The sequence below is a fragment of the Salvelinus namaycush genome, unplaced genomic scaffold (assembly GCF_016432855.1).
Source record: "Salvelinus namaycush isolate Seneca unplaced genomic scaffold, SaNama_1.0 Scaffold103, whole genome shotgun sequence".
NCBI lineage: Eukaryota > Metazoa > Chordata > Actinopteri > Salmoniformes > Salmonidae > Salvelinus > Salvelinus namaycush.
In genome coordinates, this window is record NW_024057709.1 from 98337 (window position 1) to 232462 (window position 134126).

The following is a 134126-nucleotide window of genomic DNA, read 5'->3' on the forward strand; positions in this document are numbered from 1 at the left end:
TTTGTTTATATGCCAACTATTATGTACTGCTTGTTTGACATTCTCCAATATTTGGTTCTTCACCTAGTGCCAATGCAGTTCCACATTGTAGTGATGCATGTATCTGAATAGAGGGCTTCCTTACAAGTCATATGGTACAGGTACAATATTGTTCAAAAGTTTTGGTCACTGAGAAATGTCCTTGTTTTTTGTAAAGAAAAGCACATTTGTTTGTCCATTAAAATAACATCAAATTTATCAGAAATACAGTGTAGACATTGTTAATGTTGTAAATGACTATTGTAGCTGGAAACGGCTGATTTTTAATGGAATATCTACATAGGCGTACAGAGGCCCATTATCAGCAACCATCACTTCTGTGTTCCAATGGCACGTTGTGTTAGCTAATCCAAGTTTATAATTTTAAAAGGCTAATTGATCATTAGAAAACCCTTTTGCAATTATGTTAGCACAGCTGAAAACTGTTGTTCTGATTAAAGAAGCAATAAAACTAGACTTCTTTAGACTAGTTGAGGATCTGGAGCATCAGCATTTGTGGGTTCGATTACAGGCTCAAAATGGCCAGAAACAAAGAACTTTCTTCTGAAACTCATCAGTCTATTCTTGTTCTGAAAAATGAATGCGAGAAATTGCCAAGAAACGGGAGATCTCGTACAACGCTGTGTACTACTCCCTTCACAGAACAGCGCAAACTGGCTCTAACCAGAATAGAAAGAGGAGTGGGAGGCCCCGGTGCACAACTGAGCAAGAGAACAAGTACATTAGAGTATCTAGTTTGAGAAACAGACGCCTCACAAGTCCTCAACTGGCAGCTTCATTAAATAAACTCAGCAAAAAGGAAACGTCCTCTCACTGTCAACTGCGTTTATTTTCAGTAAACTTAACATGTGTAAATATTTGTATGAACATAACAAGATTCAACAACTGAGAGTTAAACTGAACAAGTTCCACAGACATGTGACTAACAGAAATCGACTAATGTGTCCCTGAGCAAAGGGGGGGTCAAAATCAAAAGTAACAGTAAGTATCTGGTGTGGCCACCAGCTGCATTAAGTACTGCTGTGCATCTCCTCCTCGTGGACTGCACCAGATGTGCCAGTTCTTGCTGTGAGATGTTACCCCACTCTTCCACCAAGGCACCTGCAAGTTCCTGGACATTTCTGGGGGGGAATGGCCCTAGCCCTCACCCTCCGATCCAACAGGTCCCAGACGTGCTCAATGGGATTGAGATCCGGGCTCTTTGCTGGCCATGGCAGAACACTGACATTCCTGTCTTGCAGGATATCACGCACAGAACGAGCAGTATGGCTGGTGGCATTGTCATGCTGGAGGGTCACGTCAGGATGAGCCTGCAGGAAGGGTTGTGTTATTGACTGTACATTTGTTTATGTGTAACTCTGTGTTGTTTGTTTTTGTCGCACTGCTTGCTTTATCTTGGCCAGGTCACAGTTGTAAATGAGAACTTCTCAACTGGCCTACCTGGTTAAATAAAGGTTAAATAAAAAAATTAAAATAAAAAGGTACCAAATGAGGGAGGAGGATGTGACATGCTGTGACACACCGCCCCAGACCATGACGGACCCTCCAAATCGATCCCACTCCAGAGTACAGACCTCGGTGTAACGCTCATTCCTTCGACGATAAACGTGAATCCGACCATTGTCAGTGAAGAGCACTTTTTGCCAGTGCTATCTGGTCCAGCAACGGTGGGTTTGTGCCCATAGGCGACGTTGTTGCCAGTGATGTCTGGTGAGGACCTGCCTTACAACAGGCCTACAAGCCCTCAGTCCAGCCTCTCTCAGCCTATTGCGGACAGTCTGAGCACTGATGGAGGGATTGTGCGTTCCAGCTGTCCGTGTAACTCGGGCAGTTATTGTTGCCATCCTGTACGTGTCCCACAGGTGTGATGTTCAGATGTACCGATCCTGTGCAGATGTTGTTACACGTGGCCTGCCACTGCGAGGACGATCAGCTGTCCATCCTGTCTCCCTGTAGCGCTGTCTTTCATAACTGTGACCTTAATTGCCTACCGTCTGTAAGCTGTACGTGTCTTAACGACCGTTCCACAGGTGCATGTTCATTAATTGTTTATGGTTAATTGAACATGCATGGGAAACAGTGTTTAAACCCTTTACAATGAAGATCTGTGAAGTTATTTGGATTTTTACAAATTATCTTTGAAAGACAGGGTCCTGAAAAAGGTATGTTTCTGCTGAGTTTAGTACCCTCAAAACACCAGTCTCAACGTCAACAGTGAAGAGGCGACTCCGGGATGCTGGCCTTCTAGGCAGAGTTGCAAAGAAAAAGCCATATCTCAGACTGGCCAATAAAAATAAAAGATTAAGATGGACAAATTAACACAGACACTGGACAGAGGAACTCTGCCTAGAAGGTCAGCATCCCAGAGTCGCCTCTTCACTGTTGACGTTGAGACTGGTGTTTTGCGGGTACTATTTAATGAAGCTGCCAGTTGAGGACTTGTGAGGCGTCTGTTTCTCAACCTAGGCTCAGCCGCGAAGTGGTAGGCCACACAAGCTCTGGGGCAACTAACCGGACAATGTCTGAAAGAGACGGTGTGATATCACCATTCTCAACTCAGTGACATGTTGAAAGAAAAGCAGTCTTTCAACACAAACTGATTGTCATAATATCCCACATTTCACAGTCTATCAACACAGACTGACTGTCATAATATACCACATTTCACAGTCTATCAACACAGACTGACTGTCATAATATACCACATTTCACAGTCTATCAACACAGACTGATAGTCGTAATATATAATCACCTGTTATTCAATATGAAAAACCAGTAGACTACATTACTTTCCAAATTGATTCACCGGAATTTCTTGCCATCGATTTGGGGCCATGAGCAGAATAATGTGGAAACCCCAGTGTTAAGGCCATAATGGGAGAAACAATGATTGACAACAGTAGTTTTACGTTCTGCCAGACAGTGTATGACCATATTAGAGACACATATATTACCCTCCGCTGCACTTCCTAACCTCAAACCAAGTGTATGACCATATTAGAGACACATATATTACCCTCCGCTGCACTTCCTAACCTCAAACCAAGTGTATGACCATATTAGAGACACATATATTACCCTCCGCTGCACTTCCTAACCTCAAACCAAATGTATGACCATATTAGAGACACATATATTACCCTCCGCTGCACTTCCTAACCTCAAACCAAGTGTATGACCATATTAGAGACACATATATTACCCTCCGCTGCACTTCCTAACCTCAAACCAAGTGTATGACCATATTAGAGACACATATATTACCCTCCGCTGCACTTCCTAACCTCAAACCAAGTGTATGACCATATTAGAGACACATATATTACCCTCCGCTGCACTTCCTAACCTCAAACCAAATGTATGACCATATTAGAGACACATATATTACCCTCCGCTGCACTTCCTAACCTCAAACCAAATGTATGACCATATTAGAGACACATATATTACCCTCCGCTGCACTTCCTAACCTCAAACCAAATGTATGACCATATTAGCGACACATATTTCCCTCAGATTACACAGACTCACAGACTCAGATTATTTATTTTTTAAACAAACCCAATTTTGATAAACTCCCATATCTACTGGGTGAAATACCACAGTGTGCCATCACAGCAGCAAAATTTGTGACCTGTTGCTACAAGAACAGGGCAACCAGTGAAGAACAAACACCATTGTAAATACAACCCATGTTTATGTTTATTTTTCCCCCTTTTGTACTGTAACTATTTGCACATCATTACAACACTGTATATAGACATAATATGACATGTGTGATGTCTTTATTGTTTTGGAATAGAGTACCATTTGGACCAGTCTCAGAGAAGATGTTAAGGTCTTTTCTTTCAGTCCCAGTTGAAGATGTTCAACCACCCAGGGAAAGAGATAGTATATTGAATAAACCGCTATGCATACAAGACTAATTCAATTTCACCAACGCCATGTATCTGTGATATCTGTGATATCTGTGATATCTGTGATTCTATTCTGTCAGGGAGACATCCGGTTCGATTTGTATGGTCCCGTAGCCCTGTTTTATAACGAGGATGTATCTCTGGTTGTACCTACCTGCACATTATCAAGTCCTCTGGTTTCTTGGTGAGCTTCTTGGGGAAGTCCGTCTTCTCGATGACCTTCAGGGGGAAGGTGTAAGTGATCGTAGGGTCGTTGAACGGAGGACTGGGGGCACTTTATCCTCCATTAACCAAGCCACCTTCATTACAAATGCAGCAGACATGAAACTATAGAACAGCGTTACCTTTACAGAAGCATTACAGAAACATTACTGAAATGTTACTGAAACATTACTGAAGCATGACAGAAACATTACTGAAACATTACAGAAACATTACAGAAACATTACTGAAACATTACAGAAACATTACAGAAACATTACAGAAACATTACTGAAACATTACAGAAACATTACTGAAACATTACAGAAACATTACTGAAACATTACTGAAACATTACAGAAACATTACTGAAACATTACAGAAACATTACAGAAACATTACTGAAACATTACAGAAACATTACTGAAACATTACTGAAACATTACTGAAGCATGACAGAAACATTACTGAAACATGACAGAAACATTACAGAAACATTACTGAAACATTACTGAAACATTACAGAAACGTTACTGAAACATTACAGAAACATTACTGAAACATTACTGAATCATTACAGAAACATTACTGAAACATTACAGAAACATTACAGAAACATTACTGAAACATTACTGAAACATTACAGAAACATTACAGAAACATTACAGAAACATTACTGAAGTATTACTGAAGTATGACTGAAGCATTAAAGGGATAGTGCGATAGATGAACTCATGGATGACATTATTTTGTCTCTTTGAACAGTTTAAAAGAAGTTGCTAACTATCATTAGTGCAATGACTGGAAGTCTACAGTAACAAATCAGTGGTGAAAAGATGCATTAACATCTTGGTGTAACTTCTGCCAAGTGGCGCAGTGGTCTAAGGCACTGCATCTCAGTGCTGGAGGAGTCACTACAGACCCTGGTTCAGCAGTCTAAGACACTGCATCTCAGTGCTGGAGGAGTCACTACAGACCCTGGTTCAGTGGTCTAAGGCACTGCATCTCAGTGCTGGAGGAGTCACTACAGACCCTGGTTCAGCGGTCTAAGGCACTGCATCTCAGTGCTGGAGGAGTCACTACAGACCCTGGTTCAGCGGTCTAAGACACTGCATCTCAGTGCTGGAGGAGTCACTACAGACCCTGGTTCAGCGGTCTAAGGCACTGCATCTCAGTGCTGGAGGAGTCACTACAGACCCTGGTTCAGCGGTCTAAGGCACTGCATCTCAGTGCTGGAGGAGTCACTACAGACCCTGGTTCAGCGGTCTAAGGCACTGCATCTCAGTGCTGGAGGAGTCACTACAGACCCTGGTTCAGCGGTCTAAGGCACTGCATCTCAGTGCTGGAGGAGTCACTACAGACCCTGGTTCAGCGGTCTAAGGCACTGCATCTCAGTGCAAGAGGCGTCACTACAGACCCTGGTTCAGCGGTCTAAGACACTGCATCTCAGTGCTGGAGGAGTCACTACAGACCCTGGTTCAGCGGTCTAAGGCACTGCATCTCAGTGCAAGAGGTGTCACTACAGACCCTGGTTCAGCGGTCTAAGGCACTGCATCTCAGTGCTGGAGGAGTCACTACAGACCCTGGTTCAGTGGTCTAAGGCACTGCATCTCAGTGCTGGAGGAGTCACTACAGACCCTGGTTCAGCGGTCTAAGGCACTGCATCTCAGTGCTGGAGGAGTCACTACAGACCCTGGTTCAGCAGTCTAAGGCACTGCATCTCAGTGCTGGAGGAGTCACTACAGACCCTGGTTCAGCGGTCTAAGGCACTGCATCTCAGTGCTGGAGGAGTCACTACAGACCCTGGTTCAGCGGTCTAAGGCACTGCATCTCAGTGCTAGAGGAGTCACTACAGACCCTGGTTCAGCGGTCTAAGGCACTGCATCTCAGTGCAAGAGGCGTCACTACAGACCCTGGTTCAGCAGTCTAAGACACTGCATCTCAGTGCTGGAGGAGTCACTACAGACCCTGGTTCAGCGGTCTAAGGCACTGCATCTCAGTGCTGGAGGAGTCACTACAGACCCTGGTTCAGCGGTCTAAGGCACTGCATCTCAGTGCTGGAGGAGTCACTACAGACCCTGGTTCAGCGGTCTAAGGCACTGCATCTCAGTGCTGGAGGAGTCACTACAGACCCTGGTTCAGCGGTCTAAGGCACTGCATCTCAGTGCTGGAGGAGTCACTACAGACCCTGGTTCAGCGGTCTAAGGCACTGCATCTCAGTGCAAGAGGTGTCACTACAGACCCTGGTTCAGCGGTCTAAGGCACTGCATCTCAGTGCTGGAGGAGTCACTACAGACCCTGGTTCAGCGGTCTAAGGCACTGCATCTCAGTGCTGGAGGAGTCACTACAGACCCTGGTTCAGCGGTCTAAGACACTGCATCTCAGTGCTGGAGGAGTCACTACAGACCCTGGTTCAGCGGTCTAAGGCACTGCATCTCAGTGCTGGAGGAGTCACTACAGACCCTGGTTCAGCGGTCTAAGGCACTGCATCTCAGTGCTGGAGGAGTCACTACAGACCCTGGTTCAGCGGTCTAAGGCACTGCATCTCAGTGCAAGAGGCGTCACTACAGACCCTGGTTCAGCAGTCTAAGGCACTGCATCTCAGTGCAAGAGGTGTCACTACAGACCCTGGTTCAGCGGTCTAAGGCACTGCATCTCAGTGCTGGAGGAGTCACTACAGACCCTGGTTCAGCGGTCTAAGGCACTGCATCTCAGTGCTGGAGGAGTCACTACAGACCCTGGTTCAGCGGTCTAAGGCACTGCATCTCAGTGCTGGAGGAGTCACTACAGACCCTGGTTCAGCGGTCTAAGGCACTGCATCTCAGTGCAAGAGGCGTCACTACAGACCCTGGTTCAGCAGTCTAAGGCACTGCATCTCAGTGCAAGAGGTGTCACTACAGACCCTGGTTCAGCGGTCTAAGGCACTGCATCTCAGTGCTGGAGGAGTCACTACAGACCCTGGTTCAGTGGTCTAAGACACTGCATCTCAGTGCAAGAGGCGTCACTACAGACCCTGGTTCAGTGGTCTAAGGCACTGCATCTCAGTGCTGGAGGAGTCACTACAGACCCTGGTTTGAATCCACGCTGTATCACATCCCGCTGGGAGTCCCATAGGGTGGAGCACAATGGGCCCAGCGTCGTCCGGGTTTGGCCGGGGTAGTCATTTTAAATAAGAATTTGTTCTTAACTGACTTGCCTAACCCTATTCAGTACACTACTTTCGACCAGGGCCCTATTCAGTACACTACTTTAGACCAGGGCCCTATTCAGTACACTACTTTAGATCAGGGCCCTATTCAGTACACTACTTTAGACCAGGGCCCTATTCAGTACACTACTTTAGACCAGGACCCTATTCAGTACACTACTTTAGACCAGGGCCCTATTCAGTACACTACTTTAGACCAGGGCCCTATTCAGTACACTACTTTAGATCAGGGCCCTATTCAGTACACTACTTTAGACCAGGGCCCTATTCCATATATAGTGCACTACTTTAGACCAGAGCCCTATTCCATATATAGTGCACTACTTTAGACCAGAGCCCTATTCCCTGTATAGTACACTACTTTAGACCAGGACCCTATCCCTGTATAGTACACTACTTGTAACCACGGCCCATAGGGTTCTGGTCAAAAGTAGTGTACTGTATAGGAAAGAGGGTAGTATTTAGGACAAAGCTCATGTTAACTGTGATCATACTGACTTATGAACTATGTTCTTGCTGAATGAGCTAACATGAGGTCTAAAGCGCTTAACTGAACATTTAAATGATTGACTGCTTATATAATCCTGTTCTACTGTTTGTAACCTGTACAGGTGTGAGGTGTGAAATGGAAATGTGATTTTTGCATATCAAACTCCCCCCTGAGACCCTAGGAGACTGGGGTCGCGGCCAGGGTCAGCAATTCTTGACGGCAACCCTGGAGCAATTAGGATTAATTGCCTTTCTCAGGGGCAGAACAACTGATTTTTACCTTGTCAGCTCGGAGATTCGATCCAGCAAATTTTCGGCTACTGGCCCAACGCCGCTTACCACCAGTCCACCTACCTCCCCTGCTTAATCTGTGTCCGGGAAACCAGCCCTAAATGGATAACATGGTTTAACATCCAGGCTGATTCATCTTTATTAGAGCCCCTAATTCCACAAATAACGAAAAGCTTAATTTGTAACCAACTCTCTCCGTATCCCAAAGGGCTCCTTTCCTTTATTTTTGGACTTGGCAGCGTCACCTCTGAATTAAAATCCCTTTCCATGTCCTTCACTATTTTCACCAGTAGAGTGCAGTAACCACAAAAAAAAAGATAAATACGTGAAACGTGTATTTCAACGTCATCAGGCAAAATGTTTTGCTCTTCCCCTGAAAACTTGTGCGTAGAACATTGTATTGGTGCAGAAGGTGTTTGTGGCCAGCTAGCTAGCTAGGTACCGATACCATATCGAATAAACACAGGAGTATGCTGCCCATACAAACACTCAAGGTATTTCTAAATATCTGCCTATTATGGTCACCATTTATGTTTGTGTATTAGCTAGCAGTGCACCCCAATAGACAGGTAACATGAGTAACCAGATAGCTATCAGGCTAGTGTAGCTAGCTAGCAAACACAGTAGCTGGTGTTAGCGGTTTCATTCGACAACAGAAAGGTCAGATGGTGAAATCAGACCGGTAGTTACTGGTTTTGTAGTCAAATTAGCCAGTTGTACAGAATAGATGCAACGCTTGCCAGCACATAGTCCTTAGCTAAGCGACAAGCCAGTTGCAAGGTAGCTAAATGTCACGTCATGGTGGCTAGCATAGTTAGCCAATAACCTTGTGACAACATGCTAACAGCTAACGTTAGATAGCTAACACTCACCTGCCAGTCAAGTTGTTTTAAAATGGAACGCATGGCTTAGTTAATATGTGATCAGTAACATAAAATAGTCAACCACAAGTGCTGACAATTGTTACTAAACAGTTGGGCCTTCCATAGCTAGCTAGCAGTTTGACATGATAGCTAATTAACTCGATTGTTATGTACCGGGACTAAGTATTTGCCCCGTGTTCGAGTGGATCAAAACTGTAATGTGAGCATGGGTAAATTGTGACCGACTGATCTACACATAATAATGACTTGTTTATATATATGATGCGAGGTTGTTTGTAGATCAGTCAGGGTTTGGTAGACTGTAACGCTAAATATCATGGGTATTGAAGTGAGTTGTTTAGAGAGGACTTCCTGGAGAAATGGAAGATGCAACTTTTCAGTAAAGAACTCGTTGCATCTTAAAACGATTTATCCGTTCCCATTCCCGAGTGAGTCTTCATAGCTACCTAGTTGACTAGCAGTTTGGCATGATGGCTAATTAACTCGCTTAGGTTTTGAGGAAGTAGCTAGTTAGCTAACAGATATAGAAGTAAGCCAAATTTAATGAACTGTACTTATATGTGATGTCTTTATGAGCTCGTAGCCACGTATGTATTGTCCAGGGCTTCTTTAACACCCTGGGCCAGAGCTAGTGGCCACTACATTCCCCAGAGGTAGTAATGGATGACATCTCTCTCTCGTTGTCACATCACAGGCCTAGTAGAAACACCATGGAAGAGTCAGGAGGCAGGCCACGCTACCCCAAGCAGGAAGGCCGTGAGAGGGGCCCGGTGGCAGACGAGGCTGAGATCTGGCGGAACCAGGATGCAGGGAGAGGATACAGCCCCAAGCCCAAGAGGGGAGGCCACGGAGGGCTTCACCACGCCAGCTCCAAGAAGGGAGCGATGGAGCCCCTGAGCAGCTACCCTGCAGGGGGATTCAAGGAGGGCCACAGCCCCTCACAGAGGGAGGACTTTCAGAGAGCCAGGTACCAACGCTAAGATCGAATAGTTATAATTTCTCATAGGAAAACATGTCACCCTAAGTTGCCATGCTAACACTATTTGCAGATACCCAGAGAGCCAGCAGGCCGAGGGCCGGGAGGAGAACTGGAGAGAGCGCCCTTACCAGCGCTGGCGGAGAACTTCTCAGGGAGAGGACAGGGAGCAGAGGAGAGACAACGTTGACAACACACTTCACTCAGGTAAACCAACACCTCCTGGCAGGTAGGGGTGTCGACGAATCTGGATAATGTAGTCAGGAAGATAATGTAGTCAGGAAGATAGGACAGGGAGCATTATGGCAGGAGAGACCGCAGACAACACGCCTCACAGCCAACCAACACCCAAACAAAGTCCTCCTGTCTTATCTTCAGTAGCCATGGGGCGAATTCCACTTCAAAGGTGAGTAGAGACGCATCACCTTGCATCATAATTAACTACTCAATATTATTTGTAGATCAGTCAGTCACAATTTACCCATGATGCATCACAGATGTAATGGTCTCGAACACAGCGGGGGAGTCGGGAAAGTGTGTGAAGGACTCTAGGTAACCATGGGGAAGGAGGACTTTGGGTAATGTAGTTTTTGTCTCCACGGGGAAGGAGGGCTATGGGTAACGTAGTTTGTCTCCATGGGGAAGGACTTTGGGTAATGTAGTTTTTGTCTCCACGGGGAAGGAGGACTATGGGTAACGTAGTTTGTGTGCCTCCAGGTGGCAGGAATCGTAGGAACCATAACTGGAGGCGGGGTCTAGGTGAGGAGGACCATGGGCCGGTTGTGGATGAGTCAGCTCTGTCAGCCAAAGAGCTGCTGGGACTGAAACAGGCGGAGGACAAGATTGGCAGAGAGAAGATCTTCCGTCTGAAGAAGGTGAGCCATCCATCCGGAGAGGAGGAGCGTTACTCAACTCCCGTCCTTCAGCAGTGTTTTCCCTAAACGTCTGCTGTAACAGTAACAGACTTCTTTTCGGCAGCTACTTTTTACACTTCTCCTTTTTAAACATTTCAATTCGCTACTCAGAAAAGTCTGTGTAGCCTTTCTCCCGCTAGGTGGTTGGTCAACGTTAGTTTATGTTTGCTTCAACAGACAGCCACACCCTGTCACCACACTAACCACCCGCCCTTTAAAGGGCAGCTGAAAATTTGTCTCGCTTAAGTGATTCATATTTGAGGGTACTAGGGCTGTCCCCGACAAAGAAAATGTTTTATCTGGTTGACCGAAAGTCGAAATGTTTAAACTTATTTTCCCCGTATAGACTTGAATCAAATCAACTACATATGCACTGAGCTTGTCTGATGCTTTAAGCACACAGTTTAATTAAATAATTAAGACACAAAAATGACTCAACAAAGAGCCTGATGAAACAGCGAGTGTTTATTGTGCTGTCCGTGCTAAAGCTGCAACAACATTTCAGCCATTTAGTTTCTTTCTTGTTTCTGACTGAAAAGTTCTGTTACGGAAATCCCTAATTTGTTTAGGGAAAAACGTTCCCTATTCCCTCAACCCTTGCTCTCTTTACATGTAAGCATCCGAGCTAACAAGGTAAAAATATGTCGTTCTGCCCCTGAGCGAGGCCGTTAACCCACTGTTCCTCGGGCGCCGAAGACGTGGATGTCGATTATGGCAGCCCCCCCCCCCCCCCCGCACGTCTCTGATTCAGAGGGTTGGGTTAAATGGGGAAGACACATGTCCGTTGAATACATTCAGTTGGACAAATGACTAGGTTATCCCTCTTTCTCATCGTATGTATGTGACCAATAGGGCCTGACCTCCTATAGCCTATCATAATCACATCAATACATTGGTTATAACAAACTCTGAACACGGTAACACGTGAAAGCAAGCGAAATGGAAGGGCATGAAAGATAAACTCAAACCGGCGTACTAGTTGCTCAGGAGGGAAAGGGGAAGTCAGATGTGTGGAAGACATTGGAGAGAATTTTTTTATATGCCTTTTATTACAGCAGACTAAAAGCAGTTGCATGATTTTGAGAATTGCAGTTTCTTTATTGTTTAGGCTAATTATTCAAAGCTCCCTTTTATGTCATTTTAAAACTAAAATGCTTGATTGCATTTCAGAGCACGATAGTCTCGTGTGATGGAATGAATGAATGATTGATTGAATGAATGATTGATTGATACAGTAGTCTATATATTGAATATAGTTCTAAGTTACAGGATTAAGACTAAACAGGATGTGCTCTTGGGCCTACAACTCCACGGTGGTTATACAAGACTGCTATACTAAGACCACTAATGGTAACGACATTACTTATTATTATGATGATGATGATAATAATAATTGTAGAAATACCAGTAAGGAGATCAAGATAAATGAGTTTATAGGAGTGAGAGCTGTGTGCATTATGTGTGACCAACAGGTGCAGTTAGATTACAATATTATTTTACTTCCTGTTTGGAACAGTGTAAACAAAACTAAATAAATTATAAGTAATACCAGTCTGTTCTAACGGGGGGAAAAATTTGAAAGTCTATTACGGCATAGCAAAGATTAAAAACAACCGAAATCTGGGAAATAGCTTTATCTGACATTTTGCTGTTGCACGAGGCTTAGAGCTCATGGAATCAGTAGGTTATCAAACACTCAAACAGGAAACAGAAGCTGGATCTGCTTCCTTTCTATATATTTAATAACAATGGGAGTTTCAAGCTTGGTTTAGGCGCAACAGAGCTCTTAAAGGGGCAGTGACATACTTTGTAATAGAAACAACCCGACACGATTTATTTATTATTATTATTATTATTATTATTATTATTGAATAATACTTACAAGCAGGATGTTGGGTCCAATGGGGTAGCCTTCCCTAAAATGTGAAACCTAGGGAAGTTCCATGGAGAAATCAGATAAAGATGGGGTCAGAACCCGGTATAAATCCGTGATGCTTCGTAACACGTCAAACCAATCAAATGCCTTGCTTGGGCGGAGCGCCAACGGCAGATTAAGAGGTTAGTGGCGTAGGTAGGGGGCGACAGTGGCGTAGGTAGGGGGGGCGTTAGTGGCGTAGGTAGGGGGGGCGTTAGTGGCGTAGGTAGGGGGCGATAGTGGCGTAGGTAGGGGGCGACAGTGGCGTAGGTAGGGGGCGACAGTGGCGTAGGTAGGGGGCGACAGTGGCGTAGGACTAAACAACCACGGTTGAATTTGAAACGTTTGCTGGTTTTCACATCATCTCTGTTATTTAGAGATGAGCTAAAGTTGCAGCAAGAGAGGGGGAAATGGTCTGTGATGATCTATGCTAGCCAATGCTGGCCATGTCAATATCTTTACCTTTCTGAAGTGATATTTAGCTGTGTAGGCTAGCATGAGGGACAGGAAGTAGCTACCAACAATGACGTTTTGTTTTGAGAATTCCGCTAACCTTGTTAGCTACCTAGGTTATAATTAGCTAGCTGCTATTCAGTTCAATTTCTGTCACGATTATAAATGCCAACAAAATGTGAACGCAAACAGCATAATATTTACCTAAAAGGTTAGCTGTGATAGCACAGTCGCTAGCATATCCAGGGTCAGTGATGGTGTATTCACACCTCTTGAATTGTTCCTCATTTTTTTGTTTTTACAGCCTGAATTTAAATTTGATGAAATTGAGTTTTGTCACTGGCCTACACACAATACCCCATAATGTCAAAGTGGAATTATGTTTTTAGAAATCGCTCCCTGCTAGACAGCCCGTAAAACGCTGGCTGGCTACTCTATGTACTTAGAGAGAACAGTGCTTCACTGTCCCCAACATGGTACATTTTTGTTCTGGCTTCACACTCACACAACTGATTTCAACCAATCAGGGGATTGACTTACTCTATGGCCACTCTGCCACTGACTGCCCTCTCTCTGAGGTCCCACAGTAACCCCACTGACTGCCCTCTCTCTGAGGTCCCACAGTAACCCCACTGACTGCCCTCTCTCTGAGGTCCCACAGTAACCCCACTGACTGCCCTCTCTCTGAGGTCCCACAGTAACCCCACTGACTGCCCTCTCTCTGAGGTCCCACAGTAACCCCACTGACTGCCCTCTCTCTGAGGTCCCACAGTAACCCCACTGACTGCCCTCTCTCTGAGGTCCCACAGTAACCCCACTGACTGCCCTCTCTCTGAGGTCCCACAGTAACCCCACTGACTGCCCTCTCTCTGAGGTCCCACAGTAACCCCACTGACTGCCCTCTCTCTGAGGTCCCACAGTAACCCCACTGACTGCCCTCTCTCTGAGGTCCCACAGTAACCCCACTGACTGCCCTCTCTCTGAGGTCCCACAGTAACCCCACTGACTGCCCTCTCTCTGAGGTCCCACAGTAACCCCAGTGCTGTGCTCTCTCTCTCTGAGGTCCCACAGTAACCCCAGTGCTGTGCTCTCTCTCTCTGAGGTCCCACAGTAACCCCACTGACTGCCCTCTCTCTGAGGTCCCACAGTAACCCCAGTGCTGTGCTCTCTCTCTCTCTCTCTGAGGTCCCACAGTAACCCCAGTGCTGTGCTCTCTCTCTCTCTCTCTGAGGTCCCACAGTAACCCCAGTGCTGTGCTCTCTCTCTCTCTCTCTGAGGTCCCACAGTAACCCCAGTGCTGTGCTCTCTCTCTCTCTCTCTGAGGTCCCACAGTAACCCCAGTGCTGTGCTCTCTCTCTCTCTGAGGTCCCACAGTAACCCCAGTGCTGTGCTCTCTCTCTCTCTCTCTCTGAGGTCCCACAGTAACCCCAGTGCTGTGCTCTCTCTCTCTCTCTCTCTCAGAGGTCCCACAGTAACCCCAGTGCTGTGCTCTCTCTCTCTCTCTCTCTCAGAGGTCCCACCATAACCCCAGTGCTGTCTACACCTGCTCTCTGTGTGAGGTACTGCTGGACTCTGTCTCTGAAGCGCACAGACACATCAAAGACAAGTGGCACAAGAGGAGAGCCAAGGTGAGAACACCTGATACTGTTGTTCTATCATTCAAAACCATAAGATGCAGTACATGTGTGTGAGTAACGTGTCTCTGTGTGTCTCTGTACTGTGTGTGCTCTGTGACTGCCCTCTGTAGGAGCGTTGTGAGGAGGAGATGCTGACGGAGATTGCGCCCCCCAAGGCGGAGCAGGTGGCAGCAGTGGGCATGGCCCTGGAGGGCGTGGTCAGAGAGAGAGGGATGAGTGACCAGGATGTAGAGAACAGACAACAGATCGTCTCCAACATGCAGGAAGTCCTAACAGCCGTCCTGCCTGGTGAGAGAATGGACACTAGACTAGAGGTGTAGACTAGACCAGTGGTTCCTGCCTGGTGAGAGAATGGACACTAGACTAGACCAGTGGTTCCTGCCTGGTGAGAGAATGGACACTAGACTAGAGGTGTAGACTAGACCAGTGGTTCCTGCCTGGTGAGAGAATGGACACTAGACTAGACCAGTGGTTCCTGCCTGGTGAGAGAATGGACACTAGACTAGACCAGTGGTTCCTGCCTGGTGAGAGAATGGACACTAGACTAGACCAGTGGTTCTTGCCTGGTGAGAGAATGGACACTAGACTAGAGGTGTAGACTAGACCAGTGGTTCCACACCTATGGTTCTTTACTTTTCTGCAGTGGAAAGATCCATGTCGACCCAAAGCCAAGCTTCCTTTGTTTGTGTGACAGGCTGTGGTACATCTAAGCCTAGTCAGACTTACCTGCTAATGGTACATCTAAGCCTAGTCAGACTTGCCTGCTAATGGTACAGCTAAGCCTAGTCAGACTTGCCTGCTAATGGTACATCTAAGCCTAGTCAGACTTGCCTGCTAATGGTACATCTAAGCCTAGTCAGACTTGCCTGCTAATGGTACAGCTAAGCCTAGTCAGACTTGCCTGCTAATGGTACAGCTAAGCCTAGTCAGACTTGCCTGCTAATGGTACAGCTAAGCCTAGTCAGACTTGCCTGCTAATGGTACAGCTAAGCCTAGTCAGACTTGCCTGCTAATGGTACAGCTAAGCCTAGTCAGACTTGCCTGCTAATGGTACAGCTAAGCCTAGTCAGACTTACCTGCTAATGGCACCGCTAAGCCTAGTCAGACTCGCCTGCTAATGGTACAGCTAAGCCTAGTCAGACTTGCCTGCTAATGGTACAGCTAAGCCTAGTCAGACTTGCCTGCTAATGGTACAGCTAAGCCTAGTCAGACTTGCCTGCTAATGGTACAGCTAAGCCTAGTCAGACTTGCCTGCTAATGGTACAGCTAAGCCTAGTCAGACTTGCCTGCTAATGGTACAGCTAAGCCTAGTCAGACTTGCCTGCTAATGGCACCGCTAAGCCTAGTCAGACTCGCCTGCTAATGGCACCGCTAAGCCTAGTCAGAACATGTAGTTTAGCTGTTGCTTTCTAGGAAGGGCATGTTTACAGTTGAAAGATGAGAATATCATTACGGATGAATAGTGTTTCAGGTTTGTTTTTTGTTTGTGTTCTCTATTGGGCTTTTCTCTCTTCCCCCAGAGGTGAAACTCAGGCTCTATGGGTCTTCCTGCACCAAGTTTGGTTTCAAGGATTCTGACGTCAACATTGACATCCAGTTCCCACCTCATGTGAGTAGCCCTGCTTGCTGATGCGATGTGTGTGTCTTCCTAGACTAATAGTGAATGTTTCGTTTATTTTCCGTTTTTGCTGTGATGGTCATGTTTTTCCTGAAGCTCTATAATATTCTATGATTTTATTAGGGTTTTGAAATGGGTCTGTGTTCACAGATATTCGCTTTGTGTAATCTATCATATATTACTTTTTTTAAATATATTTTTTTAATGTTCACAGATGCATCAGCCAGACGTTCTGTTGCAGGTACAGAAGAGTCTGTCAGTTAGCCGTGAGTATGACTGACTTTTTCCCCCCCTCAAGACATGCTACTGTAGAAACCACCATAATAACCAATGATACTGTTAGCGTTAGCATCGTCGTTTAGTGGAGTGATCACCCCCCCTTGAGATAATGTTGATGATGGAGTTGGTGGTGATTGTTTCCAGTTCTCTACTGTGACCTGGAGGCAGACTTCCATGCCAGGGTACCTGTGGTCATCTGTAAAGACAAGAACAGGTCAGTCCTTCATTTATTTATTTTTATTTATTTTTTCACCTTTATTTAACCAGGTAGGCAAGTTGAGAACAAGTTCTCATTTACAATTGCGACCTGGCCAAGATAAAGCAAAGCAGTTCGACACATAGTTACACATGGAGTAAAACAAACATACAGTCAATAATACAGTAGAAAAATAAGTCTATATACAATGTGAGCAAATGAGGTGAGAGAAGGGAGGTAAAGGCAAAAAAAAGGCCATGGTGGCGAAGTAAATACAATATAGCAAGTAAAACACTGGAATGGTAGATTTGCAGTGGAAGAATGTGCAAAGAAGAGAGAGCAATAATGGGGTGCAAAGGAGCAAAATAAATAAATACAGTAGGGGAAGAGGTAGTTGTTTGGGCTAAATTATAGATGGGCTATGTACAGTAATCTGTGAGCTGCTCTGACAGCTGGTGCTTAAAGCTAGTGAGGGAGATATGTGTTTCATCCATTGTTCCAGTTCTGGATCATCACGTTCTCTCATATGTGCTGCTATCTGACAGTTGTATTGTTTAACACTAATCTTCCTGAATATAACCACATCTCCCTTTTGATTGATGTGGCTGATGGGATCTGTAGTTTTTCAGGAAGAGCCCTGTCTGATTGTTGTTGTTGTCGTCCAAGTGGTCTGGTGTGTAAGGTGAGCGCAGGAAATGACAACGCCTGCCTGACCACCTCCTTCCTGTTTGAGCTGTCCAATCGGGAGCCTCTCCTGCTGCCACTGGTCCTGGGCTTCAGACACTGGGCCCGGGTGAGTTTCTTCATTGGCCCTCACACCTGGTTTACTACCAGATCACCAGTTAGCCTAGCAGTGTTTCCTCTAGATCATGGGGAACGTTGATGTGGGTGGGGGGCCACTTAGAATCCTAACTTATCATGAGGGTTCGCAGTGGCTCGTGGGTCTGCGTCCCCGCACATGCAGTCGAAGCTGGCCCTGAGTTTGTTTGGCCCTGTTTTGTTTTCTCTGCTCTTGACTGCGGAGAGAAAAATTTGACGTTTTTAGAATTAATTTTCCCTGCAATTCTGCACATTTTGCCATGGGGACTAGAGAAGACTTTGAGTTGATCCGCGGGCCTACAAAAAAGGGGGTACGTGCCACCAGTTGCCCATCCCTGCCCTAGCTGTTTCTCTAGGTGAGGAGCTGAGTTTCCTCAGACATTTTGGCCTGTCAACAACCTCATCACTGAGGGGTGAATTAAGTCACATTTTCACATAATCTACCATTGATATCAATGGTCGACTAACTTCACATTGGATTTGTGTCAGTTGTGATTCACTCCATATACAGAATTGTCCTTTTGTGTCCCAAGGCCCACTTTTCATTGTTTTGACATGGTGTGCTCCCGTCTGTCTGTCTCAGATCTGTCACGTGGACCGAGCGGAGGAGGGAGGTTTGCCGTCGTACGTCCTGGCTCTCATGGTCATCTACTTTCTCCAACAGAGGAAACGGCCCGTCCTGCCGTCCTACCTGGGACACGAGGTACACAAACACACACACACACACACACACACACACACACACACACACACACACACAGTCTTGTTTTAACCTTTTCACACGTACCAACACACGGGTGTGATCATTCTACAGTGGTCCCTGTAGCGTACGATCAAACCGGTGTGATTAGAACGCGTATTTTATAACGTCCAGTTTTCAAATGACGCAACAATCAGCGTTTGAGCTGGCCTTTACAAAGTTATATCCAGAATGTCAGCCGTTTATTTTTGGAAGCAATGTTGAGACATTTACAGAAGTATCTACAGCATGACACAATCATCCAAACCGGGAAAATGTAGGCTACTTTTGTCCTAGCGCTAACTGAGGAAAGATTGACGTAACACAGGCGGTCAAATTTTTCTAACTCTCGGCTGACATAAACTACAATATGAATTAGCGAATAGCAATTTCTATTTATAACGAATCACATGACGGGTGAGCTCACCATTGATCAAAATAATTGAGTAAAACACTTAGCAGACATCGAAAGTAATCTGACGATGGGTAGTTTGTGTGTGCCGCCATGCTTGTTGTTTTCCCGCATCAACCAAAGATAATAAGAGACAAGATGAGTTTGGTCTGTTTATAGTATGCATGTTGAAGGGGGTGTGTCATCTACGGTCATCCACTTCCCTTCATTCACTTCCGGAAGTATACACCGAAAGATGAGTGAACTATTCCTTCACCTCATTATAACATCTTTGGTCCGACAGATTACGTGACACCCAGAATGCATTGTATAATGTCAACAAACATGGCGCCACACATAGCTGGCAAATAGCTTAGCTCATTTATAAATCAGTACAACCTTCAAAAAAGTATTTTACACACATCATAGGTGTCCATTACAATCTACGCAATAATCGTAATGCATTATTTGTCACCGGTACTTGAAAACGTGAATAAAACTGTAAATACATTATGATACATACATACTGTATGCGCCTACAGTAGAAATGACACCACGATATACAGAAAATAGGGAACTTACATTGATAGGAACGCATACATGTCCAATGAAAACAAGGAAGACAAAGCGAGTACCAGCAAGAAAATGTTCCAATATCTTGCAAGACTGTGCAAATGGTCTTCATGTATAGTTAAACACATCCACACACACACACACACTGGGGGTGTAATGGTTCGGTACATATTGCGGTTTTGGGGTCACGGTTCGATTTCGGTACGGCAGGACAATTAAATGCCATTCACAATGTTCCTGGCATTGTCTGTTGTGACAGGATTGTTATGTCTCAAGTTTCCCACTCTGATGCTGCGTTTGTAACCATGTGGGAATTTACCCGTTGTGAAGTCTTAAAATAAAAGTTGCATTTATGTGATTTGAACTCATTGAGAAACGCTCATTGGCTAATGGCCAACAAGCTGTATCAACCATAAACTAAAAGTACAACTATCATGCTTGTAAACAAATTATAGTGTTCAAAAACCAAATGAATAGATAGATTTTTATGTATGTTTTGTTGCATTTAACTGCTAGAAATGCTGTTATAGAGGCCATTTCCTTAGTAGGTGAGGTCAGAGGTCAGCATGTGGCAGAAGTGGGCTCAGGATGATAGACTAGTAATTACCAGTTGGAGGGGCGGTGAAGTGGATTTATTTTCCAGTCATATCTGGTAAATTCCCACTTGGTTGCGAACGCACCGTGACACTGCCTCCTTCACTGCCAGGTGGGTACTTGTGACTCTCTCCTCTTGTTTATTTAACCTTAATTTAACTAGGCAAGTCGGTTAAGAACAAATTCTTATTTTCAATGACGACCTAGCAAAAGGCCTCATCACATCAAGAGAGACAACACTACATAAAGAGACCAAAGAAAACAACATAGCATGGCAGCAACATATGACAACATGGTAGCAACACAACATAACATGGTAGCAACACAACATAACATGGTAGCAACACAACATAACATGGTAGCAACACAACATAACATGGTAGCAACACAACATAACATGGTAGCAACACAACATGGTAGCAACACAACATAACATGGTAGCAACACAACATAACATGGTAGCAACACAACATAACATGGTAGCAACACAACACAACATGGTAGCAACACAACATAACAACATGGTAGCAACACAACATAACAACATGGTAGCAACACAACATAACAACATGGTAGCAACACAACATAACAACATGGCAGCAACACAACATGGTAGCAACACAACATGGTAGCAACACAACATAACAACAACACATGACAACATGGCAGCAACACATGACAACATGGCAGCAACACATGACAACATGGCAGCAACACATGACAACATGGCAGCAACACATGACAACATGGCAGCAACACATGACAACATGGCAGCAACACAACATAACAACATGGCAGCAGCACAACATGGCAGCACCACAACATGGCAGCAGCACAACATGGCAGCAGCACAACATGGTAGCAGCACAACATGGTAGCAGCACAACATGGCAGCAGCACAACATGGTAGCAACACAACATAACAACATGGCAGCAACACAACATGGTAGCAACACAACATGGTAGCAACACAACATAACAACAACACATGACAACATGGCAGCAACACATGACATGGCAGCAACACATGACATGGCAGCAACACATGACATGGCAGCAACACATGACAACATGGCAGCAACACATGACAACATGGCAGCAACACATGACAACATGGCAGCAACATAACAACATGGCAGCAGCACAAAACATGGTTCGACATTATTGGGCACAGACAACAACACAAAGGGCAAGAAGGTAGAGGCAACAATACATCACACGAAGCAGACAAACTGTCAGTAAGAGTGTCCATGATTGAGTCTTTGAATGAAGAGATACAACTATCCAGTTTGAGTGGTTTTTACAGCTCGTTCCAGGCGCTAGCTGCAGCGAACTGAAAAGAGGAGTGACCCAGGGATGTGTGTGTTTTGGGAACCTTTAGCAGAATGTGACTGGCAGAACGGGTGTTGTATGTGGAGGATGAGGGCTGCGGTAGGTATCTCAGATGGTAGGAGAGAGGCTTAAAAGGGTTTTATAAATAATAGCTAATAATAATCTCCCACTCCGGGGTAATGTGATGGGCGGTCACTGTTAAGTCAGTGCTACACGGTGCATTGGCCAATTGGTTGAAAACTGTGGCTTTGGTTTGCTTATGTAGAGTGGGTACTACCTGTTTGCTGAAATGGGTGTAAGAGGGAAGTTAACGTGGCTCGAGGACTTTGACGAGTTGCTGAAACCACATGCTATTCTCAACCAGCGAGAATGAGCGCATAACCGCCGCTATAAACCAAAGACACAAAAATGTAAACATCCTACCTATCGCTCTTATAATTTCTTTGGTCCGGTCAGAATCCGCTGCTTGAATGCAGAGGGGAGACTGTTTATTTTTGCTTGGAGTAATGTCGTCTGCGCCGGTATACCTGGGGAACTCTTAAAGGGATAATTCAACCCCAGAAATAACAATCATAAGACCTGTCAATATGGTGAAAGCCAGTGTTGTATCAGTGGGTAAAGTAACGGCTAAGTGGTCCGCCTGTGAATATCAGGAAATCGTGTAGGAAAGTTTCATAGCTACATAACTGTAGTCACTGAAGATCAAATTTCATAACGCTTTTCAAACAATGACCTGCACTCCTGATCGCTAAAACCAGCCAATAGATGGTATGCCCACACTTGTCTAGAACACATCCATCCGTTTTAGATCAGGACAAAGTATAGATTTCACTTAGGATATGCGCAATCTAAACGGCGTACCAAATGATTAACCTCCGTTTCTCCTTCAAGTACCATGTCGCAATGCGCGGTGTCTGTAGGAAACATATTACAGAAAAGAGGAGATGGGAATCCCATTGGGCAATGAAAGGAGAAAAGCTCCACCCAACTGCCTGTCGACCAATCGCGTTCACGTTGTCACGCGGTTGCTAAGCTAATCGTCAACGTAACGCTGCTGTTTTATAGCTCAGTGGCAGAGAAACTGCAAGTTGAACCCTGTGAGAGACTCCTAAATTGATAACGCAGTTTGTTTAGGCGATTTTTACAGCTAGCTAGCTACTTCACATGCTGATATGGACTTTGGTATTATTGTGAGGAGCTATGTTTTCAGCCCAGGGATATGGAGAACATTGCATTGTGGGTTTTATAGAAGACATGAGCTGCATCAGATTTCCAAAAAATGATCACATGTTTCTACCAACCCTGTTATAACTACAAAATTAAACATTTGTTCACAAAAAAATATTCTTTTCACATATTAGTGTTTTTAACACTGTTAATAATAGGAATTAGTAGTTTGCGGTGGATTATCATTTTTAACCAACGAGCCCTTCTCGTTCAGCTGTAGCGACATACTCTCTCTGTCCGTCACCGTTGTAATCTACTGGGAAGCCAAAATGTTCCCAAACGGGTGATTTATTCTTATTTTTTTTAACTATGATGGAGAATGCTCCTGGTTTATTCACCCCACCGCTCTCCGTCGTACAAAACTAGTTCCCAGCTGCGCCTCACATTAGGACAGTTTGAAATGCGCCAATTAAGATCAGAATTTTGATCACAACGTGCGCATTGGCTCTAGTTGTAACGGAATAGCCAGACATTTTTGGTCTGCTCAGATTTACTCGAGGCAGACAACGTATTTTAGGCATAATCTATAGGCCTGGGGTTTCTTTTTAGTAAATAGTTGTTTTAACGTTTTCATTCTGGTTCACAGTGCGGACCGAACCGAGGTCCTCGTACTGCACGGTTCTGTACAAATATGTGTAAAGTTTACACCCCTTTGTCTAGTAATATTCTGTATTGTTTCCTGTGTCCTGTGGACCCCAGGAAGAGTAGCTGCTGCTTTAGCAACACCTAATGGGGATCCTAATAAAATACCTAACACACACACACACACACACACACACACACACACACACACACAGCAGAGGAAACAGCCCATCCTGCTGAGTTCTCCATCAACAGGCTGTACTACATCTACCCATAACACCTCTCCCCCTTTTCCCTCAGATAAAGGAGTTCTCCATCAGCAGGCTACATGACTTCAGTCTGACCATGGAGGATGGCTGTGTCCACTGGGGTTACTATCCCGTCTCTAAGGACTCACCCCCAGAAACCATCTTCAGGGAGGGCAAGGTGACTACACCCTGTGGGGGGGTGACTACACCCTGTGGGGAGGGGGGGGTAACTACACCCTGTGGGGGGGGGGGGGGGGGGGGGGGTAACTACACCCTGTGGGGGGGGGGGGGGGGTAACTACACCCTGTGGGGGGGGGGGGGGGGGGGGGGGTGTAACTACACCCTGTGGGGGGGGGGGGGGTAACTACACCCTGTGGGGGGGGGGGGGGGTAACTACACCCTGTGGGGGGGGGGGGTAACTACACCCTGTGGGGGGGGGGGTGACTACACCCTGTGGGGGGGTGACTACACCCTGTGGGGGGGGGGGGGTAACTACACCCTGTGGGGGGGGTGACTACACCCTGTGGGGGGGGTGACAACTACACCCTGTGGGGGGGGGGGTAACTACACCCTGTGGGGGGGGGGGGGTAACTACACCCTGTGGGGGGGGGGGTAACTACACCCTGTGGGGGGGGGAGGGGTAACTACACCCTGTGGGGGGGGGGAGGGGTAACTACACCCTGTGGGGGGGGGGGGGGGGGGGTAACTACACCCTGTGGGGGGGGGGGGGGGGACTACACCCTGTGGGGGGGAGGTGACTACACCCTGTGGGGGGGGGGGGTAACTACACCCTGTGGGGGGGTAAGCCTGGTGCTCACATAGACCTTGTTAAAAGTAACATTAATATTGTCAGTGTACACACTGTGTGTAATGAGTGTGTGTGTAATGAGTGTGTGTGTAATGAGTGTGTGTGTAATGAGTGTGTGTGTGTGTGTAATGAGTGTGTGTGTAATGAGTGTGTGTGTCTCTCCAGGCTCCTCTGGTGTTCCAGAACTCTGTCGCTCCTCCAGCGGTGGGTCTCCTGTGGGTGGAGATGCTGCGCTTCTATTCGCTGGAGTTCAACATGGCGGAGTGTGTCATCAGCGTGCGCACCAGCCTCGTCCTATCACGGGACGCCAAGGACTGGCCCAAGAAACGCATTGCCGTGGAGGGTACGAACTTTGACCTTTTTTTTACCATTCACCTCTCAAACCATCGAATTCCACTACCAAACATGTTCTAGCATTGATATCTATTTTTCATGGTCCTCGGAACCGGATAACCTGTGGGGGTTCAACCTGACCAACCATCAGCTTAGTGTAGTTACATGTCTCATTCTCCAGGGAGGCCAGATTAAGGTCCCATATTTTTCACTCTTAATAAGGCGCTGGCAGACAGCGTGAGGCGGGCGGGCGGGGTGGGCCTGTCATTTTAAATGAACGCTAGGCGGGGGGGGGGGGGGTTCTATCCAGGGGGAGTGGTCGGGCTGTGCCCGTGGAAGCCGCTCAGCCGAGTCGGAGAAAATGGGATTCTGCCAGCGGTGCCGTTGTTGTTGACCAATAGGAAACGTAGCCTGCGTGGTCATACATCAGCACCAAGGTTTCCATTAGCCGGTAGATGCCCATTACATTTATTTTTTTAATTTAGCCGACCAAATTGTCCAGAAATCAAAGTAATTGATGGAAACAACCAGTGGATGTGCTTCGACTTCATAGGCTAATATCCTTCATAGGCTGATATCCTTCATAGGCTGATATCCTTCATAGGCTGATATCCTTCATAGGCTGACAACCTTCATAGGCTGACAACCTTCATAGGCTGACAACCTTCATAGGCTGACAACCTTCATAGGCTGACATCCTTCATAGGCTGACATCCTTCATAGGCTGACATCCTTCATAGGCTGACATCCTTCATAGGCTGACATCCTTCCTAGGCTGACATCCTTCATAGGCTGATATCCTTCCTAGGCTGATATCCTTCCTAGGCTGATATCCTTCCTAGGCTGACATCCTTCCTAGGCTGACATCCTTCCTAGGCTGACATCCTTCCTAGGCTGACATCCTTCCTAGGCTGACATCCTTCCTAGGCTGACATCCTTCCTAGGCTGACATCCTTCCTAGGCTGACATCCTTCCTAGGCTGACATCCTTCATAGGCTGACATCCTTCATAGGCTAGGCTGATAACCTTCATAGGCTGATAAATCCACAAGCTGCTGGACATTACTGTCTGGTGTGTTTCTATTCTAATCACACAGAAGACGCCAGGTCCTCATAAGGGACTTGGTAAAGATTGCGTTGATTCTTTCTTCAGAACAGAGTAAAGAAGGCCTCCAGATCACTCCTTCTTGAGGACGAAGTAATGAGGCTGGTGTGAGTAAAGAAGGCCTCCAGATCACTCATTCTTGAGGACGAAGTAATGAGGCTGGTGTGAGTAAAGAAGGCCTCCAGATCACTCCTTCTTGAGGACGAAGTAATGAGGCTGGTGTGAGTAAAGGCCTCCAGATCACTCCTTCTTGAGGACGAAGTAATGAGGCTGGTGTGAGTAAAGAAGGCCTCCAGATCACTCCTTCTTGAGGATGAAGTAATGAGGCTGGTGTGAGTAAAGAAGGTCTCCAGATCACTCCTTCTTGAGGATGAAGTAATGAGGCTGGTGTGAGTAAAAAAGGCGTCCAGATCACTCCTTCTTGTGGATGAAGTAATGAGGCTGGTGTGAGTAAAGAAGGCGTCCAGATCACTCCTTGAGGACGAAGTAATGAGGCTGGTGTGAGTAAAGAAGGCGTCCAGATCACTCCTTCTTGAGGACGAAGTAATGAGGCTGGTGTGAGTAAAGAAGGCGTCCAGATCACTCCTTCTTGAGGATGAAGTAATGAGGCTGGTGTGAGTGAAGGTCTCCAGATCACTCCTTCTTGAGGACGAAGTAATGAGGCTGGTGTGAGTAAAGAAGGCGTCCAGATCACTCCTTCTTGAGGACGAAGTAATGAGGCTGGTTTGCGTCAAGCTGCTGCAAGGAGTTGGACCGTTTTCACTTCCCAACAGCAGCGGCTCACTTTGAGCAGGCCAAGGTCCGCTTCCAAACGCAAGTCAATTAGAGGCAAATTATTGTGTTTGTCAGGTCCAGTCCTAGCAGTTCTGCTCCCGCCTTAGGCAGTATCAACCTATGCCGCCGCACCTGTGTCATTTTATAGTATACAGATTTGGAATGGATCGATAGAGTACTGATGTGTGTCATACGCAGTTGAGCTTATTCAGTAGCACTTGGAAAACGAAACATCGTTGCCAATAATTCACATTGGGGAGTTTTTTTTAAAATGTTGCAATCACGAGTCAGCCAACTGTCTATAGTAGGAAACAGATGACCCCACGATAGTTCAAATTACAATACATCATCTAGTGGAACTGTAAAAGAGGGAGCTGTAATTTGAGTTTTGGAAGCAAGTGCTTTCATAAATTCATTGGCCCCGACCTCATTTCATAGAAGCATTGGAAAATAAGCTTTCGCTCAATCAAATTTGATATTTTATTTGTCATATTCGCTGAATACAACAAGTGTAGACTTTACTGTGAAATGCTTACGAGACCTTTCCCAACAATGTAGTTAAAAAGTAAGATAGTTATTGTCTCTTTGGGTATGTCTCTGTAAGCTTGGCACATCTAGCCACTGGGATTTTTGCCCATTCTTCAAGGAAAAACTGCTCCAGCTCCTTTAACTTCTCTGTGCTACGGATCCCTTTTACGGGATCATTTTCCTAAACAACCGCTGAATTGCAGGGCGCAAAATATTACTAAAAATATTTATAATCATGCAATCACAAGTGAAATATACCAAAACACAGTTTAGCTTGTTGTTAATCCACCTATCGTGTCAGATTTTTAAAATATGCTTTTCAGCGAAAGAAATCTAAGCTTTTGTAAGTGTATCAATCAATGCTAGAACAGTTAGCCTTATATTAGCTTGGTCACGAAAGTCAGAAAAGCAATAAAATTAATCGCTTACCTTTGATAATCTTCGGATGTTTGCACTCACGAGACTCCCAGTTACACAACAAATGTTCTTTTTGTTCGATAAATATTACTTTTATAACAAAAAAACGCCATTTGGGTTGCGCGTTATGTTCAGAAAACCAAAGCCTCGTTCCATTCGACGAAAATTCCAAAAAGTATCCGTAATGGTCGTAGAAACATGTCAAATGTTTTTTATAATCAATCCTCAGGTTGTTTTTAACAAACATAATCGATAATATTTCAACCGGACCGTAACCTATTCAATAAGAGAGAAAAAGAAAATGGAGAGCTATCCTCTCGCGCGCAGGAACTAATCAGAGGACACCTGACTACTTTTGAAAAATCGCGCTAATTTTTCAAAATAAAAGCCTGAAACTATGTCTAAAGCCTGGTCACAGCCTGAGGAAGCCATTGGAAAAGGAATCTGGTTGATACCCCTTTAAATGGAAGAAAGACAGGCCAGGAAACACAGATTAAAATTTTTAAAAAGAATCACTTCCGGGTTAGATTTTCTCAGGTTTTCGCCTGCAGAATCAGTTTTGTTATACTCACAGACAATGTTTTGGAAACTTTGGAGTGTTTTCTATCCTAATCTGTAAATTTCTATGCATATTCTACGATCTGGACCTGAGAAATAGTCCGTTTACCTTGGGAACGTTATTTAAAAAATAAAAAATCTGACCCCTAGCGTCAAGAGCCTCTACGGACCACCCATCCCGGATCCGGGATCATTCTCATCAGAAACGCTGACTAGAATAGCCTAGCCTAGCGCCACAGGGATATAATATAATTTCATGAAATCACAAGTCCAATACAGCAAATGAAAGATAAACATCTTGTGAATCCAGCCAACATGTCCGATTTTTTAAATGTTTTACAGTGAAAACACAACATATATTTATGTTAGCTCACCACAATATCCAAAAACACACCGCCATTTTTTCACAGAAAAGATAGCTTTCACAAAACCCACAAATAGAGATAAAATTAATCACTAACCTTGGAACAACTTCATCAGATGACAGTCATATGACATCATGTTATACAATACATTTATGTTTTGTTCGATTATGTGCATATTTATAGCCAGAAATCGTGGTTTTACATTGGTGCCATGTTCAGAACTGTCTCCAAAATAGCGAAAGTAATTACAGATAGCAACGTGAAATACAGAAATACTCATCATAAACTTTGATGAAAGATACATGTTGTACATATAACTGAAGATACACTGGTTCTTAATGCAACCGCTGTGTTAGATTAAAAAAATAACTTTAGTAAAAAGCACAGCATGCAATAATCTGAGACAGCGCTCAGCCATTCTCCGCCATGTTGGAGTCAACAGAAATACGAAATTACATCATAAATATTCCCTTACCTTTGATGATCTTTCATCAGAATGCAGTGCCAGGAATCCTAGTTCCACAATAAATAGTTTTTTTGTTTTTTAATGTCCATTACTTCTGTCGAATTAGCAACTTTGGCTAGCATGTGTAGTTCACGTGTCCATCGAACTTTACGCTAATGAACGAAAACTTCAAAAAGTGATATTACAAATCGAATAAACTGGTCAAACTCAGTTGAGAATCAATCTTCAGGATGTTTTTCTCATATATATCCAATAACGCCCCAAACGGAGCATTTCTTTATGTCTATCTAACGCATTGCAGACAAAGACATCACATGCCCTCTGTGCGTGGCCAAGAACTGGCAATCTGCCTGACCTGTCACTCCAAAGGCTCTCATCCGGTCCCACATGAAGCTATATGCTTCATTCCACATTCTACTGCCTGTTGGCATCTAGTGGAAGGCGTATGAAGTGCATACAGATCCATAAATATAAGGCAATTGAATAGGCGATGCCTTTCACAGCGACCCATTTCAGAATTTTCACTTCCTGTTTGGAAGTTTGCCCCCCCCCCCCCCCCCCCCAAAAAAAAACCTGACTCTCAGGGAATGAGTGTACAACTGGTAAATAGTCGATGATATTCCAGTCAGATGTTTAGCTAGCTAGCTCGCTCCAGCGGTTAGCCAGGTAGCTAGCTATAACTAGCTGGCTAGAAGGATGAATTTAGAAGCTAACGTTGAACGGAGCCTCAGCAGGAGCAGTTGACTGAAATTAAGCGAATTATAATCAAAAGATGGCCTACTTGAAGTTCTCATAACAAAATGCCTTTGCTTTAAAGAGAGTAGTGAGACAGACAGCGGACAGACAGCTGAGTCAGGCTGCAATGAAGGAGGCAAAGGGGATACACAGACAAAGCGTTGAAGCAAGCAGGGAGAGAGGTTCTACACAGAGAGACGAAGCAAGCAGGGGAGAGCGATTCTACGAAGCGTTGAAGCAAGCAGCGAGAGAGGTTCTACGGAGAGAGACGAAGCAAGCAGCGAGAGAGGTTCTACGGAGAGAGACGAAGCAAGCAGGGAGAGAGGTTCTACGCAGAGAGACGAAGCAAGCAGGGAGAGAGGTTCTACGCAGAGAGACGAAGCAAGCAGGGAGAGAGGTTCTACGGAGAGAGACGAAGCAAGCAGGGAGAGAGGTTCTACACAGATAGACTAAGCGTTGAAGCAAGCAGGGAGAGAGGTTAGTAGTACACTGGTTCCCAAACTTGGGGTCCAGGACCCATGTGGGGTCCTCTGAGAGAATCATTCATCTTAATCTTGTTTCTCTTTTAAATGGGTATAGAATACAACATTTTAGAGTCAAAAATTTATTTGAGTCAAAAATCAGAATTCCCTTTCATGTCATTATGTCCTGTGTTGGGACTGCCTGTGGGACTTAAACATTTTGTGAATATAAAGAAATGTTTTCTATTATTATTATTATTATTATCATGTACGCTGAACAAAAATATAAACGCAACATTCAACAATTTAAAAAGATTTGATTAATTAATTACAATTAGTTAGTAATTGTAATTACAGTAACTGCATTACAGTTCATATCAGGAAATTAGTCCACATCAGTACTGACTTACCATATGGACATCACTACAAATGAGTTGATTGGACTATTTCAGCCACACCCTTTGCTGACAGCTGTATAGAATCGAGCACATCGCCATGCAATCTCCATAGACAAACATTGGCAGTAGAATAGCCTTACCGAAGAGCTCAGTGACTTTCAACGAGGCATCGTCGTAAGATGCCACTTTTCCAACAAGTTAGTTAGTCAAATTTCGGGCCCCGTTCAACTGTAAGTGCTGTTATTGTGTAGTGGAAACGTCTATGAGCAACAACGGCTCAGCCGTGAAGTGGTAGACCACACAAGCTCACAGAACAGGACCGCAGAGTGCTGAAGTGCGTAGCAAGTTTAAAAATATATATATATATTCTCGCTTGCATCACTCACTACCGAGTTCCTAACTGCCTCTGGAAGCAACGTCAGCACAAGAACTGTTCGTCGGGAGCTTCATGAAATGGGTTTCCGTGGCCGAGCAGCCGCGCACAAGCCTTAGATCACCACGTGCAATGCCAAGCGTCGGCTGGAGGGGTGTAAAGTTCGCTGCCGTTGGACTCTGGAGCAGTGGAAACGTGTTCTCTGGAGTGATGAATCATGCTTCAGAAAAAGGGGGGGGTCCAACTCCATATTAATGTCCGTGGTTTTGGAATGAGATGTTGGGCGAGCAGGTGTCCATATACATTTGGTCATGTGGTGTGTGTGTGGTACATAACTAGTGTTATTGAGTAGAATTTGTCATGTAGTGATGATGAATAGTAAGTGAATAGTTTTTTTCCCATGCGGTTGTGGTGATATACTGCCATCTGGTGGTGACTAGAAAAACTGCATAATAGGAACTATTACAAATTGATGGTCCTTCAAAATAAATATTAGTGCTTGAAAAAGTACTTAAGTCCTTGAATTTGACTTACCACTGTACAGTTTTGAGTTTTTTTGCATTTTAGCTATTCCTAACCCTTTTCCTAACCTTAACCCAATTCTCCTAACCTGATATATTAATTCTCCTAACCTGCTATATTAATTCTCCTAACCTGCTGCGTAAGTTCTCCTAACCTGCTACAAAAAGTCAAATATGATGTTATTTTGACAAAAGGTGCATCCCTTCTTGCCATGACCGGCTGGCCCTGGTGTTCCTAGACAGCCATGTGTTGACTAGAGGGGCCGGCGGCGTGGCCTCTCTGACTAGAGGGGCCGGCGGCGTGGCCTCTCTGACTAGAGGGGCCGGCGGCGTGGCCTCTCTGACTAGAGGGGCCGGCGGCGTGGCCGCTCTGACTAGAGGGGCCGGCGGCGGGGCCTCTCTGACTAGAGGGGCCGGCGGCGGGGCCTCTCTGACTAGAGGGGCCGGCGGCGGGGCCTCTCTGACTAGAGGGGCCGGCGGCGGGGCCTCTCTGACTAGAGGGGCCGGCGGCGGGGCCTCTCTGACTAGAGGGGCCGGCGGCGGGGCCTCTCTGACTAGAGGGGCCGGCGGCGGGGCCTCTCTGACTAGAGGGGCCGGCGGCGGGGCCTCTCTGACTAGAGGGGCCGGCGGCGGGGCCTCTCTGACTAGAGGGGCCGGCGGCGGGGCCTCTCTGACTAGAGGGGCCGGCGGCGGGGCCTCTCTGACTAGAGGGGCCGGCGGCGGGGCCTCTCTGACTAGAGGGGCCGGCGGCGGGGCCTCTCTGACTAGAGGGGCCGGCGGCGGGGCCTCTCTGACTAGAGGGGCCGGCGGCGGGGCCTCTCTGACTAGAGGGGCCGGCGGCGGGGCCTCTCTGACTAGAGGGGCCGGCGGCGGGGCCTCTCTGACTAGAGGGGCCGGCGGCGGGGCCTCTCTGACTAGAGGGGCCGGCGGCGGGGCCTCTCTGACTAGAGGGGCCGGCGGCGGGGCCTCTCTGACTAGAGAGGGCCGGCGGCGGGGCCTCTCTGACTAGAGGGGCCGGCGGCGGGGCCTCTCTGACTAGAGGGGCCGGCGGCGGGGCCTCTCTGACTAGAGGGGCCGGCGGCGGGGCCTCTCTGACTCGAGGGACCAGTGGTATTCAGCTGGCTGTCTGAAAAGCCCTTTAATGTTAAACCTGTGTTCAGCGGTTGCCAGGTAGACTTTGTAAAGGGAAACACTGTTGTTTAGCACTGCAAATCATAATACACAAGTTCTGATTTTGAGATGAGATTTAATTGTGTGTTTTAGATCCGTTTGCTGTGAAGAGGAACGTGGCTCGTACATTGAACAGCCAACAGATGTACGAGTACATCCTCCACTGCCTCAAATCGACCTACAAGTACTTCGCCCTGCCCCTCAGCCTTCCCTCAGCCAACCACAAGATGGCAGGGCCGCGAGGAGCTAATTACAAGCAAGGGCCTAGTCAGAAGGCTCTGAGTGACGTGAGCCGTGTCCAATCAGGGTTGAGCAGTGTCAAACTGGAGTCTCAGGCAGCCAATGGGCAGAAAGGAGAGGCGGGCTTGAAGCAGGACTCTGACTGTATGGTGGAGGAAGAGGAGGAGAGCCCTTCAGACTCTGATAACGAAGGAGAGAAAGAAGATGATGATTTGGGGAAGAACAGCCTGTCTGAGGAGGAGGATGAAGAGCTCGATGAGGAAGTATATCCCAGACATCACCTAGACAGTGTGAACACGGAGGACGAAGAGCTGTTCCCATTGGATGAGGTCTCGGAGGAGCTTCTCTCAGACGAGGAGGGGCCAGACCTAGACACTCCCAGTTCATTGGACGAGGAGGAGGTGGCCTCGCCTAAACAGGAAGTGCTTGACAACAAGACCGAGGGCACCAGTGGTCTCTGCTATGGCTTCACCAGACAGGCCTTCACCCGTGGAAAGGTAGATATAAGAGAGCATGTGATCAAAACTAAACGAGGTATGCAGGACACAACATGTACAGTACCAGTCAAAAGTTTGGACTCACCTACTCATTCAAGGGTTTTTCTTTATTTTTTTACTATTTTCTACATTGTAGAATCATGTAGTAACCAAAAAAGTGTTAAACAAATCAAAATATATTTTAAAAGAGATTCTTAAGTTTTGCACACTCTTGACATTCTCTCAACCAGTTTCATAAGGTAGTCACCTGGAATGCATTTCAATTAACAGGTGTGCCTTGTAGAAACACGAACAACAGGAAATCTGTCCTAATTGGAGATTTTTGGTTCCAACCGCCATGTCTTTGTGAGAATCAGAGTAGGTGAATGGATTATCTCTGCATGTGTGGTTCCCACCATGGAGGAGGTGTGGGGTGCTTTGCTGGTGACACTGTCAGTGATTTATTTAGAATTCAAGGCACACTTAACCCGGGATGGTTACCACAGCATTCTGCAGCGATACGCCATCCCTTCTGGTTTGGGCTTAGTGGGACAGTAATTTGTTTTTCAACAGGACAATGACCCAACACACCTCCAGAATGTGTAAGGGCTATTTAACCAAGAAGGAGTGTGATGGAGTGCTGCATCAGATGGCCTCCACAATCACCCGACCTCAACCCAACTGAGATGGTTTGGGATGAGTTGGACCGCAGAGTGAAGGAAAAGCAGCCAACAAGTGCTCAGCATATGTGGGAACTCCTTCAAAACTGTTTGAAAAGCATTCCAGGTGAAGCTGGTTGAGAGAATGCCAAAAGTGTGCAAAGCTGTCATCAAGGCAAAGGGTAGCTACTTTGAAGAATCTCAAATGTTAAAATATATTTTGATTTGTTTAACACTTTTTTGGTTACTACATGATTCCATATGTGTTATTTCATAGTGTTGATGTCTTCACTATTACTCCACAATGTAGAAAATAGTACAAATAAAGAAAAACCCTTGAATGAGTAGGTGTTCTTAAACTTTTGACTGGTACTATAGGTGGGCGTAGATGGTGTGTACACCAGGTATCGTATGTATCAAGTGTCTCGTTTAAAGGACTGATTTAGGATCAGTTTGACCTTTTTATAGATACAATATTACATCGGAGAGGGAGAAATGAAGTGAGAGGGATAACTGGCCCCAAAATCTGTGTTCTCCAGTCAATGGCTTTTTATAGTCTTTTTTTAAAAATGTTCTTTGTAAGCGATGAGTTTTTCTTCTTTAGGTCAAATTTGATTAGCAAAAAAATGTAATGGTTTATTTGCTACGTATGGCTCATTTGATCTAATATAAGTGTTGTAATGCTTAGGTTGTTACGAATATGTGTCGGCTCCTCACAGTGTCAGTCTCTAACCCTGTGTGTGTCGGCTCCTCACAGTGTCAGTCTCTAACCCTGTGTGTGTCGGCTCCTCACAGTGTCAGTCTCTAACCCTGTGTGTGTCGGCTCCTCACAGTGTCAGTCTCTAACCCTGTGTGTGTCGGCTCCTCACAGTGTCAGTCTCTAACCCTGTGTGTGTGTGTGTGTGTGTGTGTCAGTCCCACACAGTAGTGTGTAGTGTGTGTAAGCGGGACGGCCATCTAAAGAAGGACTGTCCTGAAGACTTCCAGAGGGTTCAGCTAGCCCCTCTCCCTCCCATGACACCTGCCTTCCTCACAACACTCAACACCGTCTGCCAGCAGTGTTACCGTAAGTCGCCGTGTTTCTGTGTGTGTGTGTGTGTACGTGTTTCTGTGTGTGTGCATACGTGTGTGTGTCCGTGTGTCCATGTGTGTGTGACCTGTCCTTCAAATGATTTGTTCTGTATCGTTGTATGTATTATAACGTTCCAGTTATAATTTCCTGAATTTCCCAGGAGACTTTGCTCCAGATGAGGTGGAGCTGGGAGTGAGAGAACACATCCTGCTGGACCTCGAGAGCTTCGTCAAACGCCAGTTCACAGGTGAGACACCACATTGTTCCCTCTAAAAGTCGTCTAAAGGAAAGCTTTGTTCGAAGAAGTGAAGACATTTCCACTCGATGTGGTAGCCGATGTTCAGAGGATTTGTTTTATGGCTGTTTGTTCCAGACTTCACTGACGGGTGATTGATTGATTAACAGGTTCCAGACTTAGACAGATTGATTGATTAACAGGTTCCAGACTTAGACTGACTGTCGTTTGATTGATTGACAGGTGCCAGACTGAGGTTGTTTGGTTCGTCTAAGAACGGCTTTGGCTTCAAGCAGAGTGACCTGGACATTTGTATGGTGCTGGACGGACAGGAGACCGCTGAAGTAATCGATTGTATCTTCTCTCTCTTTCTGCCTCTCTATCCTCTCTCTCTGCCTCTCTATCCTCTCTCTCTGCCTCTCTCTCTCTCTCTCTGCCTCTCTCTCCTCTCTCTGCCTCTCTCTCTCTCTTCTCTGCCTCTCTCTCCTCTCTCTGCCTCTCTCTCTCTCTTCTCTCTGCCTCTCTCTGCCTCTCTTCTCTGCCTCTCTTCTCTGCCTCTCTCTCTCTTCTCTGCCTCTCTCTCTGCCTCTCTCTCTCTCTCTTCTCTGCCTCTCTCTCTTCTGTCTCTCTCTTCTCTCTCTCTTGTTCTGCCTCTCTCTCTCTTCTCTGCCTCTCTGCCTCTCTCTCTGTCTCTTTTATATACTATACTATATTAGCAGACACTTTTAACCAAAGCAATTATTGCTCTCTCTTCTCTTACTCACTCACTCTCATCAAGACAACCATTGTCTCTATTGATAAACCACTGTAAATCTTATAAACCAGGGGTGTCAAACTCATTCCACGGAGGGCCTGGCCTAGTGTCTGCAGGTAATTTCTTTCTTTCAATTAAGACCTAGACAACCAGGTGAGGAGAGTTCCTTACTGAGACCTAGACAACCAGGTGAGGGGAGTTCCTTACTGAGACCTAGACAACCAGGTGAGGGGAGTTCCTTACTGAGATCTAGACAACCAGGTGATGGGAGTTCCTTACTGAGACCTAGACAACCAGGTGAGGTGAGAGGAGTTCCTTACTGAGACCTAGACAACCAGGTGAGAGGAGGTCCTTACTGAGACCTAGACAACCAGGTGAGGGGAGTTCCTTACTGAGACCTAGACGACCAGGTGAGGAGAGTTCCTTACTGAGACCTAGACAACCAGGTGAGGGGAGTTCCTTACTGAGACCTAGACAACCAGGTGAGGGGAGTTCCTTACTGAGACCTAGACAACCAGGTGAGGGGAGTTCCTTACTGAGACATAGACAACCAGGTGAGGAGAGATCCTTACTGAGACCTAGACAACCAGGTGAGGGGAGTTCCTTACTGAGACCTAGACAACCAGGTGAGGAGAGTTCCTTACTGAGACCTAGACAACCAGGTGAGGGGAGTTCCTTACTGAGACCTAGACAACCAGGTGAGGGGAGTTCCTTACTGAGACCTAGACAACCAGGTGAGGGGAGTTCCTTACTGAGACCTAGACAACCAGGTGAGGGGAGTTCCTTACTGAGACCTAGACAACCAGGTGAGGGGAGTTCCTTACTGAGACCTAGACAACCAGGTGAGGGGAGTTCCTTACTGAGACCTAGACAACCAGGTGAGGGGAGTTCCTTACTGAGACCTAGACAACCAGGTGAGGGGAGTTCCTTACTGAGACCTAGACAACCAGGTGAGGGGAGTTCCTTACTGAGACCTAGACAACCAGGTGAGGGGAGTTCCTTACTGAGACCTAGACAACCAGGTGAGGGGAGTTCCTTACTGAGACCTAGACAACCAGGTGAGGAGAGTTCCTTACTGAGACCTAGACAACCAGGTGAGGAGAGTTCCTTACTGAGACCTAGACAACCAGGTCAGGGGAGTTCCTTACTGAGACCTAGACAACCAGGTGAGGAGAGTTCCTTACTGAGACCTGGACAACCAGGTGAGGGGAGTTCCTTACTGAGACCTGGACAACCAGGTGAGGGGAGTTCCTTACTGAGACCTGGACAACCAGGTGAGGGGTGTTCCTTACTGAGACCTGGACAACCAGGTGAGGGGAGTTCCTTACTGAGACCTGGACAACCAGGTGAGGGGAGTTCCTTACTGAGACCTGGACAACCAGGTGAGGGGTGTTCCTTACTGAGACCTGGACAACCAGGTGAGGGGAGTTCCTTACTGAGCCCTGGACAACCAGGTGAGGGGAGTTCCTTACTGAGCCCTGGACAACCAGGTGAGGGGAGTTCCTTACTGAGCCCTAGACAACCAGGTGAGGGGAGTTCCTTACTGAGCCCTAGACAACCAGGTGAGGGGAGTTCCTTACTGAGACCTAGACAACCAGGTGAGGGGAGTTCCTTACTGAGACCTAGACAACCAGGTGAGGGGAGTTCCTTACTGAGACATAGACAACCAGGTGAGGGGAGTTCCTTACTGAGACCTAGACAACCAGGTGAGGGGAGTTCCTTACTGAGACCTAGACAACCAGGTGAGGGGAGTTCCTTACTGAGACCTAGACAACCAGGTGAGGGGAGTTCCTTACTGAGACCTGGACAACCAGGTGAGGGGAGTTCCTTACTGAGCCCTAGACAACCAGGTGATGGGAGTTCCTTACTGAGCCCTAGACAACCAGGTGAGGGGAGTTCCTTACTGAGACCTAGACAACCAGGTGAGGGGAGTTCCTTACTGAGACCTAGACAACCAGGTGAGGGGAGTTCCTTACTGAGACCTAGACAACCAGGTGAGGAGAGTTCCTTACTGAGCCCTAGACAACCAGGTGAGGGGAGTTCCTTACTGAGACCTAGACAACCAGGTGAGGGGAGTTCCTTACTGAGCCCTGGACAACCAGGTGAGGGGAGTTCCTTACTGAGCCCTAGACAACCAGGTGAGGGGAGTTCCTTACTGAGACCTGGACAACCAGGTGAGGGGAGTTCCTTACTGAGACCTGGACAACCAGGTGAGGGGAGTTCCTTACTGAGACCTGGACAACCAGGTGAGGGGAGTTCCTTACTGAGACCTGGACAACCAGGTGAGGGGAGTTCCTTACTGAGACCTAGACAACCAGGTGAGGGGAGTTCCTTACTGAGACCTGGACAACCAGGTGAGGGGAGTTCCTTACTGAGACCTGGACAACCAGGTGAGGGGAGTTCCTTACTGAGACCTAGACAACCAGGTGAGGGGAGTTCCTTACTGAGACCTAGACAACCAGGTGAGGGGAGTTCCTTACTGAGACCTAGACAACCAGGTGAAGAGAGTTCCTTACTGAGACCTAGACAACCAGGTGAAGAGAGTTCCTTACTGAGACCTAGACAACCAGGTGAGGGGAGTTCCTTACTAATTAGTGACCTTCATTCATCAATCAAGTACAAGGGAGAAGTGAAAACCTGCAGAAACTTGGCTCTCTGTGGAATGAGTTTGACACGTGCTGTAAACACACCTCTCCTGAAACCCTGTTTTGAACCAAATCCTTTGTCTCCTGCAGGGTCTGGACTGTATCAGCATCATAGAGTCTCTGGCCAGACTGCTGAGGAAACACCCAGGTCAGTGTCTAGACCCTGTGATAATGTAGTATATGGGTCAGTGGCTGGACCCTGTGATAATGTAGTATATGTTATGGGTCGGTGTCTGGACCCTGTGATAATGTAGTATATGGGTCGGTGTCTGGACCCTGTGATAATGTAGTATATGGGTCGGTGTCTGGACCCTGTGATAATGTAGTATATTGGTCGGTGTCTGGACCCTGTGATAATGTAGTATATGGGTTGGTGTCTGGACCCTGTGATAATGTAGTATATGGGTCGGTGTCTGGACCCTGTGATAATGTAGAATATGGGTCGGTGTCTGGACCCTGTGATAATGTAGAATATGGGTCGGTGTCTGGACCCTGTGATAATGTAGTATATGGGTCGGTGTCTGGACCCTGTGATAATGTAGAATATGGGTCGTGTCTGGACCCTGTGATAATGTAGTATATGGGTCAGTGGCTGGACCCTGTGATAATGTAGTATATGGGTCGGTGTCTGGACCCTGTGATAATGTAGTATATGGGTCGGTGTCTGGACCCTGTGATAATGTAGTATATGGGTCAGTGGCTGGACCCTGTGATAATGTAGAATATGGGTCAGTGTCTAGACACGACCCTGTGATAATGTAGTATATGGGTCGGTGTCTGGACCCTGTGATAATGTAGAATATGGGTCGGTGGCTGGACACGATAATGTAGTATATGGGTCGATGTCTGGACCCTGTGATAATGTAGTATATGGGTCAGTGTCTAGACCCTGTGATAATGTAGTATATGGGTCGGTGTCTGGACCCTGTGATAATGTAGTATATGGGTCAGTGTCTAGACCCTGTGATAATGTAGTATATGGGTCGGTGGCTGGACACGATAATGTAGTATATGGGTCAGTGGCTGGACACGATAATGTAGTATATGGGTCGGTGGCTGGACCCTGTGATAATGTAGTATATGGGTCGGTGTCTGGACACGATAATGTAGTATATGGGTCGGTGTCTGGACCCTGCGATAATGTAGTATATGGGTCGGTGTCTGGACCCTGCGATAATGTAGTATATCGGTCGGTGTCTGGACACGATAATGTAGAATATGGGTCGGTGTCTGGACCCTGTGATAATGTAGTATATGTTATGGGTCGGTGTCTGGAACCTGTGATAATGTAGTATATGGGTCGGTGTCTGGACCCTGTGATAATGTAGAATATGGGTCGGTGTCTGGACCCTGTGATAATGTAGAATATGGGTCGGTGTCTGGACCCTGTGATAATGTAGTATATGGGTCAGTGTCTGGACCCTGTGATAATGTAGTTTATGGGTCAGTGTCTGGACAACGACCCTGTGATAATGTAGAATATGGGGGCAGTGTCTAGACACGACCCTGTGATAATGTAGTTTATGGGTCAGTGTCTAGATACGACCCTGTGATAATGTAGAATATGGATTCTCCATATAGTCCCCTTGTACTGTGCACCAGGTGTGTATCTGTAAACCCGTGTCAATGTGGGATACTGTATCTGAATTGTCCCTGTGGGCCCCAGGTCTGAGGAACATCCTTCCCATCACCACGGCGAAGGTCCCCATCGTTAAGTTCTACCACGCCAGGACCGGCTTGGAGGGAGACATCAGTCTCTACAACACGCTGGTCAGAGGAAAACACACCTGATCATAACACCTGGTTGGTCATGTGAGAGCAGGAACCAGTGACTGAACACTTTTTTGTTTTCTCTCTCTTGGCTATCAGGCGTTACACAACACGCGTCTGTTGGCGTCGTACGCCGCCATCGACCCCCGAGTCAAGATGCTGTGTTATGTCACGAAGGTGTTTGCCAAGGTATGTCCGTTATGTCACGAAGGTGTTTGCCAAGGTATGTCCGTTATGTCACGAAGGTGTTTGCCAAGGTATGTCCCTCTAGATTACAGCTGAGATGAGAAAGACACACTGAAAGGTTTAGATGGTGATCAACTTCCTATCAGTTTAACCTGATAAACAGCTGATGATAGGATATAGAGTATTCTACCCAATATTTAATATCTATGTTGTCCCCTGGTCTAGTTAAAGGGGATGTTTTAATATCTGTTGTCCCCTGGTCTAGTTAAAGGGGATGTTTTAATATCTGTGTTGTCCCCTGGTCTAGTTAAAGGGGATGTTTTAATATCTGTGTTGTCCCCTGGTCTAGTTAAAGGGGATGTTTTAATATCTGTGTTGTCCCCTGGTCTAGTTAAAGGGGATGTTTTAATATCTGTGTTGTCCCCTGGTCTAGTTAAAGGGGATGTTTTAATATCTGTGTTGTCCCCTGGTCTAGTTAAAGGGGATGTTTTAATATCTGTGTTGTCCCCTGGTCTAGTTAAAGGGGATGTTTTAATATCTGTGTTGTCCCCTGGTCTAGTTAAAGGGGATGTTTTAATATCTGTGTTGTCCCCTGGTCTAGTTAAAGGGGATGTTTTAATATCTGTGTTGTCCCCTGGTCTAGTTAAAGGGGATGTTTTAATATCTGTGTTGTCCCCTGGTCTAGTTAAAGGGGATGTTTTAATATCTGTGTTGTCCCCTGGTCTAGTTAAAGGGGATGTTTTAATATCTGTGTTGTCCCCTGGTCTAGTTAAAGGGGATGTTTTAATATCTGTGTTGTCCCCTGGTCTAGTTAAAGGGGATGTTTTAATATCTGTGTTGTCCCCTGGTCTAGTTAAAGGGGATGTTTTAATATCTGTGTTGTCCCCTGGTCTAGTTAAAGGGGATGTTTTAATATCTGTGTTGTCCCCTGGTCTAGTTAAAGGGGATGTTTTAATATCTGTGTTGTCCCCTGGTCTAGTTAAAGGGGATGTTTTAATATCTGTGTTGTCCCCTGGTCTAGTTGTGTGATATCGGTGATGCGTCTCGAGGCAGCCTGTCATCCTATGGCTTCACCCTGATGGTGCTATTCTACCTGCAACAGAGGAACCCACCTGTTATACCTGTACTACAGGAGGTAAGACACAGAGGAACCCACCTGTTATACCTGTACTGCAGGAGGTAAGACACAGAGGAACCCACCTGTTATACCTGTACTACAGGAGGTAAGACACAGAGGAACCCACCTGTTATACCTGTACTACAGGAGGTAAGACAGAGGAACCCACCTGTTATACCTGTATTACAGGAGGTAAGACACAGAGGAACCCACCTGTTATACCTGTACTACAGGAGGTAAGACACAAAGGAACCCACCTGTTATACCTGTACTACAGGAGGTAAGACAGAGGAACCCACCTGTTATACCTGTACTACAGGAGGTAAGACACAGAGGAACCCACCTGTTATACCTGTACTACAGGAGGTAAGACAGAGGAACCCACCTGTTATACCTGTACTACAGGAGGTAAGACAGAGGAACCCACCTGTTATACCTGTACTACAGGAGGTAAGACAGAGGAACCCACCTGTTATACCTGTACTACAGGAGGTAAGACAGAGGAACCCACCTGTTATACCTGTACTACAGGAGGTAAGACACAGAGGAACCCACCTGTTATACCTGTACTACAGGAGGTAAGACACAGAGGAACCCACCTGTTATACCTGTACTACAGGAGGTAGACACAGAGGAACCCACCTGTTATACCTGTACTACAGGAGGTAAGACACAGAGGAACCCACCTGTTATACCTGTACTACAGGAGGTAAGACACAGAGGAACCCACCTGTTATACCTGTACTACAGGAGGTAAGACAGAGGAACCCACCTGTTATACCTGTACTACAGGAGGTAAGACACAGAGGAACCCACCTGTTATACCTGTACTACAGGAGGTAAGACAGAGGAACCCACCTGTTATACCTGTACTACAGGAGGTAAGACAGAGGAACCCACCTGTTATACCTGTACTACAGGAGGTAAGACACAGAGGAACCCACCTGTTATACCTGTACTACAGGAGGTAAGACAGAGGAACCCACCTGTTATACCTGTACTACAGGAGGTAAGACACAGAGGAACCCACCTGTTATACCTGTACTACAGGAGGTAGACACAGAGGAACCCACCTGTTATACCTGTACTACAGGAGGTAAGACAGAGGAACCCACCTGTTATACCTGTACTACAGGAGGTAAGACAGAGGAACCCACCTGTTATACCTGTACTACAGGAGGTAAGACAGAGGAACCCACCTGTTATACCTGTACTACAGGAGGTAAGACACAGAGGAACCCACCTGTTATACCTGTACTACAGGAGGTAAGACAGAGGAACCCACCTGTTATACCTGTACTACAGGAGGTAAGACACAGAGGAACCCACCTGTTATACCTGTACTACAGGAGGTAGACACAGAGGAACCCACCTGTTATACCTGTACTACAGGAGGTAAGACACAGAGGAACCCACCTGTTATACCTGTACTACAGGAGGTAAGACACAGAGGAACCCACCTGTTATACCTGTACTACAGGAGGTAAGACAGAGGAACCCACCTGTTATACCTGTACTACAGGAGGTAAGACAGAGGAACCCACCTGTTATACCTGTACTACAGGAGGTAAGACAGAGGAACCCACCTGTTATACCTGTACTACAGGAGGTAAGACACAGAGGAACCCACCTGTTATACCTGTACTACAGGAGGTAAGACACAGAGGAACACACCTGTTATACCTGTACTACAGGAGGTAAGACAGAGGAACCCACCTGTTATACCTGTACTACAGGAGGTAAGACACAGAGGAACCCACCTGTTATACCTGTACTACAGGAGGTAAGACACAGAGGAACCCACCTGTTATACCTGTACTACAGGAGGTAAGACACAGAGGAACCCACCTGTTATACCTGTACTACAGGAGGTAAGACAGAGGAACCCACCTGTTATACCTGTACTACAGGAGGTAAGACAGAGGAACCCACCTGTTATACCTGTACTACAGGAGGTAAGACAGAGGAACCCACCTGTTATACCTGTACTACAGGAGGTAAGACACAGAGGAACCCACCTGTTATACCTGTACTACAGGAGGTAAGACACAGAGGAACCCACCTGTTATACCTGTACTACAGGAGGTAGACACAGAGGAACCCACCTGTTATACCTGTACTACAGGAGGTAAGACAGAGGAACCCACCTGTTATACCTGTACTACAGGAGGTAAGACAGAGGAACCCACCTGTTATACCTGTACTACAGGAGGTAAGACACAGAGGAACCCACCTGTTATACCTGTACTACAGGAGGTAAGACAGAGGAACCCACCTGTTATACCTGTACTACAGGAGGTAACTCAACTAAATCTGTCTGACTTCGGACCAATGAGTACAGTTCTGAGCAGTCTGGCCGTGAGTCCGATGATATTTTGGCAGATGTGCTGGCTGAATCTCTCATCGCTAAGACCTGCAATGTGTTTGTATATTTTGGCAGACGTATTGATTTGTGGTGTGTGTGTGTGTCGATAGATTTACGACGAGGAGGAGAAGCCTGAGGTTTTGGTAGATGGATGGAATGTCTACTTCTACCATGATCTGGAAAAACTGGTGAGTCCCTGTATCAGAACATCAGCTGTGGTGTGTGTGTGTCTCGCCCGAGCGGTGGCCCCGGTACCAGGGTAACATGGTGTGTATGGGGCTCTGTGGCTGGGCCTGCTGCAGTTCTTCACTGAGACCTTTGACCTCTCTCTCTATCTCTAGCCTGAGCGCTGGCAGCAGAGGAACGTGGAGTGTGTAGGTGCTCTGTGGCTGGGCCTGTTGCAGTTCTACACCGAGACCTTTGACTTCAGAGAACATGTCATCTCCATCAGACAGAGCGCAGCTCTCACCACCTTCAACAAGCAGTGGACCTCTAAGTACATCGTCATCGAGGGTCAGTACTAGACTTGATTTACTCCTACCAAAGGGCCGTAACAGTGGCTCCGTCTCTTCTGTAAAAGCTGTCCTGGACACTTTCCTTGACTTAATTTGTCCTCGAGGATCGTGAACGTTGAGGGGGTTTGAGGGGAGCTATTGGTCGAGGGTTGTAAACGTTGAGGGGGATTGAGGAGAGCTATTGGTCGAGGGTTATAAACGTTGAGGGGGATTGAGGAGAGCTATTGGTCGAGGGTTATAAACGTTGAGGGGGATTGAGGAGAGCTATTGGTCGAGGGTTGTAAACGTTGAGGAGAGCTATTGGTCGAGGGTTGTGAACGTTGAGGGGAGCTATTGGTCGAGGGTTGTACACGTTGAGGGGAGCTATTGGTCGAGGGTTGTGAACGTTGAGGGGAGCTATTGGTCGAGGGTTGTGAACGTTGAGGGGAGCTATTGGTCGAGGGTTGTAAACGTTGAGGGGAGCTATTGGTCGAGGGTTGTAAACGTTGAGGGGAGCTATTGGTCGAGGGTTGTGAACGTTGAGGGGGATTGAAGAGAGCTATTGGTCGAGGGTTGTAAACGTTGAGGGGGATTGAGGGGAGCTATTGGTCGAGGGTTGTAAACGTTGAGGGGGTTTGAGGGGAGCTATTGGTCGAGGGTTGTAAACGTTGAGGGGAGCTATTGGTCGAGGGTTGTACACGTTGAGGGGAGCTATTGGTCGAGGGTTGTGAACGTTGAGGGGAGCTATTGGTCGAGGGTTGTGAACGTTGAGGGGAGCTATTGGTCGAGGGTTGTGAACGTTGAGGGGAGCTATTGGTCGAGGGTTTTGAACGTTGAGGGGAGCTATTGGTCGAGGGTTGTGAACGTTGAGGGGAGCTATTGGTCGAGGGTTGTGAACGTTGAGGGGAGCTATTGGTCGAGGGTTGTGAACGTTGAGGGGAGCTATTGGTCGAGGGTTGTAAACGTTGAGGGGAGCTATTGGTCGAGGGTTGTGAACGTTGAGGGGAGCTATTGGTCGAGGGTTGTGAACGTTGAGGGGGATTGAAGAGAGCTATTGGTCGAGGGTTGTAAACGTTGAGGGGGATTGAGGGGAGCTATTGGTCGAGGGTTGTAAACGTTGAGGGGGTTTGAGGGGAGATATTGGTCGAGGGTTGTACACGTTGAGGGGAGCTATTGGTCGAGGATTGTACACGTTGAGGGGAGCTATTGGTCGAGGGTTGTGAACGTTGAGGGGAGCTATTGGTCGAGGGTTGTGAACGTTGAGGGGAGCTATTGGTCGAGGGTTGTAAACGTTGAGGGGAGCTATTGGTCGAGGGTTGTAAACGTTGAGGGGAGCTATTGGTCGAGGGTTGTGAACGTTGAGGGGGATTGAAGAGAGCTATTGGTCGAGGGTTGTAAACGTTGAGGGGGATTGAGGGGAGCTATTGGTCGAGGGTTGTAAACGTTGAGGGGGTTTGAGGGGAGCTATTGGTCGAGGGTTGTAAACGTTGAGGGGAGCTATTGGTCGAGGGTTGTGAACGTTGAGGGGAGCTATTGGTCGAGGGTTGTGAACGTTGAGGGGAGCTATTGGTCGAGGGTTGTGAACGTTGAGGGGAGCTATTGGTCGAGGGTTGTGAACGTTGAGGGGAGCTATTGGTCGAGGGTTGTGAACGTTGAGGGGAGCTATTGGTCGAGGGTTGTGAACGTTGAGGGGAGCTATTGGTCGAGGGTTGTGAACGTTGAGGGGAGCTATTGGTCGAGGGTTGTGAACGTTGAGGGGAGCTATTGGTCGAGGGTTGTGAACGTTGAGGGGGATTGAAGAGAGCTATTGGTCGAGGGTTGTAAACGTTGAGGGGGATTGAGGGGAGCTATTGGTCGAGGGTTGTAAACGTTGAGGGGAGCTATTGGTCGAGGGTTGTGAACGTTGAGGGGAGCTATTGGTCGAGGGTTGTGAACGTTGAGGGGAGCTATTGGTCGAGGGTTGTGAACGTTGAGGGGAGCTATTGGTCGAGGGTTGTGAACGTTGAGGGGAGCTATTGGTCGAGGGTTGTGAACGTTGAGGGGAGCTATTGGTGCAGGCTGTTTTCATTTATCATCAACAGAGGGTTTAACACTGCTAGGTTGTAGTAAAACCCGACACCCTGCAGCTCTCCAGGGAGGGTTGTGAACCAGGGATCTAGTTATCTGATCTCATGTTTTTCTCTCCAGATCCTTTTGACCTGAACCATAACCTGGGAGCTGGCCTGTCCAGGAGAAGTAGGTATCTCTCTATCTTACTGTCTTTCTCTCATAGCATCATCCTCTGTTTCATTCACTTCTCTCCTGCCTCTCTCTCTCTCCCGCTCTCTCTCTCCCGCTCTCTCTCTCCCGCTCTCTCTCTCCCGCTCTCTCTCTCCCGCCCTCTCTCTCCCGCGCTCTCTCTCCCGCGCTCTCTCCCCCGCCCTCTCTCCCCCGCCCTCTCTCCCGCTCTCTCTCCCGCTCTCTCTCCCGCTCTCTCTCCCGCTCTCTCTCCCTCTCTCTCCTGCCTCTCTCCCTCTCTATCCTGCCTCTCTCCCTCTCTCTCCTGCCTCTCTCCCTCTCTCTCCTGCCTCTCTCCCGCTCTCTCCCCTGCCTCTCTCCCTCTCTCTCCCTCTCCCACTCTCTTTCCCTTTCTCTCTCCTCTCTCTCTCCCTTTCTCTCTCTCACAGTGACCAACTTCATCATGAAGGCCTTCATCAATGGCAGAAGTGTGTTTGGAACAGCAGTCAACGCCTACCCTCCTGAGTACGCTAGTCAGATGGTTAGTATCCACTACCTACCCTCCTGAGTACACTAGTCAGATGGTTAGTATCCACTACCTACCCTCCTGAGTACACTAGTCAGATGGTTAGTAAAAGAGGTCGACCGATTAATCGCCACCGATTAATCGCCACTTGTTCCTCCCTAGTCCCCGGCCCTCGTCCCCCCCCCTAGTCCCCGGCCCTCGTTCCCCCCCCTAGTCCCCGGCCCTCGTTCCCCCCCCCTAGTCCCCGGCCCTCGTTCCCCCCCATGTCCCCGGCCCTCGTTCCCCCCCCTAGTCCCCGGCCCTCGTTCCCCCCCCTAGTCCCCGGCCCTCGTTCCCCCCCCTAGTCCCCGGCCCTCGTTCCCCCCCCTCCCTAGTCCCTAGTCCCCGGCCCCCCTCCTCCCTAGTCCCCGGCCCTCGTTCCCCTCCCTAGTCCCCGGCCCTCGTTCCCCCCCCTAGTCCCCGGCCCTCGTTCCCCCCCCTAGTCCCCGGCCCTCGTTCCCCCCCCTAGTCCCCGGCCCTCGTTCCCCCCCCTAGTCCCCGGCCCTCGTTCCCCCCCCTAGTCCCCGGCCCTCGTTCCCCCCCCTAGTCCCCGGCCCTCGTTCCCCCCCCTAGTCCCCGGCCCTCGTTCCCCCCCCTAGTCCCCGGCCCTCGTTCCCCCCCCCTAGTCCCCGGCCCTCGTTCCCCCACCTAGTCCCCGGCCCTCGTTCCCCCTCCTCCCTAGTCCCTAGTCCCCGGCCCCCCTCCTCCCTAGTCCCCGGCCCTCGTTCCCCCTCCTCCCTAGTCCCTAGTCCCCGGCCCCCCTCCTCCCTAGTCCCTAGTCCCCGGCCCTCGTTCCTCCCTAGTCCCCGGCCCTCGTTCCTCCCTAGTCCCCAGCCCCCCTCCTCCCTAGTCCCCAGCCCTCTCCGGTTTTCCCCTGCCTGCCTTATAAATACAGGGTTGTAGCATAACGGCGAGTGGCGGCCTTACGGCAGAATATTTTTGGTCTAAAAAAACAATAAGTAACCAATTCAGAACTTTACAATTAAGTTAGCAGACTTGACGAGTAAAGGCATCTGAAACAGTTGGGAAGAAGTTGTGCATATATTATGACATTTTGGGGCGTTTCTGTTCGTTTTGGGGCTTAAGTAAAGGTTTTTTCCGGCAGTTCGAACACGAGGTTCGGAAGCCAAGGTGTACGACCCTCCGTGATGGGTCAACTGTGGGGATTATAATCTTAGTCATCCAAGGTGTACGACCCTCCGTGATGGGTCAACTGTAGGGATTCTTCAATAATCTGGAGAGACGATTCGTTTTCATGCACATTTTTTAAATTGAGAAACCAAAAATCTTAGCTGTAAAATTGCGCAACTAAAATCTCCTCTGCAAAAAAAAAAAATGTCAGATTCATTCGGACTTTTGAGGAAGTGTATACTGGCTACGGTGTCTCAAATAGGACAAACAGTAGTTTTTTTCCCCCTCATTTTTTCAAGCTAAGGTTTTATTTTAAGGGAGAATGCACGCACACTTGTTCGGTTTGCCTAGCCGACTTTAGCTAGCCGCCAGCCAAACTGAAGCATGCTAACTCCATAAGGGAATAAAATATTATAATAATATGACAGGATGCCTAAACAGTCAATCACAGGATAGCTGTAGGATCCATATATCGTCCATTTGTTTATTAATTGGCATGATGTCATCACTGTGTAAATGTTCTGGACCGTAGGCAATATAATTATAACGAGTTGAATACTCAGCAATAATAGTAATTGTTCCTTGGACCCAAACATGAGAGGTGGTCTCATTTGTCTTATGCTGAGGGCTGTATCATAGCCGTTGGCTCGGCTGTGTGATTTTGCATGGATAGCATACCTGAATAATGAGCCAGTCCATGGGGATCCATCGGTCGTCCCCGTGTGTGTTGGGTTTGATGTGCTTCTCCAAGCAGTCTAGAGCCTCCTTAGTAGTGGAAAAATGTGTGTGTTGTGTTCTGGAAGATCTCGATGAGTTTTTCCGGGTGGATGAAGCCTCATCTCAGGTTTAGCGTAGCTGGGATCTCACCTCATTGTAGGTCTCCCTCTGTTTCAGCAGTTCAGCACTCAGGTCTGGGTAGATGCTGATCCTCTTCCCTGCGTTGGTCAGGACCCCCGGGTCCCTGCGTTGGTCAGACCCCCGGGTCCCTGCGTTGGTCAGACCCCCGGGTCCCTGCGTTGGTCAGACCCCCGGGTCCCTGCGTTGGTCAGACCCCCGGGTCCCTGCGTTGGTCAGACCCCCGGGTCCCTGCGTTGGTCAGGACCCCCGGGTCCCTGCGTTGGTCAGGACCCCCGGGTCCCTGCGTTGGTCAGGACCCCCGGGTCCCTGCGTTGGTCAGACCCCCGGGTCCCTGCGTTGGTCAGGACCCCCGGGTCCCTGCGTTGGTCAGGACCCCCGGGTCCCTGCGTTGGTCAGGACCCCCGGGTCCCTGCGTTGGTCAGACCCCCGGGTCCCTGCGTTGGTCAGACCCCCAGGTACCTGCAAGGTGAACAATTTGCAGCTTGACTTCCGAAGCTGTTTATCCGTCCAATCATACACCGTGAGCCGTTTATGGAGCTGACCTGTGTTAATCAGCGGCATGGGGACTCGGCTTCTCTCGGCCTGAACAGTTGATAGAATATATTGCTCATGAAGGAAGTTGGGTTGCCCGCTTCCGCACCAGATTCAAGTTCTGTGACACGCACATTGAATTTATGGGAAAGATTTTCAAGTGATTCCGTTTTCTCTTTCATGTGTGTGATTATCCCTTCCAGGTCATGGGGTCACACTTCTGTCGCGTTAGCTGTCTCCTCTAGACTTTCCACTTTAGTTGAATATGTATCCACTTTAGCAGTGAGCACTGCCAATTTATTAATTTACAGGTTTTAATTGGAAGTGGAGGGCAGAGGTAATCTCCTAATGAACAATCTCTGGTATAGTACCGATCAGCTCTGTCTTGTGTTGAGAGACTCCATGTTCCCACAAATTGTGGACGGACACAATACTGGATTTTACAGTATTGTGGGGGACTAATAATCGTACATTAAGCAATCCAAACACCTGTGAGTCCAAAAGTGCATTTCACATTTCCAAATCATAAAACTCATGTCACACAGTGTAAACATTGCTGACACCCTGTGGAAGCCATAGGAATTTCATCCAGGGGGCTAATTTTCAATATGACTCAGTTGTGCACCGGGGCCTCCCACTCTTTCTATTCTGTTTAGAGCCAGTTTGCGCTGTTCTGTGAAGGGAGTAGTACACAGCGTCGTACGAGATCTTCAGTTCCTTGGCTATTTCTCACATGGAATAGCTTTCATTTCTCAGAACAAGAATAGACTGACGAGTTTCAGAAGAAAGGTCTTTATTTCTGGACATTTTGAGCCTGTAATCGAACCCACAAATGCTCCAGATACTCAACTAGTCTAAAGAAGGACAGTTTTATTGCTTCTTTAATCAGAACAACAGTTTTCAGCTGTGCTAACATAATTGCAAAAGGGTTTTCTAATGATCAATTAGCCTTTTTAAAATGATTAACCTGGATTATCTAACACAACATGCCATTGGAACACAGGAGTGATGGTTGCTGATAATGGGCCTCTGTACGTCTATGTACAGTTGAAGTTGGAAGTTTATATACACCTTAGCCAAATACATTTAAACTCCGTTTTTCACAATTCCTGACATTTAATCCTAGTAAAAATTCCCCGTCTTAGGTCAGTTAGGATCACCACTTTATTTTAAGAATGTGAAATGTCAGAATAATAGTAGAGTGATTTATTTCAGCTTTTATTTCTTTCATCACATTCCCAGTGGGTCAGAAGTTTACATACATTCAATTAGTATTTGGTAGCATTGCCTTTTTAAATTGTTTAACTTGGGTCAAATGTTTCTGGTAGCCTTCCACAAGCTGAATTTTGGCCCATTTCCTCCTGACAGAACTGGTGTAGCTGAGTCAGGTTTGTAGGCCTCTTTGCTCGCACACACTTTTTCAGTTCTGCCCACAAATTTTCTATAGGATTGAGGGCTTTGTGATGGCCACTCCAATACCTTGACTGTGTTGTCCTTAAGCCATTTTGCTACAACTTTGGAACTATGCTTTGGGTCATTGTTCATTTGGAAGACCCATTTGCGACCAAGCTTTGACTTCCTGACTGATGTCTTGAGATGTTGCTTCAAAATATCCACACAATTTTCCTACCTCATGATGTCATCTATTTTGCGAAGTGCACCAGTCCCTCCTGCAGCAAATCACCCCCACAACATGATGCTGCCAACCCCGTGCTTCATGGTTGGGATGGTGTTCTTCGGCTGGCAAGCCTCCCCCTTTTTCCTCCAAACATAAGGATGGTCATTATGGCCAAAAAGTTCTATTGTTGTTTCATCAGACCAGAGGACACTTCTCCAAAAAGCATGATCTTTGTCCCCATGTGCAGTTGCAAACCGTAGTCTGGCTTTTTTATGGCGGTTTTGGAACAGTGGCTTCTTCCTTGCTGAGCGGCCTTCCAGGTTATGTCGATATAGGACTCGTTTTACTGTGGATATAGATACTTTTGTACCTGTTTCAGTACGTTCATCTCTAGGAGACAGAACGAGTCTCCTTCCTGAGCGGCATGACGGCTGCGTGGTCCCATGGTATTTATACTTGCGTACTATTGTTTGTACAGATGAACGTGGTACCTTCAGGCGTTTGGAAATTGCTCCCAAGGATGAACCAGACTTATGGAGGTCTATAATTGTTTTTCTGAGGTCTTGGCTGATTTCTTTTGATTTTCCCATGATGTCAAGCAAAGAGGCACTGAGTTTGAAGGTAGGCCTTGAAATTCATCGACAGGTACACCTCCAATTGACTCAAATTATTTCAATTAGCCTATCAGAAGCTTCTAAAGCCATGACATAATTTTCTGGAATTTTCCAAGCTGTTTAAAGGCACAGTCAACTTAGTGTATGTAAACTTCTGACCCACTGGAATTGTGATACAGTGAATTATAAGTGAAATAATCTGTCTGTAAACAGTTGTTGGAAAAATGACTTCTGTCATGCAACAAAGTAGATGTCCTAACCAACTTGCCAAAACTGTAGTTTGTTAACAAGAAATTTGTGGAGTGGTTGAAAAACGAGTTTTAATGACTCCAACCTAAGTCTATGTAAACTTCCGACTTCAACTGTAGATATTCCATTAAAAAATCTGCCGTTTCCAGCTACAATAGTCATTTACAACATTTACAATGTCTACGCGGTATTTCTGATCAATTTCATGGACAAAAGATTTGTCTTTTCTTTAAAAAAACAAGGACATTTCTAAGTGACCCCAAACTTTTGAATGGTAGTGTATATGTTCCTCAGGAGTAGTAGTAGTATATAATGGTGATGTATTATAATAATATATAACAGTAATTTGTGGTTATTCCTCTCAGGAGTTCTTCTTTGACCCCGAGGTGCTGACAGAGGGACAGCTGGCTCCTAACGACCGCTGCTGCAGGATATGTGGCAAGATCGGACACTTCATGAAAGACTGTCCCATGCGCAGGAAGTAAGGAGTGTGTGTGTGTGTGTGTGTGTGTGTGTGTGTGTGTGTGTGTGTGTGTGTGTGTGTGTGTGTGTGTGTGTGTGTGTGTGTGTGTGTGTGTGTGTGTGTGTGTGTGTGTGTGTGTGTGTGTGTGTGTTGCGTAAGCATGTATACCCGTGTGTGTTTGTTGTGACAGCCATGAAATCTATGGCTAAACCATCTCTGTGCATCTCCTCCCAGCGCTGCGATTCCCATCTCATTTCCATGTAAATAGCCAGTATCAGCTGCATCAAAATGGTGGCGCGAGAGAGGAAGTTTTAAAACCCTCCGCTCTGATGGTTGTTCGTACCTTGAGCTGGCAGACAGTCAGGAATCCAGTGCAAGGAGAGCGTATCTAAGACGTTGCATACAGTTACCACACCTTGTGCAGACGGTGGAAACCTTGCATTGAGAAGGAACAAGTCATTAAGTTGATCTTGAAAAACATCAACCCTCTACTAGCCAGTCCAACTCAGAGAAAGAGTCACCACTGGCGATGGACTGGTTAGACTGGGACAGCAGCCAGACTATCAACCACAGCCTGTCACCCAGCCAGACCAAATCATTTTTTTATTTGTCACATACACATGGTTAGCAGATGTTAATGCGAGTGTAGCGAAATGCTTGTGCTTCTAGTTCTGACAATGCAGTAATAACCAACGAGTAATCTAACCTAACAATTCCTCAACTACTACCTTATACACACAAGTGTAAAGGGATGAATAAGAATATGTACATAAAGATATATGAATGAGTGATGGTACAGAACGGCATAGGCAAGATGCAGTAGATGGTATAGAGTACAGTATATACATATGAGATGAGTAATGTAGGGTATGTAAACATTAAAGTGCATAGTTTAAAGTGGCTAGTGATACATGTATTACATAAAGATGGCAAGATGCAGTAGATGGTATAGAGTACAGTATATACATATGAGATGAGTAATGTAGGGTATGTAAACATAAAGTGGCATAGTTTAAAGTGGCTAGTGATACATGTATTACATAAAGATGGCAAGATGCAGTAGATGATATAGAGTACAGTATATACAGTGGGGCAAAAAAGTATTTAGTCAGCCACCAATTGTGCAAGTTCTCCCACTTAAAAAGATGAGAGAGGCCTTTAATTTTCATCATAGGTACACTTCAACTATGACAGACAAAATGAGAATAAGAAATCCAGAAAATCACATTGTAGGATTTTTAATGAATTTATTTGCAAATTATAGTGGAAAATAAGTATTTGGTCAATCACAAAAGTTTATCTCAATACTTTGTTATATACCCTTTGTTGGCAATGACAGAGGTCAAATGTTTTCTGTAAGTCTTCACAAGGTTTTCACACACTGTTGTTGGTATTTTGGCCCATTCCTCCATGCAGATCTCCTCTAGAGCAGTGATGTTTTGGGGCTGTTGCTGGGCAACACGGACTTTCAACTCCCTCCAAAGATTTTCTATGGGGTTGAGATCTGGAGACTGGCTAGGCCACTCCAGGACCTTGAAATGCTTCTTACGAAGCCACTCCTTCGTTGCCCGGGCGGTGTGTTTGGGATCATTATCATGCTGAAAGACCCAGACAAACCCTCCCCTAACCCGGACGACGCTAGGCCAATTGTGCGTCGCCCCATGGGCCTCCCGGTCGCGGCCGGCTGCGACAGAGCCTGGGCTCGAACCAAGAATCTCTGGTGGCACAGCTAGCACTGTGATCATTCCATCTCATCTCTATCAAGCTGCTGTATATGCTGTCTGACAACATCACTATTTTGTAGTTCTTCAAAGTAAATAAAGCATACTTTTATGACTGCTAAATACCAACTATCAATCACTTAGATCATGTATTTTCAGGTAGAGATACCCTGGTTGCTGCTCTCTATATCCCAGCTGCCTCTTCTGTAGCAGGCATAAAAGAAACACAGACTGGACAAGTAGACACGCAGTGGATTATGGTCATTGTAGTTAATGACCATGTTTTATGCGCTAAACTATGTAGAATATTGGCCTGTTGGAAACTACAACTCCCTACTACATCGCACAGTTCAGGCTGGATCTGAGTTATCTCTAGAGAAACTGTACAATGTGCACATCGAACTCACTGAAAAAAGAAAAACAATATGAACGAAATGGAATTCAAATAATTAAACCAACGTCAGTCAATCAGTTGTTAAAATAAGCGATGTTTTGGTTAATCGCTCAGCACTAATGTACATGGAAGCTGGGATACGGCAGGCTGCTGAAGCACAAGATATTCCTTACACAGGAAATGCCTATCAAGCAGAAGCCATATTGTTTGTCCCCAGCAAGGCACATCATCCAAAAGGGGACTCATTTAATGATATGTTGATATAATTGAATGTTCTTCATCTCCTGTTGACCTCATTCCCAATAAAGACCGGTAGATGTTGTGTGGACTATAGGAAGACCTCTTCCCACCATCCACGAGATCCTGGAGTCATTGTCTGGCAATGTTGTGTTCACCACCCTTGACCTCAATAGTGGCTATTGGCAGGTTGAGATGGACCAGGACATCATGGACAGCATGGACAACACTGCTTTTGTCTGTGCTGAGGGCCTGTTTTCCTTCACAGTGATGCCTTTTGGATCAAACAAATGTGCCTGCCACTTTCCAAAGACTGATGGAGACTACGTTAGGTGGACTACGTTAGGTGGACCTTCGTTAGGTGGACTGGTGGACCTACGTTAGGTGGACCTACGTTAGGTGGACTGGTGGACTACGTTAGGTGGACCTACGTTAGGTGGACCTACGTTAGGTGGACTACGTTAGGTGGACCTACGTTAGGTGGACTACGTTAGGTGGACTGGTGGACTAAGTTAGGTGGACTAACATTGGGTGAGCTCAAAGGGAACACTTTCAATATCCACTGTCAGCTGGTCTGACAGTGAACATGAAGAAGAGCAACTTCTGCCAAACCTCCCTGAAATTCCTTGGCCATATTGTGTCCTCTGACAGCATCCATGTGGATCCTGACAAGACCAAGGCTATACAATACTTCCCTGTGCCAACCACCCTCGAGGCAATTCAATGGTTCCTTGGGATGGCAGGATGGTACCATGGGTTTGTGTCAAACTTCTCCCTGGTGGCAGAACCACTCAACGAGGAAAAGAGCGAAGTTCTGATGTACGGCATAGTGCCAGAGCTCCTGCTGATGAAGCTCTACTGTACTCGCCAAATCTCAGCCTAGATAAACTCAGCAAAAAAAGAAACGTCCTCTCACTGTCAACTGCGTTTATTTTCAGCAAACTTAACATGTGTAAATATTTGTATGAAAATAAGATTCAACAACTGAGACATAAACTGAACAAGTTCCACAGACATGTGACTAACAGAAATTGAATAATGTGTCCCTGAACAAAGGGGGGGGGTCAAAATCAAAAATAACAGTCAGTATCTGCTGTGGCCACCAGCTGCATTAAGTTCTGCAGTGCATCTCCTCCTCATGGACTGCACCAGATTTGCCAGTTCTTGCTGTGAGATGTTAACCCACTCTTCCACCAAGGCACCTGCAAGTTCCCGGACATTTCTGGGGGGAATGGCCCAAGCCCTCACCCTCCGATCCAACAGGTCCCAGACGTGCTCAATGGGATTGAGATCCGGGCTCTTCGCTGGCCACGGCAGAACACTGACATTCCTGTCTTGCAGGAAATCACGCACAGAATGAGCAGTATGGCTGGTGGCATCGTAATGCTGGAGGGTCATGTCAGGATGAGCCTGCAGGAAGAGTACCACATGAGGGAGGAGGATGTCTTCCCTGTAACGCACAGCATGGAGATTGCCTGCAATGACAACAAGCTCAGTCCGATGATGCTGTGACACACCGTCCCAGACCATGACGGACCCTCCACCTCCAAATCGATCCCGCTCCAGAGTACAGGCTTCAGTGTACCGCTCATTCCTTCGACGATAAACGCGAATCTGACCATCACCCCTGGTGAGACAAAACCGCAACTCGTCAGTGAAGAGCAGTTTTTGCCAGTGCTATCTGGTCCAGCAACGGTGGGTTTGTGCCCATAGGCGACGTTGTTGCCGGTGATGTTTGGTGAGGACCTGCCTTACAACAGGCCTACAAGCCCTCAGTCCAGCCTCTCTCAGTCTATTGCGGACAGTCTGAGCACTGATGGAGGGATTGTGCGTTCCTGGTGTAACTCGGGCAGTTGTTGTCGCCATCCTGTTTCTGTCCCGCAGGTGTGATGTTCGGATGTACCGATCCTGTGCAGGTGTTGTTACACGTGGTCTGCCACTGCGAGGACGATCAGCTGTCCGTCCTGTCTCCCTGTAGCGCTGTTTTAGGCGTCTCACAGTACGAACATTGCAATTTATTGCCCTGGCCACATCTGCAGTCCTCATGCCTCCTTGCAGCATGCCTAAGGCACGTTCACGCAGATGAGCAGGGACCCTGGGCATCTTTCTTTTGGTGTTTTTCCAGAGTCAGTAGAAAGTAAGTTTTCCATAACTGTGAACCTTAATTGCCTACCGTCTGTAAGCTGTACGTGTCTTAACGACCGTTCCACAGGTGCTGTTCATGGGAAACAGTGTTTCAAGCGTGCGAGAGGAAGTTTTCAAACCCTCAGCTCTGAAGCTTTGTTCATCCCTTTTTTTGTTTGGTGTTTAAAAGTGCGCTGTAGCCATACCTCAAGAAAGCGATAACGCCGCCAACATTCCTAAACAGGTTACAATAACAGGCAAATCTCCTTTCTCTGCTGGAGTTCTGTTGTCGGATCGGATTTTTTTTTGTTTTTATCTGCTCTGTGGGAGTTGTTGGGGACTAATGTATTGTGAATCCTAATCGTTTGTATTGATGTGTGGAACAAGTGTTTTATGGTTTGTGTGGGACTGGTTTTGCGCTTATTGATGAACATTGTGTGCGCATGAGGTCAAATAGGTTCACTTGAAAGAAAATCTGGGCCGGACTGTATTTTAATGCCTGAGGTACAGGACTTTTCCTGAGAAACTTAAGTTCTTATTATTTTGTGACTGACGTTGTTTGTATGATAATGCAAAAAGAACACCATTGTTTTGGAGTTATTTATTTTAATGTTTAAGGGTTTATGAAAAGTTTATATTCCACGACTGACTTTTTCCACGAGTCCTTTGTATCGGTCTAGACATAACAGAAAAGGAGAGATCCAACATTTCTCTGGTAGACATGACCTTCCCGTCACCCCCTAACTGAGCTCAGGAGTCAAGTCAAAACCGTTAGCGTGTGTGTGCGTTAATCTCCTCCTCCAGGTCTAGGCAGCGTCGTGAGCAGGAGGACCGAGCGGAGGGAAGGAGGGACTGGGCGGAGGGGGGCAGGGAACATCGTCAGGGTGAATATTGGAGAAGACCGGAAGAGAAACGTTGCTGCTTCCTGTGTGGAAGCCATGCCCACATCAAGAAAGACTGCCCCCAGTACAGAGGACCTGCTGGTGCCTTCTCTTCATCTCCCTCTTCTAGCCACATGAGGAATTTGAGAGCGAGAAAAACAGGTATGATGAATACTCGCACAAACATTGACATGCACTCACACGCCTGGTCTAATCCTAGTGTGTTTATTTGTCCAGGACTCTCCTCAACCTGGTCTAATCCTAGTGTGTTTATTTGTCCAGGACTCACCTCAACCTGGTCTAATTCTAGTGTGTTTATTTGTCCAGGACTCACCTCAACCTGGTCTGATCCTAGTGTGTTTATTTGTCCAGGACTCACCTCAACCTGGTCTAATTCTAGTGTGTTTATTTGTCCAGGACTCACCTCAACCTGGTCTAATCCTAGTGTGTTTATTTGTCCAGGACTCACCTCAACCTGGTCTAATCCTAGTGTGTTTATTTGTCCAGGACTCACCTCAACCTGGTCTAATCCTAGTGTGTTTATTTGTCCAGGACTCACCTCAACCTGGTCTAATCCTAGTGTGTTTATTTGTCCAGGACTCACCTCAACCTGGTCTGATCCTAGTGTGTTTATTTGTCCAGGACTCACCTCAACCTGGTCTAATTCTAGTGTGTTTATTTGTCCAGGACTCACCTCAACCTGGTCTAATCCTAGTGTGTTTATTTGTCCAGGACTCACCTCAACCTGGTCTAATCCTAGTGTGTTTATTTGTCCAGGACTCACCTCAACCTGGTCTAATCCTAGTGTGTTTATTTGTCCAGGACTCACCTCAACCTGGTCTAATCCTAGTGTGTTTATTTGTCCAGGACTCACCTCAACCTGGTCTGATCCTAGTGTGTTTATTTGTCCAGGACTCACCTCAACCTGGTCTAATCCTAGTGTGTTTATTTGTCCAGGACTCACCTCAACCTGGTCTAATCCTAGTGTGTTTATTTGTCCAGGACTCACCTCAACCTGGTCTGATCCTAGTGTGTTTATTTGTCCAGGACTCACCTCAACCTGGTCTGATCCTAGTGTGTTTATTTGTCCAGGACTCACCTCAACCTGGTCTGATCCTAGTGTGTTTATTTGTCCAGGACTCAACTCAACCTGGTCTGATCCTAGTGTGTTTATTTGTCCAGGACTCACCTCAACCTGGTCTAATCCTAGTGTGTTTATTTGTCCAGGACTCACCTCAACCTGGTCTAATCCTAGTGTGTTTATTTGTCCAGGACTCACCTCAACCTGGTCTGATCCTAGTGTGTTTATTTGTCCAGGACTCACCTCAACCTGGTCTGATCCTAGTGTGTTTATTTGTCCAGGACTCACCTCAACCTGGTCTGATCCTAGTGTGTTTATTTGTCCAGGACTTAACTCAACTTGGTCTAATCCTAGTGTGTTTATTTGTCCAGGACTCACCTCAACCTGGTCTGATCCTAGTGTGTTTATTTGTCCAGGACTCACCTCAACCTGGTCTAATCCTAGTGTGTTTATTTGTCCAGGACTCACCTCAACCTGGTCTAATCCTAGTGTGTTTATTTGTCCAGGACTCACCTCAACTTGGTCTAATCCTAGTGTGTTTATTTGTCCAGGACTCACCTCAACCTGGTCTGATCCTAGTGTGTTTATTTGTCCAGGACTCACCTCAACCTGGTCTAATCCTAGTGTGTGTTTATTTGTCCAGGACTCAACTCAACAGGAGAAAAAAAAGAAGCAACAAAATATGATTGAGTCCACAAGCAGGTCATTGTCCAATTATTTTACTATAATTTCACAGAAATGTTTCTAAATAAATGTCAATGTTTCAGTCGGTTTACAGCATTGTGTTACCTTCCTTAAGCGTCAGTGCATCTCATCCCTGCTATATTGCATCCATGTGTGTTCCAGGCAGTCTAGCCAGCAGACACATGGGTCTGTCTGGTCCCAGAAGGAGCCCAGTGGACTGAGGAGATGGGGAGAGAGAGGTAGCTCTAGCCCCAAACCTCTGGGTTCTACTCTACTCCCTCTGAGGTCTGACCTGCAGTTCACCAGCCTGAACCTAGAACACCCGGAACTCAGAACCCCACCTGTTGGAACCCTGACATGGAACCCCAGTGGATGGTGGCAGAGCCTGAGAGCCTGTCTCCTAAATGGCACCCTAATCTCCTATATATTAGACTACTTAGGACCAGGGCTTTATGTTTGACCAGAGCCCTGGTCATAAGTAGTGCACTATGTAGGAGATTGGGTGCCATTTGGGACATAGAGGGGGCATTTTATGTTTTAACTACCCTTGCTGCCTCAGAGGAACTTTTTAAAGCGTTGTATTGTGTTTTAACTGAAAAGCCATTTTGCATGCTCCTCTCTTAAGTTGATTTTTATTTTTTAATGTTATTTTAAAAGTGATTATTTGTTAGATTTGTCTCGTGCAATGACGTCCTCCCAAACGCCCCTCTCTTCCACTTTGTCTAGTCAAATCCAGTTTGAGCCAGGCTGTGTGACTGTGTGTTTGTCTGCTCATCTCTGTACGTGTGTGAAAAGGGTGAATCTGTATTCAGAGGTGGAGGAACGACCCTGAAACAGATGGGTTCTTTAGATAATAATGGACAGTTTGTATTAAATTGTCTCCTCCATGCCAGAGTCTCCAAACATGGTAGCTAGCTAAAGATTAATTCCATTCTGCTTCTGCCTGCTCCCTCTAAACAGGTGCAGAATATATGTCTCTGTATTGGGTTACTAGTAGCTAACCCCCATGTGTGTAGATCTGAGAGGACTGGATAGATATAAGCAATATGGTAAAACATTAAATGACAACCTAGTCTGTCAGAGGGGAGGGTGTGACACCATATGGCTTATATACCGAACCACTTGTCCTTTATCATCTACACAGGGGTTTTGGGTTGAGGGTTGATTTTGGGTTTGGGGTGCAGTTAGCGGTAAGGGGGAAAACCGGAAAAATGTTTTTTGTTTTTATGTTGCCTTTTTGTGGCCACGGTGCCTCTGATTGGTGGGCCTGGTAGCTGTAATGTCAGATTCTGTCCACTCTGGTCTGGGATGCTAGTGTTCTGAGACCTGCTTTATAAATAAACGTTCTTTACAAAAAGAAAAGAAACATGCCATTAATTTAATGTCCTGAAGATGTTAAGTATATTTTTCAGATATGTATTTTTCTACCATTGAAGTTTAGAAGAAGATAACATTACACAATGAGCAGAGGCTAAAGGAAAATTCCACCCCAAAAACCATCTTTTGGTATTTGCCTCAATGTTGACATAGTTCCGACATGTTTTGCTTTACAACAATCAAGTTTTCAAGATATATAACTCTCAAAATACAGAAATCATCCCTGTATGATGCATTTCTCTTACCATTTGGCTACATCAAAATGCACAACGCATTATGCAGGGATGATTTTTGTATTTTGAAAGTTACATATCTTAAACTTAATTTGCTGACAAGCGAAACATTTTTCCTTATTTTTTCACTCATCCAAAGATACGAACAGTTTTATCCAATGCCTGCTATGGTTTTGGATGACAAGGTGATGTCATCGCTGCTTGCGTTGCTTCCGGTGCTCCCATCGGTGTTGCCATGCCATATTGGGCTACTTTGAAAACAATGTCGCGGGTTAAAATGTATTGGTCGCTTGTTGTTTGCTATTTCTAAATCAGCCCGAGGGGAAATTTAAACGGAAGTTGTGGAACTCCCTCGTGGTTATTTTTATGGGGGGGGGTCCTCAAAGAAACTGACATGAGGCTAAATGTGGAGAATGATACATTTGCCTCAGTTGGCCATCAAGTAGCCTATTAATATACATGCCATCGTAGGCTACCATTTGATACAATAAATATGTTGAAATTATTTATCACTGGAGTCATTGCAAATCAATGTGAAGCCTACCTGGAGCTGGTAAACCAGTTGAATAGAAAGCCTGTAACTCAATGTGTAGCCTACCTGGAGCTGGTAAACCAGTTGAATAGAAAGCCTGTAACTCAATGTGTAGCCTACCTGGAGCTGGTAAACCAGTTGAATAGAAAGCCTGTAACTCAATGTGTAGACTACCTGGAGCTGGTAAACTAGTTGAATAGAAAGCCTGTAACTCAATGTGTAGCCTACCTGGAGCTGGTAAACCAGTTGAATAGAAAGCCTGTAACTCAATGTGTAGCCTACCTGGAGCTGGTAAACTAGTTGAATAGAAAGCCTGTAACTCAATGTGTAGACTACCTGGAGCTGGTAAACTAGTTGAATAGAAAGCCTGTAACTCAATGTGTAGACTACCTGGAGCTGGTAAACCAGTTGAATAGAAAGCCTGTAACTCAATGTGTAGCCTACCTGGAGCTGGTAAACCAGTTGAATAGAAAGCCTGTAACTCAATGTGTAGCCTACCTGGAGCTGGTAAACCAGTTGAATAGAAAGCCTGTAACTCAATGTGTAGCCTACCTGGAGCTGGTAAACCAGTTGAATAGAAAGCCTGTAACTCAATGTGTAGCCTACCTGGAGCTGGTAAACCAGTTGAATAGAAAGCCTGTAACTCAATGTGTAGACTACCTGGAGCTGGTAAACTAGTTGAATAGAAAGCCTGTAACTCAATGTGTAGCCTACCTGGAGCTGGTAAACCAGTTGAATAGAAAGCCTGTAACTCAATGTGTAGCCTACCTGGAGCTGGTAAACTAGTTGAATAGAAAGCCTGTAACTCAATGTGTAGCCTACCTGGAGCTGGTAAACCAGTTGAATAGAAAGCCTGTAACTCAATGTGTAGACTACCTGGAGCTGGTAAACTAGTTGAATAGAAAGCCTGTAACTCAATGTGTAGCCTACCTGGAGCTGGTAAACCAGTTGAATAGAAAGCCTGTAACTCAATGTGTAGCCTACCTGGAGCTGGTAAACTAGTTGAATAGAAAGCCTGTAACTCAATGTGTAGACTACCTGGAGCTGGTAAACCAGTTGAATAGAAAGCCTGTAACTCAATGTGTAGCCTACCTGGAGCTGGTAAACTAGTTGAATAGAAAGCCTGTAACTCAATGTGTAGACTACCTGGAGCTGGTAAACCAGTTGAATAGAAAGCCTGTAAATCAATGTGAAGCCTACCTGGAGCTGGTAAACTAGTTGAATAGAAAGCCTGTAACTCAATGTGTAGACTACCTGGAGCTGGTAAACCAGTTGAATAGAAAGCCTGTAACTCAATGTGTAGACTACCTGGAGCTGGTAAACCAGTTGAATAGAAAGCCTATAACTCAATGTGTAGCCTACCTGGAGCTGGTAAACCAGTTGAATAGAAAGCCTGTAACTCAATGTGTAGACTACCTGGAGCTGGTAAACCAGTTGAATAGAAAGCCTGTAACTCAATGTGTAGCCTACCTGGAGCTGGTAAACCAGTTGAATAGAAAGCCTGTAACTCAATGTGTAGCCTACCTGGAGCTGGTAAACCAGTTGAATAGAAAGCCTGTAACTCAATGTGTAGCCTACCTGGAGCTGGTAAACCAGTTGAATAGAAAGCCTGTAACTCAATGTGTAGCCTACCTGGAGCTGGTAAACCAGTTGAATAGAAAGCCTGTAACTCAATGTGTAGCCTACCTGGAGCTGGTAAACCAGTTGAATAGAAAGCCTGTAACTCCATGTGTAGCCTACCTGGAGCTGGTAAACCAGTTGAATAGAAAGCCTGTAACTCAATGTGTAGCCTACCTGGAGCTGGTAAACCAGTTGAATAGAAAGCCTGTAACTCAATGTGTAGCCTACCTGGAGCTGGTAAACCAGTTGAATAGAAAGCCTATAACTCAATGTGTAGCCTACCTGGAGCTGGTAAACCAGTTGAATAGAAAGCCTGTAACTCAATGTGTAGCCTACCTGGAGCTGGTAAACCAGTTGAATAGAAAGCCTGTAACTCAATGTGTAGCCTACCTGGAGCTGGTAAACCAGTTGAATAGAAAGCTTATAACTCCAGTTTGTTTTTGTAGTAGCCTTGTGTTATTATGAACACATTAGATTGATGTAACAGTCAGATTAGGCTACAGGTAAAACACATTAGATTGATATAACAGTCAGATTAGGCTACAGGTAAAACACATTAGATTGATGTAACAGTCAGATTAGGCTACAGGTAAAACACATTAGATTGATGTAACAGTCAGATTAGGCTACAGGTAAAACACATTAGATTGATGTAACAGTCAGATTAGGCTACAGGTAAAACACATTAGATTGATGTAACAGTCAGATTAGGCTACAGGTAAAACACATTAGATTGATGTAACGGTCAGATTAGGCTACAGGTAAAACACATTAGATTGATGTAACGGTCAGATTAGGCTACAGGTAAAACACATTAGATTGATGTAACAGTCAGATTAGGCTACAGGTAAAACACATTAGATTGATGTAACAGTCAGATTAGGCTACAGGTAAAACACATTCGATTGATGTAACAGTCAGATTAGGCTACAGGTAAAACACATTCGATTGATGTAACAGTCAGATTAGGCTACAAGTAAAACACATTAGATTGATGTAACAGTCAGATTAGGCTACAGGTAAAACACATTAGATTGATGTAACAGTCAGATTAGGCTACAGGTAAAACACAGATTGATGTAACAGTCAGATTAGGCTACAGGTAAAACACAGATTGATGTAACAGTCAGATTAGGCTACAGGTAAAACACAGATTGATGTAACAGTCAGATTAGGCTACAGGTAAAACACATTAGATTGATGTAACAGTCAGATTAGGCTACAGGTAAAACACATTAGATTGATGTAACAGTCAGATTAGGCTACAGGTAAAACACATTAGATTGATGTAACAGTCAGATTAGGCTACAGGTAAAACACAGATTGATGTAACAGTCAGATTAGGCTACAGGTAAAACACAGATTGATGTAACAGTCAGATTAGGCTACAGGTAAAACACATTAGATTGATGTAACAGTCAGATTAGGCTACAGGTAAAACACATTAGATTGATGTAACAGTCAGATTAGGCTACAGGTAAAACACATTAGATTGATGTAACAGTCAGATTAGGCTACAGGTAAAACACATTAGATTGATGTAACAGTCAGATTAGGCTACAGGTAAAACACATTCGATTGATGTAACAGTCAGATTAGGCTACAGGTAAAACACATTAGATTGATGTAACAGTCAGATTAGGCTACAGGTAAAACACATTAGATTGATGTAACAGTCAGATTAGGCTACAGGTAAAACACATTAGATTGATGTAACAGTCAGATTAGGCTACAGGTAAAACACATTCGATTGATGTAACAGTCAGATTAGGCTACAGGTAAAACACATTCGATTGATGTAACAGTCAGATTAGGCTACAAGTAAAACACATTAGATTGATGTAACAGTCAGATTAGGCTACAGGTAAAACACATTAGATTGATGTAACAGTCAGATTAGGCTACAGGTAAAACACATTAGATTGATGTAACAGTCAGATTAGGCTACAGGTAAAACACATTAGATTGATGTAACAGTCAGATTAGGCTACAGGTAAAACACATTAGATTGATGTAACAGTCAGATTAGGCTACAGGTAAAACACATTAGATTGATGTAACAGTCAGATTAGGCTACAGGTAAAACAAATGCTAAAAAAATAAACACTGGCTGTTGTTGACAAACATATTCAGGCCATATACATATTATTAACATTTAATTCAGGGATTGAAAGTACGACCCCATCCTCAGTAGCCTATCCCAGCAGGCTATTGGGGAAACAGGCACTTCTAATTTGCGAAATCGCCTCGCTATGCATGTCAGTTAATTTGAACTAAGCAAACTGCTAAATCGTTCATCTTGCCTAGGCTACCTAACATGAGATGTAGGCATATCAGGAGCTATAGGCCACCTGTCTTTATCTAAGAAAACCATGGCAAAATGGAATTACAATCATAAACCCAGATTTGAGTCTGTAACCTATGCCTATTGAAAAGTTTAATCAATCTCGCAAATGTGCCATTTTATACGGGTTTGTAGTCTTAACATCTGGCACGTAACAGCACAATGGCCAGAAAATAGCCTAACATTTGTTTGTTTTTTATGTTCATCCAAGTTTTTCTTGCTCTGATTTTGAGATCCTCTGTCCAATTGTCATCACCAAACTCTCCTGTCATATTTATCTATTACGCACATGCGCAAAGGGGATTTAATTACAATTAGAAACCTGGTTCGAGCCCTGAATGCTGATTGGCTGAAAGGTATGACAAAACATTACTTTTTACTGTACTAATTACATTGGTAACCAGTTTATAATAGCAATAAGGCACCCCGGGGTATATGGCCAACATACCACGGCTAACGGCTGTATCCAGGCACTCGTCGTTATTAGCGGTGGCATATTGGCCATATACCATACCCCATTGTGCCTTATTGTATAATCATAGCAGTCAAGCGAGTTAAATAGACATCCATTGATGAAAAATGATCTGGCTTGTTAATAAGGGACAATTATCTTGTCACATATTTAAATTCCTTTACGTATTTTGTTTTATTTAACGTTTTTTTTGTTTTTTACTAGGCAAGTCAGTTAAAAACATTCTTATTTACAATGACGGCCTACATATGTCATAGCTTGCAATTCTTATTTTGAGGAAACCCGAATTTTGCTTCAAACGACGTTACAAGTTACCATGATCGTCCTTAATTGGCTCGATAACGTTATGGAAAAGGAGTTTATAGTATAGATGTGGCAACTCCTCTCTTTGGGCTAGTTTTCAGGCCTTTTGGGGGGGGGGGGGGGGGGTAGTCATTGTACTAGAAATACTCGCTTGACCTGTCAACCCTGGCTAGCACAGAGTTTCTAAACCCAGAGGAGAAACATCTCCGAGACCTCCGAGAACGCTTGCGAAACAGACCAGGCCGGGGTTTTGAGAAGTAAAAAGGTCTTCCATAGTTTTACATTTTCTTGAAATCTAAAATGTACAACCTAGATTTGAGCCAATGTCTTAATAGTTGAACAAGTAATTTCACTCAAACCTCGTGAAAGTTTGTCACTCTCACGATGTTGGAGTAACGTAAGACATTGACCTAAAACATTGTCTCAAATCTAGGTTGTCCCTTTAGATTTCGAGAAAATTCATGAAGAATTGTCCACTTCCCTCATTGACTTCTCAAACCCTGGGCTGGTCTGGCTGTCTGTTTCGCAACATTTCCCGGAAGTTTCTCTATGTTGCGCCTCTGGGTTTAGAAACTCTGCCAACCCGGATATAGACGGTATAGGGCAGGCGTGAGTAGATGACCTGCCCGTTCCGTTGTTTTCAAGGTAATCTTGGACTCAGTATCAAGTTCTTACCTCAGTGATCTAGCCTGCCTAATGAATTTATTTGTTGCGTTGCACACATTTTTGAAGGTGTCATACAGTGTCGTAACCTCCCTGGATTTCTGTTGGCTCAATCGCCTGTCATTCAATAAGTCACCCTATTTTGGATCCGTTTGCTAAACCGCTTTGTTGGATGTTTCCCGCTCATGCGCACACCGGTGTTTTCATGTTCGTTTACATAAATATGTTCTGTAGCTAAGGCTTTAATAAAGATTTTTATAAGTAAACCAAGATAGACGACAGTTTATCATTTCCAATGTGAATAAATGAGTCATAGTGGGCAGAACAAGCAAGGTGGTGGGCAGAGCCAAGCACTGCTAGTGGCGCATTCTTGTAAACATCTACATATTTCCGTTAGAGAACGCCTACTCTGTGAAAGTGAGCAGTAACTCAATTTACCTTTCCACTCCTAAACAGCGCGATTTTGTACAACCTATGCAAAGGGCAAAGTCTACAAAAATGTGTCCACTCTGTTAATAACAGATTCTAGTTTTTATTTTGAACTGAACTGTATTGAATTTAAATGTTTAATTGACGAGAAAATGTCAGACAAAAATCCATCTCGTTTGTGTGCCAGTGGGCTTCCTCTCACTACCATATTTGGTAGTGGGTGGAAACGCCCAACGGATACTTCACATTTATACAACCAGTCAAATATCTGTGTCATTGTTCCATCATCTGTGGCTTAGATATGTCATTACCGAACATGTCTGCCTCCATGGTGGCTAGGGCGACCGTCCGAGCAGTCAGTAAAAGAAAGATATTAGCCACAAGAGCGGCTTTAACGCTGGTAAGTGTGTAAAAATATTACATTATATTATTTTCTCTCCAAACAATGAAGTGTCGGTGAATATTGTTAAGACTGTTGGCTCCGAAGTTACAGAAAGCGAGCTAGCTGTCATGTAATATAGCTATGTCGTCGTTTTTGGTCGCACTCATGTGTCAATTAAATTCTCATAATCCTAGTTTGCCGATTAAGTTTAACGATTTACAATGGAGTTGATGACCGACTAGTGTGAGCTCCGTCACACAATTACGGTTTTATATATATATATATATATATATATATATATGCATACATGCATGCAAACTACTGATTTCAGCACCCATGAAATGTCGTTTTTGATAGCTTCGGAGTTCGTCCGCCCACACTACCTGCTGTTTTAATCCGCTAAATCCTTGCTAAATTTCGGATTGGGGCTTTTCAAAAATGAGTGTAGTGGTGATTTGAGAACTGTGTTTTAACTAGTGTGCTAATATCGCTAGCTAGCGAGCAAATGATTAGGAATACACTATAGTTTTTATCTAGCTATAGTAGCTACGTAAGGACGTTTGTCACTCATGTCCAGTGACACAGTTAGTTCCGGGTCCGATGAGGGGGGAGCAGCACAGTTTCTTACATAAAATGTTAGCCAGCTTGTCAACGTCAACTGTGCAGGCACGGTTTGAAGATAAAGGCCTCTGTGACATTGTGATTAAGTAGCTCGGCTCACTGCAGTTGCTGCTGGATAGCCCAGTCCCACTGGCGAGTTGACCAAACTGCTGTTGTGACAACATTGGAAACATGGTTATGCGACAATACGTCAAAACATTAACAACTTAGAATGGAATTGTAATTATATGAGATCATAGGCCTGCAATCCTTTATTGCCTACTTGTTGTAGAGCTGTTAGGTGTCCAAATAATGTAAATGTCACAATTATCTGAGTTTGTCGCGACAGATGTAGCCAATTGAATACGCATTTAAATTGCAACGTCTGCCTAAGCTACACATTGTCTCAATAACATTTTCTATTTTTAATACCATCAAACATCAAGTTAGGCACAGGCTACCTAATTTCCAAAATAGTCCATCACTCATCGTGAATACTAATTCTTTAAATTTTACTGGTAAAACGTCCCAACTGAATCTCCATGTCAATTATCTGATGTCAATCCATTTAATGGGAATATGCATTTAGGTCTTCTTAAATAACTTACATTTCGTAGATGGTGTTAAACTACTAGCCTTTTCTTGTGTTTTGTTTCAATCAACGCATATATTCTGCCTAGTGGTGCGCTCAGAGTTTTGGCGCTTGAGAACGAAAATGTGACTATTCTGCTTCAGCTAACCATCCTAAAATGTCATTAGAAATGAGGTGTGTTTGGTGTAACAGTAACGTTATAGCCCTACTGTTCTGGTCCTCTCTACTACTAGTAAACATTATAGTAAACACAAATATAAACACATCTTGTCAAGTTTTGGTTTCATGGAGCTGAAATACAAGATCCCAGAAATGTTCCATAACAACAAAAAGCTTATTTCTCTCAAATGTTGTGCACAAGTGTGTGTACATCCCTGTTAGTGAGCATTTCCCCTTTGCCAAGATAATCCATCCACCTCACAGGTGTTGCATATCAAGAAGCTGATTGAAGGGCATGATCATTACACAGGTGCACCTTGTGCTGGGGACTTTCCCCCCCCCCCACAACACAATGCCACATATGTCTCAAGTTTTGAGGGAGTGTGCAATTGACCTGCTGGAATGTCCACCAGAATTGTAGCCAGAACACGTTAATTTCTCAACCATAAGCCACCTCCAACGTCGTTTGAGAATTTGGCAGTACGTCCAACTGGCCTCAACCGCAGACCACATCTAACCACACCAGCCCAGGACCTCCACATCCGGCTTCTTCACCTGCGGGATCATCTGAGACCATCCACCCGGACAGCTGATGAAACTGTGTGTTTGCACAACCAAAGAATTTCTACAAAAACTGTCTCAGGGAAGCTCATCTGCATGCTCGTTGTCCTCACCAGGGTCTTGACCTGACTGCAGTTCAGCGTCGTAACCGGCTTCAGTGGGCAAATGCTCACCTTCGATGGCCACTGACACGCTGGAGAAGTGTACTCTTCATGGATGAATCCCGGTTTCAACTGGACCGGGCAGATTGCAGATGTGTATGGCATCATGTGGGCGAGTGGTTTGCTGATGTCAACGTTGTGAACAGAGTGCCCCATTGTGGGGTTATGTTTTGGGCAGGCATAAGCTACAGACAACCAACACAATTGCATTTCATCGAAGGCAATTTGAATGCACAGAGATACCGTGACGAGGTCCTGAGGCCCATTGCCGTGCCATTCAGCCACCGCCATCAACTCATGTTTCAGCATGATAACGCAAGGCCCTCCGTGTGAAGGAGATGTGTCACGCTGCATGAGGCAAATGGTGGTCACACCAGATACTGACTGGGTTTCTGATCCAAGCCCCTACATCTTTTTTAAGGTGTCTGTGACCATGAGATGCATATCTGTATTCCCAGTCGTGTGAAATCCATAGATTAGGGCCCTATTAATTTATTTAAATTGACAGATTTCCTTATGAACTGTAACTCAGTAAAATCAATGAATTTGTTGCATGTTACATTGTATATTTTTGTTCAGTGTTGTTGGTGTGACAGTGGTGTTGGTGTGGCGATCCTACAATGGGATGCAAGGATTTGAATTCTCCGAATAGTCATATTTATATCTGGTATCAGAGATTCCTAGAGTTGCCGTAGGATGATTGTGCGTATGATACTGTAAATGGACTGTGTGGTCAACCCCTCTGGTCTCTCTTCCAGACTCCATCTGCTGTGAATAGGATCAGGAGCTTGCTGGAGGATAAACCAGAATACGTGAGTATCCCTCCAACCCAGGAGTCTCCTTCTCTGCTCCTGGAGACGTCTTTGAGAGCACGCTTTTGTTCCGGCCTAGCACTGTGTTCACATTGGTCTGAGGGTGGGTGTGAGGGGTTATGGGTAGTGGTATGATGGTGGTTGTGTTGTGTCTAGCTTGGTCTGAGGGTGGGTGTGAGGGGTTATGGGTAGTGGTATGATGGTGGTTGTGTTGTGTCTAGCTTGGTCTGAAGGTGGGTGTGAGGGGTTATGGGTAGTGGTATGATGGTGGTTGTGTCTAGCTTGGTCTGAGGGTGGGTGTGAGGGGTTATGGGTAGTGGTATGATGGTGGTTGTGTCTAGCTTGGTCTGAAGGTGGGTGTGAGGGGTTATGGGTAGTGGTATGATGGTGGTTGTGTTGTGTTTAGCTTGGTCTGAAGGTGGGTGTGAGGGGTTATGGGTAGTGGTATGATGGTGGTTGTGTTGTGTCTAGCTTGGTCTGAAGGTGGGTGTGAGGGGTTATGGGTAGTGGTATGATGGTGGTTGTGTTGTGTCTAGCTTGGTCTGAAGGTGGGTGTGAGGGGTTATGGGTAGTGGTATGATGGTGGTTGTGTTGTCTAGCTTGGTCTGAGGGTGGGTGTGAGGGGTTATGGGTAGTGGTATGATGGTGGTTGTGTTGTGTCTAGCTTGGTCTGAAGGTGGGTGTGAGGGGTTATGGGTAGTGGTATGATGGTGGTTGTGTTGTGTCTAGCTTGGTCTGAAGGTGGGTGTGAGGACGCGGGGCTGTAACGGTATGACCTACACTCTGGACTTCACCAAGCAGAAGGATCAGGCTGATGAGGAAGTGCTGCAGGACGGTGAGCAAACGCCATTATCCTAAATGACATTATCCCAACGTTATCCTAATGTTTAGACTTACGTCCTCGTTGGACCACTTTAGAAAACATGTTGATGTGTCCTCATCTTGTCAGATGTATTATTCTTATTATTCTTATATTATTATTATTTCATCTACAATCTAAATGAAATCCCCAACATTATGTTGAAATGTTCTCCTTAACATGATACGTGATTTATTATTATTGCTGTAAAATACTGAGTTGTGGTTTTACTGTAATGTTACAATGTCTCAGTGCGTGCCTAATGTTGCTGTAAAATATTTTTCCATTTTAACTTCTTATGGCTGCAGCCCGACGTCGGTACACCTATGACAACATCCAGCTCAAAGTGCAGGGCGCGAAATTCAAAATATATATTTTTTAAATATTTAACTTTCACACATTAACAAGTCCAATACAGCATATGAAAGGTACATCTTGTGAATCCAGCCAACATGTCCGATTTTTAAAATGTTTTACAGCGAAAACACCACGTATATTTATGTTAGCTCACCACCAAATACAAAAAAGGACAGACATTTTTCACAGCACAGGTAGCATGCACAAAGCCAACCTAACTAACCAAGAACCAACCAAACTAACCAACAAACAACTTCATCAGATGACAGTCTTATAACATGTTATTCAATAAATCTGTTTTGTTCGAAAAATGTGCATATTTCAGGTATAAATCATAGTTTACATTGCAGCTACAATCAGAAATTGCACCGAAAGCAGACAGAATAATTACAGACACCAACGCCAAATACCTAAATACTCATCATAAAACATTTCTTAAAAAATACATAGTGTACAGCAAATGAAAGACAGGCATCTTGTGATTCCAGACAATATTTCCGATTTATTAAGTGTTTTACAGCGAAAACACAATATAGCGTTATATTAGCGTAGCCACAATAGCCAAAAACACAAGCCATTTCCCAGCAGTAAAAGTTAGCGATCGTAACAAACCAGTAAAAGATATATAATTTTTGACTAACCTTGATATTCTTCATCAGATGACAGTCCTATAGCATCATGTTATACATACACTTATGTTTTGTTCGAAAATGTGCATATTTAGAGCTGAAATCAATGGTTATACATTGTGCTAACTTAGCTACTTTTTCCCACAACGTCCGGATTTTTTTCTGACACTTTTTCTGACACATATTCTGACCAAATAGCTATTCATAAACATAACTAAAAAATACATGTTGTATAGGAAATGATAGATCCACTAGTTCTTAATGCAATCGCCGTGTTAGAATTAAAAATAACTTCATTACGATATGCAGTTTACGTTATGGCGAGAGTGCCCAAAATCTGGGCGCCGACGACTAGTTCACATGTACGACAGATATATGAAATAGCATCATAAAATGTTTCCTACTTTTGCTGATCTTCCATCAGAATGTTGTACAAGGTGTCCTTTGTCAAGAACAATCGTTGTTTGGATTTAGAACGGACTCTTTCCCTCTCGATTTAGCAAGCACACTAGCCAAGTGGCACGAATCTCTCCATTGTCAACAAACGGAAGAGAACGGAACACGGCAAAACTCCCGAAAAAATTTCAATAATCTGATTAAACTATATTGAAAAAACATACTTTACGTTGATATGGTCACATGTATCAAATAAAATCAAAGCCGGAGATAGTAGTTGCCTATAACGACAGCTTTTCAAAAGGCAAATCCAGGTCCCTCTTCGCGCCTTCCTGAAAACAGGAAATGGGGGACACGTCATTCCAGAAGCTGTAATTCGAGTCCAGATCAAGTTACACACTCCATTTCTTCTCACTCCTTGTCGACATCTAGTGGAAGACGTATGAAGTGCATCTAAACTAATAAATAACCAGGACTTTAATAGCCAGCCCCTAGAACAGAGCCTCAATTTCAGACTTTCCACTTCCTGTCAGGAAGATTGCTGCAAAATGAGTTCTGTTTTACTCACAGATATAATTCAAACGGTTTTAGAAACTAGAGAGTGTTTTCTATCCAATAGTAATAATAATATGCATATTGTACGAGCAAGAATTGAGTACGAGGCCGTTTGAAATGGGCACCTTTTATCTGGCTACTCAATACTGCCCCTGCAGCCCAAACTTAAAAAGCAGTGTATTGAGTTACAGACAAACTAGGCTTTGATTGTAAGGGATGGAAACCAAATCATCTGTATTGTGTTTTTTAATACATTTTCACCATAAACAGCACAAGTCACTAACATCCTGCTGTTAATGCTCCAATGTTTCAGGAGGCCTCTCCTCCCTCTGATCAATGGTTTCAGGAGGCCTCTCCTCCCTCTGATCAATGGTTTCAGGAGGCCTCTCCTCCCTCTGATCAATGGTTTCAGGAGGCCTCTCCTCCCTCTGATCAATGGTTTCAGGAGGCCTCTCCTCTCTCTGATCAATGGTTTCAGGAGGCCTCTCCTCCCTCTGATCAATGGTTTCAGGAGGCCTCTCCTCCCTCTGATCAATGGTTTCAGGAGGCCTCTCCTCCCTCTGATCAATGGTTTCAGGAGGCCTCTCCTCCCTCTGATCAATGGTTTCAGGAGGCCTCTCCTCCCTCTGATCAATGGTTTCAGGAGGCCTCTCCTCCTCCCTCTGATCAATGGTTTCAGGAGGCCTCTACTCCTCTCTCTGATCAATGGTTTCAGGAGGCCTCTCCTCCTCTCTCTGATCAATGGTTTCAGGAGGCCTCTCCTCCCTCTGATCAATGGTTTCAGGAGGCCTCTCCTCTCTCTGATCAATGGTTTCAGGAGGCCTCTACTCCTCTCTCTGATCAATGGTTTCAGGAGGCCTCTACTCCTCTCTCTGATCAATGGTTTCAGGAGGCCTCTACTCCTCTCTCTGATCAATGGTTTCAGGAGGCCTCTCCTCCCTCTGATCAATGGTTTCAGGAGGCCTCTACTCCTCCCTCTGATCAATGGTTTCAGGAGGCCTCTACTCCTCCCTCTGATCAATGGTTTCAGGAGGCCTCTACTCCTCTCTCTGATCAATGGTTTCAGGAGGCCTCTACTCCTCTCTCTGATCAATGGTTTCAGGAGGCCTCTCCTCTCTCTGATCAATGGTTTCAGGAGGCCTCTACTCCTCTCTCTGATCAATGGTTTCAGGAGGCCTCTACTCCTCTCTCTGATCAATGGTTTCAGGAGGCCTCTACTCCTCTCTCTGATCAATGGTTTCAGGAGGCCTCTACTCCTCTCTCTGATCAATGGTTTCAGGAGGCCTCTACTCCTCCCTCTGATCAATGGTTTCAGGAGGCCTCTACTCCTCTCTCTGATCAATGGTTTCAGGAGGCCTCTCCTCCCTCTGATCAATGGTTTCAGGAGGCCTCTCCTCCCTCTGATCAATGGTTTCAGGAGGCCTCTACTCCTCTCTCTGATCAATGGTTTCAGGAGGCCTCTCCTCCCTCTGATCAATGGTTTCAGGAGGCCTCTCCTCCCTCTGATCAATGGTTTCAGGAGGCCTTTACTCCTCCCTCTGATCAATGGTTTCAGGAGGCCTCTACTCCTCCCTCTGATCAATGGTTTCAGGAGGCCTCTACTCCTCTCTCTGATCAATGGTTTCAGGAGGCCTCTACTCCTCCCTCTGATCAATGGTTTCAGGAGGCCTCTACTCCTCCCTCTGATCAATGGTTTCAGGAGGCCTCTCCTCCTCTCTCTGATCAATGGTTTCAGGAGGCCTCTACTCCTCCCTCTGATCAATGGTTTCAGGAGGCCTCTACTCCTCCCTCTGATCAATGGTTTCAGGAGGCCTCTACTCCTCCCTCTGATCAATGGTTTCAGGAGGCCTCTCCTCCCTCTGATCAATGGTTTCAGGAGGCCTCTCCTCCCTCTGATCAATGGTTTCAGGAGGCCTCTACTCCTCTCTCTGATCAATGGTTTCAGGAGGCCTCTACTCCTCTCTCTGATCAATGGTTTCAGGAGGCCTCTACTCCTCTCTCTGATCAATGGTTTCAGGAGGCCTCTACTCCTCCCTCTGATCAATGGTTTCAGGAGGCCTCTACTCCTCCCTCTGATCAATGGTTTCAGGAGGCCTCTACTCCTCTCTCTGATCAATGGTTTCAGGAGGCCTCTACTGCCTCTGATCAATGGTTTCAGGAGGCCTCTACTGCCTCTGATCAATGGTTCAGGAGGCCTCTACTGCCTCTGATCAATGGTTCAGGAGGCCTCTCCTCCCTCTGATCAATGGTTTCAGGAGGCCTCTACTCCTCTCTCTGATCAATGGTTTCAGGAGGCCTCTACTGCCTCTGATCAATGGTTTCAGGAGGCCTCTACTGCCTCTGATCAATGGTTCAGGAGGCCTCTACTGCCTCTGATCAATGGTTCAGGAGGCCTCTACTGCCTCTGATCAATGGTTCAGGAGGCCTCTTGTCCGGCGCCACATTTTCCTAACGGAAACCTTGGGACAGGCACAGCAGAGTGTGTTGTGTTGCATTTAAAAAGGTCTTTGAGGAAACGCGTGCGCCTAAGAAATGGAGATACGGATTAACGGCGCCAAAAATAACTTACAGCATTTAATAATGTCACGCATTAACGTTGACAGCCCTAATAATTATTAGTCCTCTCCTGCAGGTGTGCGTGTATTTATAGAGAAGAAGGCCCAGCTCACTCTGCTGGGGACCGAGATGGACTTCGTGGAGTCCAAGCTGTCCAGTGAGTTTGTCTTCAACAACCCCAACATCAAGGGCACCTGCGGCTGTGGAGAGAGCTTTAACATGTGAAAGGGCTTCATGCTGGGGACCTGGCCTCCCTACACAGCCAAACGTCATCCTCGCACCCATACTTACCACCCATAAACCCCACACATACATCTCCCAACCCTCTCACACTTCCCTTCCCTTCCTGGAGGCCTGTGAATAAAGGCCTGATGGACACAACGTGAGAGAAGGAGTGAGACGTGGTGTGAAGTTCTCTGAGACAGACATGGGATGTTTCTGTGCTGCTACAGAACAGAAATGAGTTGTGTTGCTGTGGGTCTTGTGATGGTGTACTTGTAGGGCTAATATCTTAACACTGGGCTGTGACATGCTGAGCCCCCTGAAATCTTGTTACATAGACATGCATGTGGTTCTGGCAGTAACCATAGAAACAGTACCTGAGAGACTTGGAGAGCTGCCAAAGTAAAGGAAACACCAACATATAGTGTCTCAATAGGGCGTTGGGCCTCCACCAATCAGAACTGCTTCAGTGCATCTTGGCATGAATTCTACAAGTGTCTGGAACTCTATTGGAGGGATGAGGAGACCGTTCTTCCACGAGAAATTCCATCGTTTTGGTGTTTTTTTTGTGGACGGCGGTGGAAAACGCCGTCTCAGGCGCCGCTCCAGAATCTCCCCGTAAAGTGTTGAATTGGGTTGAGATCTGGTGACTGAGACGTAAACCATATATGCCATGGCCATCGTTTTCATGCTCATCACACCATTCTGTGACCACTGCCATCCACAGGGCAGGAAACTAATGGCCCACCCAAAATTTGTATACATACCCCTAAGCATGATGGGATGTTAATTCCTGAATTAACTCAGGAACCAAACCTGTGTGGGAGCACCTGCTTTCAATTTACTTTATCCCCAATTTACGCCAGTGTTTCCATTATTTTGGTAGTTACCTGTAGGTTGAATATAGTCACATGACGTGTTGGGCGTGTTTGATGGGTAATGCTAAAGTCACCGACTGTAGAAAAGGTCGAGGAAGCAGCATGACATGGTTTCCTAAGAGAGGGCTGGAGGTCTGTGAGTGCCTCAATAGTGCTGCCATGCTATCTCAATTTTAAAGTAGTCCATTTTCTTCATTGGCTGGGGCCTCCCAAGTGGCTCAGCGGTGCCAAGAGTGTGCAAAGCTGTCATCAAGGCAAAGGGTGGCTATTTTGAAGAATCTCAAATATAAAATATATTTTGATTTGTTTAACACTTTTTTTTGGTTACTACATGATTCCATATGTGTTATTTCATAGTTTTGATGTCTTCACTACTATTCTACAAGGTAGAAAATAGTGAAAATAAAGAAAAACCCTTGAATGAGTAGGTGTTCTAAGATTTTTGACTGGTGGTGTGTATATATGTGTGTGTATAGGCCTATAAGAGTGTATATATATGTGTGTGTATATAGGCCTATAAATAATGAACAAAACATTAGGAACACCTTCCTAATATTGAGCTGCACCCCCTTTTGGCCCCAGAACAGCCTCAATTCGTCGGGGGCATGGACTCTACAAGGTGTCCAAAGCGTTCCACAGGGATGCTGGCCCATGTTGACTTCAATGCTTCCCACAGTTGTATCAAGTTGGCTGGATGTCCATTGGGTGGTGGACCATTCTTGATACGCACGGGAAACTGTTGAGTGTGAAAATCCCAGCAGCGTTGCAGTTCTTGACACAAACCGGTGTGCCTGGCACCTACTACCATATTCCGTTCAAAGGCACTTAAATATTTTGTCTTGCCCATTCACGGTCTCAATGCTTAAAAATCCTTCTGTAACCCGTCTCCTCCCCTCTTCATCTACTCTGATTGAAGTGGATTTAACAAGTGACATCAATAAGGGATCATATCTTTCACCTGGATTCACCTGGTCAGTCGGTCATGGAAAGAGCAGGTGTCCTTAATGTTTTGTCCACTCAGTGTATTGCTATATAGGCTTTGTGCTGTGAATACTACAGATATGTAACTAGTGTACAGTTGGTGACGCGTCGACTAGAATAAATAGAATTTAAATCTGTGGATTAGTCTCCGTGTCATTTCTACTGTTTCTGTCTCAGTAAAACATTTGAATGGATTGTGTTGTGAAGCAAATGATAATTTCTGTTGTGACGAGTGATTTTTATTTTGAAGTTTTGGTTAGATTTCTGTTGTGAAGTTAGCTAGATTTTTTTTTTTTGTCCTCTGGAAATGTTATGAAACAAGGATTTCTAGCCAATTATTCAAGTATCTGTCACTGTAATGTATCCACTAGTCTAGGTAGATGGACAGACTGACTAGAATCAATCAACTGTCCCTTTTCTGATCCCAAAGGACGTCCTCACTTCAGGCCACTATTACATCAGAAGTGACGCTTCCTGTTCTTGTTATGATGACATCACCTGCAGTACCGTTAGCGGAGTCAGTGGGTTTACTGTATGGGATGTTTTTAAATGTTCCGCCGAGTCACTACTGAGATGAATCATGGGAAACCGACGGAGGAAGAGAGGGCGTGAACACAGAGATTCGTATGGGTTTAAGGTAGGTAACCATAGAATTATGTCAATGTAATTTATTCAACTGGAAACTCGGGAAGAGAGAAGAAAAAAAAAACGAAGTCAAATCATGACGCTGCATGAAACAATAGTCAAGTTCCTGCTTGACTAGATGAGCAGGCTTTGTATTGCGTCAAACAATATTTGTGTGCCACGTCATCGACTGCAGTCGGGCATCCGCTTGCTATATCGTGTGGTTAGCTAATGCTAACCTATACAGGAGTTGTCAGATGTTGCTTCTGGAGGAACTTGACCGTTCATTAATTGAGACGGTAAAACAGTCCAGGGTTAACGTGTTCCATCATCATGGCTCATCCTGGGGTGTATTCAGCAGCAACCAAACGGGACCAAACATTGTTTTCCGTTGCAAAACGTTTCACTGAGGTTTCCACTAATGAAAATAACCCTGTGGTTATTCATTAGTAAATTCCATTGTAAAACGTTTGGTCTGGTGCAAAAATTTTCCAATATAAACTGTTTACTCCAAATGGAAAATGTTTTTCAATGAAAACAACATGAGTTTCTAATGGAAACATCCGCGTAGGTCCCTCTCCGTTTCACGTCGTTTGCTTCCTGGAGTAAACCGCATACAGTCTCTTGCAAAACGTTTTGCAGAGGAATCTAATGAATATACCCCTGTTTCAGATCTCTGAGCTGCTGACCCAACTGGCTGTGAGAACCACACCCCCTAATGGGCCCCTCCCCCGTAACGTCAGCCTCCTCCCCTTCACCCTCCCCGCGGTCCGAGAAACGACCGCCACCACCCGCTCCAAGGCCCAACTCCCAGAATGCATCACGAGACTCTCAGACACCCAGTGTCGGAAATGGTACCACCAGAGACAAGCCACGCCCTTCTCAGCCTCAACCCCCACCCCAGCCCTTAACCCTAGGCCTGCCCCCAACACCCCGGGACACACCACTGCTCCCGCCTCCACCAATATCAGCCAACCAGGGAGAGAGAGACCCAGCCTGGTTTCCCCTGATTTGTTTTTCCTACCCTATCTTGCGGCACGGGAGACTGCGAAGGGCTGTGATTCGCTGTCATTGGTGAGGGATCTGTTCCAGAGGGGTGAGGTATGTAATGAGGGGATTCTATAATTGCTCTGGGTGAACCGGGTTAGCGTTGATTTATGCCCCGAGTCTGCCCCAGGTTAAGGGTTTGTTCCTAGCAGAACTCGACTAGGCGAAGGGAATGTCTGTACCTCGCATCACTGAAAAGACCTTAGCGGCCATATTATTGTTTGTCCCTCTTGAGACGTCGTAGCAACAACATATCCAGTATACACTTCCTCAAAATAGTTTGAATGAGTCTAAGGTAAATCAAGAATTTTTTTAATAAATGTTTGCATTTGCCCGAGGAGGTCTTCGTAGCGCAATTTTACATCTAAGATGTTTGGTGCAGTATTTCTCAAACAAAAAAATGTGCACGAAAACTAGTCGTTGAATGACAACAGGTGAACAAAAAAAGAAAAATGGCCAAACACCAAAATGTCATCATGTATGTGCAAACTGTTGACTGGGAGGCAGACACAGTGGTAGTTTGACTGAGAGGCAGTTTGACTGAGAGGCAGTTTGACTGAGAGGCAGTTTGACTGAGAGGCAGACACAGTGGTAGTTTGACTGAGAGGCAGTTTGACTGAGAGGCAGTTTGACTGAGAGGCAGACACAGAGGCAGTTTGACTGAGAGGCAGTTTGACTGAGAGGCAGTTTGACTGAGAGGCAGACACAGTGGTAGTTTGACTGAGAGGCAGACACAGTGGCAGTTTGACTGAGAGGCAGACACAGTGGTAGTTTGACTGAGAGGCAGACACAGTGGCAGTTTGACTGAGAGGCAGACACAGTGGTAGTTTGACTGAGAGGTAGTTTGACTGAGAGGCAGTTTGACTGAGAGGCAGTTTGACTGAGAGGCAGACACAGTGGCAGTTTGACTGAGAGGCAGACACAGTGGTAGTTTGACTGAGAGGCAGACACAGTGGCAGTTTGACTGAGAGGCAGACACAGTGGCAGTTTGACTGAGAGGCAGTTTGACTGAGAGGCAGACACAGTGGTAGTTTGACTGAGAGGCAGTTTGACTGAGAGGCAGACACAGTGGCAGTTTGACTGAGAGGCAGTTTGACTGAGAGGCAGACACAGTGGTAGTTTGACTGAGAGGCAGTTTGACTGAGAGGCAGTTTGACTGAGAGGCAGACACAGTGGTAGTTTGACTGAGAGGCAGTTTGACTGAGAGGCAGTTTGACTGAGAGGCAGACACAGTGGCAGTTTGACTGAGAGGCAGTTTGACTGAGAGGCAGACACAGTGGCAGTTTGACTGAGAGGCAGACACAGTGGTAGTTTGACTGAGAGGCAGTTTGACTGAGAGGCAGACACAGTGGCAGTTTGACTGAGAGGCAGTTTGACTGAGAGGCAGACACAGTGGTAGTTTGACTGAGGCAGTTTGACTGAGAGACAGACACAGTGGTAGTTTGACTGAGAGGCAGACACAGTGGTAGTTTGACTGAGAGGCAGACACAGTGGCAGTTTGACTGAGAGGCAGACACAGTGGTAGTTTGACTGAGAGGCAGTTTGACTGAGAGGCAGACACAGTGGTAGTTTGACTGAGAGGCAGTTTGACTGAGAGGCAGTTTGACTGAGAGGCAGTTTGACTGAGAGGCAGACACAGAGGCAGTTTGACTGAGAGGCAGTTTGACTGAGAGGCAGACACAGTGGTAGTTTGACTGAGAGGCAGACACAGTGGTAGTTTGACTGAGAGGCAGACACAGTGGTAGTTTGACTGAGAGGTAGTTTGACTGAGAGGCAGTTTGACTGAGAGGCAGTTTGACTGAGAGGCAGACACAGTGGCAGTTTGACTGAGAGGCAGACACAGTGGCAGTTTGACTGAGAGGCAGTTTGACTGAGAGGCAGACACAGTGGCAGTTTGACTGAGAGGCAGTTTGACTGAGAGGCAGACACAGTGGCAGTTTGACTGAGAGGCAGTTTGACTGAGAGGCAGACACAGTGGTAGTTTGACTGAGAGGCAGTTTGACTGAGAGGCAGACACAGTGGCAGTTTGACTGAGAGGCAGACACAGTGGTAGTTTGACTGAGAGGCAGACACAGTGGTAGTTTGACTGAGAGGCAGTTTGACTGAGAGGCAGACACAGTGGTAGTTTGACTGAGAGGCAGTTTGACTGAGAGGCAGACACAGTGGCAGTTTGACTGAGAGGCAGACACAGTGGCAGTTTGACTGAGAGGCAGTTTGACTGAGAGGCAGACACAGTGGTAGTTTGACTGAGAGGCAGACACAGTGGCAGTTTGACTGAGAGGCAGACACAGTGGTAGTTTGACTGAGAGGCAGACACGGTGGTAGTTTGACTGAGAGGCAGACACAGTGGTAGTTTGACTGAGAGGCAGTTTGACTGAGAGGCAGACACAGTGGTAGTTTGACTGAGAGGCAGTTTGACTGAGAGGCAGACACAGTGGTAGTTTGACTGAGAGGCAGACACAGTGGCAGTTTGACTGAGAGGCAGACACAGTGGTAGTTTGACTGAGAGGCAGTTTGACTGAGAGGCAGACACAGTGGCAGTTTGACTGAGAGGCAGTTTGACTGAGAGGCAGACACAGTGGTAGTTTGACTGAGAGGCAGACACAGTGGCAGTTTGACTGAGAGGCAGACACAGTGGTAGTTTGACTGAGAGGCAGACACGGTGGTAGTTTGACTGAGAGGCAGACACAGTGGTAGTTTGACTGAGAGGCAGTTTGACTGAGAGGCAGACACAGTGGTAGTTTGACTGAGAGGCAGTTTGACTGAGAGGCAGACACAGTGGTAGTTTGACTGAGAGGCAGACACAGTGGCAGTTTGACTGAGAGGCAGACACAGTGGCAGTTTGACTGAGAGGCAGACACAGTGGCAGTTTGACTGAGAGGCAGTTTGACTGAGAGGCAGACACAGTGGCAGTTTGACTGAGAGGCAGACACAGTGGTAGTTTGACTGAGAGGCAGTTTGACTGAGAGGCAGACACAGTGGTAGTTTGACTGAGAGGCAGTTTGACTGAGAGGCAGACACAGTGGCAGTTTGACTGAGAGGCAGACACAGTGGCAGTTTGACTGAGAGGCAGTTTGACTGAGAGGCAGACACAGTGGTAGTTTGACTGAGAGGCAGACACAGTGGCAGTTTGACTGAGAGGCAGACACAGTGGTAGTTTGACTGAGAGGCAGACACGGTGGTAGTTTGACTGAGAGGCAGACACAGTGGTAGTTTGACTGAGAGGCAGTTTGACTGAGAGGCAGACACAGTGGTAGTTTGACTGAGAGGCAGTTTGACTGAGAGGCAGACACAGTGGTAGTTTGACTGAGAGGCAGACACAGTGGCAGTTTGACTGAGAGGCAGACACAGTGGTAGTTTGACTGAGAGGCAGACACAGTGGCAGTTTGACTGAGAGGCAGACACAGTGGCAGTTTGACTGAGAGGCAGTTTGACTGAGAGGCAGACACAGTGGTAGTTTGACTGAGAGGCAGTTTGACTGAGAGGCAGTTTGACTGAGAGGCAGTTTGACTGAGAGGCAGTTTGACTGAGAGGCAGACACAGTGGTAGTTTGACTGAGAGGCAGACACAGTGGCAGTTTGACTGAGAGGCAGACACAGTGGTAGTTTGACTGAGAGGCAGTTTGACTGAGAGGCAGTTTGACTGAGAGGCAGACACAGTGGTAGTTTGACTGAGAGGCAGTTTGACTGAGAGGCAGACACAGTGGTAGTTTGACTGAGAGGCAGTTTGACTGAGAGGCAGACACAGTGGTAGTTTGACTGAGAGGCAGACACAGTGGCAGTTTGACTGAGAGGCAGACACAGTGGTAGTTTGACTGAGAGGCAGACACAGTGGTAGTTTGACTGAGAGGCTGACACAGTGGCAGTTTGACTGAGTGGCAGTTTGACTGAGAGGCAGACACAGTGGCAGTTTGACTGAGTGGCAGTTTGACTGAGAGGCAGACACAGTGGTAGTTTGACTGAGAGGCAGACACAGTGGTAGTTTGACTGAGAGGCAGACACAGTGGCAGTTTGACTGAGAGGCAGACACAGTGGTAGTTTGACTGAGAGGCAGACACAGTGGCAGTTTGACTGAGAGGCAGACACAGTGGCAGTTTGACTGAGAGGCAGACACAGTGGTAGTTTGACTGAGGCAGTTTGACTGAGAGACAGACACAGTGGTAGTTTGACTGAGAGACAGACACAGTGGTAGTTTGACTGAGAGGCAGACACAGTGGTAGTTTGACTGAGAGGCAGACACAGTGGTAGTTTGACTGAGAGGCAGACACAGAGGTAGTTTGACTGAGAGGCAGACACAGTGGTAGTTTGAACATGTACATCTTGGTGGGGGGTGCATGCCAGCAAAGCCACAACACAACACTAAGCAATACATGAATTGCACTATAACGGTGACAAACGGTGCCCACAAACTGTTAGGGCCTATATAAAGCTGTCCCAACAGCAGATTCACAATACCTTACCACTGCTACACCTGGCTATCAGCGGAGCCTTATCTGGCAGCGAAACAGTTAATTCAACCTCATTTACTGCCTTTAAAAAATAAATATGGCTGACTTGCTTAAACAAATGTTGTTTCTGACAATTGAGATGTACAAACTATGGCATAAGGGGACGACAAGCAGATAAGAGGCAATCCGTAATTTCGATTAAGACATTAATGAGCGAGCTAGGACGGACGTAGTCAATATAACTATTTGTTCATGTACAACGACATAATTCTTAGTGTTCTCCCTGTACACCAAGTCAGAACCGTAGGATAAATAAAGGGGGCATATAAGCAAACCATGAAAGCTCTTACAATATTCGATAATTACATTTCTATAAAATAGGCTATAGGCTACATGTGCACCACCAAGTCAGAACAGTAGGCTACATTTAAGAGGTGTAAATTGACCAAACTATTAGGGTGAGGCAAATGGGCTACTAACAGCTTACTACACAACAAAGTCGAATCGTGATGTCAGTGAATTTCAGGTCGTAGCTCTAGAAAAAGGCAGGCTGAATAGCAGGCTAGTGATTGCTTTGCAATGCTTGTAGTTAGCCACTGTTTCCTTCCAAACCACTCATTGTTGAATTTGCGATTTCCAGCTTGTGTAATGTTTATGTCCAATGGCCGATGAGCACCGATACGTTTTATCTGTAATTTCTCTTTATTATTTCTCTTCATATGACAAGGAATAAAAAGGATTTGCCAGTAGATTGTCGACTTGATTCATGATGATGACTGCTAGCTAAGATTTTGAAGTATAAAAGTTGACATGATCATTCCAATCAAAGCTACCGTAGATATAACGTGATTTGACCTCATTTTATCTGTTGCCAATGACCTTGAGCTTTCTTGGATGGGCACTTCTAATGTAAGTCTATGGCAGCACCCAATGTGCTTGAATTTTAGAAGCTCTACCCTTAGACTTGGCAGTGACGGTTTCCCCATGAGTGACAGAACACTGAGCCAATCACGACGCAACTAGAGAACATTACCAACCCCTACACTTTATTTTCCACTGGCTGCCCCACCACCACAGAAAGCACTGAGCTAGGCTGAAACACCTACATTTTGGAGCTGCCTTACTCAAGAAAGCAATAAAGAGACCATGTTTGTATGGAGGCTTTATTAACTAAATACATTTATTTTATTTTTTACATTGTTTGCTAACAACGGTTTGCTAGGCAACCGCCCCCACAAAAATGTATTTTATTTTTATTTAGCAAACAATGTGGGGCTCAAAACTGAATGACGGGTCGCCAATGAGCATGCAACATTCTTAAGCGTTGATTAATACCCAGGCCTTTCCCGCGTGGAGCCAGGTGCCCCGCTTTGGCTGACGGTGAAGTCAGCTCAATACCAAAGTGATGTGGGTTAATCACGTGGAGTAATGAGTAGGATTTTGTTTTTGTGTGATTGCTGTTGATAAAAAAAAAAAAGGCTTGATCTGACTTCCCAATTAAAATTATTTTGAAAATTGTAACATATTTTAGGGATAATGTTTCTGGACGATGCACAATGCTGCCTTGTTGACAACATGACCGAGCGGATTACTGTTCTATGCTCCTCCTTCACCTCTTTTACCAGATTCACTCCTGGGCTATAACCTGGTACCCTTAACTCCTGGGCTATAACCTGGTGCCCTTAACTCCTGGGCTATAACCTGGTACCCTTAACTCCTGGGCTATAACCTGGTACCCTTAACTCCTGGGCTATAACCTGGTACCCTTAACTCCTGGGCTATAACCTGGTACCCTTAACTCCTGGGCTATAACCTGGTACCCTTAACTCCTGGGCTATAACCTGGTACCCTTAACTCCTGGGCTATAACCTGGTACCCTTAACCCCTGGGCTATAACCTGGTACCCTTAACTCCTGGGCTATAACCTGGTACCCTTAACTCCTGGGCTATAACCTGGTGCCCTTAACTCCTGGGCTATAACCTGGTACCCTTAACTCCTGGGCTATAACCTGGTGCCCTTAACTCCTGGGCTATAACCTGGTACCCTTAACTCTTGGGCTATAACCTGGTACCCTTAACTCCTGGGCTATAACCTGGTACCCTTAACTCCTGGGCTATAACCTGGTACCCTTAACTCCTGGGCTATAACCTGGTACCCTTAACTCCTGGGCTATAACCTGGTACCCTTAACTCCTGGGCTATAACCTGGTACCCTTAACCCCTGGGCTATAACCTGGTACCCTTAACTCCTGGGCTATAACCTGGTGCTCTTAACTCCTGGGCTATAACCTGGTACCCTTAACTCCTGGGCTATAACCTGGTACCCTTAACTCCTGGGCTATAACCTGGTGCCCTTAACTCCTGGGCTATAACCTGGTACCCTTAACTCCTGGGCTATAACCTGGTGCTCTTAACTCCTGGGCTATAACCTGGTACCCTTAACTCCTGGGCTATAACCTGGTACCCTTAACTCCTGGGCTATAACCTGGTACCCTTAACTCCTGGGCTATAACCTGGTACCCTTAACTCCTGGGCTATAACCTGGTGCCCTTAACTCCTGGGCTATAACCTGGTACCCTTAACTCCTGGGCTATAACCTGGTACCCTTAACTCCTGGGCTATAACTTGGTACCCTTAACTCCTGGGCTATAACCTGGTACCCTTAACTCCTGGGCTATAACCTGGTACCCTTAACTCCTGGGCTATAACCTGGTGCCCTTAACTCCTGGGCTATAACCTGGTACCCTTAACTCCTGGGCTATAACCTGGTACCCTTAACTCCTGGGCTATAACCTGGTGCCCTTAACTCCTGGGCTATAACCTGGTACCCTTAACTCCTGGGCTATAACCTGGTACCCTTAACTCCTGGGCTATAACCTGGTACCCTTAACTCCTGGGCTATAACCTGGTACCCTTAACTCCTGGGCTATAACCTGGTACCCTTAACTCCTGGGCTATAACCTGGTACCCTTAACTCCTGGGCTATAACCTGGTACCCTTAACTCCTGGGCTATAACCTGGTACCCTTAACTCCTGGGCTTTAACCTGGTACCCTTAACTCCTGGGCTATAACCTGGTACCCTTAACTCCTGGGCTATAACCTGGTACCCTTAACTCCTGGGCTATAACCTGGTACCCTTAACTCCTGGGCTATAACCTGGTGCCCTTAACTCCTGGGCTATAACCTGGTGCCCTTAACTCCTGGGCTATAACCTGGTACCCTTAACTCCTGGGCTATAACCTGGTACCCTTAACTCCTGGGCTATAACCTGGTACCCTTAACTCCTGGGCTATAACCTGGTACCCTTAACTCCTGGGCTATAACCTGGTACCCTTAACTCCTGGGCTATAACCTGGTACCCTTAACTCCTGGGCTATAACCTGGTGCCCTTAACTCCTGGGCTATAACCTGGTGCCCTTAACTCCTGGGCTATAACCTGGTACCCTTAACTCCTGGGCTATAACCTGGTACCCTTAACTCCTGGGCTATAACCTGGTACCCTTAACTCCTGGGCTATAACCTGGTACCCTTAACTCCTGGGCTATAACCTGGTACCCTTAACTCCTGGGCTATAACCTGGTACCCTTAACTCCTGGGCTTTAACCTGGTACCCTTAACTCCTGGGCTATAACCTGGTACCCTTAACTCCTGGGCTATAACCTGGTACCCTTAACTCCTGGGCTATAACCTGGTACCCTTAACTCCTGGGCTATAACCTGGTGCCCTTAACTCCTGGGCTATAACCTGGTGCCCTTAACTCCTGGGCTATAACCTGGTACCCTTAACTCCTGGGCTATAACCTGGTACCCTTAACTCCTGGGCTATAACCTGGTGCCCTTAACTCCTGGGCTATAACCTGGTACCCTTAACTCCTGGGCTATAACCTGGTACCCTTAACTCCTGGGCTATAACCTGGTACCCTTAACTCCTGGGCTATAACCTGGTACCCTTAACTCCTGGGCTATAACCTGGTGCCCTTAACTCCTGGGCTTTAACCTGGTACCCTTAACTCCCTCGCTGTCTCCGGGAAGGACCAGCCTTCTACTTTTAAAATTCTCAAATAAATGCAATCAATCAATTCAGGTGTGTCCAGACATCCTGGGGGTGAAGGAGTGGTCGAGCCAGAGACCTGCTGCCTGGACCAATGATACAGCAGTAGCACCACAACGTATGTCGATAGAACCTGGTAAGCAGTGTTTCCCCTTGGGTGAAAATGTTGCTGTTTTGAAAGAGTATTTCCTGCCATTGTACACACATTACACCACCGCATACTGTATCTAATTGACATGTATAATACCACCATACATACAGTGGGGAGAACACGTATTTGACACACTGCCGATTTTGCAGGTTTTCCTACTTACAAAGCATGTAGAGGTCTGTAATTTTTTATCATAGGTACACTTCAACCGTGAGAGACGGAATCTAAAACAAAAATCCAGAAAATCACATTGTATGATTTTTAAGTCATTCATTTGCATTTTATTGCATGACATAAGTATTTGATACATCAGAAAAGCAGAACTTAATATTTGGTACTTTGTTTGCAATTACAGAGATCATACGTTTCCTGCAGTTCTTGACCAGGTTTGCACACACTGCAGCAGGGATTTTGGCCCACTCCTCCAAAATCGGCAGTGTATCAAATACTTGTTCTCCCCACTGTACGTGTGTGTAAAGTTCACGTGTTGTCTCCTCACAGTTCCATAACGTGCAGTTTTAGTTTTTTAAATAATTTTGTTTAAAATGCTTGCATGAGTTACTTGATGTGGAATAGAGTTCCATGTAGTCATGGCTCTATGTAGTACTGTGTGTTTCCCAGAGTCTGTTGTGGACTTGGGGACTGTGAAGAGACCCCTGGTGGCATGTCTTGTGGGGTTTACATGGGTGACTGAGTTGTGTACTAGTCGTTTGAACAGACAGCTCGGCACTTTCAACAAGTTTTTAGCTCTCACAAAGCTTAGAGAGGATCTCATGTTAAATACTGTTGAAGTAATATGGCTATAGGTTCATCTGCCTCACCTAAAGCCCATTCTGGTGGCAAGCTGCTATAGCACACCAAGTGCTAACAGTCAGTATCTGGATAACATGTGTGAAATGCTTGATAATGTATGTGATATCAACAGAGAGGTATATTTTCTGGGTGATTTAAATATTGACTGGCTTTCATCAAGCTGCCCACTCAAGAGAAAGCTTCAAACTGTAACTAGCGCCTGCAACCTGTCAGTCAACCTACCAGGGTATTTACAAACAGCACAGGAATGAAATCATCAACATGTATTGATCACATCTTTACTAACGCTGCAGAACTTAGTTTGAAAGCAGTATCCAAATCCACTGGATGTAGTGATCACAATATAGTAGCCATATCTAGGAAAACCACAGTTCCAAAGGCTGGGCCTAATATTGTGTATAAGAGGTCATACAATAAGTTTTGTAGTGATTCCTATGTTGTTGATGTGTAGAATATTTGTTGGTCTGTGGTGTGTAATGAGGAGCAGCCAAACGCTGCACTTGACATATTTATGAAATTGCTTATTCCAGTTTCTAATAAGCATGCACCCATTAAGAAAATGAATGTAAAAATTGTTAAATCCCCTTTGTTTGATGAGGAATTAAAAAAATTATTGTTGAGAGGGATGAGGCAAAAGGAATGGCAAGTAAGTCTGGCTGCACAACCTATTGGTAAACGTACTGCACATTGAGAAATAATGTGACTAAACTGAATGAATAAAAAGAAGAAACTACACTATGAAACAAAGATAAATTACATAAAGAATGATAGTAAAAAGCTTGGAGCACCTTCAATTAAATTTGAGGGGAAAAAGCCAACTCGGCTCCCTGATTCGTTGAATCAGATGGCTCTTTGAATCAGATGGCTCATTGAATCAGATGGCTCATTGAATCAGATGGCTCGTTGAATCAGATGGCTCATTTAATCAGATGGCACTTTGAATCAGATGGCTCTTTGAATCAGATGGCTCATTGAATCAGATGGCTCATTGAATCAGATGGCTCATTGAATCAGATGGCTCATTGAATCAGATGGCTCATTGAATCAGATGGCTCTTTTTACAAAACTGACTGATTTTGCCAACTAATTTAATGATTTTTTAATTGTCAAGATTAACAAACTTAGTCATGACATGCCAGCAACAAACTCTGACACTACACATCCAAGTATATCTGACCAAGTTATAAAAGACAAGAATGGAAATGTTGAATTCCGTAAAGTGAGTGTGGAAGAGGTGAACACATTATTGTTGTGTATCAACACTGACAAGCCACCGGGGTCTGGCAACCTGGATGGAAAATTACTGAGGATAATAGCGGACGATATTGCCACTCCTATTTGCCACATCTTCAATTTAAGCTTACTAGAGAGTGTGTGCCCTCAGGCCTGGAGGGAAGCTAAAGTCATTCCGCTACCCAAGAATAGTAAAGCCCCCTTTACTGGCTCAAATAGACAACCAATCAGCCTGTTACCAACCCTTAGTAAATGTTTGGGAAAAATATGTTTGACTAGATAAAATGCTATTTTACAGTAAACAAATTGACAACAGACTTTCAGCTTATAGGGAAGGACATTCAATAAGCCCTTACACAAATGACTGATGATTTTGTTAGACTTCAGTGCGGCTTTTGACATTATCGATCATAGTCTGCTGCTGGAAAAACTTACATGTTATGGCTTTACACCCCCTGCTATAATGTGTTATGGCTTTACACCCCCTGCTATAATGTGTTATGGCTTTACACCCCCTGCTATAATGTGTTATGGCTTTACACCCCCTGCTATAATGTGTTATGGCTTTACACCCCCTGCTATAATGTGTTATGGCTTTACACCCCCTGCTATAATGTGTTATGGCTTTACACCCCCTGCTATAATGTGTTATGGCTTTACACCCCCTGCTATAATGTGTTATGGCTTTACACCCCCTGCTATAATGTGGATAAAGAGTTACCTGTCTAACAGAACACAGAGGGTGTTCTTTAATGGAAGCCTCTCCAACATAATCCAGGTAGAATCAGGAATTCCCCAGGGCAGCTGTCTAGGCCCCTTTTTTCAATCATTACTAAAGACATGCAACTAGCTTTGAATAAAGACAGAGTGTCTATGTATGCGGATGACTCAACACTATACACGTCAGCTACTACAGCGACTGAAATGACTGCAACACTTAACAAAGAGCTGCAGTTACTTTCAGAGTGGGTGGCAAGGAATATTTCTGAAAAATCATTCAATAAACCCTAAACCTCAACTAAATCTTGTAATGAATAATGTGGAAATTGAGCAAGTTGAGGTGACAACTGCTTGGAGTAACCCTAGATTGTAAACTGTCATGGTCAAAACATATTGATACAGTAGCTAAGATGGCGAGAAGTCTGTCCATAATAAAGTGCTGCTCTACCTTCTTAACAGCACTATCAACAAGGCAGGTCCTACAGGCCCTAGTTTTGTCGCACCTGGGCTACTGATCAGTCGTGTGGTCAGGTGCCACAAAAAAGGACTTAAGAAATGTGCAATTGGCTCAGAACAGGGCAGCACGGCTGGCCCTTGGATGTAAACAGAGAGCTAATATTAATAAAAAGCATGTTAGTCTCTCCTGGCTCAAAGTGGAGGAAAGATTGACTTCATCACTACTTGTATTTGTGAGAAGTATTGACATGTTGAATGCACCGAGCTGTCTGTTTGAACTACTGGCACACAGCTCGGACACCCATGCATACCCCACAAGACATGCCACCAGAGGTCTCTTCACAGTCCCCAAGTCCAGAACAGACTATGGGAGGCGCACAGTACTACATAGAGCCATGACTGCATGGAACTCTATTCCACATCAGGTAACTGTCAAGTCGAGGTCCAAGAGGCTTCTAAACAGCTTCTACCCCCAAGCCATTAGACTCCTGAACAGCTAATCAAATGGCTACCCAGACTACGCTGCTGCTACTCTTTTATTATCTATGCATAGCCACTTTAATAACCCTACCTGCATGTACATAATTACCTCAATTACCTTGACACCGGTACCCCCTGTATATAGCCCCACTATTGTTATTTACTGTTGCTCTTTAATTATTTGTTTCTCTTATCTCTTAATTATTATTTTTTGGGGTATTTTCTTAAAACTGCATTGTTGGTTTAAAGGCTTGTAAGTAAAGCATTTCACTGTAAGGTCTACACCTGTTGTATTCAGCATTTCACTGTAAGGTCTACTACACCTGTTGTATTCAGCATTTCACTGTAAGGTCTACTACACCTGTTGTATTCAGCATTTCACTGTAAGGTCTGCTACACCTGTTGTATTCAGCATTTCACTGTGAGGTCTACTACACCTGTTGTATTCAGCATTTCACTGTGAGGTCTACTACACCTGTTGTATTCAGCATTTCACTGTGAGGTCTACTACACCTGTTGTATTCAGCATTTCACTGTGAGGTCTACTACACCTGTTGTATTCAGCATTTCACTGTAAGGTCTGCTACACCTGTTGTATTCAGCATTTCACTGTGAGGTCTACTACACCTGTTGTATTCAGCATTTCACTGTAAGGTCTACCTACACCTGTTGTATTCAGCATTTCACTGTAAGGTCTACAACACCTGTTGTATTCAGCATTTCACTGTAAGGTCTACTACACCTGTTGTATTCAGCATTTCACTGTAAGGTCTACTACACCTGTTGTATTCAGCATTTCACTGTAAGGTCTACACCTGTTGTATTAAGCATTTCACTGTGAGGTCTACTACACCTGTTGTATTAAGCATTTCACTGTGAGGTCTACTACACCTGTTGTATTAAGCATTTCACTGTGAGGTCTACTACACCTGTTGTATTCAGCATTTCACTGTAAGGTCTACACCTGTTGTATTCAGCATTTCACTGTAAGGTCTACACCTGTTGTATTAAGCATTTCACTGTGAGGTCTACTACACCTGTTGTATTAAGCATTTCACTGTGAGGTCTACTACACCTGTTGTATTCAGCATTTCACTGTAAGGTCTACACCTGTTGTATTCAGCATTTCACTGTAAGGTCTACACCTGTTGTATTAAGCATTTCACTGTGAGGTCTACTACACCTGTTGTATTCAGCATTTCACTGTGAGGTCTACACCTGTTGTATTCAGCATTTCACTGTGAGGTCTACTACACCTGTTGTATTAAGCATTTCACTGTGAGGTCTACTACACCTGTTGTATTCAGCATTTCACTGTGAGGTCTACTACACCTGTTGTATTAAGCATTTCACTGTGAGGTCTACTACACCTGTTGTATTAAGCATTTCACTGTGAGGTCTACTACACCTGTTGTATTCAGCATTTCACTGTAAGGTCTACTACACCTGTTGTATTAAGCATTTCACTGTGAGGTCTACTACACCTGTTGTATTCAGCATTTCACTGTGAGGTCTACTACACCTGTTGTATTAAGCATTTCACTGTGAGGTCTACTACACCTGTTGTATTCAGCATTTCACTGTAAGGTCTACTACACCTGTTGTATTCAGCATTTCACTGTGAGGTCTACTACACCTGTTGTATTCAGCATTTCACTGTAAGGTCTACTACACCTGTTGTATTCAGCATTTCACTGTGAGGTCTACTACACCTGTTGTATTCAGCATTTCACTGTGAGGTCTACTACACCTGTTGTATTCAGCATTTCACTGTAAGGTCTACACCTGTTGTATTCAGCATTTCACTGTAAGGTCTACTACACCTGTTGTATTAAGCATTTCACTGTGAGGTCTACTACACCTGTTGTATTCAGCATTTCACTGTGAGGTCTACTACACCTGTTGTATTAAGCATTTCACTGTGAGGTCTACTACACCTGTTGTATTCAGCATTTCACTGTAAGGTCTACTACACCTGTTGTATTCAGCATTTCACTGTGATGTCTACTACACCTGTTGTATTCAGCATTTCACTGTGATGTCTACTACACCTGTTGTATTCAGCATTTCACTGTGAGGTCTACTACACCTGTTGTATTCAGCATTTCACTGTATGGTCTACTACACCTGTTGTATTCAGCATTTCACTGTAAGGTCTACCTACACCTGTTGTATTCAGCATTTCACTGTGAGGTCTACCTACACCTGTTGTATTCAGCATTTCACTGTGAGGTCTACCTACACCTGTTGTATTCAGCATTTCACTGTGAGGTCTACTACACCTGTTGTATTCAGCATTTCACTGTAAGGTCTACTACACCTGTTGTATTCAGCATTTCACTGTGAGGTCTACTACACCTGTTGTATTAAGCATTTCACTGTGAGGTCTACTACACCTGTTGTATTAAGCATTTCACTGTGAGGTCTACTACACCTGTTGTATTCAGCGTTTCACTGTGAGGTCTACTACACCTGTTGTATTCAGCATTTCACTGTAAGGTCTACTACACCTGTTGTATTCAGCATTTCACTGTAAGGTCTGCTACACCTGTTGTATTCAGCATTTCACTGTGAGGTCTACTACACCTGTTGTATTCAGCATTTCACTGTAAGGTCTACTACACCTGTTGTATTCAGCATTTCACTGTGAGGTCTACTACACCTGTTGTATTCAGCATTTCACTGTAAGGTCTACTACACCTGTTGTATTCAGCATTTCACTGTGAGGTCTACTACACCTGTTGTATTCAGCATTTCACTGTGAGGTCTACTACACCTGTTGTATTCAGCATTTCACTGTAAGGTCTGCTACACCTGTTGTATTCAGCATTTCACTGTGAGGTCTACTACACCTGTTGTATTCAGCATTTCACTGTAAGGTCTACCTACACCTGTTGTATTCAGCATTTCACTGTAAGGTCTACAACACCTGTTGTATTCAGCATTTCACTGTAAGGTCTACTACACCTGTTGTATTCAGCATTTCACTGTAAGGTCTACTACACCTGTTGTATTCAGCATTTCACTGTAAGGTCTACACCTGTTGTATTAAGCATTTCACTGTGAGGTCTACTACACCTGTTGTATTAAGCATTTCACGGTGAGGTCTACTACACCTGTTGTATTCAGCATTTCACTGTAAGGTCTACACCTGTTGTATTCAGCATTTCACTGTAAGGTCTACACCTGTTGTATTAAGCATTTCACTGTGAGGTCTACTACACCTGTTGTATTAAGCATTTCACTGTGAGGTCTACTACACCTGTTGTATTCAGCATTTCACTGTAAGGTCTACACCTGTTGTATTCAGCATTTCACTGTAAGGTCTACACCTGTTGTATTAAGCATTTCACTGTGAGGTCTACACCTGTTGTATTCAGCATTTCACTGTGAGGTCTACTACACCTGTTGTATTAAGCATTTCACTGTGAGGTCTACTACACCTGTTGTATTCAGCATTTCACTGTGAGGTCTACTACACCTGTTGTATTAAGCATTTCACTGTGAGGTCTACTACACCTGTTGTATTCAGCATTTCACTGTAAGGTCTACTACACCTGTTGTATTCAGCATTTCACTGTGAGGTCTACTACACCTGTTGTATTCAGCATTTCACTGTAAGGTCTACCTACACCTGTTGTATTCAGCATTTCACTGTCAGGTCTACTACACCTGTTGTATTCAGCATTTCACTGTGAGGTCTACTACACCTGTTGTATTCAGCATTTCACTGTAAGGTCTACTACACCTGTTGTATTCAGCATTTCACTGTGATGTCTACTACACCTGTTGTATTCAGCATTTCACTGTGATGTCTACTACACCTGTTGTATTCAGCATTTCACTGTGATGTCTACTACACCTGTTGTATTCAGCATTTCACTGTGAGGTCTACTACACCTGTTGTATTCAGCATTTCACTGTGAGGTCTACTACACCTGTTGTATTCAGCATTTCACTGTAAGGTCTACTACACCTGTTGTATTCAGCATTTCACTGTGAGGTCTACTACACCTGTTGTATTCAGCATTTCACTGTAAGGTCTACACCTGTTGTATTCAGCATTTCACTGTAAGGTCTACTACACCTGTTGTATTAAGCATTTCACTGTGAGGTCTACTACACCTGTTGTATTCAGCATTTCACTGTGAGGTCTACTACACCTGTTGTATTAAGCATTTCACTGTGAGGTCTACTACACCTGTTGTATTCAGCATTTCACTGTAAGGTCTACTACACCTGTTGTATTCAGCATTTCACTGTGATGTCTACTACACCTGTTGTATTCAGCATTTCACTGTGATGTCTACTACACCTGTTGTATTCAGCATTTCACTGTGAGGTCTACCTACACCTGTTGTATTCAGCATTTCACTGTGAGGTCTACTACACCTGTTGTATTCAGCATTTCACTGTAAGGTCTACTACACCTGTTGTATTCAGCATTTCACTGTGAGGTCTACTACACCTGTTGTATTAAGCATTTCACTGTGAGGTCTACTACACCTGTTGTATTAAGCATTTCACTGTGAGGTCTACTACACCTGTTGTATTCAGCGTTTCACTGTGAGGTCTACTACACCTGTTGTATTCAGCGTTTCACTGTGAGGTCTACTACACCTGTTGTATTCAGCATTTCACTGTGAGGTCTACTACACCTGTTGTATTCAGCATTTCACTGTGAGGTCTACTACACCTGTTGTATTCAGCATTTCACTGTAAGGTCTACTACACCTGTTGTATTCAGCATTTCACTGTGAGGTCTACTACACCTGTTGTATTCAGCATTTCACTGTGAGGTCTACTACACCTGTTGTATTCAGCATTTCACTGTAAGGTCTACTACACCTGTTGTATTCAGCATTTCACTGTAAGGTCTACTACACCTGTTGTATTCAGCATTTCACTGTAAGGTCTACTACACCTGTTGTATTCAGCATTTCACTGTAGGTCTACTACACCTGTTGTATTCAGCATTTCACTGTGAGGTCTACTACACCTGTTGTATTCAGCATTTCACTGTGAGGTCTACTACACCTGTTGTATTCAGCATTTCACTGTGAGGTCTACTACACCTGTTGTATTCAGCATTTCACTGTGAGGTCTACTACACCTGTTGTATTCAGCATTTCACTGTGAGGTCTACTACACCTGTTGTATTAAGCATTTCACTGTGAGGTCTACTACACCTGTTGTATTCAGCATTTCACTGTAAGGTCTACTACACCTGTTGTATTCAGCATTTCACTGTAAGGTCTACTACACCTGTTGTATTCAGCATTTCACTGTGAGGTCTACTACACCTGTTGTATTCAGCATTTCACTGTGAGGTCTACTACACCTGTTGTATTCAGCATTTCACTGTAAGGTCTACTACACCTGTTGTATTCAGCATTTCACTGTAAGGTCTACTACACCTGTTGTATTCAGCATTTCACTGTGAGGTCTACTACACCTGTTGTATTCAGCATTTCACTGTAAGGTCTACTACACCTGTTGTATTCAGCATTTCACTGTAAGGTCTACTACACCTGTTGTATTCAGCATTTCACTGTGAGGTCTACTACACCTGTTGTATTCAGCATTTCACTGTGAGGTCTACTACACCTGTTGTATTCAGCATTTCACTGTGAGGTCTACTACACCTGTTGTATTCAGCATTTCACTGTAAGGTCTACTACACCTGTTGTATTCAGCATTTCACTGTAAGGTCTACTACACCTGTTGTATTCAGCATTTCACTGTAAGGTCTACTACACCTGTTGTATTCAGCATTTCACTGTGAGGTCTACTACACCTGTTGTATTCAGCATTTCACTGTGAGGTCTACTACACCTGTTGTATTCAGCATTTCACTGTGAGGTCTACTACACCTGTTGTATTCAGCATTTCACTGTGAGGTCTACTACACCTGTTGTATTCAGCATTTCACTGTGAGGTCTACTACACCTGTTGTATTCAGCATTTCACTGTAAGGTCTACTACACCTGTTGTATTCAGCATTTCACTGTGAGGTCTACTACACCTGTTGTATTCAGCATTTCACTGTAAGGTCTACTACACCTGTTGTATTCAGCATTTCACTGTGAGGTCTACTACACCTGTTGTATTCAGCATTTCACTGTGAAGGTCTACTACACCTGTTGTATTCAGCATTTCACTGTAAGGTCTACTACACCTGTTGTATTCAGCATTTCACTGTAAGGTCTACTACACCTGTTGTATTCAGCATTTCACTGTGAGGTCTACTACACCTGTTGTATTCAGCATTTCACTGTAAGGTCTACTACACCTGTTGTATTCAGCATTTCACTGTGAGGTCTACTACACCTGTTGTATTCAGCATTTCACTGTAAGGTCTACTACACCTGTTGTATTCAGCATTTCACTGTGAGGTCTACTACACCTGTTGTATTCAGCATTTCACTGTGAGGTCTACTACACCTGTTGTATTCAGCATTTCACTGTGAGGTCTACTACACCTGTTGTATTCAGCATTTCACTGTAAGGTCTACTACACCTGTTGTATTCAGCATTTCACTGTAAGGTCTACTACACCTGTTGTATTCAGCATTTCACTGTAAGGTCTACACCTGTTGTATTCAGCATTTCACTGTAAGGTCTACACCTGTTGTATTCAGCATTTCACTGTGAGGTCTACTACACCTGTTGTATTCAGCATTTCACTGTGAGGTCTACTACACCTGTTGTATTCAGCATTTCACTGTGAGGTCTACTACACCTGTTGTATTAAGCATTTCACTGTGAGGTCTACTACACCTGTTGTATTCAGCATTTCACTGTAAGGTCTACTACACCTGTTGTATTCAGCATTTCACTGTGAGGTCTACTACACCTGTTGTATTCAGCATTTCACTGTGAGGTCTACTACACCTGTTGTATTCAGCATTTCACTGTAAGGTCTACTACACCTGTTGTATTCAGCATTTCACTGTGAGGTCTACTACACCTGTTGTATTAAGCATTTCACTGTGAGGTCTACTACACCTGTTGTATTCAGCATTTCACTGTGAGGTCTACTACACCTGTTGTATTAAGCATTTCACTGTGAGGTCTACTACACCTGTTGTATTCAGCATTTCACTGTGAGGTCTACTACACCTGTTGTATTCAGCATTTCACTGTAAGGTCTACTACACCTGTTGTATTCAGCATTTCACTGTGAGGTCTACTACACCTGTTGTATTCAGCATTTCACTGTAAGGTCTACTACACCTGTTGTATTCAGCATTTCACTGTAAGGTCTACTACACCTGTTGTATTCAGCATTTCACTGTGAGGTCTACTACACCTGTTGTATTCAGCATTTCACTGTGAGGTCTACTACACCTGTTGTATTCAGCATTTCACTGTGAGGTCTACTACACCTGTTGTATTCAGCATTTCACTGTGAGGTCTACTACACCTGTTGTATTCAGCATTTCACTGTGAGGTCTACTACACCTGTTGTATTCAGCATTTCACTGTGAGGTCTACTACACCTGTTGTATTCAGCATTTCACTGTGAGGTCTACTACACCTGTTGTATTCAGCATTTCACTGTGAGGTCTACTACACCTGTTGTATTCAGCATTTCACTGTGAGGTCTACTACACCTGTTGTATTCAGCATTTCACTGTGAGGTCTACTACACCTGTTGTATTCAGCATTTCACTGTAAGGTCTACTACACCTGTTGTATTCAGCATTTCACTGTGAGGTCTACTACACCTGTTGTATTCAGCATTTCACTGTGAGGTCTACTACACCTGTTGTATTCAGCATTTCACTGTGAGGTCTACTACACCTGTTGTATTCAGCAGTTTCACTGTGAGGTCTACTACACCTGTTGTATTCAGCATTTCACTGTGAGGTCTACTACACCTGTTGTATTCAGCATTTCACTGTGAGGTCTACTACACCTGTTGTATTCAGCATTTCACTGTGAGGTCTACTACACCTGTTGTATTCAGCATTTCACTGTAAGGTCTACTACACCTGTTGTATTCAGCATTTCACTGTGAGGTCTACTACACCTGTTGTATTCAGCATTTCACTGTGAGGTCTACTACACCTGTTGTATTCAGCATTTCACTGTAAGGTCTACTACACCTGTTGTATTCAGCATTTCACTGTAAGGTCTACTACACCTGTTGTATTCAGCATTTCACTGTAAGGTCTACTACACCTGTTGTATTCAGCATTTCACTGTGAGGTCTACTACACCTGTTGTATTCAGCATTTCACTGTGAGGTCTACTACACCTGTTGTATTCAGCATTTCACTGTGAGGTCTACTACACCTGTTGTATTCAGCATTTCACTGTGAGGTCTACTACACCTGTTGTATTCAGCATTTCACTGTGAGGTCTACTACACCTGTTGTATTCAGCATTTCACTGTGAGGTCTACTACACCTGTTGTATTCAGCATTTCACTGTGAGGTCTACTACACCTGTTGTATTCAGCATTTCACTGTAAGGTCTACTACACCTGTTGTATTCAGCATTTCACTGTAAGGTCTACTACACCTGTTGTATTCAGCATTTCACTGTGAGGTCTACTACACCTGTTGTATTCAGCATTTCACTGTAAGGTCTACTACACCTGTTGTATTCAGCATTTCACTGTAAGGTCTACTACACCTGTTGTATTCAGCATTTCACTGTGAGGTCTACTACACCTGTTGTATTCAGCATTTCACTGTAAGGTCTACTACACCTGTTGTATTCAGCATTTCACTGTAAGGTCTACTACACCTGTTGTATTCAGCATTTCACTGTGAGGTCTACTACACCTGTTGTATTCAGCATTTCACTGTGAGGTCTACTACACCTGTTGTATTCAGCATTTCACTGTGAGGTCTACTACACCTGTTGTATTCAGCATTTCACTGTAAGGTCTACTACACCTGTTGTATTCAGCATTTCACTGTAAGGTCTACTACACCTGTTGTATTCAGCATTTCACTGTAAGGTCTACTACACCTGTTGTATTCAGCATTTCACTGTGAGGTCTACTACACCTGTTGTATTCAGCATTTCACTGTGAGGTCTACTACACCTGTTGTATTCAGCATTTCACTGTGAGGTCTACTACACCTGTTGTATTCAGCATTTCACTGTGAGGTCTACTACACCTGTTGTATTCAGCATTTCACTGTAAGGTCTACTACACCTGTTGTATTCAGCATTTCACTGTGAGGTCTACTACACCTGTTGTATTCAGCATTTCACTGTAAGGTCTACTACACCTGTTGTATTCAGCATTTCACTGTGAGGTCTACTACACCTGTTGTATTCAGCATTTCACTGTGAGGTCTACTACACCTGTTGTATTCAGCATTTCACTGTAAGGTCTACTACACCTGTTGTATTCAGCATTTCACTGTAAGGTCTACTACACCTGTTGTATTCAGCATTTCACTGTAAGGTCTACTACACCTGTTGTATTCAGCATTTCACTGTGAGGTCTACTACACCTGTTGTATTCAGCATTTCACTGTGAGGTCTACTACACCTGTTGTATTCAGCATTTCACTGTGAGGTCTACTACACCTGTTGTATTCAGCATTTCACTGTGAAGGTCTACTACACCTGTTGTATTCAGCATTTCACTGTGAGGTCTACTACACCTGTTGTATTCAGCATTTCACTGTAAGGTCTACTACACCTGTTGTATTCAGCATTTCACTGTGAGGTCTACTACACCTGTTGTATTCAGCATTTCACTGTAAGGTCTACTACACCTGTTGTATTCAGCATTTCACTGTGAGGTCTACTACACCTGTTGTATTCAGCATTTCACTGTGAGGTCTACTACACCTGTTGTATTCAGCATTTCACTGTGAGGTCTACTACACCTGTTGTATTCAGCATTTCACTGTAAGGTCTACTACACCTGTTGTATTCAGCATTTCACTGTAAGGTCTACTACACCTGTTGTATTCAGCATTTCACTGTAAGGTCTACTACACCTGTTGTATTCAGCATTTCACTGTAAGGTCTACTACACCTGTTGTATTCAGCATTTCACTGTGAGGTCTACTACACCTGTTGTATTCAGCATTTCACTGTGAGGTCTACTACACCTGTTGTATTCAGCATTTCACTGTGAGGTCTACTACACCTGTTGTATTCAGCATTTCACTGTGAGGTCTACTACACCTGTTGTATTCAGCATTTCACTGTAAGGTCTACTACACCTGTTGTATTCAGCATTTCACTGTGAGGTCTACTACACCTGTTGTATTCAGCATTTCACTGTAAGGTCTACTACACCTGTTGTATTCAGCATTTCACTGTGAGGTCTACTACACCTGTTGTATTCAGCATTTCACTGTAAGGTCTACTACACCTGTTGTATTCAGCATTTCACTGTGAGGTCTACTACACCTGTTGTATTCAGCATTTCACTGTGAGGTCTACTACACCTGTTGTATTCAGCATTTCACTGTGAGGTCTACTACACCTGTTGTATTCAGCATTTCACTGTGAGGTCTACTACACCTGTTGTATTCAGCATTTCACTGTAAGGTCTACTACACCTGTTGTATTCAGCATTTCACTGTGAGGTCTACTACACCTGTTGTATTCAGCATTTCACTGTGAGGTCTACTACACCTGTTGTATTCAGCATTTCACTGTGAGGTCTACTACACCTGTTGTATTCAGCATTTCACTGTGAGGTCTACTACACCTGTTGTATTCAGCATTTCACTGTAAGGTCTACTACACCTGTTGTATTCAGCATTTCACTGTGAGGTCTACTACACCTGTTGTATTCAGCATTTCACTGTGAGGTCTACTACACCTGTTGTATTCAGCATTTCACTGTAAGGTCTACTACACCTGTTGTATTCAGCATTTCACTGTGAGGTCTACTACACCTGTTGTATTCAGCATTTCACTGTGAGGTCTACTACACCTGTTGTATTCAGCATTTCACTGTGAGGTCTACTACACCTGTTGTATTCAGCATTTCACTGTAAGGTCTACTACACCTGTTGTATTCAGCATTTCACTGTAAGGTCTACTACACCTGTTGTATTCAGCATTTCACTGTAGGTCTACTACACCTGTTGTATTCAGCATTTCACTGTGAGGTCTACTACACCTGTTGTATTCAGCATTTCACTGTGAGGTCTACTACACCTGTTGTATTCAGCATTTCACTGTGAGGTCTACTACACCTGTTGTATTCAGCATTTCACTGTGAGGTCTACTACACCTGTTGTATTCAGCATTTCACTGTGAGGTCTACTACACCTGTTGTATTCAGCATTTCACTGTGAGGTCTACTACACCTGTTGTATTCAGCATTTCACTGTGAGGTCTACTACACCTGTTGTATTCAGCATTTCACTGTGAGGTCTACTACACCTGTTGTATTCAGCATTTCACTGTGAGGTCTACTACACCTGTTGTATTCAGCATTTCACTGTGAGGTCTACTACACCTGTTGTATTCAGCATTTCACTGTAAGGTCTACTACACCTGTTGTATTCAGCATTTCACTGTGAGGTCTACTACACCTGTTGTATTCAGCATTTCACTGTGAGGTCTACTACACCTGTTGTATTCAGCATTTCACTGTGAGGTCTACTACACCTGTTGTATTCAGCATTTCACTGTGAGGTCTACTACACCTGTTGTATTCAGCATTTCACTGTGAGGTCTACTACACCTGTTGTATTCAGCATTTCACTGTGAGGTCTACTACACCTGTTGTATTCAGCATTTCACTGTGAGGTCTACTACACCTGTTGTATTCAGCATTTCACTGTGAGGTCTACTACACCTGTTGTATTCAGCATTTCACTGTGAGGTCTACTACACCTGTTGTATTCAGCATTTCACTGTGAGGTCTACTACACCTGTTGTATTCAGCATTTCACTGTGAGGTCTACTACACCTGTTGTATTCAGCATTTCACTGTGAGGTCTACTACACCTGTTGTATTCAGCATTTCACTGTGAGGTCTACTACACCTGTTGTATTCAGCATTTCACTGTAAGGTCTACTACACCTGTTGTATTCAGCATTTCACTGTGAGGTCTACTACACCTGTTGTATTCAGCATTTCACTGTGAGGTCTACTACACCTGTTGTATTCAGCATTTCACTGTGAGGTCTACTACACCTGTTGTATTCAGCATTTCACTGTGAGGTCTACTACACCTGTTGTATTCAGCATTTCACTGTGAGGTCTACTACACCTGTTGTATTCAGCATTTCACTGTGAGGTCTACTACACCTGTTGTATTCAGCATTTCACTGTGAGGTCTACTACACCTGTTGTATTCAGCATTTCACTGTGAGGTCTACTACACCTGTTGTATTCAGCATTTCACTGTGAGGTCTACTACACCTGTTGTATTCAGCATTTCACTGTGAGGTCTACTACACCTGTTGTATTCAGCATTTCACTGTGAGGTCTACTACACCTGTTGTATTCAGCATTTCACTGTGAGGTCTACTACACCTGTTGTATTCAGCATTTCACTGTGAGGTCTACTACACCTGTTGTATTCAGCATTTCACTGTGAGGTCTACTACACCTGTTGTATTCAGCATTTCACTGTGAGGTCTACTACACCTGTTGTATTCAGCATTTCACTGTAAGGTCTACTACACCTGTTGTATTCAGCATTTCACTGTGAGGTCTACTACACCTGTTGTATTCAGCATTTCACTGTGAGGTCTACTACACCTGTTGTATTCAGCATTTCACTGTGAGGTCTACTACACCTGTTGTATTCAGCATTTCACTGTGAGGTCTACTACACCTGTTGTATTCAGCATTTCACTGTGAGGTCTACTACACCTGTTGTATTCAGCATTTCACTGTGAGGTCTACTACACCTGTTGTATTCAGCATTTCACTGTGAGGTCTACTACACCTGTTGTATTCAGCATTTCACTGTGAGGTCTACTACACCTGTTGTATTCAGCATTTCACTGTGAGGTCTACTACACCTGTTGTATTCAGCATTTCACTGTGAGGTCTACTACACCTGTTGTATTCAGCATTTCACTGTGAGGTCTACTACACCTGTTGTATTCAGCATTTCACTGTGAGGTCTACTACACCTGTTGTATTCAGCATTTCACTGTGAGGTCTACTACACCTGTTGTATTCAGCATTTCACTGTGAGGTCTACTACACCTGTTGTATTCAGCATTTCACTGTGAGGTCTACTACACCTGTTGTATTCAGCATTTCACTGTGAGGTCTACTACACCTGTTGTATTCAGCATTTCACTGTAAGGTCTACTACACCTGTTGTATTCAGCATTTCACTGTGAGGTCTACTACACCTGTTGTATTCAGCATTTCACTGTGAGGTCTACTACACCTGTTGTATTCAGCATTTCACTGTGAGGTCTACTACACCTGTTGTATTCAGCATTTCACTGTGAGGTCTACTACACCTGTTGTATTCAGCATTTCACTGTGAGGTCTACTACACCTGTTGTATTCAGCATTTCACTGTGAGGTCTACTACACCTGTTGTATTCAGCATTTCACTGTGAGGTCTACTACACCTGTTGTATTCAGCATTTCACTGTAAGGTCTACTACACCTGTTGTATTCAGCATTTCACTGTGAGGTCTACTACACCTGTTGTATTCAGCATTTCACTGTGAGGTCTACTACACCTGTTGTATTCAGCATTTCACTGTGAGGTCTACTACACCTGTTGTATTCAGCATTTCACTGTGAGGTCTACTACACCTGTTGTATTCAGCATTTCACTGTGAGGTCTACTACACCTGTTGTATTCAGCATTTCACTGTGAGGTCTACTACACCTGTTGTATTCAGCATTTCACTGTGAGGTCTACTACACCTGTTGTATTCAGCATTTCACTGTAAGGTCTACTACACCTGTTGTATTCAGCATTTCACTGTGAGGTCTACTACACCTGTTGTATTCAGCATTTCACTGTGAGGTCTACTACACCTGTTGTATTCAGCATTTCACTGTAAGGTCTACTACACCTGTTGTATTCAGCATTTCACTGTGAGGTCTACTACACCTGTTGTATTCAGCATTTCACTGTGAGGTCTACTACACCTGTTGTATTCAGCATTTCACTGTGAGGTCTACTACACCTGTTGTATTCAGCATTTCACTGTGAGGTCTACTACACCTGTTGTATTCAGCATTTCACTGTAAGGTCTACTACACCTGTTGTATTCAGCATTTCACTGTAAGGTCTACTACACCTGTTGTATTCAGCATTTCACTGTAAGGTCTACTACACCTGTTGTATTCAGCATTTCACTGTGAGGTCTACTACACCTGTTGTATTCAGCATTTCACTGTGAGGTCTACTACACCTGTTGTATTCAGCATTTCACTGTAAGGTCTACTACACCTGTTGTATTCAGCATTTCACTGTAAGGTCTACTACACCTGTTGTATTCAGCATTTCACTGTAAGGTCTACTACACCTGTTGTATTCAGCATTTCACTGTAAGGTCTACTACACCTGTTGTATTCAGCATTTCACTGTAAGGTCTACTACACCTGTTGTATTCAGCATTTCACTGTGAGGTCTACTACACCTGTTGTATTCAGCATTTCACTGTGAGGTCTACTACACCTGTTGTATTCAGCATTTCACTGTAAGGTCTACTACACCTGTTGTATTCAGCATTTCACTGTAAGGTCTACTACACCTGTTGTATTCAGCATTTCACTGTAAGGTCTACTACACCTGTTGTATTCAGCATTTCACTGTAAGGTCTACTACACCTGTTGTATTCAGCATTTCACTGTGAGGTCTACTACACCTGTTGTATTCAGCATTTCACTGTGAGGTCTACTACACCTGTTGTATTCAGCATTTCACTGTGAGGTCTACTACACCTGTTGTATTCAGCATTTCACTGTGAGGTCTACTACACCTGTTGTATTCAGCATTTCACTGTAAGGTCTACTACACCTGTTGTATTCAGCATTTCACTGTAAGGTCTACTACACCTGTTGTATTCAGCATTTCACTGTAAGGTCTACTACACCTGTTGTATTCAGCATTTCACTGTAAGGTCTACTACACCTGTTGTATTCAGCATTTCACTGTGAGGTCTACTACACCTGTTGTATTCAGCATTTCACTGTGAGGTCTACTACACCTGTTGTATTCAGCATTTCACTGTAAGGTCTACTACACCTGTTGTATTCAGCATTTCACTGTGAGGTCTACTACACCTGTTGTATTCAGCATTTCACTGTGAGGTCTACTACACCTGTTGTATTCAGCATTTCACTGTGAGGTCTACTACACCTGTTGTATTCAGCATTTCACTGTAAGGTCTACTACACCTGTTGTATTCAGCATTTCACTGTGAGGTCTACTACACCTGTTGTATTCAGCATTTCACTGTGAGGTCTACTACACCTGTTGTATTCAGCATTTCACTGTGAGGTCTACTACACCTGTTGTATTCAGCATTTCACTGTGAGGTCTACTACACCTGTTGTATTCAGCATTTCACTGTAAGGTCTACTACACCTGTTGTATTCAGCATTTCACTGTAAGGTCTACTACACCTGTTGTATTCAGCATTTCACTGTAAGGTCTACTACACCTGTTGTATTCAGCATTTCACTGTGAGGTCTACTACACCTGTTGTATTCAGCATTTCACTGTGAGGTCTACTACACCTGTTGTATTCAGCATTTCACTGTAAGGTCTACTACACCTGTTGTATTCAGCATTTCACTGTGAGGTCTACTACACCTGTTGTATTCAGCATTTCACTGTGAGGTCTACTACACCTGTTGTATTCAGCATTTCACTGTGAGGTCTACTACACCTGTTGTATTCAGCATTTCACTGTGAGGTCTACTACACCTGTTGTATTCAGCATTTCACTGTGAGGTCTACTACACCTGTTGTATTCAGCATTTCACTGTAAGGTCTACTACACCTGTTGTATTCAGCATTTCACTGTGAGGTCTACTACACCTGTTGTATTCAGCATTTCACTGTGAGGTCTACTACACCTGTTGTATTCAGCATTTCACTGTGAGGTCTACTACACCTGTTGTATTCAGCATTTCACTGTGAGGTCTACTACACCTGTTGTATTCAGCATTTCACTGTAAGGTCTACTACACCTGTTGTATTCAGCATTTCACTGTGAGGTCTACTACACCTGTTGTATTCAGCATTTCACTGTGAGGTCTACTACACCTGTTGTATTCAGCATTTCACTGTGAGGTCTACTACACCTGTTGTATTCAGCATTTCACTGTGAGGTCTACTACACCTGTTGTATTCAGCATTTCACTGTGAGGTCTACTACACCTGTTGTATTCAGCATTTCACTGTGAGGTCTACTACACCTGTTGTATTCAGCATTTCACTGTGAGGTCTACTACACCTGTTGTATTCAGCATTTCACTGTGAGGTCTACTACACCTGTTGTATTCAGCATTTCACTGTGAGGTCTACTACACCTGTTGTATTCAGCATTTCACTGTGAGGTCTACTACACCTGTTGTATTCAGCATTTCACTGTGAGGTCTACTACACCTGTTGTATTCAGCATTTCACTGTGAGGTCTACTACACCTGTTGTATTCAGCATTTCACTGTGAGGTCTACTACACCTGTTGTATTCAGCATTTCACTGTGAGGTCTACTACACCTGTTGTATTCAGCATTTCACTGTGAGGTCTACTACACCTGTTGTATTCAGCATTTCACTGTGAGGTCTACTACACCTGTTGTATTCAGCATTTCACTGTGAGGTCTACTACACCTGTTGTATTCAGCATTTCACTGTGAGGTCTACTACACCTGTTGTATTCAGCATTTCACTGTAAGGTCTACTACACCTGTTGTATTCAGCATTTCACTGTGAGGTCTACTACACCTGTTGTATTCAGCATTTCACTGTGAGGTCTACTACACCTGTTGTATTCAGCATTTCACTGTAAGGTCTACTACACCTGTTGTATTCGGCGCATGTGACCATTTGTATTTATTTGACGTACACATAGATTTTGTATTGTAGATATGTGGTAGTGGTGGAGTAGGGGCCTGAGGACACACAGTGTGTTGTGAATGTATTGTAGATATGTGGTAGTGGTGGAGTAGGGGCCTGAGGACACACAGTGTGTTGTGAATTTCTGTGAATGTATTGTAATGTTTTTATAATTGTATAAACTACCTTCATTTTTATGGACCCCAGGAAGAGTAGCTGCTGCCTTGGCAGGAACTAATGGGGATCCATAATAAATCCCAGGAAGAGTAGCTGTTGCCTTGGCAGGAACTAATGGGGATCCATAATAAACCCCAGGAAGAGTAGCTGCTGCCTTGGCAGGAACTAATGGGGATCCTTAATAAACCCCAGGAAGAGTAGCTGCTGCCTTGGCAGGAACTAATGGGGATCCATAATAAACCCCAGGAAGAGTAGCTGCTGCCTTGACAGGAACTAATGGGGATCCATAATAAACCCCAGGAAGAGTAGCTGCTGCCTTGGCAGGAACTAATGGGGATCCATAATAAACCCCAGGAAGAGTAGCTGCTGCCTTGGCAGGAACTAATGGGGATCCATAATAAACCCCAGGAAGAGTAGCTGCTGCCTTGGCAGGAACTAATGGGGATCCATAATAAACCCCAGGAAGAGTAGCTGCTGCCTTGGCAGGAACTAATGGGGATCCATAATAAACCCCAGGAAGAGTAGCTGCTGCCTTGGCAGGAACTAATGGGGATCCATAATAAACCCCAGGAAGAGTAGCTGTTGCTTTGGCAGGAACTAATGGGGATCCATAATAAACCCCAGGAAGAGTAGCTGCTGCCTTGGCAGGAACTAATGGGGATCCATAATAAACCCCAGGAAGAGTAGCTGCTGCCTTGACAGGAACTAATGGGGATCCATAATAAACCCCAGGAAGAGTAGCTGCTGCCAGGAGTGCTTTATTATGGACAGACTTTTCTCCATCTTAGCTACTATTGTATCAATATGTTTTGACCATGACAGTTTACAATCCAGGGTTACTCCAAGCAGTTTAGTGATCTCAAGTTCCACATTATTCATTCCAAGATTTAGTTGAGGTTTAGGGTTTAGTGAATGGTTTGTCCCAAATACAATGCTTTTAGATTTTGAAATATTTAGGACAAACATATATCTTGCCACCCACTCTGAAACTGTCTGTAGCTCTTTGTAAAGTGTTGCAGGGATTTCACTCACTGTCACGTTCCTGACCTGTTTTCCTTGTTTTTGTATGTATTTAGTTGGTCAGGGCGTGAGTTGGGGTGGGCATTCTATGTTATGTGTTTCTATGTTGGGTTAAACGTGTTGCCTGGTATGGTTCTCAATTAGAGGCAGGTGTTTGACGTTTCCTCTGATTGAGAACCATATTAAGGTAGGCTGTTCTCACTGTTTGTTTGTGGGTGATTGTTCCTGTGTCTGTGTCTGTTGCACCACACGGGACTGTTTCGTTTGTTCGTTCGTTTGGCTAGTCTTTCCTGTTCGTGCGTTCTTCGTGTCTTTATGTAAGTTCTCAAGTTCAGGTCTGTCTACGTCGTTTTGTTGTTTTGTAATCTTCCAAGTGTTTTTCGTGTTTGTCTATGTCATTGTGTAGTGGTCAGTGTCAGCACCATTTGTTTATATAGCTTCACGGTCGTCAGTTTGTTGTTTCGTTCGTTGTTCGTCTCTCTAATAAAGGAGAATGTATTTTTCACACGCTGCGTTTTGGTCCTCTCTTCCAAGTCAAGACGATCGTGACACTCACTGTAGTAGCTGACGTGTGTAGTGTTGAGTCATCAGCATACGTAGACACACTGTCTTTACGTAGACACACTGTCTTTTGTCTTTACGTAGACACACTGTCTTTTGTCTTTACGTAGACACACTGTCTTTACGTAGACACACTGTCTTTACGTAGACACACTGTCTTTACGTGGACACACTGTCTTTTGTCTTTACGTAGACACACTGTCTTTACGTAGACACACTGTCTTTACGTAGACACACTGTCTTTACGTAGACAGACTGTCTTTACATAGACACACTGTCTTAACAGACTGTCTTTACATAGACACACTGTCTTAACAGACTGTCTTTACATAGACACACTGTCTTAACAGACTGTCTTTACATAGACACACTGTCTTAACAGACTGTCTTTACATAGACACACTGTCTTCTGTCTTTACATAGACACACTGTCTTTTGTCTTTACGTAGACACACTGTCTTTACGTAGACACACTGTCTTTACGTAGACACACTGTCTTTACGTAGACACACTGTCTTTTGTCTTTACGTAGACACACTGTCTTTACGTAGACACACTGTCTTTTGTCTTTACGTAGACACACTGTCTTTACGTAGACACACTGTCTTTTGTCTTTACGTAGACACACTGTCTTTACGTAGACACACTGTCTTTACGTAGACACACTGTCTTTTGTCTTTACATAGACACACTGTCTTTACATAGACACACTGTCTTTACGTAGACACACTGTCTTTACGTAGACACACTGTCTTTTGTCTTTACATAGACACACTGTCTTTACATAGACACACTGTCTTTACATAGACACACTGTCTTTACATAGACACACTGTCTTTACATAGACACACTGTCTTTTGTCTTTACGTGGACACACTGTCTTTTGTCTTTACATAGACACACTGTCTTTACATAGACACACTGTCTTTTGTCTTTACGTAGACACACTGTCTTTTGTCTTTACATAGACACACTGTCTTTACGTAGACACACTGTCTTTACGTAGACACACTGTCTTTACGTAGACACACTGTCTTTTGTCTTTACGTAGACACACTGTCTTTTGTCTTTATGTAGACACACTGTCTTTTGTCTTTATGTAGACACACTGTCTTTACGTAGACACACTGTCTTTTGTCTTTATGTAGACACACTGTCTTTTGTCTTTATGTAGACACACTGTCTTTACGTAGACACACTGTCTTTTGTCTTTATGTAGACACACTGTCTTTTGTCTTTATGTAGACACACTGTCTTTACGTAGACACACTGTCTTTTGTCTTTATGTAGACACACTGTCTTTTGTCTTTATGTAGACACACTGTCTTTACGTAGACACACTGTCTTTTGTCTTTATGTAGACACACTGTCTTTTGTCTTTATGTAGACACACTGTCTTTACGTAGACACACTGTCTTTATGTAGACACACTGTCTTTACGTAGACACACTGTCTTTACTCTGTGCCAGTGGCAGGTCATTAGTAAATGTTTTATCGGCAGTGCGTCGCTGCTAAATGCATATACTGTAGGTGAAAACCTGCTATTCCATGTAGTGTCCTGCTTTTGACCAGGGCCCATAGAGGGGTTGGTTGTTTAGCAACAGAACCTATAGACCGGTTGGTTGTTTAGCAACAGAACCTACAGACGGGTTGGTTGTTTAGCAACAGAACCTACAGACGGGTTGGTTGTTTAGCATAAAAACCTACAGACGGGTTGGTTGTTTAGCAACAGAACCTACAGACGGGTTGGTTGTTTAGCAACAGAACCTACAGACGGGTTGGTTGTTTAGCAACAGAACCTACAGACGGGTTGGTTGTTTAGCAACAGAACCTACAGACGGGTTGGTTGTTTAGCAACACAACCTACAGACGGGTTGGTTGTTTAGCAACAAAACCTACAGACGGGTTGGTTGTTTAGCAACAAAACCTACAGACGGGTTGGTTGTTTAGCAACAAAACCTACAGACGGGTTGGTTGTTTAGCAACAAAACCTACAGACGGGTTGGTTGTTTAGCAACAGAACCTACAGACGGGTTGGTTGTTTAGCAACAAAACCTACAGACGGGTTGGTTGTTTAGCATGAAAACCTACAGACGGGTTGGTTGTTTAGCAACAAAACCTACAGACGTGTTGGTTGTTTAGCAACACAACCTACAGACGGGTTGGTTGTTTAGCAACAAAACCTACAGACGTGTTGGTTGTTTAGCAACAAAACCTACAGACGTGTTGGTTGTTTAGCAACACAACCTACAGACGGGTTGGTTGTTTAGCAACACAACCTACAGACGGGTTGGTTGTTTAGCAACACAACCTACAGACGGGTTGGTTGTTTAGCAACAAAACCTACAGACGGGTTGGTTGTTTAGCAACACAACCTACAGACGGGTTGGTTGTTTAGCAACACAACCTACAGACGGGTTGGTTGTTTAGCAACACAACCTACAGACGGGTTGGTTGTTTAGCAACACAACCTACAGACGGGTTGGTTGTTTAGCAACACAACCTACAGACGGGTTGGTTGTTTAGCAACACAACCTACAGACGGGTTGGTTGTTTAGCAACACAACCTACAGACGGGTTGGTTGTTTAGCAACACAACCTATAGACGGGTTGGATGTTTAGCAACAAAACTGATGTGTGCGCAACTATGGGGCAAAACAGATGCACAATGAGCACTTGTTCTCTCTCAAATAAATTGTTAGTTGTTGGTTAGCTAGCTAGTTAGCTAGTGAATGTTAGGATAGACATCAGTCAAAACTTTTTTAAATTGTATTTAACCTTTTAACTAGGCAAGTCAGTTAAGAACAGATTCTTATTTACAATGATGGCCTACCCCTACTTTATTTACAATGATGGCCTACCCCTACTTTATTTACAATGATGGCCTACCCCTACTTTATTTACAATGATGGCCTACCCCTACTTTATTTACAATGATGGCCTACCCCTACTTTATTTACAATGATGGCCTACCCCTACTTTATTTACAATGATGGCCTACCCCTACTTTATTTACAATGATGGCCTACCCCTACTTTATTTACAATGATGGCCTACCCCTACTTTATTTACAATGATGGCCTACCCCTACTTTATTTACAATGATGGCCTACCCCTACTTTATTTACAATGACGACGCTGGGCCGATTGTGCGCCACCCTATGGGACTCCCAATCATGGCCAGATGTGATACAGCCTGGATTCGAACCAGGTACTGAGACCAGGCACTGAGATGCAGTGCTCTAGACCGTTGCGCCACTCAAAACAAGACAAGGTATCAATAACAAGATACAATGAGCTATTGAATCCATTTTGAGTTCAGGCTGTAACACAGCAAGATGTGGAATAAGTCAAGGGGTGTGAACTACTTTCTGAAGACACTATATGAATGTCAATCAACCAACCAACCAACCGATCAATGTACTGTGTTCCAGGTGTGACTAGCGTGCATTACTTTGAGGACCTGAGGGACCTGCAGAGGAAGTTGTTCAAGGGGATCCTGTGGACGTCCAGCAGGGGTCGCGACCTTTGAGCGGGGTGACCATGACAACCTCTCCAGGACTTTATACACCGTCAGCCTCAAACGCACCTCCCACAACACCTCCCTCCTCTGCTACCCCAACACGCCTCCCTTCTCTGCTCCCCCAACCACGCCTCCCTTCTCTGCTCCCCCACCACGCCTCCCTCCTCTGTTCCCCCACCACAACACCTCCCTCTGCTACCCCACCACGCCTCCCTCCTCTGCTCCCCCCACCACGCCTCCCTCCTCTGTTCCCCCCACCACGCCTCCCTTCTCTGCTCCCCCCACCACGCCTCCCTTCTCTGCTCCCCCCACCACGCCTCCCTTCTCTGCTCCCCCACCACGCCTCCCTTCTCTGCTCCCCCACCACGCCTCCCTTCTCTGCTCCCCCACCACGCCTCCCTTCTCTGCTCCCCCACCATGCCTCCCTTCTCTGCTCCCCCACCACGCCTCCCTCCTCTGTTCCCCCACCACAACACCTCCCTCTGCTCCCCCACCACGCCTCCCTCCTTTGCTCCCCCCACACCTCCCTCCTCTGCTCCCCCCCACAACCCTACCTGGAATACATTTAATAAAAATATTATGTAAATGTCCTAAAGCGCAAATATACATTATCTGATTTAAATATACATTATCTGATGACATTGTTTTAGAAAAGGGGCACAAGACAGGGATGTCCCCTCTCCCCTCTTCTGTTTGCACTGGCAATTGAACCACTTGCAGAAAGAATTAGACAGGACCCACACGTAACAGGTATCAGTATTGGTAAACATGATTAAGGGAGTGTTGGAACATAACAAACAAAATTACAGTTAAGGAAAATGGATGCTTAATCCAGTATAAACTCATGTATAGAATGTATTATACAAGAGACAAAATTCACAACTTCTACAGCACAACGGCAGAGTCATGTCTCAAGTGTAAGTATTATTTTAACTCTGTCGTTTAGGTTAGTATTGTGGAGTAACTACAATGTCCTTGATCCATCCACAGTTTTCTCCTATCACAGCCAATAAACTCTGTAACTGTTTTAAAGTCACCATTGGCCTCATGGTGAAATCACTGAGCGGTTTCCTTCCTCTCCAGCAACTGAGTTAGGAAGGACGCCTGTATCTTTGTAGTGACTGGGTGTACTGACACACCATCCAAAGTGTAATTAATAACTTCACCATGCTCAATGGGATAGTCAGTCTGCTTATTTATTTTACCTATATACCAATACGTGCCCTTTATGGACAAAAGGTGAATTGCTTAGCCACATTTTGTTGCAGTATTACTTTAGTTGCAAACAGGATGTACACTACGGGTCAAACATTTTAGAACACCTACTCATTCAAGGGTTTCTTTATTTTTACTATTTTCTACTATGAAATAACACACGGAATCATGAAGTAACCAAAAAAAAGGTTAAACAAATCAAAATATATTTTATATTTGAGATTCTTCAAAGTAGCCACCCTTTTGCCTTAATGACATATTTGCTTTCTTTTAATACAAGGTTCTTGTCACCTGGTCTCTACCAGGATAGACAGTGCATTCGGAAAGTATTCAGACCCCTTGACTTTTTCCACATTTTGTTACGTTAAAAACATACATTTATTCAATTTTAGCTGTAAAGTAACCAGTGGTGGAAAAAGTACCCAATTGTCAAACTTGAGTAAAAGTATAGATTTCTAATAGAAAGTTACTCACCCAGTAAAATACAACTTGAGTAAAAGTCTAAAAGAATTTGATTTTAAATATACAGTTGAAGTCAGAAGTTTACATACACTTAGGTTGGATTCATTAAAACTAGTTTTTCAACCACTCTACAAATTTCTTGTTAACAAACTATAGTTTTGGCAAGTCGGTTAGGACATCTACTTTGTACTTTGTGCATGACACAAGTCATTTTTCCAACAATTGTTTACAGACAGATTATTTCACTTATACTTTACTGTATCACAATTCCAGTGGGTCAGAATTTTACATACACTAAGTTGACTGTGCTTTTAAACAGCTTGTAAAATTCCAGAAAATTATGTAATGGCTTTAGAAGCTTCTGATAGGCTAATTTACATCATTTGAGTCAATTGGAGGTGTACCTGTGGATGTATTTCAAAGCCTACCTTCAAACTCAGTGCCTCTTTGCTTGACATCATGGGGAAATCAGCCAAGACCTCTGAAAACAAATTGTAGACCTCCACAAGTCTGGTTCACCCTTGGGAGAAATTTCCAAATGCCTGAAGGTACCATGTTCATCTGTACAAACAATAGTACACAAGTATAAACATCATGGGACCACGCAGCCGTCATACCGCTCAGGAAGGAGACGCGTTCTGTCTCCTAGAGATGAACGTACTTTGGTGCGAAAAGTGCAAATCAATCCCAGAACAACAGCAAAGGACCTTGTGAAGATGCTGGAGGAAACAGGTACAAAAGTATCTATATCCACAGTAAAATGAGTCCTATATCGACATAACCTGAAAGGCCGCTCAGCAAGGAAGAAGCCACTGCTCCAAAACCGCCATAAAAAAAAGCCAGACTACAGTTTGCAACTGCACATGGGGACAAAGATCGTACTTTTTGGAGAAATGTCCTCTGGTCTGATGAAACAAAAATACAACTTTTTGGCCATAATGACCATTGTTATTTTTGGAGGAAAAAGGGGGAGGCTTGCAAGCCGAAGAACACCATCCCAACCATGAAGCACGGGGCTGGCAGCATCATGTTGTGGGGGTGATTTGCTGCAGGAGGGACTGGTGCACTTCACAAAATAGATGGCATCATGAGGAAGGAAAATGATGTGGATATATTGAAGCATCATCTCAAGACATCAGTCAGGAAGTTAAAACTTGGTCGCAAATGGGTCTTCCAAATGGACAATGACCCCAAGCATACTTCCAAATGGCTTAAGGACAACAAAGTCAAGGTATTGGAGTGGCCATTACAAAGCCCTGACCTCAATCCTATAGAAATTTGTGGGCAGAACTGAAAAAGTGTGCGAGCAAGGAGGCCTACAAACCTGACTCAGTTACACCAGCTCTGTCAGGGGAATTTTGGCCCATTCCTCCTAATTTATTGTGGGAAGCTTGTGGAAGGCTACCCAAAATATTTGACCCAAGTTAAACAATTTAAAGGCAGTGCTACCAAATACTAATTGAGTGTATGTAAACTTCTGACCCACTGAGAATGTGATGACAGAAATAAAAGCTGAAATAAATCATTCTCTACAATTATTCTGACATTTCACATTCTTAAAATAAAGTGGTGATCCTTAATGACCGAAGACAGGGAATTTTTACTAGGATTAAATGTCAGGAATTGTTCAAAACTGAGTTTAAATGTATTTGGCTTAGGTGTATGTAAACTTCCGACTTCAACTGTACTTAAGTATCAAAAGTAAATGTAATTGCTAAAATATACTTAAGTATCAAAAGTAAAAGTTTAAATAATTTCAAATGTCTTATATTAAGCAAAGCAGACGGCACCATTGTCTTGTTTTTAGCAAGGGACACACTCCCACACTCTGACACTCTGACACCCCGACACTCAGACACTCCAAAACTGACATTATTTGCAAAAGATGCATTTGTGTTTAGTGAGTCTACCCTTTACTCTCTGCCCGCTACCCTTGAGCCTCTCACCCTTTACCCTCTACCCTTTACCTACTACCATCTAACCTTTAAATGCTACCCATTACCCTTTACCCACTACCCTTTATCCACTACCAGCTTCCCTTCACCCGCTTCTCTTTACCCACAACCCTCTGCCCGCTGCCCTCTAACCACTACCCTTTACCCACTACCGTATAACCGCTACCATTTAAACTCAACACTCTAACCTCTACCATTTACCCTTACCCGATTACCTTTACCCACAACCCTCTACCCTTTACCCGCTACCCTTTACCCACTACCCTGTAACCTTTACCCGCTACCCAATATTTATTTATTTTATTTTATTTTATTTCACCTTTATTTAACCAGGTAGGCTAGTTAAGAACAAGTTCTCATTTGCAACTGCGACCTGGCCAAGATAAAGCATAGCAGTGTGAACAGACAACAACACAGAGTTACACATGGAGTAAACAATAAACAAGTCAATAACATGGTAGAAAAAAAGAGAATCTATATACAATGTGTGCAAAAGGCATGAGGAGGTAGGCAATAAATCGAATAATTACAATTTAGCAGATTAACACTGGAGTGATAAATCATCAGATGATCATGTGCAAGTAGAGATACTGGTGTGCAAAAGAGCAGAAAAGTAAATAAATAAAAGCAGTATGGGGGGTGAGGTAGGTAAATTGGGTGGGCTATATACCGATGGACTATGTACAGCTGCAGCGATCGGTTAGCTGCTCGGATAGCAGATGTTTAAAGTTGTTGAGGGAGATAAAAGTCTCCAACTTCAGAGATTTTTGCAATTCGTTCCAGTCGCAGGCAGCAGAGAACTGGAAGGAAAGGCGTCCAAATGAGGTTTTGGCTTTAGGGATGATCAGTGAGATACACCTGCTGGAGCGCGTGCTACGGGTGGGTGTAGCGATCGTGACCAGTGAACTGAGATAAGGCGGCACTTTACCTAGCATAGCCTTGTAGATGACCTGGAGCCAGTGGGTCTGACGACGAACATGTAGCGAGGGCCAGCCGACTAGGGCATACAGGTCGCAGTGGTGGGTCGTATAAGGTGCTTTAGTAACAAAACGGATGGCACTGTGATAAACTGCATCCAGTTTGCTGAGTAGAGTATTGGAAGCTATTTTGTAGATGACATCGCCAAAGTCGAGGATCGGTAGGATAGTCAGTTTTACTAGGGTAAGTTTGGCGGCGTGAGTGAAGGAGGCTTTGTTGCGAAATAGAAAGCCGACTCTAGATTTGATTTTGGATTGGAGATGTTTGATATGAGTCTGGAAGGAGAGTTTGCAGTCTAGCCAGACACCTAGGTACTTATAGATGTCCACATATTCTAGGTCGGAACCGTCCAGGGTGGTGATGCTAGTCGGGCGTGCAGGTGCAGGCAGCGAACGGTTGAAAAGCATGCATTTGGTTTTACTAGCGTTTAAGAGCAGTTGGAGGCCACGGAAGGAGTGTTGTATGGCATTGAAGCTCGTTTGGAGGTTAGATAGCACAGTGTCCAAGGAAGGGCCAGAAGTATACAGAATGGTGTCGTCTGCGTAGAGGTGGATCAGGGAATCGCCCGCAGCAAGAGCAACATCATTGATATATACAGAGAAAAGAGTCGGCCCGAGAATTGAACCCTGTGGTACCCCCATAGAGACTGCCAGAGGACCGGACAACATGCCCTCCGATTTGACACACTGAACTCTGTCTGCAAAGTAGTTGGTGAACCAGGCAAGGCAGTCATTAGAAAAACCGAGGCAACTGAGTCTGCCAATAAGATTATGGTGATTGACAGAGTCGAAAGCCTTGGCCAGGTCGATGAAGACGGCTGCACAGTACTGTCTTTTATCGATGGCGGTTATGATATCGTTTAGTACCTTGAGCGTGGCTGAGGTGCACCCGTGACCGGCTCGGAAACCGGATTGCACAGCGGAGAAGGTACGGTGGGATTCGAGATGGTCAGTGATCTGTTTGTTGACTTGGCTTTCGAAGACCTTGATAGGCAGGGCAGGATGGATATAGGTCTGTAACAGTTTGGGTCCAGGGTGTCTCCCCCTTTGAAGAGGGGGATGACCGCGGCAGCTTTCCAATCCTTGGGGATCTCAGATGATACGAAGGAGAGTTTGAACAGGCTGGTAATAGGGGGTGCGACAATGGCGGCGGACAGTTTCAGAAATAGGGGGTCCAGATTGTCAAGCCCAGCTGATTTGTATGGGTCCAGGTTTTCCAGCTCTTTCAGAACATCTGCTATCTGGATTTGGGTAAAGGAGAAGCTGGGGAGGCTTGGGCGAGTAGCGGGGGGGGGGGGGGGGGGGGGGGGGGGGGCGGGGCTGTTTGCCAAGGTTGGAGTCGCCAGGAGGAAGGCATAGCCAGCCGTTGAGAAATGCTTGTTGAAGTTTTCGATTATCACGGATTTATCGGTGGTGACCGTGTTACCTAGCCTCAGTGCAGTGAGCAGCTGGGAGGAGGTGCTCTTGTTCTCCATGGACTTTACAGTGTCCCAGAACTTTTTGGAGTTAGAGCTACAGGATGCAAATTTCTGCTTGAGAAAGCTGGCCTTTGCTTTCCTGACTGACTGCGTGTATTGGTTCCTGACTTCCCTGAACAGTTGCATATCGCGGGGGCTCTTCGATGCTATTGCAGTTCGCCACAGGATGTTTTTGTGCTGGTCGAGGGCAGTCAGGTCTGGAGTGAATCAAGGGCTATATCTGTTCTTAGTTCTGCATTTTTTGAACGGAGCATGCTTGTCTAATATGGTGAGGAAGTAACTTTTAAAGAATGACCAGGCATCCTCAACTGACGGGATGAGGTCAATATCCTTCCAGGATACCCGGGCCAGGTCGATTAGAAAGGCCTGCTCGCAGAAGTGTTTTAGGGAGCGTTTGACAGTGATGAGGGGTGGTCGTTTGACCGCGGACCCGTAGCGGATACAGTGATCGCTGAGATCTTGATTGAAGACAGCAGAGGTGTATTTGGAGGGCAAGTTGGTCAGGATAATGTCTATTAGGGTGCCCATGTTTACGGATTTAGGGTTGTACCTGGTGGGTTCCTTGATGATTTGTGTGAGATTGAGGGCATCTAGCTTAGATTGTAGGACTGCCGGGGTGTTAAGCATATCCCAGTTTAGGTCACCTAACAGAACAAACTCTGAAGCTAGATGGGGAGCGATCAATTCACAGATGGTGTCCAGGGCACAGCTGGGAGCTGAGGGGGGTCGGTAGCAGGCGGCAACAGTGAGAGACTTATTTCTGGAGAGATTAATTTTTAAAATTAGAAATTCGAACTGTTTGGGCATAGACCTGGAAAGTATGACAGAACTTTGCAGGCTATCTCTGCAGTAGATTGCAACTCCTCCCCCTTTGGCAGTACTATCTTGATGGAAAGTGTTATAGTTGGGTATGGAAATCTCAGAATTTTTGGTGGCCTTCCTAAGCCAGGATTCAGACACGGCAAGGACATCAGGGTTGGCAGAGTGTGCTAAAGCGGTGAGTAAGACAAACTTAGGGAGGAGGCTTCTGATTTTGACATGCATGAGGCCAAGGCTTTTTCGATCACAGAAGTCAACAAATGAGGGTGCCTGGGGACATGCAGGGCCTGGGTTTACCTCCACATCACCCGAGGAACAGAGGAGTAGTAGGATGAGGGTGCGGCTAAAGGCTATCAAAACTGGTCGCCTAGAGCGTTGGGGACAAGGAATAAAAGGAGCAGATTTATGGGCGTGGTAGAATAGATTCTGGGCATAATGTGCAGACAGGGGTATGGTGGGGCACGGGTACAGCGGAGGCAAGCCCAGGCACTGGGTGATGATAAGAGAGGTTGTATCTCTGGACATGCTGGTCTCAATGGGTGAGGTCACCGCATGTGTGGGAGGTGGGACAAAGGAGGTATCAGAGGTACGGAGAGTGGAACTACGGGGTCCATTGCAAACCAAAACAATGATAACTAGCCTGAACAACAGTATACAAGGCATATTGATATTTGAGAGAGACATACAGTAAGGCATAAAGTGATTGCAGGTCTTGATTGGGAGAGCTAGCTAAAACAACAGGTGAGATAACAGCAGCTAGTCAGCTAACACAGCAACAGCAGGTAAAAATGGCGACGACTAGGCAGAGAGGGTCGGATTAACTACACACAGAGCCTGAGTTAAAACACAGAGCCGACAGATAAAACACAAATAAACAGAATGGAGTACCGTGAATTAATGGACAGTCCGGCAGGCATCAGCTATGTAGCCAAGTGATCATAGTGTCCAGGGGGCAGCCGTAGATGGAGCAGGGAAGCCGCCACTACGCTAGCACGCGGCGTTTAAAGTTAGTAGCCCGGGGGGTGGTCTGCTCAGACGGAGGGGGTCTGCTCAGACAGAGGCCGGTTGAGGGCACAGCGGATGGGGTATTCGTCTGCAGACCAGACGTGGTCGTGTCAACAGAGAATCCAAGCCGGATGGCGATGGCGAAAGAGAGATTGTAATTGTAGAATTGTGTTTGCTAACTGGTGCTAGCTTCGTGGCAGTGGGGCTAGCTGCGCTAGCTGCAAGCTAGCTGTGAGGATCAGAAGTAGTGGCTCAGGGATTACGGCAGGAATCCGGCGTTGTTGTCGAGAGACAGTCCGATGCTGGTAAATTGGTGAGTAATATCCAGGCTAATAACAGGGCTGGTGTCTGTGCAGAAGGTAAAAGCTGCTAGCAGCGGCTAAAAATGACTAAATAGCTTGTAGCTGATTAGCTGGTTAGCTACTGGGGGTTCTTGAATGTGTTCCAAAGTTAAAAAATAATAGCGATTCCGTATCACATTGGGTGAGGTAGGTTACCGGAAGGTATAATCGAATTAAAAATCTAAAAGAGATAGAAAAAAAATGTCTAATATATACAAGAAATACGAAAAATACAAACGTACATGAGAGGACGAAACAAAACACGTCTACACTGCTACGCCATCTTGGTTTCCTATGTAAAGTGTAATATACTTTAGCCTCTGCCCTTTACTTCTACCTTTTAACCGCTACCCTTTACACTTTACCCATTACCCTTTACACTCTACCCAGTAACCTTTACCCGCTACCCTTTACCCAGTAACCTTTACCCGCTACCCTTTACCCAGTAACCTTTACCCGCTACCCTTTACCCAGTAACCTTTACCCGCTACCCTTTACCCAGTAACCTTTACCCGCTACCCTTTACCCAGTAACCTTTACCCGCTACCCTTTACCCGCTATACTCTACCTTTTACCCGCTATACTCTACCCTTTACCCGCTATACTCTACCCTTTACCCGCTATACTCTACCCTTTACCCGGTAACCTTTACCCGCTACCCTTTACCCGCTATACTCTACCCTTTACCCGCTATACTCTACCCTTTACCCGCTATACTCTACCCTTTACCCGCTACCCTTTACCCAGTAACCTTTACCCGCTACCCTTTACCCAGTAACCTTTACCCGCTACCCTTTACCCGCTATACTCTACCTTTTACCCAGTAACCTTTACCCGCTACCCTTTACACTTTACCTGCTACACATTACCCTCTACCATTTACCTTCTACCCGCTACGTCTACCTTTTATCTGCTACCCTCTACCTTATTCCCTTTACCTGCTACCATTTACCCACCTCCCTTTACCCGAATCCCTCTACCATTTACCCGCTACCTGCTATATCTAGCCTTTACCCACTTCCCTTTACCTGCTACCCTCTAACCACTACGCTTTACCTGCTTCCTTCTACCCTTTACCCGCTACCAGGTACCCTTTACTCGCTACCCCTTTACCCGCTATGCTTTAAACTCTACCCGCTACCCTCTACACATTACCCGCTACCCTCTACCTTTTACCCTGTACCCTCTTTCCTTTACCCGCTATTGTTTACCTGCCTCCTATTACCCGCTTCCCTCTACCCTTTACCTGCTACCCGCTACAGCGACCCTTTACCCACTGCGCTTTACCCTCTACACTTTAACCGCTACCCTCTATCCAATACCCGCTGCCATTTACCCTTTACACGCTACCCTTTAACTACTACCTGCTACCGCAACCCTTTACCCGCTACGCTTCACCGTGCCTTGCAAAAGTATTCACCCCTTGGCATTTTTCCTATTTTGTTGCATTACAACCTGTAATTTAAATAGATTTTTATTTGGAGTTCATGTAGTGGACATACACAAAATAGTCCAAATTGGCGAAGTGAAATGAAAAAAATTACTTGTTTAAAAAATTACAAAAAATTACAAACGGGAAAGTGGTGTGTGTGTATATGTGTATTCACCCCCTTTGCTATTGTCACGAACCGGCTCAAAGCCCGTAACAAAAGGGAGACCACATGGAGATAAGGAATAACAACCTATATTTATTAACTAAGGTAAAGTAAATACAATTAACAATGGTGTGTGTGTAGTCAGTAGTGTAGGTGAGTGGTTGCGTGTATACATGGGATAAGTAGGGGTGTTGAAGGGTGCCAACACAAACAAACCAAATAACCACAACCAGGCCACAACCAAAATCTGTCTGTGTCTGACTGGAGAGAGTCTCTTCCATGAATGGGGAAGTGGTGCATTTATCCTATGACAGTGGGCCCAGGTGTTTCCCATGTAGCTGACAACCCTCCCAACTCCGCCCACCGGCATCCTAATAAGGAAACCAGAACAAAGAGAGAATACGGCAGACAGAGTGGGAGGGTCGTCACACTATGAAGCCCCTAAATAAGATCTGGTGCAACCAATTACCTTCAAAGTCACATAATTAATTAAATAAAGTCCACCTGTGTGCAATCTAAGTGTCACATGATCTGTCACCTGTTCTGAAAGGCCCAAGAGTCTGCATCACCACCAAGCAAGCGGCACCATGAAGACCAAGGAGCTCTCCAAACAGGTCAGGAACAAAGTTGTGGAGAAGTACATATCAGGGTTGGGTTATAGAAAAATATCTGAAACTTTGAACATCCCACGGAGCACCATTAAATCCATTATTAAAAAATGGAAAGAATATGGCACCACAACAAACCTGCCAAGAGAGGGCCGCCCACCAAAACTCACAGCCCAGGCAAGGAGGGCATTAATCAGAGAGGCAACCAAGAGACCAAAGATAACCCTGAAGGAGCTGCAAAGCTCCACAGCGGAGATTGGAGTATCTGTCCATAGGATCATTTTAAGCCGTACACTCCACAGAGCTGGGCTTTACGGAAGAGTGGCCAGAAAAAAGCCATTGCTTAAAGAAAAAAAATTGCAAACATGTTTGGTGTTTGCCAAAAGGCATTTGGGAGACTCCCCAAACATATGGAAGGTACTCTGGTCAGATGAGACTGAAATTGAGCTTTTGGCCATCAAGAAAAACGCTATGTTTGGAGCAAACCCAACACCTCTCATCACCCCGAGAACACCATCCCCGCAGTGAAGCATGGTGGTGGCAGCATCATGCTGTGGGGATGTTTTTCATCGGCAGGGACTGGGAAACTAGTCAGAATTGAAGGAATGATGGATGGCGCTAAATACAAGGAAATTCTTGAGGGAAAACTGTTTGTCTTCCAGAGATTTGAGACTGGGACGGAGGTTCACCTTCCATCAGGACAATGACCCTAAGCATACAGCTAAAGCAACACTCAAGTGGTTTAAGGGGAAACATTTAAATGTCTTTGAATGGCCTACTCAAAGCCCACACCTCAATCCAATTGAGGTCTGGGCTTTGATTAGGCCATTCCAATACATTTAAATCCCTTTATTTAACTGACGTGCCTAGTTGTTAAATAAAGGTTACATAAAAATAAAATAAAAATTGCCCTGCATGTCCTGATCCCGTCTGGTGTGGATGGACAATATCAACATGTTCACGATGACTCACACGGATATATGCGAGTCCCCGGTGTAGTCAGCATGTTAGTAAAAATGTTTCTTTAATTTACAATCTGTAGAAACTATAATATATATGCAAAAGTATGTGGACACCCTTTCAAATTAGTGGATTTGGCTATTTCAGACACACCGGTTGCTGACAGGTGTATAAAATCGACATGACACCGTCATAGGATACCACCTATACCTGCTGTCAACTGTAAGTGCTGTTATTGCAAAGTGGAAACGTCTAGGAGCAACAACGGCTCAGCCGTGAAGTGGTAGGCCACACAAGCTCACAGAACCGGACCGCCGTGTGCTGAAGCGCATAGAGCGTAAAAATAGTCTGTCATCGGTTACAACACTCACTACCGAGTTCCAAACTGTCTCTGGAAGCAACGTCAGCACAAGAACTGTTCGTCAGGAGCTTCATGAAATGGGTTTCCATGGCAGAGCAGCTGCACACAAGCCGAAGATCACCATGCACAATGCCAAGCGTCGGCTGGAATGGTGTAAAGCTCACCACCATTGGACTCTGGAGCATTGGAAACACATTCTCTGGAGTGATGAATCACGCTTCACCATCTGGCAGGCCAAAGGACTAATGCCAGCGGAACGCTACCTGCCCCAATGCATATTACATTAAATGTGGAGAATGAGGCTATTAACGTATAGGCCATTGTAGGCTACAGTATGGAAAGGACGGTATCACGGGAGTCATTGCAAATCAATTTGTTCCACTTGTGTAGCCTACCTGGAGCTGACAAACAGATTTAATAAATAGCCTGTAACTTAATTTGTTGTTGTAGCCTTGTGTTATTATGGAATTATTTAATGAACATCTTTAGTTAATGAAATTGGAAGTTATTATTTGTGATCATGGTCACAGCTCTATCGTAAATGTATCATTCTTCACATTTAATGTCAGTTTCGTTGTGGACTTTTCCCCTGAAATGATATGTTGGCATGTTGGCCTATCAGGGGCTATAGGCTACCTGCATGTAGCTCAGAAAACCATGGCACAGTTGAATTGCAATTATAAACCTAGATTTTAGTCAGTAGCCTACAGTGGTGGGAAAAGTACCCAATTATCATACTTGAGTAAAAGTAAAGTTATGGGAAAATGACTCAAGTAAAAGTGAAAGTCACTCCGTAAACTACTACTTCAGTAAAAGTATTTGGTATTAAATATACTTAAGTATCAAAAGTAAAAGTATAAATCATTTCAGATTCCTTATTATTTAACAAACCGGACTGCACGATTTTATTTTTTTACATTTATTTACCGATAGCACACACCAACACTCAGACATAATTTACATAATTTAGTGAGTCCGCCAGATCAGATGCAATAGAGATGATTTTCTTTTGATAAGTGTGTGAATTAGACCAGTTCCCTGTCCTGCTAAGCATTCAAAATGTAACGAGTACTTTTGGGTGTCAGGGAAAATGTATGGAGTAAAAAGTACATCATTATTTTCTTTAGGAATGTAGTTGAGTAAAAGTCAAAATATAAATAGTAAAGTACAGATACCCCCAAAAAACTACTTAAGTAGTACTTTAAAGTATTTTTACTTTCACAAATTAACAAGGCACACCTGTTAATTGAAATGCATTCCAGGTGACTACCTCATAAAGCTGGTTGAGAGAATGCCAAGTGTGTGCAAAGCTGTCATCAAGGCAAAGGGTGGCTACTTTGAAGAATCTCAAATATAAAATTTGTTTAACACTTTGTGTTTACTACATGATTCCATATGTGTTATTTCATAGTTTTGATGTCTTCACTATTATTCTACAATGTAGAAAATAGTAAAAATAAAGAAAAACCCTGGAATGAGTAGGTGTGTCCAAACTTTTGACTGTTAATGTACGTTGATAAAAATGTTCAATATTCCTTATTAATTCGCTCGATAACGTTATGGAAAAAGGGAATATTGGATAAATGTGTCAACTCCTCTCTTGCTGCAAACAATTTTTGGGGGGCTAGTTTTCAGGCCTTGTGGGCGGGTTTTCAAAGGTCATGGGTGCTAGAAATGTTAGCTAGACCTGGTACCATGTCTCCTAGTGGTCTGGATCAAGATATATCTTATATATCAGACCATTTCTTACCTGAATATGTTACTTTGCTTTGATTTGTCTTAATATTTACATGTACCCATCTCTTTGTTATTTAATTATTAGAGATATACAAATGTCCGCAATGGTCATGTGAGGGGAAATATGTATCTTTTGGGATGTGAGCACTCCGTGTGTTTGACCTGACGAAGAGCCTGTTCTGATCTAAACGGTGTCAATAAAGCGATGAATTGGGTGTGTGGGCCTTCTTGTTCTACACTAGTATTCCTTATTAGCCCAGCACCTATGTTTTTAAGGACGTGAGTAGGACCACAAACTTTTCTCCAACCCCTGGCTGAGGGCCCATCCAGGTCTGTATCTTTCACCTGCTCTCCTACAAGGTAACATTGTCTGTCTGGTACCACAGTATATCCAGGAATTCATTTTTGTCCTCTGTAATGGATGTTAGTTTTTCATCCGTATCTCTTAAGGCCAAACATGCCACTGTGATAAGTCCTGTTGTACGTTTGACAGGGCATTCTGGGCTTTTCAATGACATGACGTGTAAGGGGGTGTCACCTAGATAATCTTTTACGGTTCTTCAAAATGGCTACCGTCACAATTAGCACATAATTGTGTAATTATCATTTCTGTGAGTTTTATATTCAAATGGTTTCTAATAGGTTACTATATCAGGAATAGTTCAGTGAGTTTTCAGAGCAGTGTAATCATGTTATTTTACCTACTGTCTCCATTTACTGTCATGTTACATGTTTCATATTGCTGACACATGCACATTTGTGGCCTGCTGGAGGTCATTTTGCAGGGCTCTGGCAGTGCACCTCCTTGCACAAAGGCGGAGGTAGCGGTCCTGCTGCTGGGTTGTTGCCCTCCTACAGCCTCCTCCACGTCTCCTGATGTACTGGCCTGTCTCCTGGTAGCGCCTCCATGCTCTGGACACTACGCTGACAGACACAGCAAACCTTTTTGCCACAGCTCGCATTGATGTGCCATCCTGGATGAACTGCACTACCTGAGCCACTTGTGTGGGTTGTAGACTCCGTCTCATGCTACCTCTAGAGTGAAAGCACCGCCAGCATTCAAAAGTGACCAAAACATCAGCCAAGAAGCATAGGAACTGAGAAGTGGTCTGTGGTCACCACCTGCAGAACCATTCCTTTATTGGGGGTGTCTTGCTAATTGCCTATAATTTCCACCTTTTGTCTATTCCATTTGCACAACAGCATGTGAAATGTATTGTCAATCAGTGTTGCTTCCTAAGTGGACAGTTTGATTTCACAGAAGTGTGATTGACTTGGAGTTACATTGTGTTGTTTAAGTGTTCCCTTTATTCTTTTGAGCAGTGTATTAACCGAATCCTATGGGCTATAGTGGCACGTACAATAAATCAGAAATAAAAACATTATTTCATTGTTTTTTCTTTGAAAATATGTTTTTTTCCCCAACATTTTTTGGGGGGTGGTTCTTAGTAGCATATGAGGATATGCACCCACGGGCCTCACAAGGTCTGAAGGTCCCCCGGTACCAGTAAAAAAAAAATGAATGGAAGTATACAATGCATTCAGAAAATATTCAGACTCCTTGACTTTTTCCACATTTTGTTACATTACAGCCTTATTCTAAAAAAAAACATATATATTTTTTAAATTTTTTAATGTCCTCATCAATCTACACACAATACCTCACAATGCCTTTCTTGAAAAAGCCAAACCTTGACCCAGAAAATATTTTACAAACTATTGGCCTATATCGAATCTCCCATTCCTCTCAATTTTTTTTGAAAAGCCTATTTTTCAACAAAAAAAATCACCAGAAAACAACTGCCTTCCTGAAGACAAATGCTGGTCATTTATGAACATTTGAACATCTTAGCCATGTTCTGTTATAATCTCCACCCGGCACAGCCAGAAGAGGACTGGCCACCCCTCAGCCTGGTTCCTCTCTAGGTTTCTTCCTAGGTTCTGGCCTTTCTAGGGAGTTTTTCCTAGCCACCGTGCTTCTACACCTGCATTGCTTGCTGTTTGGGGTTTTAGGCTGGGTTTCTGTACAGCACTTTGAGATATCAGCTGATGTAAGAAGGGCTTTATAAATACATTTGATTTGATAATGACATCACAATACCCCATAATGACATCACAATACCCCATAATGACAAAGCGAAAACACGTTTTTAGACATTTTTGCACATTTATTAACAATTTAAAACAGAAATACCTTATTTACATAAGTACTCAGACCCTTTGCTATGAGACTCCAAATTGAGCTCAGGTGCCTCCTGTTTTCATTGATCATCCTTGAGATGTTTCTACAACTTGATTGGAGTTCACCTGTGGTAAATGCAATTGATTGGACATAATTTGGAAGGGCACACACCTGTCTATTTAAGGTCCCACAGTTGGCAGTGTATGTCAGAGCAAAAACCAAGTCATGAGGTCAGAGGAATTGTCCGTAGAGCTCCAAGACAGGATTTTGTCAAGGCACAGATCTGGGGAAGGGTACCAACACATTTCTGCAGCTTTGAAGGTTCCCAAGAACACAGTGGCCTCCATCATTCTTAAATGGAAGAAGATTGGAACCACCAAGACTCTTCCTAGAGCTGGCCGTCTGGCCAAACTGAGCAATCAGGGGTAGAAGGGCCTTGGTCAGGGAGGTGACCAAGAACCAGATGGTCACTCTGACAGAGCTCTAGAGTTCCTCTGTGGAGGTGGGAGAACCTTCCAGAAGGACAACCATCTCTGCAGCACCCCACAAATCAGGCCTTTATGGTAAAGTGGCCAAACAGAAGCCACTCCTCAGTAAAAGGCACATGACAGCCTCCTTGGAGTTTGCCAAAAGGCAACTAAAGGACTCTCAGACCATGAGAAACAATATTCTCTGGTCTGATGAAACCAAGATTGACCTCTTTGGCCTGAATGCCAAGCGTCACATCTGGAGAAAACCTGGCACCATCCCTACGGTGAAGCATGGTGGTGGCAGCATCATGTCTGGAGGAAACCTGGCACCATCCCTACGGTGAAGCATGGTGGTGGCAGCATCATGCTGTGGGGATGTTTTTCAGCGGCATGGACTGGGAGACTAGTCAGGATCAAGGAAAAGCTGAATGGAGAGAAGTACAGAGATCTTTGATGAAAACCTGCTCCAGAGTACTCAGGACCTCCGACTGGGGCGACGGTTCACCTTCCAACAGGACAATGACCCTACGCACACAGCCAAGACAACGCAGGAGTGGCTTCGGGACAAGTCTCTGAATGTCCTTGAGTGGCCTAGCCAGAGCCCGGACTTGAACCTGATCGAACATCTCTGGAGAGACCTGAAAATACTCCCCATCCAACCTGACAGAGCTTGAGAGGATCTGCAGAGAAGAATGGGAGAAACACCCCAAATACAGGTTTGCCAAGCTTGTAGTGTCATACCCAAGACCACTCAAGGCTGCCAAAGGTGCTTCAACTAAGTACTTAGTAAAGGGTCTGAATACTTATGTAAATGTGATATTTTTTTATTTTTATTGTTAATAAATTGGCAAATTCTAAGCTTGTTTTTTCTTGTCATTATGGGGTATTGTGTGTAGATTGATGAGGGGAAAAAACTATTTCATCAATTTTAGAATAAGACTAATGTAACAAATGTAGAAAAGTCATGGAAACACTTATCTCCCTCACTAGCTTAGAGTCCAGGGGTCTGAATACTTTCACTGTATAATACAATAACCAGGTTTATGTTCAACCTTTTTATTCGGGTAAAGTACATGTCAGATAAAACACATTTTCGTGACAGGCCCGATGGAAACACAATCATTTTTGGGTAACTTTCCAAATGTCGACAAAACAAAATATGCTAGACAAGGGGATAACTTTTTGTGTCTGTAAAATGTATTATGCGAGAAATATGTTTGATCTAATAACCGTCGTATCTAAAGTCACATGGGGGGAAAGCGTGCAGTTTATTAGGCTACAGATGAAATGCATGATGAACGTCACAGGGGTGGTGAAAGAACAAGGTGACGAAGTTGATGCTCCTTTCCAATAAATGTCGAGGGTCTGATTCTGGTGACTTGATGATCGATGCTTGGCTGCTTTTGGAAAAATATATAATAATATAATAATCTCATGTAGGCAATAGATTTGCTCCAGCCAACCGTGTGCAGATGGCATACCAGTGGACACACTCGCTATATATAACGCAACTTTGTGTGTGTCAGAAGAAAATCAGTTGGGTGAAATGCATCGAAACCCATTTAAACTTGTATTGTTTTTTTGTCGGTATATAGGAATGCAACCGCAAAATGTATTTTTATATGCGTTATGTCGTCACGAACAGTCTTTTGTCTGCCACCAGTCCATTGGATTGAAACATCTCTGGTGGGAAAACGCGTACATTTGTCACCAAAAAATGTTTTATTGTGAGATGGCATTGAGATTTCTCTAGCCCTGGAATTAGTCCACTGCGCCACCAGGATGGAGTTAGCGTGCCATGGATTTTACACATACAAAACTGTTTATTTTAGTCTATTCAAACAGACCCCATTTCAAAGGAAACAAGCACTCACTAATAATATTCTCCATTTGGCAGACGCGTGCATACATTTAACATATGGGTGGCCCCTTGGCGTTGTAAGTGCTATGCTTTACGGACTGAGCCGCGTTGGACCACGTTAACAGCTGTGACCAATTAGTGGGCGCCGGAAACACACCTGAAGACACTTAACAAGAGATGATAGAGAGTTTTGTTGACCCTGAGAACGGAATATACACTGTTCATGTTTTTAAATAACATTCTTACAATGTTTTCTGAATGTTACTTACGTTTTCTTGTGATTTTTATAGAAGGTTTTCATGTTTTGAGAACAGAATTGAAAGCTAATTGATGTTAATTAATGTATATATTTTTTTTACATTCCCAGAATATTGCCAAGAACTGATATAAGAGAACCATACATTATATGAACGTTCTGAGAACAGAATGTACTGAAATAATATTACATTAAATACAACCACATCGGAAACTTGTGCAAAATGTTCTGTGCAAGTACTGAAATTCTCACAGATGAACAGTCTTAACGTTCTCTGAACTATTTGAGAACCTTCCCAATATCAAACCAGTTGGAGAACCTTCCCAATATCAAACCAGTTGGAGAACCTTCCCAATATCAAACCAGTTGGAGAACCTTCCCAATATCAAACCAGTTGGAGAACCTTCCCAATATCAAACCAGTTGGAGAACCTTCCCAATATCAAACCAGTTGGAGAACCTTCCCAATATCAAACCAGTTGGAGAACCTTCCCAATATCAAACCAGTTGGAGAACCTTCCCAATATCAAACCAGTTGGAGAACCTTCCCAATATCAAACCAGTTGGAGAATGTTCCCAATATCAAACCAGTTGGAGAACCTTCCCAATATCAAACCAGTTGGAGAACGTTCCCAATATCAAACCAGTTGGAGAACCTTCCCAATATCAAACCAGTTGGAGAACGTTCCCAATATCAAACCAGTTGGAGAACATACCTAGAACATTACCGAAAATGAAATTAAATGTAGCCATGTTTGATCTTTTAGGAAAATTCTGTTAAAGTAATGAAATAAATAACAACAAAATAAATGTTTGTTAAGTTCCTTAAATGTGCTGAGAATAGCAAATATATCCTGCACCATTCCCATGAAGTTGTCGGAAGGTTTTATGCAAAAATCACCATAGGACAACCAAGCTCTCACCAAGCTTTAAGAAACATGGTTCTCAGAAAATG

The 134126-nt window shown here is 44.7% G+C and overlaps 3 protein-coding genes across 4 annotated transcripts; all 3 read left to right on the forward strand.

The window, feature by feature from the left end:
- The first annotated feature begins 8507 nt into the window (after nt 1-8507).
- On the forward strand, nt 8508-61280 carry tut7 (terminal uridylyl transferase 7). Of its 2 annotated transcripts, XM_038982120.1 has the most exons (29): nt 8508-8639; nt 9724-9996; nt 10079-10212; nt 10723-10880; nt 14799-14915; nt 15035-15212; nt 16445-16533; nt 16757-16808; nt 16966-17035; nt 17684-17810; nt 18420-18539; nt 23575-23700; nt 24496-24673; nt 32627-33270; nt 34824-34974; nt 35141-35227; nt 35459-35559; nt 38705-38762; nt 40281-40384; nt 40484-40573; nt 41592-41705; nt 44163-44240; nt 44394-44565; nt 46734-46781; nt 47213-47304; nt 52695-52810; nt 58073-58311; nt 59874-59932; nt 60077-61280. In XM_038982120.1, the coding sequence occupies exons 2-28, from the start codon at nt 9740-9742 to the stop codon at nt 59918-59920; spliced, it is 3747 nt and encodes a 1248-aa protein (XP_038838048.1). In that variant the 5' UTR covers nt 8508-8639; nt 9724-9739; the 3' UTR covers nt 59921-59932; nt 60077-61280. The 2 variants fall into 2 exon arrangements, with proteins under 2 accessions (XP_038838048.1, XP_038838047.1); XM_038982119.1 differs by lacking the exon at nt 59874-59932.
- Nucleotides 61281-68172: 6892 nt separating this feature from the next.
- On the forward strand, nt 68173-77883 carry isca1 (iron-sulfur cluster assembly 1). Its single transcript, XM_038982115.1, has 4 exons — nt 68173-68287; nt 71101-71154; nt 71884-71989; nt 76583-77883. Exons 1-4 carry the CDS (start codon nt 68189-68191, stop codon nt 76729-76731), a joined length of 408 nt encoding a protein of 135 aa, XP_038838043.1. The 5' UTR covers nt 68173-68188; the 3' UTR covers nt 76732-77883.
- Nucleotides 77884-79108: 1225 nt separating this feature from the next.
- LOC120035333 lies at nt 79109-115091 on the forward strand. The gene is made up of 4 exons (XM_038982116.1): nt 79109-79224; nt 79884-80312; nt 88790-88892; nt 114802-115091. Exons 1-4 carry the CDS (start codon nt 79168-79170, stop codon nt 114897-114899), a joined length of 687 nt encoding a protein of 228 aa, XP_038838044.1. The 5' UTR covers nt 79109-79167; the 3' UTR covers nt 114900-115091.
- Nucleotides 115092-134126: the final 19035 nt, after the last annotated feature.

What these genes read in the sequence shown, in the direction of transcription:
- tut7 (XM_038982119.1), top strand. Translation starts at nt 9,740, where the DNA reads ATGGAAGAGTCAGGAGGCAGGCCACGCTACCCCAAGCAGGAAGGCCGT. An exon ending in AGGCCTTCACCCGTGGAAAG is followed by an intron (nt 33,271 to 34,823) that starts GTAGATATAAGA and finishes TGTGTGTGTCAG; the next exon opens with TCCCACACAGTAGTGTGTAG. An exon ending in TTTGAGAGCGAGAAAAACAG is followed by an intron (nt 58,312 to 60,076) that starts GTATGATGAATA and finishes TGTGTGTTCCAG; the next exon opens with GCAGTCTAGCCAGCAGACAC.
- isca1 (XM_038982115.1), top strand. Translation starts at nt 68,189, where the DNA reads ATGTCATTACCGAACATGTCTGCCTCCATGGTGGCTAGGGCGACCGTC. An exon ending in CAAGAGCGGCTTTAACGCTG is followed by an intron (nt 68,288 to 71,100) that starts GTAAGTGTGTAA and finishes TCTCTCTTCCAG; the next exon opens with ACTCCATCTGCTGTGAATAG. An exon ending in TGAGGAAGTGCTGCAGGACG is followed by an intron (nt 71,990 to 76,582) that starts GTGAGCAAACGC and finishes CCTCTCCTGCAG; the next exon opens with GTGTGCGTGTATTTATAGAG.
- LOC120035333 (XM_038982116.1), top strand. Translation starts at nt 79,168, where the DNA reads ATGGGAAACCGACGGAGGAAGAGAGGGCGTGAACACAGAGATTCGTAT. An exon ending in GAGATTCGTATGGGTTTAAG is followed by an intron (nt 79,225 to 79,883) that starts GTAGGTAACCAT and finishes CCCCTGTTTCAG; the next exon opens with ATCTCTGAGCTGCTGACCCA. An exon ending in ATCTGTTCCAGAGGGGTGAG is followed by an intron (nt 80,313 to 88,789) that starts GTATGTAATGAG and finishes CAATCAATTCAG; the next exon opens with GTGTGTCCAGACATCCTGGG.